The following is a 141,033-nucleotide window of genomic DNA, read 5'->3' as shown; positions in this document are numbered from 1 at the left end:
GGAGGAGAGTGCCACCCAGGCTGGCCAGACCCCACACTTCCTGCCCAGCATCTCGGGCCTCCCAGGGCTGCCGGTGCTCTTGCTGGCCTGCCTGCCCCCAGGACCAGAATCAGGCCGCAGGTGCTTTTATTTTCTAAGTGTCTTGCGTGTTTGTGTGGCCTCTGCAGCCAGACTGGAAGCTCTCGGGGCCGGGTTGTCCCCATACTTCTCCTTTGCCCCCCTCAGCACCCAGCACAGGGCTGCACACACAGCAGCCCTCGGAGACAGGAGTGGGTTATTGGGAAAGAGTCTGGATAGGGCTCAGCCCGCAGGCCTGAGATCTACTCCTTGCTCTATCACTTCCTAGATGTGTGATTTCAGTTTTCTTGTCCACAGAATGGGGCTAATAGTCCTGACCCTAAGAGGTGGTTATGGGACTCTAATGAGGTAAAGTATAGAACATGCTTAGTCAAGTCCCTGGCACATAATGGGCACTCGAGACATATTTTGTGATTATTGTCGTGATTAATGCCATTTTATTCATTTCCTAACAGATGTCAGTAGGGCACTTATTGGGCTGAAGGCTTCCTTAGGGTAGAGATACTTCCTTGCTTGCTCCCCCACCATTTATTGGTCACCCGCTGCAAGCCAGGCCCTATGCTACACACTAGGGCTACTGAGGTGACTTTGTCCTCAAGGAACTCCTGGTGACGGAGGATCTCTGGAACCCACCCCAGCCCACCTGTAACTAATGATGACACCAAAAGGCTGGCCTGGAGGTCCCCCAGAAGGAGGGCACGTTCTCAGCCTCATGGGGCTCACCATGATGCCAGTATTGGGGATCAAGGTGAGAGCAGAGGTTTTGGTAAGTCACAGCCTGGGACTGAGAAGCCCTCACATCTTAAATCCAGGCCGATGTTACCACAGTCACTAAGGAAGGCGTCTAGATGACGTTAGACACGCAAGGGATGGAAAGGCGGGTCTGGGTTCGAATCCTCACTTTGCTTTGGCCAGTGCACTGCATCACCTCCCTACCATGGCAGCCAGAGGCTGGAGGGCCTCGGGGCTCATGGAGTCCCCTCTCTCGGGACAGGCCTCTGTCAAGGTCACAGAACGAGATGCGAAGAGACGGGGAGAGGCACGGCGTTACCCACAGATGGAGGGAAGAGGAGAGGAGTCTGCACTGCCTTTCTCACCTCCGCCTGCCAGGCTCAGGCCGGCCTGCTCCGAGAGGCCCGTATATCCTGCTCTTGGTGACCTTGAACTTCTGCCAGACTCTATGGCTTCGCCCTCCTATCCTCTAGTCCTTTTTATTCATTCGACATGTATTTATCAGTTACCTACTATGTGCAGGTGCTGCTCTAGACTCTGGGACAAAGCAGTGACTAAAATGTAGAGAGGACATCCCACATCTGGTCCTTAACCCCTGCTTGGCCAAGAACTGCCACCTGCCCCCATTCCTGGGTGCCCTGGGTGCTAACCTCTCCAAATTTCTGCTAGATTGTCAGCCTAGAGCACACAGTTTGGCCCTCAGTCACTCACTGTCCTCATCGGTCACCATTAGCTCACGTCAAGCTCCCCTCCGTAGGCCAGGAGCAGGGTGACCTCTGCTGCTTGGGGGTGTGGGGTGCAGGGCTGGAAGCTGGGAGACCTCAGGCAACATCAGCCAGGGGGTCCTGGGGAGCCAACTAGCCCTTCAGAGGCACCATCTCTGTCTGGCGGGAATCCCAGGAGGTGGGTCCTGGGATTGTCCCCACAATTGTTCCCTTATGGGAAGGATGCTGAGGCTAGGAGAGGGGTTGGACCTTGCCTGAGATCTCAGAGCCAAGAGTTGGCAGGCCCCGGAGTTGGGTGTATCACCACCCTCAACTTGCTGAGCCTCCCTTTTCGGCAGTAAGGTGGGGGACACCACCCCACGTTCAGAGTTGTCCTGAGGGCAAGACAGCACAGGAGGCTGTCAACGAATGGGGTTCCTTTTCTTCTCCAAGGATGGCCTGGCTCCTGGGCCTCCTCCAATATCTGAGGCCACGATCCCAGCCAGGCAGCTCACGAATGTGGGCACCAAACCAAGCTCTCCCTTGCCATCACCCCAAAAGCTGGTGGCCTCAAAGAAGGCCTACCCAGACTGGCTGCTGCTGTTGTGGCTGTCCCCAGTGACAGCAGCTGGTGATGGGCACGGCTCTTCTTGGGCCAGGGTGTACACTAAGTGCTGCCACACACTGTGTCACGGGACCTTCGTGACGGGCCCTATGTGCTCGTCTGACAGGCGAGGACACCGCGGCTCAGAGTAACAACCCCTCACCCACGGTCACGGCTGCTCCTGCGCCCCCCTCCCCACCCCGTCCCTGCAGCTGCCTCCTCGGCCCTTGGCCCTTCCGAGAGCAGCACCTTGTGCCGACCAAGCCCCTCTTGTTCAGTGGAGACAAACTAAGACTCTCCCAAGAGGACTTTCACTAGGGAGGAACACGAGAAATACAAGAGTGAGGAGATGGACGAACGGAAGAGCTCGGACTCCTCCTCCAGACACGCCTGACGTCTGCCTGGTGGGGCCGGCCTGGAGTGTGGGTGCCTTGACTCGGCCCTGGGGGCGCCGGACGCTCGAGCAAGCCGCTCAGACTTCAGTCCAAAGTGGGTTTCAGCCACGCCTGGAAGGATTCAGTGTTGCCCCAAACTTGCAGAGCCAGGGATGGGCCCTTCTTTGGTTCCTGCTGCAAACACGGGTGAGGAGGGCACTTCTCCGCGGGGCTCCTCCCCGGCCTCAGGCCAGCACCGACCCCCATGCCTCCCCTTCTACGCCCCTTTGAGTCCTTGCCCAGACTTGTTCTCTGTCACTGGATGACATCCACTGGCTGTCCCCTCCGTGCCAGGCTGTGCCGTGTGCCGGGAAACAGGTGCATGACACAACACCTGGCCATGGAAGGGTCAGAGTTCAGGGATCGGGGAGCAGGGTGAGGGGACAGGCACTGCAGTTTAGCCTAGAAGGTGTAATGAGGGGTGCCTGGTGACTCAGTGCTAAGCATTTGACTCTTGATTTCAGCTCATGATTACAGGGTCGTGAGATCGAGCCCTGGGTGGGGCTCCACGCTGGGCGTGGAGACCACTGAAGGTTCTCTCTCCCTCGGCCCCGTCCCGACACTGCGCATGTGCATGCGCCCACGCACTCTCTTGCTCAAAAAGTAAAAATAAATAAAAGGTGTAATGGAAGGTGTGTGAACACAAATGGTTTAGACGTGTGTGTGTGTGTGTGTGTGTGTGTGTGTGTGTGTGTGGTGTACTAAGGGGCAGGGAGAGAGGTTGAGAAAGAGAATTTGATGAGGCAGGTGGGTTAAAATGTGAACACTTGGTGAATCTAGGGAAAGAGTATTATGGGAATTCCCCTTAGAAAAAACCAAGCTCACACATACAGAGAACAGGCTGGTGGTTGCCAAAGGCAGGGGTGAGGAGGTGGGGGAGATGGGTGGGGGTGGGGGGACGGGGTCAGAAGGTACAAACTTCCAGTTACACAATAGTAGCTCCTGAGGATGTCAGGTACAGCGTGGTGACTACGGCTAATAATCCCATGTTGCAGATGTGAAAGTTGCTATGAGAGTAGGTCTTAAAAACTCTCATCACAAGAAAAAAAAATGTGAAAAAAAAGGAATAAAAACGTGTAACTGTGTGTGGTGATCATAATATATACAAACGTGGAGTCGTTAGGTTGCACACTTGAATGTAATGTTGTGTGTCGATTATACCTCAATAGAAAAAGAAAAGTAAATCCATCACTTAGAGGTGGGGAAAAAAACTTTGTAATTTTTCCTGGTAAGCTTGAAATTATATCAAAACAAAAAAACACCGAAAAAAAAAAACCAAAAAAAAAAAAAAAAAAACAAAACAAACCCAAACCACCCTACCCCAGCATGAGCAAAGAGCTTCAGAGCCCAGAGGAAAAAGCAACCGCCGGGGTGTAAGAGCTGGGAAGGCACAGCGGGGAGGGGAGCGCTGAGCTGGCAGAGAAAGGGGGGTGAGTTTTTGGGGTGGAGGCAACAAACAGCACGTGCAAAGGCACGGGGCCTGGCACACGGGAACCCTGCCCATCCGGCCGCCAGTGCACCTACGGCTCCAAGCACCTGCTGTACACAAGCCTAGTATTTGGGCCTCCCCAGGCGGTGGCCCCAGGGCCCGGCCGTGCACCATTGTCCCGGGAAGACCCTCCACGACGCGGCTCCTCACTGGGTCTCCGCTGCTTCTCCGGAGCAGCGACATCCGGTCACGCCAAGCCTGATGCTGCCTTTTTGGTCTCTGCCAGCTTCCAGAAGAATTGCTTCCAAATTTCGATCACAGTTGGTTCCCGACAACATCCGAACGCTCTGCCACGAGCCCGGCAGCCCTGGCCGTCCGGGACCGCAGGTGCCAAGACAAAGGTTGGCCCAGGCTGTGCCCTCCTGCCGCCTCGCGGGTCAAAGGGCCCCGGCGACCGGGAGTGGCTCCGGAGTGTCGCTTTCACGCTCAGGAAGTAGAAACAGAGGCAGCTGGTGGCAGCCCTTCCTCGAGGGCAGCAGCTTGGCCCAGTGACCTCTCAAGGAGCCTTCCAGTTGCATGGAACGTTCTCTCTGCCCTGCCCACCTTCCTCTGGCTTAATGCCTTCTCATATTTCTCAGCGCAGTGGAGGGCAGAACTCCTCAGGCCAGCGTTCTCTGAGCACCCGGCCTGGCCAGGGAGGCGTGTCCCCTGTGTTCCCCAGGCTCCCACGTCCCCTGCGTCACCGCATCTTCTCGCTGCGGGCAAGAGCAAGACCCTGGAGCTGGACGGCACGGGCTCCAGCCCTGGCTCTGCGGCTTGCTCGTCCTGTGATCTCGGGCAAGTTACTTAACCTCCACGTGCCTCAGTGTCTTCATCTGCACCGTGAACGCCTATCGCAAGGGCCGGGGGAGTCGGTGACGTAAAACCGTGTCTGGTCCCCAGTCTGCGCTGCTGGTGTAGGGGCCTCTGCCCCTCCTGGGCTTGACTTGACCGATCCCAGGAGGACAGAGCAGGTGCTGCTCTTCCTCGGCCTCGGAGCTGGGCATGGAGGTGCCGTCCACGTGGCCCGCCAGGGTACAGACGCAGGTGGGCTCGCTCAGGAGGCCAAGGGTTGAGGTCACACAGCAGCATGGGGCTGGAGGGGCGCTGGAGCCCGGGTTCACCCTGCGAGGGACTCTGGGCCAGGCCATCCTGTCCGCCGCCTGAGCCTCAGTTCCTTCCTCTGGAGAACGGGGACCGAAGCGCTGCGGCCCACGGCGTGCTGCCCACACCAGGAGCGGCCCCCTCGGCCGGGCTCGCGCCCCCCTGCCCACATCCCCTGCTCCCGTGCGCCCTGGCCTTTAGCTCCCTGAATGACAGGCGGCTCCCGACACCCCTGCCCGGGAGATGCACGCCCCCCCCAGCGCCCCCTGAGCCCCTCCCTCACCTTGCGTCACCACCTTGCCGAAGACGGGCAGGGAGTCGAGCGTGGAGCAGTTCCAGCGCCGGTTCCGGAACTGGTACTGGCACTCCTCGATGGCCAGCTGGGCGCCCCGGCGCACCGAGTCCATCACCTCCAGGTTCCGCTTACACATCTGCACCTGCCTCTGGATCAGGCCCTTGAGCTTCTCGCACGTCTCCTCCTCCGAGATGCTCCCCACCGAGGACAGCTTGGCCAGGTACCTGGGGAGAGGGCGGGGGGTGGAACGCCGTGCAGTGCTCCTTCCTCCTCCTTCCACTGCCAGGCCCAGGCTGTGCCCAGCCCAGGGCTCTGGGAACCGCCTCATCCCGCTGACGGGTCCCGGCTATGACTCCTGGATCCAGGGACAGACCCCCTTGCCTGGCTCTTGGGACCAGAGGGGGAAGCGCCGTCTTGCATAGGAAAGCCTCTTCCCCAGCCAAAGCAGGCCAAGCTCCGGGAGGGACACGGACGGAGCCCCCATGGGACCCCTCCTGGCCAGGGGTGGCTGCTGCACCGGTGTCCATGCCCTGATGCTACCTCAGATCTGGGCCCTGGGCTCTGGCCCCTTCCTGTCCCTCTGGCTGGGAGGCCACAACCACTGCTCTGTGTCTCCCCACTACCCTGCCCCACCAGGCAAGGACCCCAGTGACCTAAGCCCACCTTCTGGCTGCAAGACCAAGCCACTGCCAGCCACATCTCAGAGTGCCAGATGGAGGCCAGCACCAGGGCTGTGCAGCTGGGGGACTCGGGCCAGTGCAAGGATGGTGGCAGGGGAGGAGGGCTTCAAAGACCAAGTGTGCCGTGCTCTTTCCTCAGCCCCTTGAGTTTTTACAGCCTGGAGATGGGGCAACGGTTCCATAGGGTTGTGGTGAGGATCCCAAGCTAGGTCATCTGTCAGGGTGCTCGGGGACCAGGCCTATGGGGAGAAGGGGGCTCCAGAGCGTCCATCTCGGGGGAGGGCAGGAGACAGCACTACCGTTCACTGAACACCCACCATGTGCCCTGCACAGTGGCAGTCTCTGCTTCCTGCTGCAGCCTCGGCCCCAGTCTATGAGGTCATAATTATTAGGCCCATTTTATGGATTCCAAAATGAAGGCTGAGGGTGCCAGGACCAAGGTGACACAGATAGCAGGTGCCAAGGCTGACCTGCAGCCCTCTTCAAGCCCCGAGGGCCTTCCTCCTGCCTGTCCTCCTCCATGGCAGGTTGAGGGGCCCGGGCAGGCTCTGCAGCACCGGAGGACGGACACTGTGGTCTGGGCCAGGAGGTGAGGGAGCTGGGAGCAAGACGCAAGAACGCTCGCCAGGATGGGAGCAGAGCCAGGGAAAGGCCATCCGGAAGAAGTGGTCCCTCTCAAGGGGAAGAGGTATGCATTAACCGAACACCTGCTAGATTCAGGTGTTTCGGGTCATGTGGAGGGACCGGCTCAGGGTCACCTGGCTTGTGAGGGCAGATCTCGATTGAAGCCCAGGTCCGATAACCCCATGACTGTGCTCTAACCACTGCCCCTCAGCCTGTCTCCGCTCCCCACTGGCATCCTTGGCCAGGGCCACGTGCACCTAGTAGGTGCCCAAGGAGCAGCTGAACGGCGGAGGAGGGCTGAGTGGACTCTGAACGCCTCCTCCCCCTTTCCCTGCCTCTGCTTCCACCCGTTCCATGGCAGATGATCGGCTCCCTCCCAGGGCAGGGCTGTCGGGGGCTGCCTTCCAGATTCCTGGAGTACAGAGTACAGAGAGTCGCACACTTAGGGAATGTTCCCTGACACGTAGTCTGGTCCAGACCCCTCCTTTTACAGGTGAGCACAGAGAGGGAAAGGGGCCTTCCCACCACCTCCCAGGAGGAAACCCAGACCCTGGCTCTCCCCTCAGGCTCAGTCACACAGCTCAGGAGCTGGAAACACAAGAGAGTGGGCATCCTGCTGCCCTGACTCTATTAGTGAACCAGCCACACACCCCCAGGGCTTGGCCAGGAACCCTGGTCTGGGGCGGGGGGTGCTTTCCAGGGCCCAGGGGCGAAGATGCTGTTGCATGTATGAGGGAAACTGCACGAAATTTCTTGTCCAAAGAAGGATCAGAGGGGAAGGTCACCGCTCTCTGGGACGCAGTTTTCTCATCCGTAATGCAGGGAGCTTAGCGCTGCTTCTGGCTAAGTCAAGGAACTGTCATCAGGGCAAAAGGGGTCCTGTGTGTGTGAAAGATGGTCTGACAAGGGGTCTGAGGCAGTGGGGCAGGAACTCGCCATCTGTTTGCTGAAAGAGGTGAATGAATGGAGAGCAGATGGAAAAATCCACAGAAAGCCCCGTGGAAATACGGGACGTTCTAGTGACGATGGTCATAAGCAGAGCCAGCTTTTATGGAACTTAGGACCGGGCTAAGGACTTTACTTACATTATTGCATTTAGCCTCTCAGCAAGCCAATGGGCTCTCATTTTATACAGGAGGAAACTGAGGCACAGACAGGCCAAGTAGTTTGCCTTGTGCACAAGATCAGCCAGCGAGTAAAAGGTTTTGAACTTGGACTCGGTTTTGCCTGACTTCAAAGCCATTGGCAGACACACTGTTGCTCTAAGCGGCCCAAGGACTAGAACTGACCGCCCTGGGCAGAAGCCGCTGGTTGGCGGGTTTGTGGGACCTAAGGATGCTGGTCCAGGTGCAGCCGGTGGGCTGCCCGCCGGTCGGCAGGCTCCCCGCCCCCGGAGGTGCGTGAGCAGCAGGTGGATTCTGTTTGTCAGGTGCGTGGGTTGGACCAGAGGGATGGTCCTCAAACCTGGTTGTGCATCGAAACATGTGCGGGGTTTGCCGAAAGCGCAGGTGCCTGGGCCTCCCTCCAGGCGGGGCTGGGTGGGCATCTGGGCTTTTCACACATTCCCAGGAGCAGCTGTGAAGCCAGACTGGCACGGGAGAGCACTGCAGGGGAAGCTCTTGGCTAACCACGGCGGTGTCTCCGCCTGCACCCGAGGGAGATCTGAACCCAGGACCTACTTCCCTCCTCACGGCCGCATCAGCCACCCCCCACTCCCAGCTGTGGGGTCTGAGTCTGGCTTTCTTTATCCGAGGTGGAGATAATGGATCCTATCCCGGAGGGCTGCTGTGAGAAATCAAGGTGATCTGATGCGGCTGGTGCAGCTGGGCTCAGCCGGGCCGCAACAGGTTGCTGTAACCGTGAGGACCCCCCTTCCCCGGCAGCACGGCTGGTAGGAGGTGGGTGGTCTTGGGCTGAGTTGGCTGGGCCTTCCCTTCCTCCCCCCACGTTCCCTGCCTCCTGGGGGACCTCCCTGTCGGCTCTACCAGGTCCTGCCTAGGGGATGCACAGAGACCTGTAGGGTCCGGGCAGGAGCCTGAGCCTCCTAGAAGGGAGACAAGTGCCAGGGGAGGGGGCGATGGTTGAGGTGCATCTGGAAGGGGAGGGCGCACACTTGGCTCCTCAGCCCTGTCTGGGTGCTTCTCTTGCCTGGGCCAGCTGGGGAAAGGGGGTCCCCTGCGGAGCTCGTCCCACCGGGTGCTCTCGGCCTGCAGGGGGCGCCAAGAGCCCAGCTACTGGCCAGGGGCCAGGTCCAAGTTTGGGAGGCGGAGAGCCAGTGAGGGCACAAGGAGTTGGGTCTCACGTTGGGTCCTTTCCTGCTCAGGCCCAGGCCTGGCCTCTTGGATAAGGGTGGGGGCCCCTATTCCCCGAATGACATGGGGGCACAGGGCTGACTGTACCCATCTCAGCCCCTGCTCCCTCTGCGTCTAGCCAAGGGGCTGGGTCAGGATGTCCAGGCTCCCGGCTCCTGGTGAAGGGAGCTCTTCGAGGGCGGGGGTTCTCTGGGTAGGGACAGCAGGCTGGGGAGGCCTGGCTGAGCCACCAGCCCACAGTGTGACCTTGGGCAAATCCCCGTCCACTTGGAGCCTGTCTCCTGGTGGGGACAGTAAACTGGTAGGTCTGTGTGGCCTTTCCCACTGTCAGAGTGGCAGTCCTCCTCCTACAGACGGGGACGGGGGGCGGGGGCCTGGCCAGGCGGATACACGGAGCCCCTACGGTTGAATGAGAAACGAGGTAGACCGGAGGAGCTGCCCACCCCTCTCTCCTAGGTTCAGACTCAATGAGGGGAGGCAGCCTGAAATAACAGTAGTAGGGCTTTAGGGGTGAGCTGCTGGGCTGCCATGGCCGTGAGTCACTGGGACAGCTTCCAGGAAGAAGCTGAGAACCCTCTTCCGCTGAGGAGCGTGCCTGCCCCTACGGCTGGCACCAGTGCCACCCCCCAGCCCCTGCTTCATCTGGCTCAACAGCTGTCCCCTTCCGTGCCCTGGGGGGCACAGCTCCACCCCACCCCGACACTCCCAGATCCCAGGGTCTTGCCTGGGAAGGGGTAGCTGCTGCGGCTGGACACGCAGCTGGGGATGGCGTGGAGACAGTGGGGACCCCAGGTCCCATTACAGGTCCTTGCCCGGACGGCTTGCCTGTTCTGGTGTCTGGTTTGGGGGCCTGGCCTCATTTTACAGAGGAGCAAACCGAGGCCCAGAGAGGTGGAGTGACTCGCCCCAAGTCACGCAGCCAGTGAGTGACCGGGCACTCGGTCTTGCCCTCCACGCTGCTCGTGGGCCCGCCCCGTTTGACGGCTGCGGGGGCTGACAGTGCCTTGAGCGGCCCGTCCAGCCATGGCTCCTCCGTGCCTGGCACTGCACATGGCACACAGAAGGCGTTGGGTAGATGCCTGTAGCGGATGGAGGGTGTTGTCGCCTCCTGGCAGGGCCCCCAGGGTAGGGAGGGGCAGGGATGAGGAGCAGGGTGGGGGCTGCCCTTGCCTATCAGTCTGCTGAGGGCTCGGAGACCGTGAGGGGTCGGCCCCCTGGCCCTGGGGGCCTCAGGAAGCCCCTCCCCGCACCCTAAGGTGGCCCTGCTTTCTCCCCAGAGATACGTGTGCCACTCCATGACCCCGGGGCCGGGCCGGGCTCCAGTGTTGGCTGCACAAGCCACTTCTGGGGAGACAGCGCCTCCCGGGCGCGCTCAGTGTTGGCTGTCACTGGGCTGGGCTGGCCAGGCCTGCGGAGGGCCCCGACCATCTCTGCTTCTTCCCCCGTTCTGGTCGCCTTGCCCCAGCCCAGGCTCCTTCCTGCCCCTGCTGAGGACAGGCGTAGCAATTTGCCACCTGCTGCCCCCGCCACCCAGAACTCTAGTCACAGCCCTGCCATCGATCAGGTTACCCTGGCAGCCCCGGCCGCCCCGGCTGCTGCTGCCAGGCAGCCCGTGCCCCCATTTCCTCAAACGGGGGGCTGCAGGTCCTGCAGGCTCCTCCCAGGAGGCCCTCCCCGCCGGCCCGTGTGCGCAGCCTGCATGCAAGGCTGGAGGGCCCTGGCCCTGCCAGGGAGATCAGATCCTCTCGGCCACCTGCTGTTTTCATTAGAAACTAAAATTAGCTGGGCTTGTCCCAAGCTTTTCCAGGTTTGCTTGCTTTTTAAAAAAAATATACAAATTCCTAGAGGAAAATCCGCACCTCTCCGACTCCTCTCCGGCTCTTACTCTGCGCGTCCAGAGCAGAGGGGACGGGAAATAGCTGGAGCGTTTGGGAGGCCAAGCAGATCAGTGTCGTGGGTCCCGGCCCCGCGGGTGTCCAGGTGGGGGCTGGGACGCCAGCCCAGGCCTCTCTGCCCCCTCCCTCTGGCCTCCCTGCCTGCCTGGGCCACATTTAGAGCCTCCTCAGGAGTGGCAGTGCCTGGGACACCAGGGAGGAAGGAGGCCAAGCCAGTGGGAGGAGGAGCCGGAAGGAGCCCGAGTGCCTGCCCAACAGCGAGCCGCCCCGGGAGACCCTGCCGGGTGAAGCACCCAAGCCGCAGACCCCACCCAGGACCGCCCTCTCCCCCGGGGCAGCCGGAGCCTGGCTTCCCAGATCCTCACTGCGCCCCTCAACTGTGCTCGGGCCTTCGGGTGCTTCTGCCCCCCCACAGTCTCCGAGCCCTGCTGCCCACTCCCCAACGTGGTCCTGTCCTGGAGACCTGTCCTTTCGCACGGCCCACAGTGTGGCGCACTGTGCAAGGGAGAGCTGGCCGACTGGGTCAGAATACGGGCTCTGAGTTCCCGAAGGCAAATTAGTGAGCATCTCCGAGCCTCGGGGTCTTCATCCGTAGAATGGGGAAAACAATAGGGCTTGCCTCGGGAGGCTTAAGTGGATTAAAGGGTCACACAGTAGACACTGCCCCCCTCTCGGCCGCCTTATTACGTTATATCATATCATTATGGCCTTCATTAAGATGTTTACGCCATCATCATCGTCACCATCAGCACCGCTGCCTCCAGGCCCCTTCGTGTTGCCTTGAGCTGGGCCCTCTGCTGGACCACAGACCATCCTGCTCATTGGTCTTCTTTGGCTCCTTCTACTCTTTCAGACCTGGGTTCTCCAGCCTGAGGGAGGACACACTCCTGCTGGGAGCGGTGGGTCACTTCAGCCTCCACCCCAACTGGACGGAATCTCCAGATGGAGCATGTGCAGCAAGAGGATGTGTGCCAGTGACTCGGGCCCATCGGATGGACCCTTCAGGGACCAGGAGTCCGAGAGGTAGGACGGAGGGGAGGGCTGTTAGGGGATCAGAGGCTGGGACACTGGGGTGAGGAGACCAGGGACAGTGGGGCCCAGAACAGGCTCAGTGTGCCTGGAGGACTTGGCAGCCCTTTGTGGGATGAGATTGGCTGGACGGGAGGGACCTTCCGTCCCTTGTCACCTGTGCTCTTCAAGCAAGTCACATGCTTGATTATATCCTTGCTGCAGCCATGCAGGGTTGGCCAGGAGGGTGTCATCCCCTCCATTTTAGAGATGAGGTTCCGGGAGGCATGTGCTCAAGGCCGTGCAGCCAGTCAGGGGTGGTCAACACCTAGATCATTCTGGCTCCTAAGCCTGGGCTGGCGGATCAGGCTCTGAGGATGGCCCAGGGTGCCCGGGGCATGACAGTTCGGCAGTGACAGTGATTTGAGGAAGGTGGCTTCATTCTTTCACTGATGAGTGGGTCGGGGTCCCAGGGCTTTCCTGCACCCCAGCAAAGGCGTCTACACTGCTCTCAGGTGCCAGGGCTACTGGGGAGGGAGGGGTCTCAGTGGGGCTGCGTGGACGGCGTTTGGCCTGTGGTCTCGGCAGCTTCTGGGGCCGTGGGAGGAGTTGCTGCCAGTGGCCCAAAGCCCCCAGTGGGGCAGCCGGTGAGGAGGGGCCAGCCTTGAAGACACAGCGGTTGTGGGGTGGTGGGTGCAGCCTCCCTCCACCTTCTCCTCAGCCTTGGTGGAACTCGGGAGTCCTCGATGCTTAGGTCAGGTCCCAAGTCCCTTTCCTTGGAGGTTCAGGGGAACGATGGCCTTTCCTGGAGCCCAACCCCCACTCCTGTAGCTCAGGGCACGATTCCCCTTCTCTCTGCCTCCTGGGATCCCTGGCTTCCTTGGCTCCCCATCCTCAGAAGCCTCAGCAACCCCATTTTTTGGGGTCTTTTTTGCTTCCAGTTTCCATTACTTCCCACTCCGCCGCACCCCAGCTCTCTACATGGCATTCCCGAAGGCTCCGTGCCCCCACCTTCTGCGCGGGAGCCCCCTTCCCACATCCCATCTCGTAGCATGTGTTCCTGGGGAGCAGGTGGCCGACACATCCGGGACGTAGCCACTCGGACCCGAGCCTGGAGGGCCCCAGAGCTGGGCCAGAATGTAGGACTTTTCCTTCTCTCCGCGGGGCAGGTGTGACTGTGGGGGTGAGTGAGTGTCACACTGAGGGCACTTCCTGACCTTGCCTTGCCCCCTCATGTGGCAGTGGAGAGCTTCTCCCTTGCAAAGACCCACCCGACTCTTGTCCCCAGAGCCACTGAACTGTTGAACTGTCTCCCGAGCTCTGTGAGGGAGCTCGGGGGGGGGGGGGGGTGTGGGGGGAGCTTGGAGTGTGGGTAAAACCCCAGATGGGCTGTCCAGGGCGGGTGCTGGCTTTCTAGCGGGTTCCTTGGCTTTGGTGGATCCCTTCTGAAGGCCCCGTTCTGGGAGATCCTGTGGTCAAACTCGCACCCCCATCCCAACGAGGCAGCCAGGACAACTTGGGCTCCTTCGTTGCTCCATTGCTCCTAACCTCCCCCAGAGGATGACTGGCGAGGGTGTGGGGCTGCAGGGAGAGCCCTGGGAAGACCGCCAGGAGACCTGGGATGGAGCTCCGGCCCTAGCACTAATGTGCTGCGACCCCGTGTGCCTAGCACAGTGCCTGGTGGCGTAGTCTCCACAAGTGAGCATCTGACAGGATTGAACGGGGCTTACTGGGCACGCCCCTGCTTGAGGGTTCACTGTTGCTGGAAGGGGCTGAACGGACAATCTGTGGGGACCCCTTGAACTCTGACAGTCACAGGGGCTGCGACCAGTCCTCTGTGCCTGGGTCCCAGGACTGCTGGGCATCCCTGATGCAAGAGGAATACCCTGTTGCCGCCAGCCCTCGGGGAAGAGTTCCTGGAACCCAGTCGTACCACGATAGGTCCTGTGTGTGACCCGAGTGCGAAATAGGCTCGGAAAGGACCATCCAGGAGTCACAGCAGGAAGAGGCCCCTGGAGTTGCCCTGGAAATTTCCCACAGCTTCTAATGGGCCTCTCCAAAGCTCCCTTGTGAGCGTGAGCAGTGAGCTGTTGGGAGGCTCCTTCCTCTGAGCACATCCCTCCCTCCTCCTACCCACCTTCCTCCCCTCTCTGCTCAGACCAGGTCCCGTCCACAGCAGGGTTCATGACTTGGTCAGGGGAACTTTTAGAACATAGTTTGGTTTCAAGTTTGCCAGGAGATGGGGGAGGCGGAGAGGGGTTTGGATGGGGAAAGGGGGAGCTGGTGGGGTCACGGCAGGGAGCGAGCCTTCTCCTGGGTTTGGCTGAATCACAGAAGATGTAGTTCGGGACTCAGAGATAAAAGCTGGCAACTCGTGTGGACATCTGGACTGCAACCATGGGGTCCCAGCTTCGCCTTCCAGCTGAGCTTGCTGAGCTCTGCCGAGCTCGTCTGCAGTAGGGGTGACCGGAATGGGGGGACAGTGGCGGGCGGCTGTCACTCGCTTCGGTGGCTCCCAGGCCAACCCTGTGCCCACTTGGCTCCGGCCGAGCCCTTCTTCCCAGGGGGAGGAACAAGAAAAAAGAGGCTTGGCGTAAATGCTCAGCTTTGCAAACGCACCCACAGGGCCCGAGTTGGGCGAGTTTCAACAGGTTTGGGGAACACTGTCTTGTCAGATGCTTGCTGAGTTGCTCAATTGCTAATCCAGGGCTGAGGGAAGAAAGTCAAGCCATAGCAGACAGCTGGGTGGTTACTGCCGCTTGAGTAAACCCCTCGGGCAGAGCCTGGTCTCGGGGCCCTGCCGCGGAGGGTGGTGGCGGGGGGGAAAGGGCTTAGCCGGGCTCCAGGGGGTGCGCCCTGGCAGGGGAGCTGAGGGTCAGAGCAGCAGCCCTGCGGGTGACAGCCACACTTCCTGACACCCATTTAGCCTGTCTTATCATCACCTGAGACTCAGAGCGGTAGAGCGGAGCTTCTCTACTATTCAAGGTCTCTAAGACAGGGCACCCTTTGACAAAAACTTAAAGCCCTCTGGAGGGAACAAGCCCCTCTTCCCTTTATCCATCAGATACTGACTGAGCACCTACTACATGCCAGACACATGCCAGGCACCAGGAGACGTTGAGAGCCGTTTCTGCCACAGCCGTGGCCTTCAGGGGTTTATAACCTTGTAGAAGAACGAGCCACGCTCCTGAACTGTAGTTACACATAATACGAAACAGTCCCATACGCGGGGGATAGAAACCAGGAGATGTGGGACACGTGAGTACAAGTCAAGTTCAAGTCCTGCTTCTGACTTGCAGAATGTCCTTGGGGAAGTCACTGTACCTCTGGGCCTCTGAAGTGGGGCTAAAAAGAATACAGACTCCTTCCCCCCAAAGTGGGGAGAAGTGATGTAGTTCTCATAGGGTCATGGGCATGAAAGTGCTTTGTAAACCACTGAATCTCAACGAGGGGAGCTCTTCACCCCGCCCCCCCCGGCCACCCCCGAGGGACATTTGGCTATGTCTAGAGTCCCTGGCTTGCTACTGGCATCTAACAGGTAGAAGCCAGAGATGCTGCTGAATGTTCTTCAATGCACAGGACAGGCCCCAAATATCAATGGAACGATTTAGGAGACCCTGGTGTAAACTATAAAGGGCTGCGGACATGTTCGTGAATGATCCAATGTCCAGAGCCAGGGGAGGAGCTCCTAGGAGTGGAGTTTACTGTTTAGAAGGGAAGGAGAGATCCTTTGTAGCTGGGGATTAGGGGACACTTTCTGGGAGGAGATGGGCCACACCTTTACCTGTGGGGCTCCCATGGTCAAAGGAGTCATTCACTCTGCCCCCCTTGCTGGTCAAGTAGGCACACAGGAGCTTGGACCTGAGACGCACACCTGCAGGGAGTCAGATCCCATGAGGGTGAGATTTCACCCTCCAGCCACCCTGAGGGGTGCCCCCAGACTCAAGTCCCCTGGCTACCAGGATTCGCCAGGCTGGACCTCTCTTGCTCTGTGAGGCTCTGGTGGGGGCCCCAGTTGAAGAGCAGGGGGGGTGGCCGCCTCCGATCCTACTTGTGTGACCTGTGTAAGAGTACAGGCTCCCGATAGAACGGTTTGGGGTAAACAAGACCTGGGAGCAGCGACCTGAAGGCCCATCCTTTCCACCATCCCTATAAACAAGGACACGACTCCCCCATTGCAGAGACCCTCAGCTTCCAGCAGCAGCCACAGCTGCTGTTTCCATCAGCGTGCCCGGCACCGTGCTCGGCCTCACCACTGCCCACGGTTGGGCGCCACTGAAACAGATGAGGAACCTGAGGCCCAGAGAGGTTAAGTAAACTGTCCGTGGTCACTCAGCTGGTCAGTGGCGGACCTGGGATGGAACCGCGGGCTGTCTCAGAGACCTGCTTCTCAGGCACCGTCCCGGACTATCTCCGAGTGCAGAATGGGCTCCCCACCCTCATCTAGTGGGCCTCTGCTGGGGCCCCCGCTCAGTGCGCCACTGCCTTCTTCAGCAAATCCGCAATAGGGAAACCTTGGCTCATCTAGTCCCCGATGAGCCTTCCCAGGCCTTCCATGCGGAGTTCAGAGCAATCTGCTGACGGCTGTGGCCCAGGGGGCAGAAGAGGCTCACCCAGAACCAGCCAGCTGGGGGGCGGGGTGGGGGCGCAGAGCAGGGACTGGAACCCCAGCCTCTCAGCTCTCAGCACAACCTGTGTCACAGGAGGGAGCGTTCAGGGCCATTTCTGAGCCCATCTGTGGCAGAGCCAGGCCCTCCACCGGTGGCCTGTTTTCATCCATCCATCCCTCCGTCGGTGGTGGGAGCTGCCACAAGCTGTCAGCTCGCCCGGGGTGCTAGACACAAGTCTAATCGACAGCTTCCAGCTTCTCTGGGCTTGCCCAGGCCTCGGGCGGTGGAGCCTTCCCAGCTCCAGGCTCTGTCCTGCCCAACAGCTGCACGCAGCGGGACACCTGGCCTCCCCGCCAGGCCACCCGCCCTTCCGAGACAACAGGCAGCACCGTCTCTTGCAACCAGCCAGCCAGCCGACCCTGGACGGAAGCCTAACTCCAGGTACTGGAAGGGGAATGGACACCCCGGCCTGGCCCCTCTGAGAGCACTGCCAGCCTTCCTCTTGGGGCCAGACCTCCATGGTGACTCACACGTGAAAAGATAGTGCCAGCCACCATGCCTGGAGGGACATCTGCCTGCCCAGAGCTTTTCCTTCTAGGGGCAGCTTTCGGGTCAGATGCCCCTGCCATTCACTAGCTGGGTGACTTTGGGCAAAGACCTCTGTGATCCCCAATCTTCCCATCTGTGGAATGGGATTCAGATGCTGTCAGGATTTAGATAGTACAGTCGGAGCTAGTGTAATAATATTTACTAGTATCGTCACGATTCTGCTACCTTCAGGCCAAGTCCCCTCTGTGACCGCTCCGGCTCATGCTGACCCCTTCCTCTGACGGCAGTAGCATGCGCACCGTTCCACCCACTCGTGGTTTTGCTTTTATCCTGTCTTTCCAGACCCCAAGGTCCTTGGAGGCCGGGCTGCGATGCTGAGTCCCCCCACCCCCCCGAGCTGGCTCAGTCCCTGTCGCAGGGATGGAGGTGGCTAATAAATACAAGGCAAACAACCCGGTCTTGGAATGTGCCCAGAGCTCTCTTCTCCATCACGGCCTCTCTGGTTTGGTAGGGGTCCCAGGAAGCCCCTTATTCTTCCTGCCTTGGGTGGGGCAGAGACCCTTGGCTCAGGGCCCGGGGTGGAGCAGGAGTGAGCTGGGTCATCCAGAGACCTGCTTCGTGGCAACCTGAACCATCACCACTGCACAGAACAGGTTTGCCAACCTCTCTTCTCCCTCCAGGCCGCCCCTCCTCACCCCGCCCCCCTCGATGCAAGCCCGAGAACCGACCTGTTGGAATTCCCCGTGGTTCGCGTGACCCAAAACCGGGGCTGCCTCCCTGGCTGGGACTTCGGGCTTGGATGTGGCTGAGGGTGGGTGGTGACACCACCTGGGCCATACTGGCTTGACTCGGGGACCACTTCGGGGCAGGGGGTATGTCACTGCCTGGGAATCGGCCCTTGGGTTCAGTTCTCCGCTCTGGGTTTGGGCAAGTAGCTTCCCCTCCTGGGGCCTCAGTTTCCTCATCTGTAGGAGCTCAAACACTAGATGCCCCTGACGGACGTTCCACTGTGGATGTCACTCTCTTCCCTGAAGGCCCCGGTCAGACTCTTGCACTGCCACTTCTTTCTCTGCCTTCTTATAGCCCTGGGCATTGGGTGGGTCAGACCCGCTTCTTGTTCTTCCAGACGCTCACGCTCACTTCAGAGACCCTGGCTCTGAACCCAGGCTTTCAAGGGGGCAGCTCCAGGGACCACAGACCCCCTGAGTCCAAATCAGCTCCCCTCCTCAGCTAGGTGGCCTAGTCCTCGCTCAGGAGGATGGCCTGCGGGGGCAGTGGGAGGGGGTGGTGGTGCCCAGCTTGCGGTATACTTTGCCACTACCCCTGAAGTGTTAATCAAATTAAGCCTCCAAGAAAAACAAAAGCTCTGCAGCCACTTTGGGCTGCCTTGGAGTCGCTCGCTCTCCCAACAGCTGGGAGCGTTCCACATCACCTCGGTCCCCCAAGCCCTGGGTGGCTCTGACCCCAACGAACACACTCCTTCCAGCCTGCAGGGCCCTGGCTGGCCGCAATGACCTCATAGCAACAGCCATTGGACACTCGGGGCAATTTCATGGGAGATATTTGTTCTTTAGTCTTGATGCAGAGAGAATTTTTTCCTCTCCCGCGGTCTCCATGGAAACCCCAGCTACACTGTTGGCTATCCCCCTTCCCACCTCATGCTTTTCAGATCAATACCGGAGCTTGGCTCCCCACTGGCTGCCCACAGCGGATGGGGGCAGAGCTCTGGGCAGAAGGGACTGGGGCCGGGGTGAAGCCTGGGGCCTGGTGAACCATCCCTGAGGGGGGATGAAGGATTCCAGAGTGTCCTTGCTTCCCTGTTCATCCCCACACCAAAGCTCATCCCTCTAGAATCTCCCTCCTTCCACCTAAGACCCCCCCACTCCCCGTCCCAGCCAACCTTCTGTCCCTTCCCTGGGAGTCCCCCGAGCCAGGCCCAGCAAGAGAGAAACAGGCAGGTCACCAGGGGCCACCACCCCTCTCTGCCCCCTTAGGTGGGACGAGGCAGGGACGTGGTGGGCTGCTGTCCCCTTGCAGGGCTGGCCGGAGTTCCTGCCCCGGAGAACGAGGCCGGTGTCCCGGTCCCTTCCCTGCCTCCAGCCCGGGCTCCCGCCCCCCGAGCAGAAACAGGTCCCTGCACGCCTCCAGCCCAGCCCGCAGCGGGGCGCCGCCGGCGGGGAGCTCGCTCCGGGGCTGCTCCGGCTGCTCGGGGCTGCTCGGGGCTGCCCCGGGCTCCTCGGGATCACCCTGCCACCGCGACGCAGGGTCCCTCCCGAGGCGGGCGACCTGTCAGCGAGCCTGGGCTGCACCCCGAGCCGAGCCGCGCACCCCGCCCGGCCGCCGCCCCGCGCTCGCGCCCCTGCGCTCTCGGGCGCCCCGGGGCCGCCCATGGGTGCGGACGCCGCCGCCTCCCCGGCCGCCTCCGGGCTGGGAGCCGCACCCGGACAGCAGGGGTGCCCGCAGGGAGGCCCGGCGCGGGGGCGGCCGGGGGCGGGCGGGGGCGGGGGCGGCCGAGACACCTGCCGGCGCCCCCGCGCCCGCGCCCGCCCCCGCCGCCGCCCCTGCCCGCGCCGCCTGGCACCCGCCGCCCGCCCGCCCGCCCGGTCCGGCCCGACTTACAGCCAGTTGCTCGCGGCGGCCGAGAAGACGGCGAAGACCAGGAGGCGCAGCGACCGCAGGCACGAGCGGGGGCTCATGGTGCGGCGCGCGCCCGGCCCGGGCAGCGGCTGCGGCCGCGGGGCCTCCCGTCGGGGCGGCAGGTGGGCGCCCGCGGCGGGCTGGGCCGGGGCGCGCGGCGGGGCTCTGCCTCCGAGCCTGCCGTCAGCCCTGCCCGTGCTGCGCCCGCTGCCCGGCGCGGACCAGACTGTCAGCGCCGCCCCGGAGCCGGGATGCGGCGGAGGCGGCCGGGGGGGCGGGCCGGGGGCGGGCCGAGGATGGGGTTACCTGGGCGGGCCCAGCGGCCCGGGACACCCCCCGGGGGCGGGCCGCAGCGGCGGCGGCGGCGGCCGCCCTGGCCCGCGGGACTGGGCTCCGCGGGGGCCTCCCGGCCGTGCGCCCGGGGCGCCGAGGCCCGCGGCCCGCTCCCGGCACGGCCGCCCCGGGCACAGGCGGGCACAGCTCCCCCAGCCCGCCGCCCCGGGCACTGCAGCGCCGCCGCCGCCGCCGCCGCCCCCGCCCCCGCCGCCGCCCCCGCCGGCGCCGCAGCCCGACCCCAGCGCGCGGTGGGGACCCAGAGCGCCGCTGCCTCGCGCGCGCCCAGCCGCTTGCGCTCGGGACTGCGGGCTGCGGGCTCCGCGCTCCGGGCTCCGCGCACCGGCCTGCGCCCGGGGCTCCGCCGGCCCCTCCCTGCCTCCCGGGGCCGCTCGTCCCCTGGGCCAGCCTCTCCCTGCAGCCGTCCCGGAGCTGGACGGGGCCTCCGAGCCTGGCGCGGTGGCCGGTCGCTGCGGGAGTCCGCGACCTCGCTCCGGCCGCCCCGAGCCCGGGCGCTCTAAGCGGCCTGGGGCGCCACCGAGCCCCTTGCACCGGTGGGCCTCTGTCTTCTCATCCGAGGAATGGACGTTGAGAGCCAAGGATCGTGAGGATGGGAGATGCTTAGGGAAGGTCTCTTTATTGCACGCTCACCAAGTCCTGCTTTGGGGTTTGGTTCTCTGAGCACTTGTTGTGTTTATCCTCCCCTATCTGGGACACTCCATAGCTCAGTGCCTGGCACTGCAGGGGGTGGTGGCAGCTTTGCTGGAATGAATGAATGAAGTGCATGGGGCCGGGACGTACCTTGCTAGGGTACAGTGCTCAATGCCACACCATGGTGCCTGGTAAGAGTCATTTGTCCGTCCCCTGGCCATGGTCTCTCCAGGTCCTGGACCTGATTCTGCTCAACCTGTGTCCCATGGTGACTCAGAGCTGGAAGGACGTCATATCTAAATGGGAAAACCAAGGCCCAGGGAGGGGCAGGGGACTGCCCCACCGCACTAGGGGTTGGGGACAGGCCCACAGACCAGGCCTGTGCCCTCACCTCTGACCCTGCACTCTTCACTGTTTTGGGAGCGGCCGGTTTAGCTCTCATGTGGATGGTCGTGTTTGGGTGCTGGGACGGTGCCCTTCCCTCCATGGAGTCCCCGGGGCTCGGCACAGAGGAAGGGCTCAGTAAACATTTGGTGTTGAGGGTGGGCAGAAGGTGGCGGGGATTTGTGGGGCTGAGCAAGAGTACAGATGGAGGCTCACGTACCATATGTCTAAATATTTGCAAGTTATAAATCAGGCTAACAAAATGTGAAATAAAATATGTCCTATTCTCCTACCTTGACAACTACACTTTCATAGCAACCTGGAAGGCCAGCTTTGAGTGTAGAATTCTCAGACTCCTCGGACCCTGTGTGGAGCAGGGTGGCGCCGGGAGAGGAGACCCCTTCTTTCCCACATCTGCCTCTGGCCTGCCCTGTGCACATGAACTGTCAGCCTGCACGTGCAAGCCCAGTCCACACCACCTCTCCCCGCAGAGAGCTGCCCCTTGGCCAGCCTGCAGGCGCAGAGCTGGGCATCCCCTGCGTGCAGTCTGTCCCCACGGGATGGATCTGCAGAAGAGGCCCATGCAGGTCCTGAAAGTGGGCTTGGGGCTCTTTGGGCAGGAGTCCCCGGGGCCTGGGCACCTAGTCTGTGATCTAGAGAAGCGGGCACAGGCTTCAAATGGACACATCCTTTTGGCCTCATGGTCTCCTTGCCCTGTGATGAGAACTTGGCTGGAGAACCAGAGTCCAGGGACCCCAGGGCAGGTGACACTCTCACCTAAAGGCAGAACTGAATTCCTGAACCATTTTGAGCCAACATATTTGCTTCCTGGAGTCTCAGTCTGGTATGGTGGGAAATAAGAATAATAATTGTTGGGGCGCCTGGGTGGCTCAGGCGTGCTGAGCACGGAGCCCAACTCAGGGCTGGATCTCATGCCCCTGAGATCATGACCTGATGCTTAACCCACTGCACCCCCAGGCGCCTACCCCACCCCCCCACAGGGGGGTGCCCCTGGGTGCAAAAATGCCCCAGGACATTTTTGAGAGTGCTCAGGACTCTAACTGGAAGATGTACTAATTGTTAGGCATAAAGCAGTACCTTGCCCGGCACATTCAGATGCCTTGTTCTGCTAAAAGGTTGAGTCCTCATAGGCCAGGGATCATTCAAAGTGTTTTGCGGGGTGTCACTGGTTCAAATCTAGGAAGTACATACTTTTCTGTTTCCATTTTACAGGTGAGCAAATGAAGGTTAGAGAAGTAAATGACCTGCCCAAAGAAAGGGACGGACGTGGGACTCCAGAGCCATGTCATGTGCCTGGACTCAGGTGTTTGGGTTTGAGTCTCTGTCCCGCAGTCCTCCTGACCTTGGGGGGAGCTGCTGGACCTCCAATGTCTGTGTCTGTCAGGTGGGGACATCATCACCTGACTCGCCTTCTCCTGGGGCTGCTGGGAGACCCGCAGGGAGCAGTGAGAGTCCTGAGAGCTGGCAGAGCTGAGCGGAGGAGGGCGGAACAGAGGCCTGGGGCCAGAAAGACCCGCCCTGATTGTGATAAGGGAGAGGAGGAGTCCTCTGGTCTGAGTCAGTGGAAAGTCTTAATGTGAAAGTCTCTTTGAGGAAATGCTCTTCTGACTTTCAAGAACAGTCCAATTGGGAAGATTTACATACAAATTAACGAGAAAGTTCATTCGTCATTAGCTCTTTCATATATAATCATATATGATAATAAGAGCCGCTGTGCCAGAGGCTTTGCTTATATTAACTCACTTAATCCTGGCCACAGCCTTGGAAGTGGAAACTGCTATTCCCATTTATAGGTGAAGCCGAGGGGCTGCCCTAAAGTGCTTTAAGATGTACCAACAATCCTATGACATAGGCAGTCTTGTGTTACATATGGAGAAACTGAGGCACGGAGAGATCAAAGGATTGCCGACAGCCATACGGTTCGGAAGTGGCCCAGCCAGGATTTGGACACAGGTGTCCTTCCACGTAAGGATTGATGTCTGGGTCTAGAAGGGGATGGTCGTAGAGTTTCTCTAGGCTCCTCCTGGAAGCTGCTATCAATTCTCAGGGCCTGGGATGGGGTCCCTCCTCTGTATCCCCTCTCTGTGCCCAGTGTATTGAGTGTCTCCCACGAAGTGGAATCTGAATACATCCTAGTTGTTTCCTTTTCTTTGGTTGAAGCAAGCACTTCTTTAACTTTCCAAGTGGTCCGTTTCTTGGAGTGAGTTATTCTTCCTTACTAGAAAATACACCAAGGAAGGGAAACCTGGCCAAGTTTTTAATCAGAAAGAATCACATACAGCGTGTCTAAATTAGCGCCAGTTCTCGATGAATGGCTCCAAAGCAACGTGGTTAGCTGTTCTCCTGCCCAATCTTAGGAACACCCAGGAATAGGGTGTCTGCCCAGTGGGTGTCTGGGATTTCCAGTCCAACTCCCCAGATTTTTAGGTGGAGAAACTGAGAGCCTAGGCTTGGAGTCTAGAATATTCTTAAGCCTATGCATGCATTGTTCAGGGAGATAAAAAGCAGTGGGTTCCTCTGCTGACACCGCGGCCTTCACTCTCTTGGGCTCGGCTGGACAGATCTGCACAGCCGTCTGCTCTGAGCCGTCCACCTGGTGCCCTGACCAAGAAGGGGCAGGAAACCTGATCAGTCTCAGCCAGCCATGCACCTTTGTGTGGCTCTGGGCAGCTCCCAGCCCCTCTCTGGGTCTGTCATTTGCTCCCTAAATTCTCTTCTAGGAATTTGGAGAGAATTTACAGTGGAACATCCGGTTCTCGGGAATCCTGTATTTGTTTCCAGCCCGGCCAGATCTTTTCCTCAATCTGAGCCTCAGTTTCTTCACCCGTGAGGGGTACCTGGGTGGATCAGTCAGTTAAGCATCAGCCTTCGGCTCAGGTCAGAATCCTGGGATCGAGCCCTGCTTTGGGCTCTCTGCTCCGTGAGTAGCCAGCTTCTCCCTCTTCCTCCGCCTGCAGCTCCCCCTGTTTGTGCTTTCTCCTTCTCTCCCTTTGTCAAGTAAATAAATTAAAAAAATTTTTTTAATAAGAAAGAAGAAGAGATACTGTGAGGAATCAATGGGATGATGTGTGTAAAGACTCCCAAGCATGGGGCTCAGCTTCACTGAGTGTTGAAGAGGGTTCTTCATCTTGTTCTATGGTTTAAACCAGAAATCACACTCCAGTGGTCTGTAGTGTTTTGCTTGGTCCACCAAGTATTTTTTTAAATATATATAATTTGTTGGCAACATTTCAAGATTGGGAAATTTCACAGATTGAGATTTCCCGGCTTTTCTTTAAAAATGGGGAGATTTGGCAACAAGGTACCCAGATTCTCTGGGGAGGAAGGGTGACCTCTGCGCATCTGTAATGGCTCACTTATGTCTCTGCAACCCCCAATACAGAGCCAGTAGTTTCTGAGCATCCTACCGTGGGCCAGGAGCTGTGTCTACATGGTGCATTGAGTAGAGGCCAACAGTGAAGTAGAGGCTCAGAGGATTGGGATGAGCTGCCAAGGTCACACGGTGTTAGCAGGTGGTACCACCTGGACTCCCAATAGGACCTCTGTCACTTGTCTCTATTTAGTCTCTCTTTCTGCCTCAGCCTAACTTTGGGTCCATGGAGAAACCCTAGTTATAACCTGTTGATGGACTGATGGAAGAATTTAGGCATGTGATGTCAATGCCCACGGTTCCATCCTTTACCTTCAGACTCCTAGGGCTTGTGGAGTTAGGGTAGGAGTTCAGGAATCGATGTGCACGCTTAGAATTCTTGGAATAAAACTCTCCTGCCTACATATAAGATGACTGTAGCTTAACATTTTGAATGAACATTATGAAGATGTTCAGGGGCACCTGGATGGCTCATTTGGTTAGCATTGGACTTTGGGTTTCAGCTCAGGTCATGATCTCAGGGTTGTGGGATCAAGTCTCAAGTCGGGCTCTGGGCCCAGCGGGGAGTCTGCTTGGGATTCTCTCTCCTTCTCCCTCCTCCCCTCCCCTGCTCTCTTTCTCTTAAATAAATAAATCTTAAAAAGAGAGAAAATGTTCAAATAGATACAATGGAAGGCAATAATAGTATAGTAAACCTCCATATGTGTATCATCCAGATTTAGCAATTACCAAAATTTGGTCCCATTTGCTTCATTTACTCTTTTTTTGTTTGTTTCTCCTTTTCTTTCTTTCTTTCTTTTTTTTTTTTTTTTTAAGATTTTATTTATTTATTTATTTATTTGAGAGAGAGCATGTGAGCATGAGTGGTGGGCAGGGGCAAAGGGAGGGAGGGAAGAGGGAGAGGGAGAAGCAGACTCCCTGCTGAGCAGGAAGCCCAACATGGGGCTCTATCCCAGGACCTGGAGATCATGACCTGAGCCAAAGGCAGATGCTTAGCCAACTGAGCCACCCAGGTACCCCTGTTTCTCTTTTTCTTTACTGAATTATATCAAGACACATTCCAGATATCTTGCCGTGTTATCTGAATACCTCGGTGTAGGTCTCTAAAATCAGTGGTGTGCTGGAGCCAGCTGGTTCCCGCTGCTCAGAGCTGACTGAGCACCTCTTCTCACTTCCGAGTTCTGGGCTGTGGTGTCGGTAGCTGGAAATCTGCCACGTGGGAGTATTTACACCACGGAAATCAGCAAACACGACAAAACAGGGTTCCCTTAGGACTCCCCAGCCCTGAGTCGGGGTTAAACATTGATTAGTATGCCACTGTCCGAGACACGTGGACGTTCTCTTATATAACCACTGTGCAAGGATGTCACCTACTGAAATTAATATTTACATTCTTATCACATGTCCACGACAGTTTTTAAGATGTCTGTTTTGGATGGTTTGTTGGATCAGGGCTCAGACAAGATCCACCTCTGACCTTTGGGTGTTATGTCTCTTAATTTTCTTATAAATCTAGAGCATGGTCCTCTTTCCCCCACCTGTGGCCTTTTACGCTCTTGATCCTTGTGGCCATCAGGTTGGCCGATCCGTTCTGTTGCTCTGTCGGCTGTATGTTCGGTCAGCTACTGTGCCCCTTCCTCTTTCCCCTTATTTCTCGTCTTTAAAGTCTGAATAGACTCAGCTCAACTTTGTTTGTTTCTTGGAGGGGGGCCAGAAGGCTTCTTCCATGGTGCTGGTTCACACATTTACATGTTCAAGGCTTCTAGATGATTTGTGACAAGTGAAATGCGAAGTTATTGAAAAGCATTTTTAAATTTATGATGGCCTTTTGTTATTTCACCATCAGCCTATACTATAAGTACAGCCACTGTGGAATCTTTTGCTAGAAGGAAGGGCCGTCAAAGTCAGGAAAGTCGGCCCCTCTGATTGGGCCTCACCAGTCTGGGCTGGTCTTTCTACATTCCGGTCTCAGGGATGAAGCACTGCCTTTGGGAGCTCATTCCACGACCACGCTGTCACTTGGATGGTCAGATACTCCTACCTCATGTCTAACTGTAGTCTTTCCTGCTTTCGGAAAAACCCTTTTCTCTGCCTGCAACCTTGGCATTTCTCAGCCTCCCCCCTCTCAGCTGTCTACTAGCACTGGGAGAAAAAATGAACCGAAATGTCCTGTGGTTCTAGGTTCTGGATCCTGTACTTGACACAATAATCATTTTACTCTGGGTGGTTGGAGCCTCGCTCTGTCCCCAGCCCCAGGACACGCTGTGCATACCTTCTCCGCACCCCTGAAGGATGGGGGTCCTCACAGACCAGGGCACAGGGCATCTGTCCTGGGATCCCCCTGTGTACCCTGGCTCACAAGTCTGGGGTCTTGTCTACTGACCAACCTCAAGTTGTGGCTTTGGTTCCCGACAGGGCTTTTGGCCTTGCCGGTCCTTCCCGCCCTTCCTGTCTGGAGAGAATCCTGGAGGCTGGTTCCTCCCCACCTTCGTCTTCTTGTCTGCTCCTGACCCCACTCACTGACGCGGCTGGGAGCTTCCTCCTTCCTTCCAGAAACAGGGAACGGTGGTGAAAATACTTGTGGCTGAGCATCTTGAAGATGGCCTGGGGTAGAAGTAACGCCGTTTCCTTTGGGAGGCAGAGTGGTGTCTGGGGAACCTGGAAGCTTCTTTAGTGCCCTGCCTCCTGCCAGGAGTGTGAGTCCGAGCCTGTGTTTGAGCCGCCTGCAGGAATCAAGCTAGGAAATGAGCTCTTCAGGGTGGGAAGGCCCTGTGAGAGCGTCCCCTGCACCTGCGGGGGTGTGGGTGGCGTGGACTTGACTTTTCCTCAAAGGTAATTCGCATTACCTGCCAGGCCTCAGACACTTGTAATCCCGCAGTCTCAGAGAAAAACCCCGACTTGTAAGGAAATATTCGAGGGAAGTTAGAAGAGGCATGCTGTTAAGTTCATGGAAGCAAGGAATGTGATCGACAGCTAAGGATTACTACATACGGCACCAGATTGCTCTTGAATGTTTATCTTCTTGACTTGTGTTTATTAGAACCTTTAAAAAATTGGGTTGTTAAGCTGTTTTAATAGAAGACTTAGTTTTCTTAAACATTCCCAGTTAGAACTGGTGATGTTAATTTGTTTGTCATGCTTGTAGCTGAAATGCAAGGAGGACAAGGAGACAACAACGCAGGCGGCTCCCAGTGCTGTTTTCCATCAACAGCAACCTGCCCTTGTGCTGGAGAGGCATAAGCAAAGGCCCTGGGGTCAGCTTGCCTTGGGCTCCGGCCCAGGCCCATCCCTCCCTGGATGCATGGCTTTTAACAAATCATCTCTTCTGTCCCCCATCTCCCCCCTGCCTCCCCTCTGGGCTTTGCGTGTGCTGTTTCCCCTGCGGGGAATGCTCCTCAACCGGTCCTTTGCTGAGCTAATTCCCTCGGGTCCTCTGAAGCACTATCAACCTAGTCAAAATGCTCATTAAATAATTAATTGTAAAATTGTCTATGTGGTGTGTCTCTTCCAGTGGTTTATGACCTCCAAGGCAGTGGGGATCATGCTTGTGTGTTCCTAAAGCCACTGTGTGCCTGGCACAGAGTGCTGGATAAAGGAATAGGTGCAATTCTTTAAGCTTCAGTTTGTTTATCCAAAGAATGGGCCCATGACTCTCTCTTAAATAGAGGATATACCTTTCTTTTAAATGTCAAATATACCTGACGAATATTGGTTTCTTTCCTATCCTTACTCTTTGGAAAAGAAAAAAGACAATTTGGAAGAAATAAATGGTCTTTTGAATTGTTAGCCTGAAAACCCATAGCTTAGGAGAGCACACACAAAGTCGGAATTGGAATTGTGGAATGGTGGAGATGTCCTCAGTTTCTGCCCCAGGAGGATGGGCTAAATGATTCTCCTAGACTCTGGAGTGGAGAGGCACTTTCTTCTGGGGATGAGAAAGCTGGTTGGCCAGTTTGAGGGGCCCAGGGCACGGCTGAGGAGTCCATGGAGAGTTGGGGGGGGCCTTCATTTCAGCCTAGGAGTGGTATCTAAGTTTCCCTTGGCCTCTGAGGTGGAGATGAGGGATGACCCAGAGCACCTGCCCCACTGCGCTGCTCAGGGGAGACTTCCTGGTGAAGGTGATACTGAAGTGCAGGCCTGAAGGGTAGGTAAGGTTAGCTCAGGAAACGGTAAGAGGAGAAGTAGCACGTGCATTGGCCCTGGGGTGAGACGGCATGGCCCTAGGAGAATAAAGTTCAAGGGGTGGGTGGGCAGAGATGGGGGAGTGGGTGGGTCCTATGATGAAGCTGGAAGAGGACAGCAGGCATCAGGGAAGCTCATGGGACACTGCATGTGTGTGCATGCTCACACATGCATGCATGTTACCCGTGCACATGCACACACGTGTGCACGCACACACGCATGATGCACATGGGTGTATGTGTGTGCATGCACACACATGCACACATGCATGTGTACATATGCATGCATGTGCATGTGTGCATTGTGTATATGTGTACGTGTGCGCACATGTGTATGAATGTGCATGTGAGGGGCAGCACCCTCAGCCTCCGGCCAGGAACCACGCACACAGATGCCCAGCCGGCATCCCCACAGATGCAGACACCCCGGCACTGGAGTGTCAGAAAGCCGCCAGGGCCGGAGCAGCTGCTTCTAAATCAAGGCCAAGGGCAGCCGAGGGGCCGGGTTGGGTTTGGTGGCTTCGCCCGTATGGGCTGATGGGGGCTGGGGCCGAAGGGGCGCTCCATTAGGGATTCTGGGCCTGAGGGAGCCTGGCTGGTTTGGGGAAGTTTATTTTGGAAGCTGGGATGATGCAAAATTAAGTGGGGAGGAAAAAATAGACGAGGCGGCGGTGAGGGTCTGTCTGTGGCCGGCGGGGCTGGAAGCGCCCAGCTCGGAGAGCGCTGTTGGGTAAACAGATGGGGGTGGCAGCTTTTCTGCACGCCCGCTATAAATATCCCACAGTTTGGCCGCCCCTGCTGGGGTTTCCTGGCATCGTGGGTGTGGAGATCAAGGTGCAGACGCAGGGCACTTCCGGGAGCAGCAGAGGGCGGCCGGGGCTGCTCAGATCCCGGCGGGGTGGGGGGAGGGCAGGTCTGAGGCAGAGGCCCTGGGCGGGGGTGGGAAGTGCTCCTTTGCTACCCCATTCCCTGGGCGACAGGGGAGGATGGCGAAGCAAGGGAAGTGTCGCTCCCCGCGCCTGTGGGCCAGCTCCAGGCGGCAGGCGATGCTCTGTCCATGGTCAAAGCTCGGAGGTTGCGGGCCTGGTGAGTTTTCTCACCTCGAGGCTGGAAGGGAACTGCAGGTGCGGCCGTGGCCTGTGGTGTGAGTGGACTCTGGGCAGGGCTGGGGGTCCCCGCAGCCCCCCGCAGCCCCGGGGCACCCCTGTCACCCCCACAATATGATGCACTAATACTGATGAGGGCGGTGGTTCCAGCCATGCCCGCTGCTGGCCTGTGACGATCCGGGGACTTGGGCAACTGGGTTATCTAAGCTCTTCGTTGTCTGGGGTTATTTCCCCCACCACCGCGTCCTGCACATAAAGACCCCGAGGCTCAGAGAGAAGGGACTGCCCATAAGGTCCTTCACCTGGTCAGTAAGTCTTCAGTGACATCAGCCATGTGCCCCATGGCCAGTCACTGGGGATTTGGCGGGTCCCTGTGTCCACGGAGCTCACAGCCCGGTGGGGAGAACGCGCCAACCATCAGTGAAGGAAGGACACGCAGACGAGCACCTAGCATCAAGCATGGCCTGGGATCTCCTGTCCTCCTGCATTTGGCCACATTTGGGCTCCTCCTAGGACGGAGGGATTTTTGTTATCCTGTCACCCACAGCACTGGCCTAGGTGTCGGTGGGTACCTGCTGAAATGAATTAAGAACAAATCGATTCAGTTCATCAAAATCTTGCCTGGGCACTAAGTTGTGCAAGACTTGTACTGGCTTCAGTGGCTTGGGGCTGACGGGCGAGGTGGGGGAAGAGGATGGAAGCCTTTGCTTGTACACATCTGTGTGACACGTCGTGATGGAGCAAACATTCCCGTGCCTTCCCAGAGCCCCGAGAATTAGGCAGGGCCACTGTCATCCCCACTTCAAAGATTGGGAAACTGACGTTCAATGAGGCTAAGGGATTTGCCCCAGGACCCTCGGCTGGGATGCGGTAGGGCAGGGCCTGGAAGACAGGATGGTCCAACTTCAAATCCAGTGCTTCCCCTGCAGATGGGGAGGGGCCCCGGGCCCGGGGGAGAGCCCCCCAGGGCCCCAAGCTGCCCCTAAGGCCCTTATTGGTGTGTCAGGCTCAGCAGTGGTGCTTTGGCCCAGGGAAGGCAAGCATTTCACTCCTGCGTCTCATGTCCCGCTACGAAGATGCCTGCTTGTCATTTGCGGGTGGAAGGGACGCTGGACAGTTTCTGAAGACCCAGTTCTGCCCTTTACAAGCTGGGCCCTGGAAAGCCACTCACTCTCTCGGAGCCTCAGTTTCTCTCTGTGAATGCAAGGGTTGGACGTTTCAGCTTGGATGCCCCATGCTTCTCCTCCAGGGTGCCCTGTGGCCTCTCCTTGGGCCCCAGAGGGCAGAGTTGGGAGCAATGGCCCAACTGAGGCAGGACCAGGCAAGATTTATGATCCAGCCCTCGGGGGGACTTGGGTCCATGCTGGTCCCAAAATTTCCTTTCACAGTGAGCAGGACCTGGGAATTGAGGAGTGACCACGTCCCCTCGGGCCTCAGGTGTCCCTGGATGGAGGAAATGGGGTGAGGGCCGCTACACTCTGTCTCCCCTCCGCACCCAGTCCTCACCCCACTGACTCTGGGACAGCGCTTCTGGGCAGCCAGAGGGAAGCTTGGCACGTGGGGGCAGCATTAGGGCTTCTCACAAATATCCAGGTTCTCCTCTTGCCAGCTTCCTGGTGGGAATGCACTGCCCACTCCCCTGAAACTAGGATGCCCGAGTGCCTGGCTTTGGCCAATGAAACGTGACAGCCGCTGGCAACTGGCAGGATGGTGTTGACTTGGGTCCTGAGTGAGGACAATGTGGAGCAGGGTCCCCACCAACCCACAAGCATGTGATGTGAACAAGAATGAAACTTATGCTATTTGGAGCCACCAAGGTTTTGGAGTCATTTGTTATGCCATTCCCTGTGTATCCTGACTAGAGAGGGCGGGCAGGTGGCACAGGAGGAGACACAGCAGCCTTGGCATTAACTGATCAGGCTTTCCCTCCTCCTTTTATTTATTCATACGTTTATTTAGCCATTCATTCATCCATACATCTGCCCATCCATCCACCGTGTTTCTGTCTGTCCATCCATCCATCTATTCATCCCTCCCTCCCTCCCTCCCTCCCTCCATCCACCCACTATTCTTCTGTCCATCTACCCATCTACCCACCTACCCACCATCCTTCTGTCTGTCCATCCATCCCTCCCTCCCTCCCTCCCTCCCTCCTTCCCTCCATCCATCTACCCACCTACCCACCATTCTTCTGTCTGTCTATCCACCCAACCACTCATCTATACATCCATCCATCCATCCATCCATCCACCCACCATCCTTCTGTCTGTCCATCTACCCATCTATCCAACCATCCATCCAACCACCCATCCATCCACCTATCCACCCACCATCCTTCTGTCTGTCCATCCACCCATCTACTCAAGCATCCATCCATCCATCCATCCATCCATCCATCCACTTATATGCCCAGCTCTCCCTACATTCACCTATTCATCCATCTGTCCATCCATATATCTGTCCACCTAAGGATTCAAATCTAGGTTGGTTTGACCATGAAGACCAATGTTCTCTATTTTGCCAAGATTCTTCTTTGGAGAAGACATATCCTTCTCTCTGCTTGCTTGAATTGTCTCTGTCCGCAGGGCCGGGTCAACCCTCCTTCCTCCAAGAAGACTTCCCTGACACACTCTCAGCCACAGCCAGGGTGTCCAGGGGGGCTGCAAAGGCCCACAGAACCCTGATCATCATGGCCGGCCTGTGGATGTACTGACTGAGTCATGGTCTGGAGGCACAATTGTGCTTTCCCAGAAAGAGCTGAGACATTGTGGGATTTGCCAGTCATGATCTTGGGACTTAGCCCAAAAGGGCCCCAAATTCACATATCCAGGGACCCTCATCCTTGGTAGGCCTCATGTGCCCATTTTAGGCTTGGGAAATGTGCTCCTAGAATCATAGGTCCACTCTGGGCTCTTCCAGAATTTGGAACAGCCTTGGGATCTACCTTGAAACCCAGGTCTTATTTTGTAAAAAAAAAAAAAAAAAAGGAAGAGGAATCTCTAATTTAGAGGAAATTGTATTTTAGTGAAATTGTCAAGAGCTGGCTGGTTAGGGGAGCCACTCGGGTCTCTGCTATGTCTTCTGGGGTCTCCCCAGCCGTCCTTGCTGAAGTGCTGAGAGAGCAAAAGGTCCCCTCAGCCTTAGGGTGGCCTGGTGGCAAATGTCTGGCCTTTGCAGGCAGACAGTGGAGCTCTATGTAGTCCCTGAGCAGAAACTTCTCATCTTTGAGCCTCAGTTTTCACTTCTGTAAAATGGAGGTCTCCTCAGCCTGAAGGGTTGTTGGAGAACATGATGGGGTAGTGAACATGTGTGTAGTGCCTGGCACATAGTAGGTGTGCAGTAAATTGTAGTTACTATGTGCTTGGGACAGGACCTCACTCAGTAATGAATGTATAGGATTTGATGTCAGGAGTGGGGGTGATGGTGATGATTATACTTTTGAACTGAGTACATCCAGTCCCTCCTTTGGAGGAAGCTTAGCCCCTGGGTTAAATGGTGGGACCAGGATCAAGGACACAATTCAGGGATCCCTGGGTGGCGCAGCGGTTTGGCGCCTGCCTTTGGCCCAGGGCGCGATCCTGGAGACCCGGGATCGAATCCCACGTCGGGCTCCCGGTGCATGGAGCCTGCTTCTCCCTCTGCCTGTGTCTCTGCCTCTCTCTCTATCTCTCTGTGACTATCATAAATAAATAAAAATTTAAAAAAAAAAAAAAAAAAAAAAAAGGACACAATTCAATTTACATTTACTAGGGATAGAGAATTATTCTATTCTACAACTCCTCCTGTGTGTCAAGTGCTGAGGCAGGCACAGTAGGTGCAGGATTTCTTGGGAGACTTGCACAGGCCCTAGGAGGGGTCGTTAGCTCCATTCTATGGGTGGTGCAACTGAGGCTCATGGGGGTCAAGGGACTGGTCAAGGTCATGCAGCCAATAAAAGATGGAGCAAAGATTCCAGCCTGAGGGTCAAAGGAAGGAGGTAGGAAGTGGGCAGGGGGGAGGCAGCAGGTGGTGGTGGCATTGGGGAGCTGGCAGGCTGCTCCCACACCTCATCAGTCCCCACAGGGCTCTTTTCTCCCTCTCGGCCTCTTACTAGGACCACCACCACCTTCACGCTGGAGCCCACATCCCTCCTTCTTGTCAGGGCAGAGAGTCAGCTCGAGGATCCCTGCACTTCTAGGCCACAGTCCCCTGGCCCAGGAAGGGAGATCTGCCAAGTGGCAGAGCCAGAACCAAGGATGTGGGCTCCAGATTCCCTGCCCAGGGCCCCTCCACCTGTAGAACTACCAGGACGATCCCACTTCCCAACGAGTTGGTTTCTGTGGGAAATGGGAGTAGATGATCTGAAATCAGAACTGTCAAGAACAACTTGAGACACACGGCACAACTCAACCACACACTTTCTTCTTCCACGCTCCGTGTCAGGGACTAAATGCATTGCTTCTTCCAGGAGTGGAGATGCAGGGCCACGCTTAACCCAAATCCCCAATTCTCATATCAGGTACAGGGGCACCTGGGCAGGGTAGAGACTTTGGAGCGAGGGGACATTCCCAGCTTCCCTCCTTCCTGCTCCATCATGGCCTTCGGGAAGCTGACCAGAGCCCTTGCGCCAGGCCGGGCCTCCTCAGGAGACCGTTTCTGTGCCTTCCTGTTGCGGTTTTGACTTTGGAGAAATGCTCGGGCCTTGAACTCATCGAGGGCAGGCCCCATGTGAAGCTTGAAGTTTGTTCAGCCGTTTTGGGCTCCTGGTGGCAGGGAGCTCGGCCTTAAGCAAAGTCCAAACTGACCGCAGGTTTCCAGGATGACTCTGGAGTGGACGGGCCTATTTATATGTGGTGGGCATTATATCACCACTTCCCCCTACGCTTAGTTTGTGAAGGTTTTTCTCTAAGAGGAGGAAGCATGGCCTTCTTTCCACCATCACCCTTGCTTTTCCTGAGCCCTTGGAGTAGGGAGGCCGATTGGACAAGACAAGGTAGGGCCATGGTGGTTAGGGTGCAGACGCAGATACACCTGGCTTTGAATCCTTTAGGTCTCAGCTCAGATGTCATCTCCTCCAAGAGGCCTTCCCTGACCACTCTGCCTCCCGCAGTATTTATCACTATCTGAATTACCTCATCGTATGTTTATTTGTCTCACTATCTATCCCAGTAAGATGTCAGCTTTGAGGTCAGGGGCTGTGTGTGTTCACAGACGGATCCCCAGTACCTAGAGCAGCGCCAGGTACACAGAAAGTATCAAGAGTTGATTGCCGAATAATGTGTAAATGCAGTATGTTCCCTCCAGCAGGGCTCTCAGACTTCAAGGGGCATCAGGGCCCCCAGACGCTTGCTGACTATGCTGACTTGGGGCCCTGCCGCAGACAATGTGATTCAGTGGGTCTGGGGTAGGCAGGACTCTCAGCGGGTCTGGGGGCCTCCCCTTGGGAGACATGAGCTCAGGGACCGTGGGCTTCAGTGCGGTCCAGAGTGTGGCAGGGCTGGTGCTGAGCTGTGTGTTCGGCTCCCTGAACACCCTGCCCTGGGGGTGGTGAGAGGGGGCCGGGCAGCAGGAGGGGCCACAGAGGCCTCAGGTGGGGGTATCAGAAGGTGGACCCCCCAGGCCCAGCCAGGTTCTCTCCCCACAGGCGTTTGTATCACGGATCCCACTTTGTTAGAATTCCTTGTTTAGCATCTGTTCTTTCTCCTAGACTATAGGGTCCAGAGGGCAGGGATCCGTCAGTTCCCAACTGTCCTGAGACTGAGGCAAGTGAGGCCCTGACCTTGACCCCGGGCCCTGCCCTAGTCCTCTCCAGGCCCACACGACACCCCTCAGGCTGAGGGGCTTCACACCCTCGCAGCCCATCCTCCAGAGGCTGGTACGCCCTGCCCCGGAGGCCTGAGCCCGCTCCCAGGTCTACACAGGCGGGGCTTCCTGGGGGAGATGCTCCCCAGGTGGACATCCCGCAGGTGTGAGCCCAGTGGGTTGAGCAGCCGCGGAGCAGACTGTGGATGCATGGGCCGCAGGATCCACATGTGAAGCCCGTCGTGGGGAGAGGAGACAGGCCTCGGGGCTGCAGCTCCAAGTCTTGCTCCCGCTCATCCTGCCAAAGCCCACGCGGGGTGGGGGCCTGGCGCCTGGCTCGGCCTTCCCGTCCTTCTCCCCCCAGCCTCTCGGCTTCAGGGCTGCACCCTCCTTCGAAAGCAAGCAGGGAGCTGGGGGTGGAGGATGCAAATGTGTCATTTCCTTCCCGTGTCTGCTCATCATTTATTAGCGCCTGCTGCCGTGTCGAGAGCTGCCTTAAGTTTCCATGGTTAATCCTCAAGGTGTCCAGGGGGTTAGGTAATGTTTTCCCCATCCTATGACGCCCAGAGAGGTGAGGTGACTCCTCTGAGGCCACACAGCTGGTAGGACACCCTCCATCAGTGACTCCAAAGCCAGTGCTCATAGGTCAGGGGAACCTATTTCTTAGGAGACAGAAAAGTCTGGGGAATTGGGTGGGCGCGTGTGCTGATACGGGCCTACTTCTAGGGTGGTGATGCGATGAGGGGAGAAGGGGTGGGGATAGCTCCAAAGTGCCCTGCAGAGGTCAAGGACAGGCCCAGTCACACAGGAGGATGTCGGCGGTGTCCAAGGACACTTGGGAGCCCTTCAGACCCGAAGGCCTCCCCAGATAAACACCAAATTAATAAAGGGTGCAGACTGCACAAATGCAGCTCAACCCCGGGCTCCCTTCCACCCAGATGGCCCCTAGAGGCGGGACTCACCACTGGGTGAGGCAGTGTCCCCAACACTAGCATCGCCTCGAGAAAGTGCTGAGCCCCCTGCCTGAGCCCCTCAAGTCAGTCAGCGTTTAATCACATGCCAGGTACCACACTAACTTCATGGTCACAACAGCCCACAGGGTGGTGACAGTTGTGCTCATGCTACATATGGAGAAACTGAGGCTGAGAGGGACCAAGTGCTTTGCTCGAGGTCACAGAGCTGCAAGGTGGGTGGGGGGTTGGATTCATGTCTCTCTGACTCCAGAGCCCAAGGGCTCACCCCCTACAATTCCCCTGGTGTTGGCTGAACACCAGTGTGGCTTGGCCACACTGCCCAAGGCGCAGGAGGTGAGTTCTGACTCCCATCCCCCTTGGCTCCCAGACAGACCAGAAGGTGAGTGTGCAGCCTGCTGAGGCGGTGGGGGCTGGGGTGGCAGGGAGCGGTGGGGGTGCGCCTGGAGGGGGCGGAGACTCAGCCCGGCAGCGCCAGCCCTTTGCAGGAAGCACCTTTGCTTGTCTGGCGAGGCTGTGGGCAGAGGGCGGCTGTGTGGGATGCCCACTGCCACAAGCCGGAGATGGCTTCTAAGGGCAGAGGGTAAACAGTCACCCTGGCTGCTGGGTGTGCGCCTGGGGAGGGGGGATGGGTCAGCCCTGGAATATTCTGGGAAGTGAAGGAGGGAGAGCAGAGGCCTCAGGTTCTGAGAGTGAGGGGGAGGCAGGAGCCGGAGGACCCGAGGAGCCCGTAGTCCCAGCAGCGGGCCACAGCTGGGCGCGGCTGGCATCGTCCCCTCTCTGGGGAGGAGGGTCCTGGAGTCAGGATATCAGGGAGGCTCGTGCTTTGGTCAAGCTGGCAGCGTCTGTGTGACAGGAGAGCAAGAGGCCTCACGTTGCTCAATTACCACGACTCCTTCCTGATCCTGTGCTGTGGCCTGTCCACTTTCCACTTTGTTCTCCAGGCAGCACATAGTGAGCGAGCAGGCTCTGAGTGGGGTGCCCAGGAGGACCGGCCCACGGTCCTCATCCCCACCCACATCCAGTTTAGGAAAGTTGTACTGGCCTGCTCCCATCTGCTGTCTGTGAGGTCAAACTGGCTTAGGCCAAACACAGCAGCACCCAGGGGTGGGGGGGATCACATAATAGGGGACACTTTCAGACCCGGCTGGCTCCAGGGCGAAAGAACATTCTCGGGAGCAGGGGCTCGCTCTCTGTCTCCTGGTTCTACTTTCTTTGTTTGGGGCTTCATTCTCGTTGGGGCATTCTCCATGGGGCACTGAAGATGCCTGCCCCGACCAACATTCCCATACTCCCCCTCTTGTAGCAACACTCATATATCCAATCTCAATCTGGACCCAGCTCTGGGATCACTAGGTGGGGGAGAGGGGCTGTTCTCCTGAGGACAAGGCAAAAACAATGTGCCCGTGACTAAGGACACACGCGGTCAAGGACCCATTCGACCAACACTTAGGTAATAGTAATTGTGATCGGTGCCACCAAGGAGAAGCACAGGGTGAGATCAATAAATGAGGGAATCTGATCTGGTCTGAGGAATCAAGGAAAGTTTCCCTGAGGAAGTGACCTTTCAATAGGGATTTGATGCATAAGCAGGAATTAACCGGCTTAGGATGGGGAAGGACGTTCCAGGCAGAGGGAACGGTATTGCTATAAGGTTGGGTGCCGGGAGCCCCAGGGAGAGGGCAGGTCATGAGTGGGTAGGGTGGTGGGCTCTCCCCACGTGGGCCTCTCTGTGCAGGTGACAGTAGGGATCTTGGAGTTTCCTTGAGAGCAACAGGAAGCCATTGGAGAGTTGTAACTGGGGCTGGCATCATCGAAGGTATGATTCTGTAACGATCTCTCTGGCTACATGAGTTGTCCAGGCAGGAGACCATGGTGGCTTGAATGAGGAGAGTGACATAGGAGACAGAGAGAGGTGCATGAATTTGAAATATATTTTGGATGTGAAATGAATAGAACTCAGTACCTGAATGGATTGTGTCGGGTAGGGGGAGAAACACTTGAAGGATGGTTTCTAGGTTTCTGGCTCACACAGCAAGCCACGGAATGGGGATCACTGGTTCTCATTTAACAGCTCAGAAACTGAGCCCCAGAGACAGGAGATGACTTGCCCGGGGTCACACAGCATGTGGGTGGCCGAGTCCAGATTCAAACTCAGGTCTGTGTCTTCAAAACCCATGTTCTTGTAGAAGACATGAACAGACATTTCTCCAGAGAAGACATACAGATGGCCAACAGACACAGGAAAAGGTGCTCAGCATCACTCATCATCGGGGAAATGCAAATCAAAACCACAATGAGGTATCCTCACACCTGGCAAAATGGCTAAGATCAAAAGCCCAAGAAACAAGAAGAGTTGGCAGGGACGTGGAGATAAAAGAACCCTTGTTTACTGTTGGTGGGAATGCAAGCTGGTGCAGCCACTCCAGGAACAGTATAGACAGAGTTTCCTTCAAAAATTAAAAATAGAGGGACACCTGGGTGGCTTAGTGGTTGAGCATCTGCCTTTGGCTCAGGTCGGGATCCCGGGGTTTTGGGATTGAGTCCCACATCAGGCTCCCCGTAGGGAGCCTGCTTCTCCCTCTGCCTGTGTCTCTGCCTTTCTCTGTGTGTCTCCCATGAATAAATAAAAATAATAATACAAGCCTTTTAAAAAATTAAAAATTAAAAAAATTAAAAACTATCCTATGATCCAGTAATCGCACTACTGGATATTTACCCAAAGACTATGAAAACACTAATTCAAAGGGATACATGCACCCCTATGTTTACTGCAGCATTATTTACAATAGCCGAATTATGGAAGCAACTCGTGTCCACCGACTGGTGAGCGGATAAAGAAGACGTGGTGTCTACGCACAATGGAATATTACTCAGCCATGAAAGGAATGAGCTCTTGCCATTTGCAATGACATGAGTGGAGCTAGAGAGTTTAATGCTGAGTGAAATAAGTCTCCTCCATTAAGGCTTTGAGAAATGAGTGGGAGCTTTAGAGAAGCTTGGGCAACCTAGCCCCCAATGGAGGGAACACCTGCAATGAGCTGCCTGAGGGTTCTAGAAAGTCCACAGCCAAGAGCCCACGTCAGAGGGCCAGAGAGCAGCCTAGTGGAGGGTACTCAGGAAGTGCACTAGCCTCTTCTGTTGTAGAAAGGTGTGTGTGTGCGTGTGTGTGTGTGTGTGTGTGTGTGTGTGTGTGTGTAGCCTGGGGAATCTCAGTGTCTCATGAGAAGCAAGGAGATTGTCAGACCTGGAGATTCAATCTTGGCCCCAGGACTCCTGAGCTCTGTCTCGAACACTCCGTTTCCCTGCTTGCAAAATGATGTCTACAATTCCTACCTTGCAGGTGACTGCAAGGCCGAGATGGAGCCTTGGCCCTGAGAAGGGAGCTGTAAATTGTAGTAGTTAAAATTCTCTCATGCTAACCTTGGGGTTGAATTGTACTGAGAGAGGCAAGCAGGTTTCCCTGTTTGGGATTCTGGGGCGGGAATTCCCAGAGGTGGGGATACTGCAGACAAACACCCAGAGCACTTGGAGGACGTGGTGGGCCAGCCTGGGCATCTTGAACTTGTAGCCTTATTCTCCAAGGCTCAGGAAACTTGCTCTTCTCCGGGAAGCTTTCTCGGCACACCCTGATCCACGTGTGCCTGCGCTCCTCCAGGCTGGATTTCTCAGTGGACCTCGGGGGATGTGGCTGTCTTCTTGCTGATTTGACCTTTGCGAATGACCACTCAGCTCCCAGAAAGTGAGAGCAAGTAGAGCTGCTCAACCAACTCTGTGACCTGTAAACTCAGGGATCCAGAGGAGATAAGATTGTCTTCCCCAGAGTGTGTTTAAGGATTCAGTGAGGTAATGCAGATGAAGGGCCCAACAGAGCCGTAAACCCCGCCTCCCCTTTGGGTTGAGTACTCAAGAGTTGGGAAGAATGCCCGACACACAGTAGGTGCTCACCTAAGGCCCGGTGAATAAATATGCTTTCCTTCTTGATCTCCCTGGCAACACCTTGCCCATGATTGAGATCCGGGATGGGGGTAAAGTCAAGAAAATGGACTTGGGAATCAGACAGATTTTGGGTTCATAAGCTGCCTCTGACTCAGAAAAGCCATGATACTGCAAGTCACTTCACTTAACCTGCTTTCTTCTCTGAAAATTGGATTAAAAGGCCACCTCCCAGGGTTCTGTGATGATTCATTAAATCACAGGACTCATGCATGTGAAATGCTTAATGTGGTTCATGATGGGAGCTGCAATTATGACAATCAATCATTAACTCCCATGTATGCAGCTGCCCAAGGCAGTGGGCCTGTGTGGGTGGCTTCCCAGTTATCTTTCTCCTCCCTGCTCCCTGCCCTTCTGGATAGACTTGGTTTTGATTTGGGGAACCATCTGCTTCTGGCACCAGGCAAAACTGGGGCCACAGGGGCAAGTGCATCTCAACCCTCTGGCTCAGCGATCAGTTTTACAGTTGGGCAGGTGACCCAGGTCTGTCACATCAGAGTGAACTTCAGGACTTTTGTGAGGATTCTGGGACAAAGAAGCTCTGAGACCCTACTCAGCAGGAATGAGTTGATCTTCGTCAACTCTGAGACCCTACTCAGCATGAATGAGTTGATCTTTGTCTTGGGAACTGCTGGCATGTGTCTTGAGACTGTAGGGAAGCCAGTCTTGAAAAAGACAAGTTGAGTGAGAGAAACTGGGTCGTTGCTGGCACTGTTTAAACTGCTGGATCAAGCTTTTCCTGAAGGACTTTTCAAAAAAGGCGAGCCCATAAATTGCCTGTATTATTTATGGCTATTTGAATTGGGTTTTCTGTTCCTAGTAACCAAAATCATCCTTACGGATACAACCCATACATTTCTCCACCTTGTGTAGCTGTCACTTCCTTTCTGTGGGTGGGGTGACATCGGCTCAGGCCACATTTCCTCCATGAGCACATGGACTCTGTGAGAACCAGCTGACGCTGCTGCCTGTCGGAAACCAGACCACCCAGGAGCCGAAAGATTATGGAAACATAAAGAAAACCAGAGCAGGGAAAAATCCAAGTGAATGCTTCCAGAATAACCAAAAAGTAAAAAAAAAAAAAGTGGTGGCAACTCTAATAGCAAAATAATTGACCACTACACTCCTGATTGAGGAGGGCGTATCCCCATCTAAACCACCTGAAGGGTGTGTCATCTTTGCAGGGAATGTTCGGGGCTTCTGGCTACCAGCATCAGCTCCCCTGCAGGAGAGCACTCTGGTTTCCTCTCCTGGAATGCAGGGGTCTCACCTTCCCTAGGTAAAGGTAGGCTCAACAGAAGCTCCGTTACTGGGATGGAATCTTGAACCAAAGAGCCTGATCCATCCATCCCCGAGTCAGGATCCTCACCACAGTATTCTGGCCAATGTTGTGCCTTTTGCTATTCTAATCTCTGCAGTATCCTTGGTCCCCAAGTCTGGAGCTCCAACCTCCTCCGGATACTGTGAGCTCTCAGTAACCTTCCAATATATTTCCTCTTGCTGAAGCTGGCAAGGTTCATTTCTGTTGCTTGCAACCCAAGAGTCCTTGGTGATAACACCTGCAGAAGGGGCTGAGACAACGTGGCAGAGGGGCCTGTGACCCTCCGAGAAGCCTCGTCAAACACAGGTAAAGGGTGATTTTTGCACCGGATCCTGGCTATGATGAGATGGATCCATTCTTGGGAAGGCAGACTGGCCAAATTGTGAAGGGTCCTCAAGTCATGGTGCGTTGTCATGCATCAGACATTGTCTGCAGACTGGATACGTACGTATATGTTGATGCCGATGTGACGCATGAAACACAGATCAGTTTCAACGAATTCCTGAAAAGTCACATTTAAAAAAATTATTAGGTAGTTTTTCGTCTAACCAATACTAAGTGTAAAATCTGGGGAAATGTTCACATGGGGAAGGGGTGCTGTTCTTGAAAACGTCAGAACCACAGATGCGAGGATGCAATGAGCAGGAGGATGCAATGAGCATTAGGGTGCAGCAGGCTAATGTGGTGCCCAAGATTGCGAATCCGAGAAACCACCGAGGAGCCGACACGGATGCAAGCGCACGAGGGTTTATTTGCAAGCTCCGCTGTGTCGGGTATACTTGGACCCAAGCTCGAGCTTGCAAATAAACCCTCGTGCGCTTGCATCCGTGTCGGCTCCTCGGTGGTTTCTCGGATTTGCAATCTTGGGCACAACAGCTGCGTGATCAGGGCGCCGGCAGGACTCCCCGCCCCACCCGCCAACCCCAACACCCAACACGATCCACTTTCCCTCTCTCTGCAGCACAGCATCCTGGTACAGCTCTGGAGGCCTGGCTCCGCCCACTGGAGGTGGCATGTGACTCAGGGCTGGCCAATCAGAGCACTGGGTTCTCCTGGCCCCCGTGATTGGTTCACGGATGGAGGAATGACCCAATCAGAGCCAATGAGAGGCAGCGAGCGTGTCGCTGGGGCTGCTGGGAAGGAGACGCCCACCATGGCGCGGAGGATTTAAGGTGTGGAGCGGCCAAGGTGCAGGCGGTGGGCTCTGCGGGGAGCCGCCCAGGGGAGGGGAGGGGGCGTGGCCGGAGCGCGAGCAGCTGGGGCCCATAACGCGGACTGGCTCATGGGTTTGCAGGAGCCGAGGAAGCCCTTTCTCGCCAGCCGCTCGAGGGCCCTGAGGGACACGTGGGAGGAGTGATGCTGGAATTCCGAGACGCGTTTAGAAAAGCATCCCGTTGTCTCACCCCGGAGACTGGCTTCTTGGAAGAGGCACGTTCGGTGTAGCTCAACCAAGGTGCGGCAGGGCCCAGCCTTCCTCGCGGGCTGTGGGTTCCGCCGGCCTCTGCCTCACCGAGGGGCTCCGTTTAGGGTGGGCAGACCCAGCAGGCCAAAGTACAGGGCATCTCCTTCAACTTGTGTTTTAAAGATTTTATGTATTTATTCATCAGAGACACAGGCAGAGGGAGAAGCAGGCTCTGTGCAGGGAGCCCGACGTGGGACTCGAACCCGGGACCCCGGGGTCACGCCCTGGGCCCAAGGCAGACGCTCACCCAGGCGTCCCCATCTCCTTAAATTTGAAGTTCAGATAAACAACAATTTTTTTTTTTTTTTTTTTTTTTTTAGTGTAAGTATGTCTCATGCAATGTTTGGGACATACTTATACTAAATAATTACTCATCGCGTATCTGAACTCGGAAATTTAACTGAGCGTCCTGTGTTTGTTCCGGCAGGTGCCACGGTCAGTGGGGTCTGTTGGCAATAGGACAGGGAGGAGGAGGCAGGCACGGTGCACAGGGGCTGACTCTGGGTGGCGTGAAAGCCTGGAGCTGTGACACGGGGCTGGGAGGAGCGGAACAAGGGAAGAGAACAGAGGGGAGTGGGGTCACTGAGGGTGACAGTGGGGACCCCGAGGCCCAGCAGGGGACGTGTACACAGGCACGGCAGCCGGTGAGCTTGCAGTGGCCACTACCTCCTTGAAGAGGAAGCTCTCCTGGCCTCATCCCTGCTCAAGGAGTCCATGTTTGCACCTCATGACGCTCCCTCCAGCCCCAGGTGGACAAGCACGGGCCCTTGACCCAAGGGCAGCCAACCCAGGGGTCTGACTGTGACTTAGGTCGAAGCTGAAGTGGCCTGAGCAGATGCCATCCTGAGCTTGGAGGTGGGGAGAGCTGGGGGCAGTCAGCAGTAGGAACTGAAGCTTGATGGAGATTTGGAAAGAGGCTGAGAGGCCTGTGCAAAGGGGAGTGGTGAGGGAGGGAAGCTGTGTGGGTGCAGAGGCTCTGAGGTCACAAGGCCAGGCTCCAAACTAGGTCTTGGGGCTCAAGGTATGACCTCACTCTTGACGAGCTCCCAGCTTAGTGGGTGACGTCAAGGAGGAGGACTTCAGCTTTCCCTGGCCTGTTGAGGAGGGCCTCCTGGAGGAGGTGGCCTTTGAGCTGGGTGGTAAAGGATGAGTAGAAGTTTGCCAGGGAAGAAGGCAGGAAAGGCATTGGAGATGAAGGCCTGAGAAGCAAGAGGTCTTGCTGTGCTCGGGGACAGAGGAGGTTGAATTAAAGGTGAGGACTTGGAAGTTACTGGGCTTTGAAGTGACATGTGGATAAGGCTGGCCAGGGAGAGGGCAGAGACAAGGGTCACAGGCTGCTGCTTTGGGGGGCCAGTTGGGCGCATGAATATGCTGACTCAGTGAGGCATGAGCGAGATCCTGTGGCCTTCTGGGTCTCCTTCTATTTCCCAGTTTTAAAAGGGCAGAGATCCAATAATTGTTCTTTAGTGAAAATAAACCACTGTGAAATGATAAAGAGCAAATGTCACCATAGCCAACTGGAAAGTCCACAGCCTGCCTAAAGCTGAGGCCCTGGACCCTGGCGACCTACTAGAATCAGCAGGGACACTTTTATGACCTAGGATTCCTGGACCCCATCCTGGGGAATCTGACTTAATTGGTCCGGGGTGGGGCCCAGGTGCAGCTACTAAATTGAATCTAATTTAATTCTAAGGTCCAGCCTGGGCGGAGAACCACTGGTTCCAAAGGAATGCCAGCTGGTGCCTTGCAGGAATGTATCTCCCCAAATCTTTTGGTTTTTCAAGAAAAGCCAGAAATCTGGATTTTTTTTTCTTCTGTGAGATCTCCTTATTTTAAAATGTTGGCTCCACTTTACCAAAAGGCAAAACTGGGGAGTATTTACTGCGGCTCTTCCAAGCTCCTTACCCCCCACACCAACTGCAGGAGGTGTTTATGTCAACTTTGCAGACTAGGAAACAGAGGCACGGAGCAGCTGTGTAACTCACCCAAGGACAGAGAGCTAGAAAGTGCCAGTCTGGCTCCAGAGGCCATGCTTTTATCCACGGAACCTGTCTGCAGTCTGGATCTGGCCCCGGGCCCAGCACTTTGTGGCCTCTGGTGGGTGAATAAGAGGAGAAGAGCCTGGGGCAGCGTCCTAGTTGGTGGGAGTGGGCAAAGGTTGGGGAGCTCCCCGCCTGCTGCCATCAGAACTCTTCGGATGAATGCAGAACAGAGCCCCTTGCTATCTGTGAGGGCCTCCAGCATCTCTGCAGCCGCATGTGGCCCTGCCCAGGGAGGGGCGTCCAGCAGCTCTGCTTCCTATGAGGCCTGGCAGGTTCAGACTTGGGTTTCAAGGGCCCTGTTGGAGCTGGCTGGGCCCAGATGCTGGAGATAAATGGGCTCACGTGGTGGGGGGGCCCTTGCTGGGGAAGCTGCAGGCTTTGTTTGTTGCTGTGACTCAGGGCAGGTCATCACCTGGCAGCAGCCGTCACATCTCCTGGGCTCCAGGCTGTGCCCTGGAGGTGTCTCTGTCTGAGGCTGGTAGGACCCACCCAGGGAGCCCTGCTCTTGTAGTCACCTTATTAGGAGACGTTACTTTCCCCCAGGTTTTGAGGATGAGACCAATGGGCATTCTGGGTAAGGTAAGAGAACAGATTCAGTCGGCCAGTGGGATTGATTAAGAGAGAAAGGTGGCCTTTTTCTGTGGGCCTGCTATGTGGGCTGCACCGTGTTTTGTGTCTTTGCATCCAATTTCTTAATTTTTCACGATTCCAAGGGGTCAATGTTCTCTTTATTTTACAGGTGAGGAGGTTGAGGCTCAGCGAGGTGAAGTGACTTGGCCAAGGTTTCGTGGCTTGAAATGGAGCTGTGATCGGAGTCAAGGTTGTTTCCTGGCTGTTTACGGTCTCCAGGTATGTCCTAAGGCCCCTGCTCCACATCTGCCCAGATCCCAGTCGCTCAGGACCCCAGGACTTTGCTGCCGCACCCTAGCAGATCAGGCCCGTGTGTGCCTCTATAGCACGTTTACAGGTCATGGGCAGCTTGGACAGACATGTCCAGGAGATGACAAGTCTACGGACATGAGGCCATCTGTACAGATCAATTGCAGAGAGATTCGGGGCTGGCTGTTATTAACACAAAGTCAAATCATATAATGAATCTGTGGCCACTGGGCCAAGAATCATTTTAGTTGAGTTAAAAATAAGAACAAAGTTATGTTTTTGTCTGGCTGAAAAAGCAGTGACTTACTATGTTTTCCAGCTTATTCTAGCTTCGTAAAACTAGTTCAGAACTAGTTGTCTTTTCATCTCTGCTCAGAGCGCCCCATGGCAGCTGGGCCCGTGTCTTTGCCTGGCTCTATCTGCTTGTAGGTTCCGCCCTGCTGGGGAGGGGCATAGGCTGTGTCAGATGTAGGTCTCACCAAGTGGGGGCGGTGCACCTGGGTGCTGAGGAGTTTCCTGGAAGACCCCTGGGGCCCAGGCAGGCTCCTATTTTGTGAGGTGGGCTGGGTAGCAGGTGGCTGGAGACTGGGAGGGAGGAGGTGGCTGCCCAATCTATGGCAAGAAGCCAGCTTTGCACCTTTGGGCCCTGACTGCTCCAGCCCTCCAGTTTCCTTCCCTGCCCTGCTTGCCTCGCCTCCAGACCTAAGCCACTCAGCAGTCTTTACCTGTGCATGGCCATTTGCTCTCCTAGGATCACTGTTCGTTACTTGCAGGGATAACCTGTGTGAAAAAGCCCAGCACTGGGTTAAACGTGTAACTGGTGCTTAAAAGCACACTTCCCTCCCTCCACCTGTGGAGGTGTGGTCCTCCTAGCTCTGGTGGAACCGTAGGATGCCACTGAGGCCTGTTGCAGAGGCAGTTGGTTGAGTTTTGACTGTCCAGCACCCAAGATCCCTGGGACTCGCCCCTGCCCGCCCTTAGTATGCTGTTTTGCATGGGGCTTCTCCCCATCAGGGGTGGGACAGGTGACCTGCAGAGGCCCCAGCCTGGGCACTGTGTTCTCTCAGCCACAGGGACTGGTTCACTCAGAGCTGGTGGGACTCTGAGCTGAGAGTTTGCTAAGGCTGCTGGGACAGCCTCAAGCCCTCCTCCTGAACTTTAGTCTGCACCTGCTTCTCCCAGTGGTCCTGCACTGTGAGCTCCCTTGCAGCCTCCCAGTAAATGCCCTTCCAGCGGAAGGAAGCCAAGTTGGATTCTGAGGCTGGCATTCCAGGAGCTCTAGGGGAGACATCTCTCAGATCTGCAGATCTATCCCACCTCCTGGGATAGAGGAGCTGAATGTCCCTTCTGTTGCTGCTGGATGGAAGGGGAGAGCTGTGGTGAAGGCGCCTGGAGGAAGGGGAGTGCCCCATCTTGGCCCGGCTGGGACCCCAGGGTCAGATTTAGTCCCTGAGTGAATTGTCAGGAACAGCCTAAGCCAGGCAGCCTGGACTTTGCAGAGGGAGGTCTTCTAGCCACAGACCCAATCCTTTCTGCAGGGTTTGGGGAGCTGTGTGGGGGAGGAGGAACTGCCCCTTCTAGACTGGCACAATGACCAGAGCACATTATATGTGCCCGGAAGGGATGTGAACCCATGAGTGGGGAAAAGTGAGACCTTGGAGCTGATAGGATGGAGGAGAGAGGCAAGACCTAGCAGGCCCTGGCAGGCCCTAGCAGGAAGGGAGAAGGGGTTGGAAAGAATATTGCCCTGGAGCCAGATGGATCTAGGTTTGAGTCTCCCTCCATCACTAATCCACAGTGAGAGTTACCTCACCTCTCTGAGCCTCAGATTGCTTGTCTGTAAAATGGGAATAATCCTACAGCTTCCTGGGCCCGGGGTGAATCATGTGAAACGTTCATGTGGTGCTGGGCACCAGCAAGGAGCCTACGAATGTTTGCTTCTATTGTTGTGAAGAAGAGGAACCCCACTTCAGATCAAGCTGGGCACATGCCTTTAAGAACTGGGCTTGGTTGTAATTCCAGCTCTGAGCCGACAGACCTTGGGCAGCTGACTGTGGGCTTTCCCCTTGGGTGTCAGTTTGCGCATCTGTAAGATGGGGATAATAGAGTAGACATGAGGTTTAAAAGGCATTTTTGACAGAAAGTGCTTAGCACCAGGTCTGGCACATAGTAGGTGCCCAATAGACACCAGTTCCCTCCTTACTGCTTTCCCTTTTTGTGCTGGATGTGGAAGAGCGTGTGGTGCAGGGAGCAGAGAAGCCTCAGAGCCAGAGTCAGAGAACTAGGTTCTGGCCCGGGCTCAGCACTAAATTGCTGGGCTTTCTTTGTGTGTGATCCTGACCTCTGGGTCTCCGTCCTCCTGTCGTCTGTTAAATGACCTTGGACTTGGTGGTCTTGTTTCTGACTCTTAAATTCCATTCTGTGAAAATAAGAAACATGAAAACATTGCTGCATAAGTAAGGGGCTGAAGGCAGCTAGCTGCTCCTTGCCTGGGATGGGGCCGTAACAGAGGGAGCCTGCACTTCTGCTACGGAGGACCCCTCGCGAGGCCTGGTCTGGAAGAAGGTCATCACAAGTGAAGGACGTAGCTCTGTGTAAAGAGGAGCAGGAGTTTGGAAGAGATTTCTTGGTCACTTTGGAACGCCCTGGACTGGGAACAGAGTGGACATGAACAGGGAGTTCCTCAGTGGAGAGGGCCTTAGGAGCATGAGGGCAATCAGAGCCAGGGAATGTTCTGGAGGGTAAGTGAAACATTCACTTTGATGTTGCTGCTGGCAGGGTTCAGAACCCTCTCCTTTCCCTGAGGTCCTCTGCACACACAGCCTCCTAGCGTGTCAGAAATATGCAGAGGGGCACTGGACTTCCTGCGGGATGGAGCATGGAGTTTGGAATGATTGTATTTTGAAATTCAGGCCATGGTGAACCTGGAGGACGTAGAGACATTGGGGTTGCGGCTGTATGTACGATTTGGACCAGCAGAGAGGAGTGAGCATCCTCCATTGGGTGGAGGTGGGCGGATGGTGTGACCTTGGCCGAGCTGCCGAGCAAGAGTTTGAAGGGGAGGACTTGTGGGGGGTGTTGCTGCAGAGGGCGATGGGTGTGGGTCTCAAAGGACCTGGCAGGCAGGCTGTGTAAGAACTTGACTTTTTTGTTCAGTGTTGGGGAGCTGTGGAGGACTTCAGAGCACGAGAGGGCCGAGGAGCAGACTGGCTATGGGAAGGTGACCCCTGCGGCCTGAGGCAGATGGACCAGGGTGGGATGGCGACAGGCAGGGAAGGGGAATGAGTGCTTGGTGTAGAGGACAGGTTCACTCTAGTGGTCTTGTTGTGGCCACATGAGTGCAGGCTGGGTACCGAGGTTGGGTGCGATGCAGCCCCTGGTGAGAGAGAGCTCCTGGGTCATGGTCCTGGAGGCAGTGCGACGTCACCTGCAGCAGTCACCAACTTCCTCTGACCTCCAGCTTTCTGGGGACTCTGCCCCTCTGAGGACTCAACACAGACTTGGAATTTTTTTTTTTAAGATTTTATTTATTCATGAGACACACACACACACAGAGAAGCAGAGACATAGGCATGCTCCCTGCATGGAGCCTGATGCAGGACTCAATCCCAGGACCCCAGGATCACGCACTGAGCCAAAGGCTCAACCACTAAGCGACCTGGTTGCCCTCAGGCTTGGAAGTTTTAAAGTCCTGTCATGTTAAAGGTGACTCACTGAGAAGGGCAGGGCCAGGGGAAGGGATCTCTCACCCCAAGACCTTCTTTGTCTCCCCAGATCTTCACGGGCCACAACTAGGGTCCTGCGACTACTCCAGCTGTTCTCATTTTCCAGCTGGGGAAACAGGCCTGGCTCCAGTTCAGGTTCAGTTACTCTGTGTGGCCGTGGGTGAGTCTCTTCTCTCTGGGCCTCAGTTTCCTCATCTGTTAAGTGGGATAACCGGTCTGCCCCACAGACTCCGTTTTCTCTCATCCTCTTGCCTCACCATCGACTATGTCCCTGCCCAGGCCTCTGGACCCAGATACGGGTCCTGGGTGTCTCTGTAGCTCACATGCTCCACCTCCTCTCCTGACCCTGGCTCCCCACCCCTCTAGGACCCTGCTTCCCTTGGGGGCACTCCTTCATAAGCTGGCCATCTCCTGTCAGGCTGGGGTCCTCCTCGATCCCGCCCCACGACCCTGCCTGCCACCCTCCACGTTCCGTGAAGGTTTGGCTCACAGCCTTCCCTCTACTCCGGGCAGTCATCCATCACCTGCCCTCTGCCTTTGCCTCCCTGGGCCCTGGCCCCTGGCCCTCTGGAACCCACCTCCAAACCCTCCATCTCAAAGGTGCCCACTTCCCAGCCTCCTGCACCCCGGCTCCTGTGCTAAGACCCTTGATCAGAGCTCCATGTGCCTGAAGTCCCAGGCCCCATCACCAACCTTCCTCTCACTGCTTGCTCACCCGAGTGTGGCTGAAGGAAGTTGCTGCCCAGTAGGTCGCAGCCGTTCTTGACCCGTGGTTTCCAGCCTCAGTGGGCCTTCAGCACTCCCTTTGAGCCCTTCCGTGTGGCAGGTGGTTTCCTTTCCAGGCCATCGCTACCCTCCTCGGCCCCGCAGAGCTGCATCTGCACTCCCAACCCCCAGCGTCCCCAGGGAACAGGTGACTGTGCCCACTGCTTCCTCCCCAAGGACCAAGGCCTTGGAGGGAGTATGCTTGGTTTCCCACCCCAACTGTCCACCCCTGTCATGCCATCCTCTGTACTCCAGTCCCCAGGGGGAGGCCGCCTATATGGTGTGTGGCCAGCTGATCCCACCTCTGTCTTCTGGAGCCCTGGTCTCCCCCATCACCCACACCCTCACTAATTCCCATTCTCTCCGTCCCTTCCCCTCTGCTCCCTTCCCGCCCTCACAGCCTGTCAGGCCTTGTCCTCACATCTTCCAGTGAAGGACCGCCCCAAACCAGAGTCCCTTGGTCCGGCATATTCTCTCTGGGGACCCGGCTGGTCCCAATTGTGGTCAGCCAACATGTCTCCCTTTTCCCCTTCATGCTTCAGGCCATTGCCGTCTCCCCAGCTCCGTCCTCCTGCAGACCTCATTGCCAAATCCAGTGGTTAATGCTTCACACCTTAGTTAAAGCATCTTACTACTTTTTTTCCTTCTGGAGAATTCTTTTCCTTTCTGTATTAGAGCCTGCCAGTGGCCCCCCTACAACCATTCTCCCCAGGTTCCTTACTGTCAGAACCCAGACCTCCAGGAAAGCACTGTGCTCTGTTGAAGGGCCACATCTCCAACCTGCCCTGCACCTGGGGCTGGCCAGTGAGGTGTCAGCTCTGGGGGAAGAGTGGGAAGGGCCTTCCAGAAAGCTCCTTACAAGAGTCTGGGCAGTCTCAGCTAGGCGGTAAATCTGCTTTTGCTTTTTCCTTCTTGCTGCCAGAACGTGAACGTGACGGCTAGACCTACAGCAGCCATCTTGTGACCACGAAGTGACCTCGAATGTGGAGATCAGGGCTAAGAGTAGCAGAGCTAGAGACAGAGAAGCCTGAGTCCCTCCCACCTCTTTTACACAAGAGAAAATGGAAACTATTACCGTGATTAAGCCCCCAGTTAGAGTTTCTGTTGCTCACAGCAGAATCCCATCCTAGAGCACGCAACCTCAGAATGGCTTTTTGGATTTCCTCCTATCTCTCGGGCTGCTCCTCCTCTGGCTCTGTTTGTGGGTGTCTTCATTGCTCTGCTCCTACAATAGAGGGACCCCAGGCTTCTGTTCTTGGTCTCCCCCTTTTGTCTATGTGCCTTACTTTCTAAGTAATCTTGTTCTTCCTGTGGCTTTACATTGTATGGCGGTGACTTCCCATCTGCAGTGCAGACGCTCCCAGACCTACAGACTCCCGTCTTCAACCAGGATGTCCCAGGGAGCCCTCAAGCTCAGGGGCCTGCAGACTTTCTCATGCCGATTTCCCCTCTCAGGGCCCCAGCTCAGCGGGTACATCTTCCCCCACTTTGGCAGCCAGGTTGCAAACTCAAGAGTCCTTCTCTCCTTCCTCCCGTTGCTACCCCCTCAGCTCCTCCCGTGCTGTCATTCATTAAGATCTAGCAATTTACTGCTTCACACCCATGAGGACGGTTGTTATCAAAACCCAGAAATAACAGGCGCTGGCAAGGCTGTGGTGGAGGAATTGGAAACCGTGTGCTTTGCTGGGTGGGAGTGTGAAGTGGCGCAGCCAGTGCAGAAAATATGGCAGTTCCTCAAGAAGTTAAACATAGAATTGCCGTACGATCCAGCAATTCCACTTCGGAGTGTAACCCCCAAAGAATTGAAAGCAGGGTCTCGAAGAGGTATTTGTACACCCGTGTTCATGGCAGTGCTCTTCATCATAGCCCAAGGGTGGAAGCAGCCCAGGTGGCCATGGACGGATGAATGGATAAATGAAGTGTGGTATATCCATACAATGGAATATTATTCAGCCTTAAGAAGGAAGGAAATCCTGACACCTGCTGCAACATGAATGGATCTTGAAGACATTATACTCAGTGACATAAGCCAGTCACAAAAAACAAGTAGCATTGTATAATTCCACTTAAGCGAGGTTCCAAAAATCATCAAATCCATAGAGACAGAGATAGAATGAGGGGGCTGGGGGGGGGCGGTGCTAGGGGAGGCAGTGATGAAGTTAACACTTAATGGGGGCAGAATTTCAGTTGTGGAAGAAAAAGTTGTGGAGGTGGATGGTGGCAGTGGTTATGGAACAATGTGAATTAATTGATGCCACAGAACTCTACACTTAGAAATGCGTAAGCGTCCGTGTTATGTGTGGTGTGTCACAGTAAAACAGATCTAACAGTATTACTTCCTAAATTGTCTCAAGTCCATTCTGTGTCTCCTTGAGAGCTTTTTAAAAATAAGGATATTATTTATTTATTCATGAGAGACACACACAGAAAGAGAGGCAGAGACACAGGGAGAGGGAGAAGCAGGCCCCCGTCAGGGAGCCTAATGCGGGACTTGACCCCGAATTCCAGGATCACACCCTGAGCCTAAAACAGAGACCAACCACTGAGCCATCCAGGCGTCCCTCCTTGATAGCTTTTGATGGTCAGTGGGACCACCACAGAACCTTCCCTCTGGTCCTCTGCCTCTAATTTTACTCTGTCCATAGCCCAACCCCTCTTAATCACATTGTTTTTCTAAACCCCTGATCTGTTTGTGTCAGTCCCTTCCCTGGGGGCCTCATGACTCCTCATTGCTTATGGGACTATTTCTGAGTCCCTCCTCCTGGCTTTCCAGGCCCTCCTGATCTGCACTATGTCTATTTTTCCAGCCAGCACCTCCTTCTTTTTGGCCCAATACTTCTTTGAGGGCCTGGGCTGTCTCCCACTCTGTGCCTCTGCAGGTACTGTTCCACCTTCCTGTATGCTCACCATGACCCTGTGGCTGCCTTTTGTCCTTTGCACGGCCCAGTCACCCATCCACATGCTGCTCTAGAGCCTCCTCTTCTGTGGCACTGTTGCTGCACTGTCCCTTCTGGCCTCCATACCACTCCTTTGCCACCCCTATCCGTTACCACGCACATCATGCTGTGCTGAGACAATAGACCTGCAAGTCCGTCTCCCAGGAATCCTTCAATTTCCCTCCTCTTCCTCCAGGAAGTCTTTCCTGACTCCAGCCCACAGTGACGTCCACCTTCTGTGAGCCCACAATGGCTCGAAACTCACTGGGTGCCCCACTTCAGCATTTGACTGGAGCTTGTCTGTCTTTTGTTCTCTCATGAGGATTAGTTTGGTCACACCCAAGAGCTGGTGAAAAAGCTCTTCAGCAGCGGGGACCGTGGCCTCAGTTCTCCTGGTCCCCAGCCCCTGGTATGGAGCTGGTCGCCTGGAAGAAAGGCAGGAGTGGACATTTAGTGAGCAACTTTGTGCTGGGACCTGCTGTGTCAGTTCATCCCCTGGACAACTCAGAAATGAGCTTTATCATTCCCACTTTACAGATGAGGAGGCTGCCCCTGTGAAGGTCAAGGACCTTCAAGGGACCATGGTCAAGGGACCATGTGGCAAATCTGGGGTGGGGAGAATGAGGACTTGAACCCAGACCACTCAGACTCACAGGCTTGTGCTCTGCCCTTGCCCAAAGGCTGGGCCCCAGAATGACTCGCAGGATTATACTGGCCAGCGTTAGCATGCGCCCAGAGCTTGTCACCTGCACATGTGGCAGTGTTTGACTTTTTCCAGCAAACTTGAGCGTGTGAAAGTTGGAGGCGGTACCAAAGGGAAACAATTTGTGTTGGTCCTGGCTCCAGGTCTGGGGAAGCATCCAGGGCCATGGAGGCTGGGTGGGGAGTTGGGCAGTGTCAGGGACCCTAAGCGGTCTCCCCGGTCATTGAGGTGATATTGCCTCCAGGACAGGGCCTCCTCTGCAGTAACTATCCACGTTTTTAAGGATTTTTTTTCTTTTTGCTAAAATTGGGCAGTTCCTGTCACCTCTCTGGCTCTCATTTTCCTCATCTAAAAAAATGGAAATTTAAATAGCTGTTTCTTTCTCAGATTTTTTTTTGGGGGGGGGGGACAGATCCTTCACAAGGAGGGCTGATCTTGGTGATGAAAAAGTCCTGTGCCCTTTTGAGAGGCTTTGCATCCTCTCGAGAAGCCCCTGGCGCAGAGGTGAGGGAAGGATTGCTAATCCACTTTACAGACAAGAAAGACGGGAGCTGTGGACATCTGGCCATAGATGGATTTGCTCTCATCCCACAGCTAGTGAGCAGGAGCTGGGACCTATGCTGAGGTTTCTGAACTAAGTCCAGCAGCCTTTCTGCCTTTACCCAGTAGTTGGAAGCCAGCAGAGAAGAGGCTAAATAATTGGAATTTAGTCCAATGGTGAGGGAGTGAGCACTAGAGAAAGACCATCACATTACTGGCTTAGAGGACCAGAGAAGGAAGGTCAGTTGCCCAAAGTCACAGAGCCGGTTGGTGGCAGAGCTGACTACAATGATAAAGCAACGACAAAAAAAGTCGTTGACCCAACACTATTGGGTCTACTAGGTAGTAGGTGTTCTACTTGTAGTGAGATAGGGAATCACCTCAGCATCCTACAGGGGTCAGTACCTCTGTGAGGGTTTTCAGGGGTAGAAATAGAAGGTCAGCAAGGGGGCCCCACTTCTCTAGAGCTCACGCTTGGTTAGTGGGAAACCAACATTTGAACCCAGTCGGACACCAGAGCTGGTGTTCTCAGCCACACCGTCCCACCTCCATGCTCGCCCGTGTGTGTGTGCGCAGGAGCCTATAAATGTAGCATATTGACCAGGGGCTTTGAAGCCCCAGAGAGCAGGGTCAGGGCTGGGGGCCAGCTGCCAGCCTCTCAGCCCACGGGTAACCAGGTGTGCAAAGACTCCATCAGAAGGGGCGTGTAGCGTGTGGTGTGGGGAGTGCATTGTTGGGGGGGGGGTGTCAGGAAGTGTATCCTTGCCACCCAGACCTCGGTTTCCCCATCACAAAGTGTAGATGTTAACTGATCCCTAAGGTGCTTCCCAGCCCCACATTCCTGGCCTCCCCCCAAGGGGTTCTGGGTTGACTCTTGGTTGGGGGGAGCCAGCTGGCCCCTCCCCCTCTCCCAAGGTGTGAGCCACCCGGGGAACGTGGGGCTGGCTGTCATGGCAACCCTGTGTTGCGAAATGACGTAATTGGAGTTCCAAACGTGTGAAATCAAATACAACATCCGCAAACACAGCCTGGGGGTCGGCATGGCAACCGTGGGGCACCAGGATGGGCAGGCGCTCCCTGCCCCGCAGCCGCCGGTCTGGGTCGGCCACCTGGGCTGGCATGCAGGGCACGCTGCCCCCTCTCTCTTCTGGGGCCTCTGCCGGACCCTCTGCCGCTGCCCCTTCCTCTTCTTCTTCTCTGGGAGGCAGTGTGGACAGGTGGTTATGGGGGCCACTGGCATCAGACAGATCTGGGTTAGTGTCCTGACACGTGGCAGCCTTGAGGTCTTGGGCAATCGGCGTTACCTCTTGGACTGGACCTGCCTAAGATGTGAGCTCTGACCCTGTACTTTCTCTTCCTTCTTTCCCTCTGCTGTTCCTGTCCCTGCCCGCATCCCACTCTGCCCTCCTGGCACTGCAGTGACAGTGGCCCGGCGCCTGGACACCCAGCTCCGTGTCTGTCAGGCTCTGTACAGCTTTGCCTGCGACCTCATTCTTAGGTCTTCCCTTCTCTGGACCTTGGTGCTCTCCTCCATAAAATAAGGGCGTGTCCACCCGTCTCTTTTATATTGTGGCCCACAGGCCATCTACTTTGGTCTCACCTGGGCACAGATTAGAAGTGCACATTCCCGAACTCTTCCCCTTGATACTTTGACTCAGGAGGTCTGGGGTGGGGCCCGGGAATCTCAGATTTTTGAAGTTGGTTTGTTTGTTTGTTTATTTATTTATTATTTATCTGAGAGCAAGAGAGAGTGAGAGAGCACAAGCCAGCGGAGGAACAGAGGGGAGAGCAGGAAGTCTGAGGCAGGGGCTTGAACCCATCACCCTGGGGTCATAACATGAGCCCAATTTAGATGCTTACCTGACCGAGCCACCCAAGCAACCCCAGAATTCTAAGTTTTAATGGACTTTCCTGGTGGACCTGAGGGACACTGCAGAGTGAGAGTCTCTAGGGTGGACGGTCCCTGTGACTCTGAGCCTGGCTCTGATTGGCTACCTTCTGGGGTCCCTCTTTTTCTTCTGCAGTACCGCTGACACCAGGCCAGGGCAGCCTCCCTCTGGTTTCTGTCTCAGTCTGTCCCGTTCATTCAATCAACAGATGTCTCTTGTGCCGGGCTCCATGCCAGGTACCTTTCCCATGGCAGCGGGGAGCTGGTGTGGCTGCGGGTTTGGGTGGGAGTGAGAGCCTGGGTGCTGGCAAGCTGTTCATCTGTCTGTGACTCAGTTTCTTCATGTGTAGATGGGGAAGCCAGAGTGGGGCTCACATGAGAGGACGACAGTGGTACCTTCTCTGGAGACCTCCGTGGTACACTGGACACTCTGCTAGATACTACTAGTAACTTCAAGGTGGGGCTAGTTCCCTCCGTTTTACAGTTGGGGAAACCAAGGCTCAGAGAGTTGATTTGACTCTCCTAGGTCCCTGAGCAAGGAGCCAGTTTGGTATTTAGACCGCCCCCTTCCAGGCTCCCCCCCCCCCCAGGCCGCTCTCCCTCCCCTGCTCCCTCCTGCCTCCTTCACCCCCCCCTTCCACTCCCTCCTCCCTCCCTCCGCCTGGTCTATTTTCCATTTTCCATCAGAGGATCTAGAGAGAGTTTTCTGTACTCACTGTCTGCCAGTCCATCTTTTTTTTTCTTTTTTTGAAGATATTATTTATTTAAGACAGAGTGAGTGAGAGAGAGAAAGCGAGAGAGCACAAGCTGGGGGGAGGGTAGGGGCAGAGGGAGAGAGAGAAGCAGACTCCCCTGAGCCTGGAGGCTGACACGGGTCTCGATCCTGGAACCCTGAGATCATGACCTGAGCCAAAGGCAGACGCTTTACCGAGTGAGCCACCCAGGTGCCCCTGCCAGTCGCTCTTTAGCTGCCTGCAGCCCAAACCGATGGTTCCCCCCCCCCGCCCCACCCCACAACGCTGAGGCTGGAGGTTGCTCCCTCCTCCTGGCAGATCCTCCTTCCTAGGCTTCACTTTCTCCCACCCCTCCTGGTTTCCTTCATCCAACTTAAAGGATTTTTAAAAACAAGCATTTGTGGAGCACCTGCCATGTGTCTTCCTTGTGCCAAGTGGGGGACACGGGGGAACCGAGCTGCGGGGAGCACAGTCCTGGGTCTGCACCTCTGTTCCTGCTCCCAGCCAGTGGGTGCTGGCCTTCTGCCTCACTCCTGCTTGGAGGCTCCTCTCTGCAGCCCCTCTCGACTGTCCTGTCTGTTCCCCTGGCCTTGCCTCCAACCGTGGCCTGAGGAGTCCTCAGCTTTTCTAGGCCAGAACATTGTATGAGCTCCAGCTGGGATGTCCACTGGCCACCTGGATCCCATCAACTGCCCCCAAGTGTTCTCTGGACTCCAGACATCCCTTCCAGTTCCCTTCCCCTGTAGAGTTCCTTCGTGAAGTCACACTAGTCTGACTGTGACTGCTCAGTACCACGTGTGGAATCCTCATTCTTTCACCTGCCCAACTCCCTACTCATCCCATGACACCCACCCCAGGAAGTCCTCCAGGATTGAGCAAGTGCTCTGTGTGCCCCCAGTGCGGAGGCTCCCCTCCAGCATGGCGGAATCCTTGAGCCCAGGGCCTGGCACAAAGTAGGATACCAGTAAATGTGCCTGTAGAAGCCAAGGGGCTGTTGGAGCTCTCCAACACCTAGTTCAAACCAGTATTACCAATGGGGATTCAGAGGCCCAAAGTCTCAAATGAAATTAGCAGCAGAGCCAAGTGCCTGGATCCCATTTCAGAGTCTGACACATCAGAGCCCAAGGCCAGGATGCTAAGAGGCCATGGATGGGACAGTGCTTGGGCAGCTGAGTTATCCTGAGATGCCATCACATTCCAGGCTTTCTTCCTCCGGGGCGGGGGCGGGGGGTGGTGGTGGTGCAGTCAGTTCTTCATACCTGCCCAGGGAGGTATTTTTCACAATGAAGAGGTGAGTATTCCCAAAGTGCCTACTGCGTGCCAGGCACCTGGCCTGGTGCTTTCACACATGGTATCTGGCTTCTGTTGTCTCGGTGGAGGAGCCAGGAGGGATGTGGAGAGATCGATCACGCATGTGACACCGTGGCCTCTTTTCTGAGTGCTGGGTGTATAGCAGGTGCTTGTTGAGGTTTGCCCTGCATGAAGGACTTGCCAATTGGATGCTGTGCTGAGCTCAGGCAGAGGCACTGGAACCCCCTCCTGAGGTCCACTGGGCTGAGCACTTCTCTGATGAGGTCTGTGGCAGTGAGGTGCTCCAGCACTTGAGACAGGCCCTGGTGTGCAGGAAGCTCCCATACCGGGATACTGAGTGGCTTACCCCTGTGACCTTAGAGATGACCACGTCACCAGGGCCCGTCTTCTAGTGGCGAAATGGGAGTCCTTGCTCTTTCCAGTGGACATGGCTTAAAAACCTTTAGGGTGAGAGCACTTGTGCCAGGCCCTGTTCTAATGCTTCACATGTGCAAGCTCAGTGTCCTTACAGCTACCTTTGAGATTGGTACTATTTCAAGCCCCATTTTACAGATGTGTACATTGAGGCCCAGAGAGTAGCTCACCCAGGGTCCTGCATCTGATGAGTGGTAGGGTCAGGATTCAAACCCAGACCATCTGACTCCAGAACCCATGCTCCCCCCGAGTGCCGTGTGATCTGGCCTCTGTCTGTACTGGGTCTCCAGGCTGCCCCCTGCAGCATCTCTAGAAGCCTTACTATCAGATGTCATTTGTTGGATGAATTAATTAAATGTACAGGTAATTGAAGAAATTAATTTCAAGAATCATTTAGGATTTATACCACACCTACGTCTAGGCTTTGGGGATTGGTTGCAAAACAAAACATGATGTGAGGAGATAGTTAAAGATGGAAATGCAGCAAAATGCCCTGGAGTCAGCAGAGGCCCAGTGTGTGTTAGGCTCGTTCATATGGGAGTCTCGGCTGTCAGAGGCTGAGCTACTGGAGACACAGGGAAGTCAGAGGGGCTTGACAGCTTTCACTCATGGGTCTCAGGTTCCTCATCTGTACAATGGGGACAAAATGGTGTTGACCTTATAGAACTGTCAGGGGGGTTAACTGGATATGCTAAGGGCTCAGAACAGTGCCTGGCATGGACTTGATCCAGTATCAGAGAAAGCTGCTGCTGTTATTAATTATTACTACTAAAAGGCAAACCCACACCTGTGGTTGGAGCTAGAACTTCATTTCTGGGACTTAATTCAAGGAAAGATGTCAGCAGGGGGCATGGGGACTATCTTAGTTTGAGGATTTGAAAGGGCGGAAACGTTTAAGACATGAGTCAAATCCAAACGTGTTATTTCTGTTTTATTCTTTGATTGGCCTTGGGCTCAGCCACTCTTCTGCACTCTTCTGTGCAGGTGGTGGGAGTCAGTCCATACGGCCAGGGCAGCTGGGATGCGCCCTTCCCAAAGTGCTGGCCCCTGCTCAAGGTGGGGGCCCTGGGAGCCCCTTAGCTGCCCGCACAGGGCTCATGGCACCCCTCCCCCCGGCCTTGGCAGCTGGCCCCAGGACAGGTAGGGGGCAGCAAAACCTGAGTGGGAAATGGTCAAGCCTGACCTGTGGTGACTCTGCTCCTGTCAGTCTCCACCTGCTTGTTTGAGCAGGAGGCACCCCAATGCATCTGCATTGGGCAGATGGAGGGCCTGCCCTTCTCATCTGGCAGCGTTTCCTGTAGGGCTCTGCTGCTGTCTGGGAGGTGCTGAGTCATGGACAGCAGGGGCGAGTGGGCTTGTGCGAGGGTTGGGATCAGGGAGGCAGGAAGAGGCTGGCCTGGCTAAAGCTGTGGACTTGCGAGTCAGGTTCTTATCCTGCTCCTGCTGCTGACCTTGGGAAAGGCACTTCCCTGCCCAAAGCTCCATTTCTTTGTCTCTAAGACAGAGATCATAATTCTCTCCTGGCTGGATGCATGTGAAGATGAAACAGGACCACAGAGGTAGGAGTGAGTGAGAGGTCTAGACCATACCAAGCCTGGAATAAATGGTGGCTGTTGTTTTTATGATTCATACCAGGGTTGTCACTGGTGAGGTCAACATGTGGGGGTCTCTATCCCCAAGAAGTAGCCAATCAGAGCATTGCATCCCTTGCCCCACAGAGACTGATTCAGGGATAGACATAGAACCCGAGTTTGGCCAATGAAACCAAGCTCTGGGACTTTTCTTGGAAGCACTGGGGCAGAGAGGGCCTCTTTCTGCTGGGCTCGATGACAGGAGAGGTGGCCAGCCTGGAGCTGCTGGTGGCCACCCTGTCTCCACAAAGAGAGAGACTGTCCACCTGAGGAGTAGGCTGTCTAGAGGGGAAGAGAGGGACACTGAGGCTGATGTAATGCCTTGATGCTGCCCAGCCAGCCTTGTCTGAAGCCAAAGCCGACTCCTGTGTGCAAGTCAATAATCTTTGCTTATTAATGCCTATTTTTGTCACGTGTAATCAAAATGATCCTGAGTAATGAAAGTCAATTCAAGGCCATCACAAGGCTGCTAGATTTTGTTCTGAAAGGTCTGGTTTTGGGGACTGAACCAGACGCAATCAGGGGGTAAGCCAAAATATATGCTTCTCTGAGTGCAGTTTGGCAAAGCAGGAGCCTTCACAAGGGTCATATGGCAGAGGAGGTGGTAATAGCTCCATATCATTCATTCATTCATTCATTCATTCATTTGGCCATTCTAAAGTCCTTATTGAGCACCTACTATGTGCCAGCCCGTGGGCGTGACACAGTCCCTGTGGTCATGGAGCTTAGTGGGAAGATACATGAATATCAAGGGATGATAAGAACCCTGGGGTGACACTGGGGGAGGAGGGCATGCAACTCCAGGTGGGTGTATTGGGAATTGAGAAAGGCATTTCTAATGAGATGATATTTAAGCTGAGTCTGAAGGAGGGGAAGAGTTGTCTGGTGGTGCAGGGGGAGGAGGGCATGCCAAGCAGATGGGCTAAAGTGTTGAGAGGACCAGGAGAAAGGAAACAGCTCTCTCCATCTGCAGTGGGTAGGAGGGAGAGAGGACCCAAGGAGGATGGTGACAGAGATTGAGAGCAGTGTGGCTCTGTGGCACTGGGAAGCTCAGGAAACAGCGATGGGGAGGAGAGACAGGAACAGAGAGACCAGGAAGGGGGACAGGGTGAGGGCACTGTTGAGGGTCACAGGAGTATCTGAGGTGGCCTTCAGCTGAGAAAGTTGTCTAAGAACCTTGATATGGAGTCTGCGGGCTGAGGTTGGAATGTTCTAGAATGAGAGGCTGTCTGGGGAGAGGGCTCTGGCTTAGAAGTAGGGAGGCTCCTGAGGAGGAAGACCGGATGAGTGTGAGCATTCTTTCTTGAACACCCGGCACCCCAGGTCAAGGACATCCTCCATACCCCCAGGAGTCCCCTGGACCCTATTCCTTTCTCTAGCCATCCCTCAAAAGGAATCTCCATCCTGACTTCCATCAACATAGATTAGTTTTGCCTATTTTTGTACTTTATAGAAATGCCATCATGAGGCACGCATTCTTGCGTCTGGCTTCTTTCTCTCAACCTCATGTCCATGAGAGTCATCTGTGTTATGTGCCTTTGTAGGTCGCTCACTCTCCTTGCTGAGTGGTATTCATTGTGTGACTGTCCTATAGGTTATTGATCTGTTCCACTGTTCATGGACGTGTGGGCTCTTTCTAGTTTTTGGGTTTTAATGCTGCTAGGAACATTCTTGTATATGCCTTTTGGGGACACATGGCCACTCATTTCTGTTGGGTTTACACCTACAGATGGGATTGGTGGGTCATGGAGTCGCTTTAGTAGACTTTGCCAGACAGCCTAACAAAGCGGATATACACTCTTACACTGCACCAAGAGGGAAGGAGAGCTCCAGTTGCTCCACTCCTTGCTCACACTTTCGTGTTAGTCTCTTCATTCCAACTATTCTTATGGGCTTGAAACAATATCCTACTGTGGTTTTAACCATGGACAGCCTCTGTGGTAAAGGATTTGCCCATTTTTCCTGCCCATGTTTATATTGGGCCATTGTCCTTTTCTTACTCGTTTGCAGGATTCTTTATCTACTGTGGATGCAAGTTCCTCATCTAATATATGCGTTGCCGTATTTCTCTCTACTCTCCAGTTTGTCTTTCTACTCTCTTAGTGGTGGCTTTCAATGAATAGAAGTTCATTCTTAATCTTTTTTTTTTTCATTCTTAATCTTAATGTGCCCAGATTTGTCAACTATTTTCCGTTTCAATTAGGGCTTTCTGGGTCCTGTTTAAGAAATGTTGTCCACCCGAAAGCCATTGAAAGTGTTCTCTTATGTTTAGAAGCATTGTTTTATCTTTTGCATTTAGCTCTATACTTTATCTGCAATAATTTTTCACATGTTGTGTCAGTAGGGGTCCAGATTTTGTCCTCATACTGATACTCACTTGGTCCACTTGTTGAGAAGACTCTCCTTTTCTCACTGCGCTGCCCTTCATCCATGCTGTACATTAGGTACCACATGTGTGGTCTGTTTCTGGACTCTTCTATTAGTCTGTCTCTCCTGTCATCACCCTGTCTTAGTTCCTAAAGCTTTCTAACAGTCTTGAAGGTGATAGTGTTTTCATCCTTTTGGGCTGCTGTAACAAAATATCACAGACAGGGTGACTTACCAACAACAGAAATTCATTTCTCGTGGTTCTGGGGGCTGAGGAATCCAAGATCAAGGTGATTCTTGGTTCATAGACAGCCATGTTCTCACTCTGTCCTCACCTGCAAGAAGGGATGAGGCATCTCTCTGGGCTCCATTTTATAAGGGTACTGACCCCAATCTCAAGGGATCCACACTCATGACCTAATGCCCCATCCTCTAATATCACCATCACACCGAGGATTAAGATTTCAACACGGGTTTTGGGGGACACAATCATTCAGTCTATAGCAAGTAAAGTCCTTCAGCTTGGTCTTCATATTTGACTGGGTAATTCATGGCCCTTTGCATTTCCAAACAAATTTTAGAATCAGCTCGTCACATATATTTACATATCTGTGCATACACAAAAATAACCTGCTGAGATTTTTATTGCGATTTCATTGAATTTCCATATCAATTTGAGGAGAATTGACATCTTTATGATATTGAATTTTCTGATCCAATGTATTTTGTTTTAACAATGAAGTTAATTTTCTATTTTCCTTCACTGAAGTCATAAGGCACAAAAGTTGTAAATGCACCTGTGTAGACAGAAGTCACTTTCTATTTACTTACTCCCTGTGGGGAGCCTGATATAGTACTTGATCCCAGGACCCCGGGATCATGACCTGAGCCAAAGACAGATGCTCAACCATTGAGCCACCCAGGTGCCCTCTGGTTTTCTTTTCTACACAGTTTATTTGACATAGTTGGGGTTATACTTAGTAGACAATTATGTATCCCACTTTATACTTAACATTACAATATTAAGTGTTCGTGTTGCTTCAAAATCTTTATAGATACAAATTTCAATCACTAGGAGGTCATTTATGAGTTGATATTCTATAACCTGTCAAAGCCATAATGGAGAAATGGAATTATTGGGTCACACCTCTGAACAATTTAAGGCTCTTGATCCTTGTTATGGAGCCAGCTGGTGGCAGAGCTGGACTGTACGCCACAGCCCTGACCCTGACCCTGACCAGTCCTCTCCTTCAAGGGCCTAGTCCACTGACCTTTGAGGCTCCAGGCAGTGGAAGACACATGGCCTGCTTCCCTCTGGCTTGGGGTCATTCTCCTTTGTTTGCCTGTGCTGCCCTGCGGAGGGTAACTGTGACCCAGTGTGGTGGATGGGGCTGTTCTACTTTACCGGTCAGGGTCATGGTGGGAAAAGATAGCCCTTTGCTGGGCCCCTGTGGGAGTGGGGTTGAAGGACAACATTCCTTTTGGTAAAACTCTGCCAAGATTTCCTGTACACTTTCTGTGTGCTGGGCAGTGTGGGGGCAATGGAAGAGGGAGGGTGGGGGGGGGTCAGGAGGCCTGAGAAGTAGTTCTGGTCATTAGCTTCTGTGTGACCATGAGCACGAGGTGAAAATTAAAGTTCTCTGGGCCTTGGTTGTCTAATCTGTCAAATGGGAACAAACACATCCCCCCCCCCCCCCCCCGCCAACCCCCACTCCCTCCTCCAGGCTGGTGAGTATTTAAATAAGATTATGTGGAAGGAAGGCATTTGTAAATGGCTTGGGCCTGGAGTGAAACAGGTATTCAGGGTGAAAAACTTTCTTATAGCCAAAAGAGTCTTTCATCACCTCCTCAGATTCTTTCCTGTTTCTTCTCCAATCCAGATTTCTTCTGCAAATCTTAAGGCTACTATATATATATATATATATATATATATATATATATATATATATATATATATATATATATATATTTAAAGATTTATTTATTTGAGAGAGAGAGTGAGCAGAGCAAGCAAGAACACAAGTGACGGGGGGCAGTCAGAGGGAGAGGAAGAAGCAGGCTCTCCACTGAGCCAGGAGCCCGATGCGGGGCCCATTCCCAGAACCCGGAGATCATGACTTGATCCTAAGGCAGATGCTTCACTGACTGAGCCACCCTGGTGCCCCTCAGGCTGCTATAACAAAAATACCATAGACCCGGTGGCTTAAGCAACAGAAATTTTTTCGCACAGTTCTGGAGGCTGGGAAGTGCGAAATCAGAGTGCTGGTATGGTCAGGTTCTGGTGCTGACCCAGCTCCTGATTAGCCAACAGCCATCTTCCTGCTGTGTCCTTGCGTGGAGGAGAGAGAGATCTTTGTGTCTCTTCTTGTAAGGACAATAATCCCGTTCATGAGGGTTTCACCCTCATGACCAAATGATCTCCCAAGGACCCCATCTCCAAATACCATCACACTGGGATTAGGGCTTCAACATGTATATTTTGGGGGAACACATTCAGTCCCTAGCTGGGCTCAAGGTCAATAGCTTGATGGTGTTTGCCAGTTCTAGGTATCTCCCACTTGTCTGAGATCCCAGTGAGCATCAGGGTGACTGCCCTTGGCTCCACTCCTGATTCCCATCCAAGGGTGCTTTTGGTGGTCCCCATGGCAGATGTCACTTTCTCCCTGAACTGGGACCCCTTCAGTCCTGGTCATAATGAGAGGAGATGCTTGGACCTGATGCCGTTGGAGGTCCCCTTCCATGATAGGCTTTCCATGCTAGAAGAAGTGGTGGCAGTCCCACTTACACCCACAGCCTAATTTCTAGCCTGTTCAGTGCCATGGCAACTGGAACAAAGCCCTAATCTCCACCCTAAGCTACCTTTGTGTTTTGCCCATCAACTCACCTCTTGGTACTGAACCAACCTGACAGAGATAAACATCCTCACATACCTGCTGGGTTTCCTGAATGTAGAAGGTGAAGAATGGTGAGCAGAAAGAACCCAGTGATGACGGCGCATGCAGAAGGCTCAGCAGGTGGGCTGCAGGTCCCCACTCTGGTCCTTCAGGAGAGCTGTGGTGCAGGGGACATGGGTGGGAGAGAACTAACAGGGACTCAGACATTTGTCTGTGTGTCTGCTCGTAGTACCACTAGGTTCTGGGCACCACCCCTGGTGGGTTTCTGGCCACCTGTCTGCTAATCAAAACTTGACCTTGCCCCTTGCCATCTGTGTGAACTTGAATGATGCATGCAGCTTCCTTAAGCTGTAACGTCCTCTTCTGTAAAAAGGGGTAAATAGAATATTCCTCCTTAAAATGAGGGTGATAACAATCTCTGTAAAATAGGAGTAATAATAATCTGTCTGTATAGGGCTTTTCTGTTAAATTAACTATTTCTTAAGATAGTTTTAGATTTACAGAGAAACTGGGCATAGTTTTAGATTTACAGAGAAACTGGGCAGTAGTCTAGAGAATTCCACTCCCCTATCCTGACCCCACACCCTCCCCTCCATGGGTTCCTGTTTTATTAACATTTTGCTTTAGTGCAGTACACTTGTTATAATTGATATATTATCTTTAACTAACATGTATAGTTTATATTAGGGCTCACTCCTTGAGTTGACAGTTCTATGGATTTTGATAAATGCATAATGTCATGTATCGACCATTACAGTGTCACACAGAATAGTTTCACTGCCCTAAAAAATCCCGTGCTCCACTTATTCATCCCCCTCTCCTCCTCTCCTGCAGCAAGAAACCCTGGAAACCACTGATCTTTTTACTGTCTCCGTAACTGTGCCTTCTTCTAGAATGTCATAGAGTTGAAACTACAGAATATGTAGCTTTTTCAGACTGGCTTCTTTGACTTAGCCTGTGCATTTGTACCTTCCATGTCTCTCCATGGCTTAATTCTCATTTCTTTTTATTGGACAGCACTCCATTAAATGGATGTACCACAGTTTGCTCATCCATTCACCTCTGGAGGGACTTCTTGGTTGCTTCCAGTTTTTGGCAATTATAAGTAAAGCTGCTATAAACATCTGTGTGGAATATTTTGTGTAGACAAAAGTTCTCAGCTAATTTGGGTAAAAATACCTAGAAACATGATTGCTGGATTGTATGATAAACTCTTTTTAGCTTTATAAGAAACTGCCACACTGTCTTCCAAAGTAGCCGTACAATTTTACATGGCCACCAACGATGAATATAACTCCACGTCCTTACCAGAATTTGATATTGGCAGTGTTTTGGGTCTTAGCCATTCTAATAGGTGTGTAGTGGTGTGTCGTCGTTTTACTTGGACATTCCCTAATGACTTATGATGTTGAGCATCTCTTCATATGTGTGTTTACCATCTGGATATCTTCTTTTTGGTGAAGTATCTGTTCAGATCTTTCATACATCTTTTAAATTGATTTTTTTTGTTATTACTGACTTTTAAGAATTCTTTGTATGTTTTGGGTACAAGTCCTTTATCAGATTATTTTTTTCATTTTTTAAAATAAATTAATTTTTTATTGGTGTTCAATTTACCAACATACAGAATAACACCCAGTGCTCATCCCGTCAAGTGCCCCCCTCAGGGCCCATCACCCATTCATCCCCACCCCCGCCCTCCTCCCCTTCTACCACCCCTAGTTCGTTTCCCAGAGTTAGGAGTCTTTATGTTCTGTCTCCCTTCCTGATATTTCCCACACATTTCTACTCCCTTCCCTTATATTCCCTTTCACTATTATTTATATTCCCCAAATGAATGAGAACATACACTGTTTGTCCTTCTCAAATTGACTTACTTCACTCAGCATAATACCCTCCAGTTCCATCCATGTCGAAGCAAATGGTGGGTATTTGTCATTTCTAATGGCTGAGTAATATTCCATTGTATACATAAACCACATCTTTATCCATTCATCTTTCTATGGACACCGAGGCTCCTTCCACAGTTTGGCTATTGTGGACATTGCTGCTAGAAACATCGGGGTGCAGGTGTCCCGGCGTTTCATTGCATCTGAATCTTTGTGGTAAATCCCCAACAGTGCAATTGCTGGGTCTTAGGGCAGGTCTATTTTTAACTCTTTGAGGAACCTCCACACAGTTTTCCAGAGTGGCTGCACCAGTTCACATTCCCACCAACAGTGTAAGAGGCTTCCCTTTTCTCCGCATCCTCTCCAACATTTGTTGTTTCCTGCCTTGTTAATTTTCCCCATTCTCACTGGTGTGAGGTGGTATCTCATTGTGGTTTTGATTTGTATTTCCCTGATGGCAAGTGATGCAGAGCATTTTCTCATGTGCATGTTGGCCATGTCCATGTCTTCCTCTGTGAGATTTCTCTTCATGTCTTTTGCCCATTTCATGATTGGATTGTTTGTTTCTTTGGTGTTGAGTTTAAGAAGTTCTTTATAGATTTTGGAAACTAGCCCTTTATCTGATATGTCATTTGCAAATATCTTCTCCCATTCTGTAGGTTCTCTTTTAGTTTTGTTGACTGTATCCTTTGCTGTGCAAAAGCTTCTTATCTTGATGAATGTTACCCAGGGCAATTTACACGTTTAATGCAATCCCTATCAAAATACCATGGACTTTCTTCAGAGAGTTAGAACAAATTATTTTAAGATTTGTGTGGAATCAGAAAAGACCCCGAATAGCCAGGGGAATTTTAAAAAAGAAAACCATATCTGGGGGCATCACAATGCCAGATTTCAGGTTGTACTACAAAGCTGTGGTCATCAAGACAGTGTGGTACTGGCACAAAAACAGACACATAGATCGATGGAACAGAATAGAGAACCCAGAAGTGGACCCTGAACTTTATGGTCAACTAATATTTGATAAAGGAGGAAAGACTATCCATTGGAAGAAAGACAGTCTCTTCAATAAATGGTGCTGGGAAAATTGGACATCCACATGCAGAAGAATGAAACTAGACCACTCTCTTTCACCATACACAAAGATAAACTCAAAATGGATGAAAGATCTAAATGTGAGACAAGATTCCATCAAAATCCTAGAGGAGAACACAGGCAACACCCTTTTTGAACTTGGCCACAGTAACTTCTTGCAAGATACATCCACGAAGGCAAAAGAAACAAAAGCAAAAATGAACTATTGGGACTTCATCAAGATAAGAAGCTTTATCAGATATTTAAAAGTATTTTCTCCTAATCCATGACTTGTCTTTTTACTCTCTTGACAGTGTCTTTCACAGAACAGAAGTTTTTAATTCTTTTTTTTAAAGATTTTATTTATTTATTCATGAAAGACAGAAAGAGAGAGGCAGAGACATCGGCAGAGGAACAGGCTCCCTCCAGGGAGCCTGATGAGGGACTATATCCCAGGACCCTGGGCTCACACCCTGAGCTGAAGGTGGATTGCTTAACCTCTGAGCCACCCAGGTGTCCTCCCAGAAATTTTTAATTCTAATGAAGTCCAGCTTATCAAGTTTTTCATTCAGGGATCATGCTTTTGGTGTTGTATCTAAAAACTCATGGTCAGACCCTGAGTTACCTAGATTTTGTCTTATGTTGTCTTCCAGAAGTGTTTTAGTTTTACATCTTGCATTTAGTTTGTATTATAGTCTGCGAGTCATTCTGAGTTAATTTTTTTGGGAAGTGTAAGATCTATGTCCAGATTCTTTCCCTTTCTTTCGTTCTATCTATCTATCTATCTATCTATCTATCTATCTATCTATCTATCTATCTAATCTATTTTACCTGTGGATGTTCAGTAGTTCCAGCACCATTTGTTGAAAAGACTATCTTTTCTCTCCATTGAATTGGCCTTGCTACTTTTTTGAAGATCAGTTAATTATATTTATGTGGGTCTACTTTTTTGGCTCTCTATTCTGTTCCAGTGATCTATTTGCTTATTGTTTTGCCAATATACTGTCTTGAAAATTGTGCCTTTATAGTAAATCTTGAAGTCAGGCTTCTAACTTTGTTCTTCTTACTCGGTATTGCATTGGCTATTCTGGATCTTTTGCCTTTCTATATAAATTTTAGAATCCGTTTGTTGATATCCACATGTAACTTTCTTGAATTTTAATTGGAATTTCATTGAATCAGTAGATGATCTTGGAAGAAACTGACATCTTAATAATAGTGAGTATTCTTGTTCATGAACATGGACAGTCTCTCTGAGATTTAATCTGTGTCTTCTTTGATTTCTTTCATTAGACTTTTATAGTTTTACTCATACAGATCTTGTATGTTTTTTTGTTAGATTTATACCCAAGTAGTGCATCTTTGGTGCTAATGTCAATGGTATTGCACTTTCTCATTTCAAATACTAATTGTTGTTCATTGCTAATATATAGGAGAGCAATTGACTTTTATACATTGACTTTGACTCCTAAAACTTTGCTATAACCTATTGGCATAATAGTTCCAGGAGTTTTTTGTTGTTGTTGATTCTTTGAGATTTTCAGCATAGACAATCGTGTCATCTGCAAACCAAGATAGTTTTATTTCTTCTTTCCCAATCTATATACCTTTTATTTTCTTTCCTTATGTTATTGCATTAGCTAGAACTTCCAGTATAAGGTTGAAAAGGAGTTGTGAGAGGGAACATCCTTGCCTTATTCCCCGTCTTAGGGGTAAAGCATCCAGTTTCTCACCATTAAGTATAGTGTTAGCTGTAGGCATATGGTAGTTCTTCATCAAATTGAGGAAGTTTCCTTCATTTCCCAGTTTGCTGAGAGGTGTTTTTTTTTTTTTTTTTTTTTTTTTTAAATCATGAATGGATGTTGGGTTTTGTCAAACACTTTTTCTGTCCATGTAGGGCTTTGAGAAGGTTAAATGAGCTAATGCATCTAGAGCACCTAGCACAGGGGCTTGCATGTGAGAGGTGCTCAATATACATTGTAATTGTAGGGTAATCTGGCACATGAAGCAGACAGACCCAAATTGCCTGGGTTCAAACCCTGACTCCACCACTTATCAGCTGTATGACCTTGAATAAGTTACTTAACCTCTCTGTGCCTCAGCTGCTTCATCAGTAAGAGGGGGTGATAATAGTGGCTCTTTCATAGAAGTGCTTAAGGATGAAATCAATGAGTATTGTAAAATGCTTATTATAAAAGCACCTGGCACATAGTAAGTACTATACGAGTATGGTCCTCTCCTTTTTATCGCAGCCAGATTTCTACACATCAGAGAAGCAGTTGAGAACAGATGGTTAGATGGTCTGGATTTGAATCTCAGCTTTGTCACTTACTAGATGTATGATGTTGGATAAGTGACAAATTCTTTATGCCTCAATTTTTTTTTCATTTATAAAATAGTAACAGTGCCTACTTCATGAAGTTACTGGATAGATTAAATGTGTTATATATATAAAGTGCTTAGAAAAGTGCTGGGCCAAAACCTATTAGCTATTACTATTATTTCAGAGGCCATCTTTTCAAGGCCCAGTCTCTAGCTAGGTTGCTCAGAGACTGTGGTGGATGAGGCACATTGACCTAAGATGCATGGTCTAGGGATGCAGACTGCAGCTGGTGGATAATCTAACCATTAGGGTTGTCTTAGAATCTGCCCAGGAGGTAGTGAGCTCTCCATCACTGGAGGTGTTCAAGCATCTGGAAGTTTTTGTCTAGGCTGAGAATCTCGTAAAATCTTAATCTGGCTGAGAGAGGATGGAGCTCAAGGTTCTGACAATGTGCCTCAGGGTATTGATTGGGGTCAGTTGTGACACCTCTCCCCAGCTTTCATTAGAACCATTCCATTTATACCTATTTTATATTTTGAGACTCCAGTGGTATTTGGGGCAGGAGGGTGATAAGGGAGTTCTGCCCCTTGGAGCCATTTGAAAATCTTATAGTCAAGCCTGCTGACTGAGGCTCCAAGGGAGGAATTTATTTACCAATATCATGCAGCGAGTTGGGGAATAAAGGGTCCTGGAGTCTGGGCTTCCTGATTATCCCAACCGCCTGACTCTTCTTGTTACTGCCACTGTCAGCTTCTGATGGGTGCCCTCAGTTCTCATGTTGATTGATATCATTGGCCCTGGCTTTGCTTGAGTTCAGCTCCCTGGAATGGAATCAGCACATGCTGCTCTCCAAAGCTTTAGGCCAAGGCTTTATTTTTTGTTTATATTTTAGTTTATTTTTTAAAAGCTTTATTTAAATTCAATTAATTAACATATAATGTATTCTTGGTTTCAGAGGTAGAAGTCAGGGATTCATCAGTTGCATATAACACCAGCAATCATTATATCAGGGGTCCTCCTTCATGCCCATCACCCAGTTACCCTATCTCCACCCTACCTCCTCTCCAACAACCTTCAGTTTGTTTCTTGTGATTAAGAGTCTCTTATGGTTTGTCTCCCTCTCTGATTTTGTCTTGTTTTATTTTTTCCTCTCTTCCCCTATGATCCTCTGTTTTGTTTCTTAAATTCCACATGTGAGTGAGATCGTATGATAATTGTCTATCTCTGATTGACTTGTTTCACTTAGCATAATATCCTCTATTTCCATCCATGTCATTGCAAATGGCAAGATTTCATTTTTTTGATGGGTGAATAGTATTCTATTGTTTATATATACCACGTCTTCTATATCTATTCATCTGTTGATGGACATCTGGGCTCTTTCCATAGTTTGGCTATTGTGGACATTTTTAGGGCAAGGCTTTAAATTAAGCCCCCACCCTGGAACTGGCTTGCTTGGGCTTTGGGTTGCTGCAAACATCCCTCTGGTGATAATAGGAGGCTACCCCATCCACTGAGGTTATATTCATTCATTTATTCATCCAACCAACCGACAAATAGTTACTGAGTTCCTACCATACGCAGGGCATAGTGCTAAGTTCTGGGAATATGGTGTTGTATAAATAGATAAATCCCTGCCTAATATGTCCCCACAGTCTAGTAAGGAAGGTGGACAAATAGCAGTTAATTTCATTTGAATATTGGTTTAGACAGGGTAGGCCAGCTGTTGTAACAAGCAACCATAAAATGTCAGTGGCTTAATACAACATGGAATTTCTGGCCAGGTGACTCTCTTCAGCTGCTTTCATTCAAGCAGTGACTCAGGGACCCAAGATCCTTTCATCTTGTGTCTCTACCCTCCTACAGCTCGTCAGCATCCTTTCCATTCATCTGGAGAAATAGAGCTGGCATGCAGGATCATGTGGGAGGTCAAAGCCAAGCCTTCTGCCCTCTTCTCATTGGCCAGAACTCAGTCACGTGGCCCCGTCTAGCTCCAAAAGAAGCTAGGAAATGTAGTATAGCTGTGTGCCCAGGAAGAAAGGGACATGTGGTTTGTGGAACATATGGCAGTTTGTGCCATAAGTGTGATCACTTTTATGTTAGGGGTAAGCTGAAACACCTCAGGAAGGCTTCTCGGGATCAGTGACATCTGACCTGAGATCTGGAGGATGAACAGGAGTTGGCCAGGGGAAGAGGAGGGAGAAAAGTTTCCTGGTACAGGGAAAGATTGAGCATGATGTGTTTGGGGAACTAAAAGATAGTCTGGCTAGAGCTGATAAAGGGGGTTGAGGGGGGCAGTGAGACCCAGAGCATAGATGACTGTGGGGTCAGGACAGTGGGAGCCAGGAGAGGGGAATGGTACAGTCAGCCTGGCAACTTAGATCTCTCTTGCTTCTGAGTAGAAGAAGTAGGGTAGGCAGCTGTTGGAGTGTCTAGGTAGTGCATGACTGGGCTGGACCAGGGCAATGGCTGTGGTGTGGGAAGGAGGGGACATTTAGAACATTTAGAAGCAAGAATTGACGGGACCTGGTGGCCCATCAGATGAAGGGGTCATGTGGAAGGATCGAGGATGCTGCTGAGGTTACATAGGAATTATTTGGCTAGTTCAACCAGAGGGGTGAGCCAAACCTGGTTTGCTGTTTCATAAATGAGACGTTTTATTGGCGTACAGTTCTGTCCATTTATGTATGTATCGTCTGTGGCTGGTTCTGTACCATTGTGGCAGTTAAGTAGTTGTCACCGAGGCTGAACGGCCCTCAAAGTCTGAAATATTTATTATCCAGCCCTTTATGGTTAAGTCTGTGGACTCCTGAGCAAAATAGTTGTTTAATTCAGTAAATTAAAAAAAAAAAAGTCAGTTAAAATAGTGTCATGACTTAGGCTATCATTGTATTCATTCATTCATTCATTCATTCAGCCTCTATTTCCTGCCCCCCCCCCCTTTTTTTTCCTGGCCCTTCTTTGATAGTGCCCTGCCCACCTGTGTCCAAATAGCTGGTTTGGGAGGTTGGCCTGGTTGCTGTAGGCAGCAGGGTCAGGACGTGCAGACTGCAGTGGAATCAGCAACACATTTGGATGCTGTTGCTGGCCCAGGTGTGGGGCTTGCCTGAGCCACGCTGCCTTCTGGGGCTCGGCCGTTCAGGCCGGTAGGTCTTCTGGGGGTAATCCCATTTACACAAAGCTTTTTCTCAGACATGGTGTCACTTACTCCAAATGACAGTCCCTTGAGCTCAGCATTACCACACCTCCATTGTGCAGATCAAGAAACCGAGACATGGAGATGGGAGCAGCTCAAGGGGAAGGGAAGAAGCAGATAGACCTCTTCTCAGTTGGAGCTGAAGATCTAGCAGGGGGTGACTTGTGGGTTTAGTCCCTCTCCTCCCTACCCCTGAAGACCGAGGGAGCAGGGCAGAAGTGGCTACTGGGCCAGGGACCCCAGACCTAGCAGCCCCCTGGCACCTCCTCTGCCTTGGTCTCCACCGGGGGTTACAGATGTGAGGCGGACAGTGTGGGAATGCAGCTTCGCAGCAGTAATTAGTTTATTCCTGACATCAGCAGTATAAATAGTAGAAAAATGTATTTCCTGTTCCAAGCCAAATAAGCAAGTGGCAGCCAGTTGGCTGGGTGCCACTGATGGGATTTCAGCCGTGCGTGTGCCTTGCCTTTGGCCACGAGTTTGGGCGGGAGAGCAGAGGAGGAATGTTCCATCACAGGCCCGATCCTGCCCTTGACTGGTGACTTACTGGGAAGGCTCCGGTGGCCCGCCATCCACCCAGGTGGTGCCACGTTCCCGCTGTGATCACGGAGACTGGCACAGGTGGGAGGACATACTGAGGGGCAGCACCAAGTCTGGCTTTTCGCGTTGGTGACCACTCCATGTGCCTGGCACGTGGTTGATGATCAAGAGATGTTCTGAATGAACCAGTGGATGGGAACAGGCCCGACCTTTGAATGGAAGGGAACTGGATGTGGGAGCAGAGGTCACGTTGGTAACTGAGGAGACAGAACCATTGTCTCCTTCCCAGGGTTTGTGGAAGAAATCAGAAGTCAAAGCATGGGGCCATTCCATTTGGTGCTGAGGTAACCAGATGGTGGGCTCCCCCTTATGGAAAGTGCTCACTGTCCACACGGGGTGGGATGTGGTTTTCTTTTTTCTTTTTCTTTTTTTGTATTTTTTAGGTATTTGCTTTTTCTGTAATATGTATATCCATAACCCTTCTGCTTTTTGTTCATTACTTTTCCATTCATTCATTCATTCATTTTTGGAGAGGTATTGCATTGTGTTTAAGAAGTGAGGGAGATAAGGAGGAAGATGCTCCCCGTCTTTGCTCATGTCAGGCCCACACCTTGATCCCTCTGACCACCCTCCCTTTGCTTGGCTCCCTCTTGCTCATCGTTCAAGCTGTCGCATAGAGGTCACTTCTACTAAAAGGCTCCTTGACTGCCCAAGACTGGCCCCCTTCTCTGTGCCTCCCAGCTCCCTGGGTAGCCTCTGGCAGAGCCTCTATCCCCTGGTAGGTTCCTGTTTACTTGTCTGGATCCTGATGGAAGGGTGTCTCTGATTCTCCACTGTGCCCCTGGAGTGGGGTCTGACTTAAGGTAGAAGCTCGATAAATAGCTGTGATATGAGGAAGGAACAACAGAAATAACACTTTCAATCTATAGCTTTCGTCCCTCCTTAAAATCCTTTCTAATGAAATAAATACCACCATTTCTTCATTATAGGGATAGACTATACTTGTCATCCTGAATATGGCTCACCAAGTTTTTCTCTAAAGGACACTCACTTCTATAGGCAAATCTTTCTTAATTCTCCTCCTCCTTCAAATTTTTCACCCAGTGAACTGAAAGCACGGAGAGAGTGAGCAACTCACCTAGGCTCACACAGCCCAATTGGAGTGCAGTTGGAAAATGGGTGGACCCCTGGGAGTCGTTCTTGATGTGATAGCTGGTAATTGAGGGGGCCCCTGCAGAGGAGTGAGGAGTGGTGGGTGGGTACTTGAATCTTGTCTGGTGGAGGGGGGAGGCTTTGGGGACTCTTGCATATGGTGACACTGTCCCTCTGGTGCCTGGGCATGTGCTACCACTGACTCCCTGGGGCCCCACTTCCCACTTGTGAACAGAGCCAAACACTCGCAGCTCAAGCCCAGGATGTGACCCAGGCCTAAGCAGAGATGTTCTGAAAAGTTCTGGGCCTGGGCCCGGGGGTGAGGGATCCTTCCCCTGCCTCGTTCATCAGCTGCACGGGCAGCACTAACTCCTCCTCTAACAGATAGGCTGCCCCTTCCAGAATTCCACCTGGAACCCACAGTGACCTCCCACAGTCTTCCCAGCAGGGCACTTGGACAGCATTCCTTTGTAGAATCCTCTCCCTGGCCTCCACCCAGCATTTTGTCCTGGGTCTGAGGACCTACAAACTTTCATTCGTGCTGGTTTCATGAAGGCTCACTAGCATTCCCATGTGTGAGGTCCCCATCAGGCTTTCTCCTATGACCATTAAAATGAGAGCAAACAGTTTGCTTCTTCTGTTTCTTTTATTCACAAGATATATGGTTCTCTTTGCACCTGAGTAGGTCTGCGGCGACTGAAATATAGAGTAATTGAAACCACCCTCAGTCTTGTCTCCCTGATGTCTCCTTCCCATCTCTGTCTGGCTTGGGACCACGTGATGCTGAGGAATCGAGATGCTGTAAATCATGGTTGGGGCCTGGTTGGAGGCAAATGCAGACGGGGACCACAGGCAGTGCTGGCTGCAGCATCCCAGCCCCAGGCCTGTCCAGCCTGGTCAGGAGGGCTTTGCTGAGGGAGCAGCTGCCCAGAGCCAGGCTTGGGAGGGGGCTGGGCTTCTGCGTCCTCTTTCCCCACCTCTCTCTCCTTGGTGGGGGTGGTGGCGGCCAAGCCGGGGTGTGTGGCTCTGAGCCAGGCGTGGGGCCCGGCCAGGTGCGCTTGTCCGCTGGCTTTGGGCGCCCTGGAGGGCAGCGCTTTCACCACGTCCGCTTCAGTGTCTCGTCAACGGCAGAGACAGGCACGGCCCCCCTGCCCCCAGGCCCCCCAGCCCCGGCCCCTTCCCTGCGCTGGCATGCCCCTCACTCTCAGACCAGGGGAAGTGCCGAGCTGAGCCCATGGCCAGGGGCGACACAGACACAGTCCCCGCTGTCTGGCATCTCCTGATCCAGGAGGAATTCGCCCGGAGAGCAGGGCTCAGGCAGCTGGTGTGCTGTGTTCTTAGCTGTAACCGAGACGCAGCTGGTTGGCACGGGCTGGGGCCTTCCGATTGGGCCGCTGTGTTTGGAAGCTCCAAATCCTCGGCTCTCCTCGAACAACGAGGAATTCAGGACGCTGATCCCACCGAGGATGAAAAGGCCATGGGCTCCCAGACACCTCCCCCCGCCCCCAGGGGTGTTTGGCCGAAACTGTCACGGGACCTGGAGACACAGTGGCTGGGTGGGGCAGGGAACGGTGGTGGTGGGGTGGGGGGCACATCTCCAGCCTGCGATGCCCACAGCCCAGGGGGGCAGACCTGGGAGAGGGTGACGGCTACAGAGCGCCTACTACCGGCCAGGCAGCCTTTGCTGGATGTTATTTCTTCCTAATCTCACTTAATCCTTGCAGCTTCCTTTCGAAGTAGGTCTTATTAACTTGCTTTGCACCAAGGAAACTGAGGCCAGGAGAGGCTGTGGCCAGCCTCAAGGCCCTGGGGGGTAGGGAACTGTGGAGGGGTCAGCTCCGTGTCCCTGCAAAGATTTCCTTTAACACAGACTTGATATGAATCCCCCCCCCCCACCACCTCCCCAGGATCTCCAAGGATTGTGACAAATTGAAAATCCTATTAGTGTTAAATTAATGGGCTTTTCTTGTGGGGCAGCGGGCCGGAACGGCGGCAGAGGGCTGAGAGCATTCACTGCCGAGGGTGTGGGCAGAGGGCGGTGGTGGGCCCGCCTGTCCAGAGCCCCCCTCCTGTCCTCTATTAACCAGTTCTTCTCTCTGGCTGAGCGGCCTTTTATCTGGGAAGGGGCAAAGGCGCTTTGAACCTTGGAATTAAATTCTGCTGGGGCCTGGGACAAAGGATGGGGCCCAGAGACTGCCACCCCCTCCTCCCCAGCCTGACCTGGAAACATCTGAAGGCTTTGGGGCCAGGGGTGGTCGTCTCAGGTCCATGACCCCGAGGGCAGGGGGCATGTGCCTGGCAGGGATGGAGAGAGCTTTGTGCTTTTCCAGGCTGTGAGAAGGCGCAGCAGGTGAGTCTCAGAGTGCTGGGGCTGCCGGGAGCCGGCATCCAGGGGGTTCTAGAGAATTCTCTCCCCCCCCACACTGCTTCTCCAGAGCATCAGGCATGCTCTAGCCCTTATTTGTCTGTTGAGTGCCAGCTGTAGACCAAACACACACTGTCCGATCTCACGGAGCTGGCATTCTGGTGAGGGCAGTGTGGAGTCCACAAACCATGCATGTCAGGTTTGGATAAGTGCTCTGAGGGAAGATGGAGCCAGTGAAGGAGAAAGTGATGAGGACAATTGGGAAAGGCCCCTCTGAGGAGGTGGTGTTTGCAGACAAAGCGAGCCCTGCAGGCAGGGCAGGCCGGTAGGAGTCGTTCAGGGCAGAGGGGACCGCAAGTGCCAGAGCTGCGAGGCCAGAGCACGGCTGGGGAGTTTGAGGAAGAGCAAGGAGGCCCCAGTGGCCTGAGTGAAGGGATCGGGGCGGCAGGAGAGACAAGATTGGGAGGCAGGCCTTCCCCACAGGTCTCAGGGGCCAGGGCAGGCAGAAGCTTCATCTGAATTCCTCTTTCAGCAGAAACAGTGGCAGGGTGAGGAAGGGACTCAGGGTTACATGGCTGGGTAGTGGCAAGACTGGAACCAGATATGGCTCTTAAAGCGACTCCACAGCCCAAATGCAGTAGTAACAATGAAAATTATAATAGGTGCGATTTACTGAATGTGCCCCCACACCTGGCTCTTTGCTAAGCCACTTTTGTATACTTTGGCCCATATCTTGTTTATTGTACGTGTGTTAACCTCGGGGAACTATGATATACCCATTGTACAGATGCTGCAGCCAAGGATCAGGGAAGTGGGTGGCTTGCCAAGGCCAGCTGGGGGGGACTGAGCCCAGCCTTCCTGATTTCAGACTGCCTCTTGGGTCCCCCTGGGCTCCTGTGATCCCCCACGTGAGGGGCACTGCAGGGCCCCTGGGGAGCATTCATGAGGCCACACTGTTTCCATGTCCCGGACCAGGTCTTGAACTTCTGGAGGGCAGAGAGTGGGTTGCCCTCCTCTCTGACCCTGGTCCCCAGCGCCAACTCCTTTGCTGGCTGTTGGAATGAGGCTTGGGGCTCCGATGTGATTGCTGCCTCGCAGAGCCCCATGCACCCCAATCCTACCTCTCTGGTCTCCCTTCTAGCACTGCTCTGGCCAGCACCGCCCCCTCTTGCCTGCTGGAGCTGGAGCAGCGGGGGACGGCAGCGAGGGCCAGAGCTGCATTCTCATGTCCATCTCTGCGACCCCCAGGGAGGAGGTTAGGTGTGGATTGAGAAAGAGGGATGGAGAGGAGCCGGCGGGGAGGACCAGTGAGGGGGACCCCAAGCTGCAGCTGGGATTCACACCCTGATGAGGGAATGCGGAGGACAGCCGTTGGTGATGGAGGCAGGAAAGGTGAAGGAGGCAGAGAGGCAGGGGCACGGGGAGGCAGACGGTGGCCGTTGCTGGCTGGGGGACAGCGCTTCCGGGCAGGGGGCTCTGCATGCCCACCCATTCAGTGGGACCTGGGTGTGGACGGGACGTGGGCCAGGATGGGCGAGTTGGGAAGAACAGAGAGCAAGCAGTGAACAGGGCTTGTCTGTAGGAGAGGGAGGGTGGGCTGGGAAGGCCAGAGAGCCAGGAGTTGGGGCTTCATGGTCTCCAGCCCCCAGGCCTCATCTCCCCAGGCTGTGAGGGCCTCTGGGCGGGGAGTGTGGCCCCAGGCCACAGATCGAGCGCCAGGCTGAACGTAGGGGGATGGTGAGAGGGTTGAGGGCACAAATGGGCTACGGACCATCGTGATCCCTTGTCTGACCAGGGGCCCAATGGACAACAGGGCCACTAGAGTCAGAGGGATTGTGCCCCCATTGCCTGAGGCCCCTAGTTGGCCTCCCTTCTCTACTCCTGTTGTTATTTTCAGGTTCCAAACTCCACATTTCCCACCTGGGCCCTTGCAAGTGTCCTCAAAGACACCTTGCTGCCAGAGCATCCCCAATTCAGTCTCTACTCTGCAGCTAGAAGGATCTTCCTAAAGCACAATCTGACCATATCACCTCCCTGCCTAACACCTTTGGTGACTCCCGAGTACCCACAGGTCCTGTGTGGCCCGGCCCTGGCCCCCCTGCAGCCCTAATCAGACTCTCCTCCCTCTCCAGCCTCTGCTCTGGCCACACGGAACCGCAGTTCAACTTGGTCTTCACTTGTCCTTCTTCTACAGGATGGCCTGGGGAGCTTCCAGCTGCACTTTAAAATGGGGTTCTAACATGTCCCTCCCTAGGAAGGCTTGTCTCCCTGTTCCCGTGGCTGGCCTCAGGGACAGCCCTGGCTCCACAGTCACCCGTTCTGCTCCGTGTGGCACTCAGCAGCCTGCATGGCAATCACTGTGGTACTCAGCCCCTTCCCTTGTGGCCGCTGAGTCCGGGGTGGGGGGGGGCGGGTGTCGTAGCTTATTTACTGTATATCTGCCTCGGCCCGGTCAGCTCCCATATCTGCATAGCCCAGTGCAAGGCCCGTGTGACCCGCGCTCCTAGGGGGTGTGGGAGGAGGAAGACTGGGGGGCCGTGGAGTCGGGCAGGGACTTCTGGGCCGGCCCGGGAGACGAGGGGGCCTGGGGCTCCCACGCTGGGCACCAGGATGGGGCGAGACAGGAACTCGGCCGTCCCCTGGTGAGGTTATTTTGGTCGTGGCAAATAAACCCCTTTGGAAAATGTGACCAGCTTTTGATCCTCGTGTCTTCACTCCTGACGCCCTCCTTTCAGCGCGTAACGAAGGCAGCGGCCTCCGTTAATAAAGAATAATTATGGGCTGGATTAGAGAGATTATCGGGAACAGGTGGAGCCCCTCGCCCCACCCGGTCTGCCCGGCAGCGGCGGCGGCGGCAGCGGCAGGGATGAGCTCACACTTTCCCCCTCTCCTGGGAGGTTGTGCCACCGGGGCCCAGCCATGGCTGCTAATCCTAGGGGGGTGAGGGTAAAAATGCTCCTGCCAGTCACTTCCCACGGGTCCCAGGTGAGATTCCAGGGGACTAGTGGAAGAGTGTCCCTGCGGCTCAGCAGGGGGACCCACCTACCTTTCCCTCCCCTGTCCAAGAAAGAGGACGGAGGGTGAGGGCCGGCTGGGGGGAAGGCTGCAGGTTCTTGTCCCCGCTCCGTCCCTGGCGCAGGCGGGTGACTTGGGCGTGGCTCTTGGTGCTGGGTCTCGGCTTCCCCCTCTGTCCGGTCAGGGAGTATAGGGCTCTACAGAAATCAATCCGGTTTTTTTAAATATATGAGAACTCAGGGATTAAACACCCTTGATGCCCTTCTTAAAGATGAACTTGGAAAGGAAAAACTGTGGCAAAAGGACTACAGACTCAGTGGGGAATCGAATTCATCTGTCTCCAAGTCTAAGCCTAAAACTGGGTGAAGGTCATGATTATGCAGCAGAGGGAAACACGGAGAATCCAGTGAGATTGTGTAGAAATTATGTAACGGGGGCAGCCCCGGTAGCTCAGCGGTTTAGCACCTGCCTTCAGCCCAGGGCCTGATCCTGAAGACCTGGGATCCAGTCCCACATTGGGCTCCCCGCATGGAGCCTGCTTCTCCCTGTGTCTCTGCCTCTCTCTCTCTCTCCGTGTCTCTCATGAATAAATAATAAAATCTAAAAAAAAAAAAAAAAAAAGAGAAATTATGTAATAGATGAATACTGGGAGGGAAGAGGGGGAAAGGAGGTACAGAGTAACGTAAATATCCAGATTTCCTCATCTTCTGTAGCCAGAGGGCAAAGGACATAATTTAAATATGAAAAATAAGGTGATAGATATAATTTTATTACAGAGATGAAAGTAAACATTAAGGAATATAAAATAATAAATTCAAGTCAGGGAGGGAGGGCAAGAGGAAGGAATAAAGATAAACTAATTCTATCATTACTCCTAATAATGGTCGCTGTTTACAGTTTAATATGACAAATTGACAAGGGGTAAATTTCCTCTACTCTCTCTCAAACATCTCTCTCATCAGAAAGAAAATCAGAACAGAATTAAAAAGTCCAGAAAACTGAGATAATTGTAGCAAATATTCTCAGTTCTAAATATTTTGATAAATAATAAAGATTGAAAGTTCACAAATTAAGTGTCCAACCCAAAAAGTTTGGAACATGGCAATAAAATAAACCTAAAGAAATCACAAAGAAAACATATAAAGATAAAAATGAGTGTTAATGAATTGGAAGTCAGGAAAATACTAGAGCTAACAAAGATTATTTTTTTCAAAAGCCAAGTAAAACAGCTGAGGTGTTAGGTAATCTGCTCCAGAAAAGAATGGAAAAGGCATAAATTCATAAAGCAAGAAGTGGTTTTGGAGAATAACCCCAATTTCAGAGGAAATCAACAAAGTATGCAAATATACTTAAGAACTTGGATGAGATGGATAATTCTATTTGTTTGTTTGTTTATTTATTTATTTATTTATTTATTTGACAGAGAAAGAGAGAGAGCGCGCAGAGAGAGGGGCAGAGAGAGGGAGACCATCTCAAGCAGATTCTGTGCTGAGCATGGAGCCTGACATGGGGCTCGATCTTACGACCCTGAGATCATGACCTGAGCTGAAAGCAAGAGTACGATGCTCAACCAACTGAGCCACCCAGGCAACCCTGAAATGGATACTTCTTAAAATATAAACTATAAAAATGTACCTGGAAGTACATTTAGTCACTAAAATTCTGAGCAGACCAATGATCATAGAAGAAAGAGAAATACGTACTCCTAAAAAGATCACTAGGCCCAGATGGTTTCGCCAGAGCCAACATTTAAGGAACTACTGAAATGATTTAAATTGTTTAAATTTCTCCAGGGCTAACTTCCTTCATATATGAAGAGCTCTTATAAATCAATTATGAGTGGCCGATGACTCCATAAAAAATAGGTGAAGTATATGAACAGACCACTCACAGAGAAGGAAGACAATGGTTCTCAGAAAAGACTAGTAGTAAAAGACAGTGAACCCTACTCAAAATGAGAAACCTTCATATTAAAACTGTACTGTGATGTCATTTTTCACACATCAGATGAAAATTATGAAATTGAATAAGTCGCTGGCTTAGCAAGTGTACAAAGAAACAGAAGTGCTCATAAGTTGTTGGTAGAAATGCAAATTGTTGCACCTCCCATGGAAAGCAACTTGGCAAAATCTTTCCCTTTGACCCAACAATCTGCTAGGAGTTTTTCTCAGAAATAAACTCAATGCATGTGTGTGAAGTGACATATTGTTTCTGATAGCAAGAGGTGGGAAACAGCCTAAAAACCTATTGGGAGAAGAGGGGTCGTATCATTCTGCTCCCATGGAACCGCATGCAGCCATTAACAAGAAAGGAGGAACTCTTTCTGTTCCAAGAGGGACAACTGCTGGTGTGTATTGGTAGCTGAAATCGGTTAGGTATGATATGCCATTAGTTGCATAAAAAATAATGTGTGTACATATTTGCTGGTATATGTTTAGGATAAATCTAGATGCACACACCAAAAGCCAGTAAGAGCAACTTGTATGGAGTGGTGAACTGGACAGGTGGGGGTGGAGGCTGGAGGGAAGCTGACCCTTTTATTTTTTAAAATTTCTTTATTAGAGAGAGAGAGAGAGAGAGAGAGAGAGAGAGAGAGAGAACAAGCTGGGGAAGAGGCAGAGGGAGAGGGAGAAGTAGATCCCAGGACCCTGAGATCATGACCCAAGCAGAAGGCAGAGCTTAAACAACTGAGCCCCCCAGGTGCCCCTTGTGTCTGCCTTTTTATACATTTTGAATTTGTTCCCATGCACAAGTGGTACATTTAAAAACTAGAATACTTAAGAAATTTAAAAATGAGTGGGAATTAGTGGCTAAGAAGGGAATAGGGAAATAAAGATATGCAAAGTGGCTTGAACCAGAATCAGGGAAATAAAAATTGAAGTATTATTTTTTCTTGTTTTGGCAAAATGAAAATGGTTCTTCATCTTCAGAGGGGAGTTCAGACTTTACCTCAAGAACAGTAGGAGTGCAGTGAGGGCCGGGAGCGGGGAGTGGCAGTTGAATTCGAGGGGGCTGGGGTTGGGGGCAGGGATGCTGGGAGGAGGCCCTGTGGTCATCCAGGCAAGCCTGGGGCATGGGACCACAGGCAGGGGCAGGGGGGAGGAGGAGACTGAAAAGATTTGGGGAGGTGGAACTGGCAGCCATGGAGCTGAGTGAGTAAGAGGAGCGGGGGAGCAGGGAGCTGGTGAGGGCAAGGCCCAGGCCTCTCCCACGGGTGCCCTGGTACATACGGAGATTGGCCAGCAGGCCTGAGCCTGACTGCTGACTCAGGGGCTGGGCCACTGCCTCTCCTGCTGCTGGACAGCCCTTCCAGCCCACCCACCAGTGAACACGCTGTCCGTTTGTTCAACTGAGCTATCCTCGAGATGAGGGTGGTACTGGGGCTGGTGTCCCATTGTTCAGATGAGCACACGGAGGCCTCTCCCCCTGCTCTGTACCTCCCTTTTTGTCCTCTCTGTCCCTGACAGCTTTGGACTGGAAACTAGAGCATGTGTCCTCCAGGGCCCAAAGCAGACATGTGTATGTCACTGTGAGTTACCAGGGGCCCTGGGGAATTGCCCAGGATGCTCCCAGAGCTGATGAAACCTCACTAGTGGCACCTTGACCTGAGCTGTCCACACGGGCTTGGCTGGCTTCTCTCCTCTAGACTCATAAGGCTGACATCAAGGAGTCCGAAGGGCTGGGCTTCTATCTAGGGGCTCCTGAGAAAATCTGCTTTCATGCTCATGCAGGTTTTTAGGCTGAATTCAGTTTTTGTTTTGTTTTGTTTCAAAGATTTTATTTATTCACTCATGAGAGAGACACACACACACACAGAGAGAGAGAGAGAGAGAGAGAGAGGCAGAGACACAGGCAGAGGGAGAAGCAGGCACCCTGCAGGGAGTCCAACATGAGACTCGATCCCAGAACTCCAGAATCACGCCCTGGGCTGAAGGCAGGCACTTAACTGCTGAGCCACCCAGGGATCCCCTGAATTCAGTTTTTGCAAGAATTCTTGCAACTGTATGACCGAGACCCCCATCTTCTTGCTGGCTATGGACTGGGGTCACTCTTAGCTCCTAGGGGTCACTCACGGGGGGCCCCCCTCCAACTCAGCCCCAGAGAAGTCCACTCCCTGTGCCAATCCCTCTTATGACTCAAATCGCCCTGACTTCTGCCTAGCAGCTGGAGCAAACTCAGCTTTTAAAGGGCTCATGTGAGGGATGCCTGGGTGGCTCAGCAGTTGGGCGTCTGCCTTTGGCCCAGGGCACGATCCTGGAGATCTGGGATGGAGTCCCATGTCGGGCTCCCTGCATGGAGCCTGCTTCTCCCGCTGCCTGTGTCTCTGTCTCTTTGTCTCTCTGTCTCTCTCTCTCTCTGTGTCTCTCATGAATAAATAAATAAAATCTTAAAAAAAAATAAAATAAAGGGCTCATGTGATTAGATTTGGCTACTCAGATCATCTCCCTTTTGCCATATGATGGAACATAATCATGGGCGTGATATTTCACTGTATCTGCAGGCTCTACCCTCCACTCAGGGGGGTGGACTATACAAGGGTTACTGGGGATCGTTCTTAGGATCCTGCCTACCACTCAGATGTGGACACCCATCCGTGTAATAGGGATAAGAGCGCATGGTTATTAAACATGCGCTAAGTTCCAGACACTTCTATATGAATACTATTACTTGATCCCTACAAGCACATGTGGCAGTTACTATCATTATTAGGATCCTCAGTTTACAGATGAAAAAAATGGAGGCTCATAAAGGACAAGTAACTTGCTCAGGGTGATCCAGCTAGAAAGAGGTGGGCACTAAACTTGAAGTCAGATCTGTCTGATTCTGAAGCCAGTGCCCTGGTGTGTCTTACACGCGTGGACAGGGAAGCATGCCCACACGTGCAGGGACACACACCTGTGCACGCATACCTGTGTGCATCAGTGCATTTGCGCACACTCAGAGGAGTCCACACATAGATAGATGCATAGACCCCCCCACGCCTGCCTGGTTCCCTGGGGCCCAGAGTTAATGAAGATGCACAGAGAGCCCACGCAGAGTGGCCATGAGCAGAGATGAAAGGCGGGGTGCCTAACCGCTCTCCGGGGATCCAGTTACCCATGGCTGTGGCTTCTCAACCGGGTGATTAATTGCTCGGCACTGCCTCGGCCCGGTCAGCTCCCAAGGCCTCCTGCCCTCTTATTAAAAACATCCCTTGATGTCATCCCGCCAGGGAGATCAATGATGGCCGAGGGGAGTGGGGGATGCCAGGGAATGGGGGTGTCAGTGGCCTCCCCCAGGGCCACCTGGCTCCCTTGCTGCTTGGCTCCCTGGGAGCTGGCTAGGGCTGATGTTCCCAAAGGGGCTCCCTGAGCTTCGGTCCTGCCTGGCTATGGGTCATGGTCAGTGTGACTGGACAGCTGGGCTGGTAACCAAGCTCAGAGGAGAGCAGAGAATTTGGGCCTGTGGTCTGGGGTTTGGGGAAGCTAAGGAGAGTCTGGAGTCCTCTTTCTTGCCCCAGCCCTCTTCTGGGCATTCTGGCCTGAGACCTCCTTGGGTTTGAACCTGGACTAGCTGTATGACACCGACTTCCCAGAGTCTTTGGGTCCTCCTGTGTGAAACGGGGGAAAGGACTTGCCGGTCATTTGCTTCTCAAAACTCCTTCTCCTCTGGGCTTGGGTGACCCGGGACACTCCCATTTCCCTCCTACTTCTCTGGCCATGCCTTCTGTCTTCTTTACTCACTTGTGGTCGGTATGGCAATGAGCTTGCACTCTGGAGCCAGAGCAGTGGGACTCAGAACCCAGACTCATCATTTACAGCCTAGTGACCTTGTCAGTTTGGTTTGACAATTCCAGTGTTGAGAGAGGATCATGGCAGTTTTCATGTTTATGAATTGAAATTGTTTTCCTTGGTGGTTGTTTTCATTTTGGGGGAATTTCACAAGTCGACCATGGGCTACAAAGAGATCAACCCACTGGAGCATTGAAAACTGGTGTCCTTCAAGCTTCCTGGATCCTCCTCTTTCTCCCAACTCTCTAAATATTTGCTAATTTTGTGTGCTGGTCCTGCACAGCTCCAGAGCTCCTTTATGGTGCCTAGAGACACATGCACAAACGTGCTCACTCACGAACAAGAACACCAGCACACATGGGCTCCTGTTAGATTGAGGACGCCCAGTATTTTATTTAGCAGTGTGCTATAAATGTTTAACAACAGGCTCTCTGGGTCAAGAAAGGCCTGCTTTGGCGTTTGCCCATTTCCATGGTATAAATTCTTATTTCCATGGTGTAAATTCTTCCCCAGTGTGAATTTCAAGCTACTAGTGTGAAGTTGCTAAATGTGGAGCTGGGAAGAGATGTGCAATCAGCTCTGGGATCAAGTCCCACTGGGCTCCAGGACCCCACACTATCTCCACTGATCTCATCACTGTCTCCCTACTGCCTGACGCAATGGCCAGCGCGGGGTTAGGGCTCAAGCAATGTGTGTCAAAATGCATTGTGTGCCTCCATGAGGGGCACCAGGTCTTGCTGACTCACCCCAGACCGGACCACTACCTCCCCCACATTGGTGCACACTCAGAGTCACACGTACCCTCGCCAGCTCACATTCACTGGCGCGCTCCAGTGCAAACACACTCTTGCACACACCTTGCTCACAACGACGTGTACACACAGAAGTCACACATAGACGTGAAGAATGTCACACACAGTTTGGCTCGTGTACATAGTTGTGTTTTTCCTACATACATTCTTTAATGGGTATGTACACACCCGTGCTCGCCCTTGACTGGCGCTCGTGCACATACACACACACACACACACACACACACACATCACACACATGTTTACATCCAGGTGTCTCAGTCCCTCATGTGTGTGTCCAGGTGCACACATACACTGATAACTTCTCTGAGTGAGCAGATGCCGGGGTGTGAATGCAGATGCCCTGCTCACAGAACAAGCACAGCTGAAACTCAGCCTTTCTCACCTTCGTGCATAGACACCGCGGCACACCCATGGCTCACTCGCCACCCTGCCCTCCCTCTGTCCCCCCACATCCCCTGCAGGCATCTCACCCACCCCGCCGTAAGCAGGGAAGCTGGCCAGGCTGGGTTGGTGGGTGTGGTGTTTGGGAGTTAGAGAGGAATTCCAGGCGGGCCCCTTGTGCTCCCCTGGCCAACGTTAAGTGCCTTCAGTCTGAAAAGAACCGTCCAGAGAGGCTTTTCCGGCTAGAGATTAATGTCACTGAAAAATGTGGGTCCCGAGCGATTAATGCAGCCTTCTTTGCCACACATTATGTGAGTGCACTAAAGCGAGAGGGGGCTCATTTTTGGCGTGTTTTTAACCTGCTTGGCTCGGAGTGAAAGAAGAAAAGAAGAAGAGCCTGGGGCCCGGGAACCTGTGGGTGGAGGGCCTCATGGGCAGTGAGAGCGAGCCCCACAGGCCAGGTAGGGTAAGACTGGGTCAACCATGTCTGGGGCCTGGTGGATCCCAGCTAAGTCACTGCAAGGCTTGGAGAAGAGGTCCTGATGGACCCCACTCGTGGACTTTGAGTTCCAGGTGGCATAGCTGTGGCGGTGTGCCAAGGCTCCTGGCGGCCTGGCATCGGCCGAGCAAGTCCATCTTCATAAGTGGTCTCCCAGCACAGTCGGAAGGACCTGGTGCAAACACTGGATTTGTGGTTGCAAACACTTGGGCACATGACTCCACCCCTTGGGGACTTACTTTCTCCATCTGCAGAATGGCAGTGACACAGTGTCTTCCTTACAGGGTTGTGATGAGGCTTAAATGAAATCAGGCACATAGTAAGCATTTGATAAAATCACGATGTCCTGAAGCAGTGGAGGCAGCAACATACATGTGGCTGTGTGAAGGAGTGTGTGCGTGCGCCTGTGTGCGTGTGTGTGCTTGTTTGTGTGTGTGTGTGTGTGTGTGAGAGAGAGAGAGAGAGAGAGAGAGAGATAGGGAGAGAGAGAGAGATGCTTTAAAGCAAATGAACCTGGGCTTGAGTCTCATTATGTGAGCTTGAGCAAAAGATTTGTCTCCCTGAGCTCTGTTTCTTTACCTGAAAGGTAAGGTCAGATAATATCCCAGTCTCAATCTCCAGGTTGTCATGAGGATAAAGGTGATCATATGTAGAAATATACATAGAAAGTCCCTGTATGGTGCCCAGCAGCACTCAGGGCCCCTAAAAAATGATAGCAATAGTCAGTAGCCAGAGTGTGGCCAGGATGAAGACTCTATTTACAGTAACTTCCTCCCTCCACTGATTGGCAGATGTACTTGGAGTCAACCGGTTGAAATTCACATTGTGTCTTGTCACTGCCAGTCTTGGAAGTTGGGTGACATAGGAAGATCAATAGGGTGAGGGGTACAGGAAGGGTGAAGGAGCCACCTTGCCCAAGGCATTGCAAGGGTGAGGGAAGAGTAGCCCATTATGATGCCCTGGAGCCTTGGAGGAGGGGGGGCTAGGGGAGACAGTGGGGGTAGGGCTGCTGCCAAGACATCATCCATGATGCTGAGCATTGAAGCAGGTGCTCCATGTCCTTCCCTCATCTGTCACCCCGAAACCCTGGAGGGTTGCTCTTATCTGCTGGGGAAACTGAAGAACAGAGCGAGTAAGCAACCTGCCTGAGGTCACACAGCCAGGAAATGGTCAAGCAACAGATTCTTTTGGATCACACGGCTCCCTGGCTGGGCGGGAATGACCAGGACTCAGAGCAATCAGGAACACACTGAAGAATGTGTTCCTCACATACTTAAAAGTGCAAAATGGATCATGTTATTTCTTGGCTTGAAACTCAGCAGCCGCCGCCACTGCTCCCAGGATAGAGCCCAAGCACCTGAACTGACACCCGTTGGCCTGGGCTGCACCACCCTTCTGGCCCCAGGTGGCACTACGATTGATGACTCTCACTGTCTAAATTCCAGCCACCAGGATTCTTCTCGGTGCCAGGCTCGCCTCCCTTGGCTTCACCCCTGCCCTCCAGAGCCTGGCATTGGGTGCTCCCCACCCCTCCTTGGCAAGACCAAGTGTCCAGGCTTAAGCTGGCATGACTAAGGGAGAGATTCTCACAGTATAAAGTAATAACTGAATTGTTTGCATCCGACTTCTCTGTCAATAGGTTAGCCCTGGGAGGATGATTCTGCTGAGCATCAGTGGCATCTGCAGGTGCCTGGTATGGTGTCAAGGAGAGGAACTGAGTAGAGGATGGCCAGGCTGGCACCTGGGCACGAGCAGAGTCCCAAGGGGAGCATGGGTCCCACGTACCTGGGGTCTCAGTCCCAGAACAGATGAGGGAACCAGGAGCACAATAATGGGTGGAGTCAGTGAGCATCCTAGTCTACACCCCTGCCCCTGGGGAGGGAGGAGAGATGATGAGGTTTCTGTAAGATTTGCCTGGCTTATTTGGAACCTTCTGAAAGCCTTTGGCTCAGTTTCACACCAAGAATTAGAAAACAAGTGGCACGAGGGAATGGAATTCAGAGGTATGGGCCTTCTCCAGAGGAACTCAATCCTCCAATGGCCCTGGAGTAGGCACTGCTGTTCTCTTTGTTTTTCGTGGGAGGAAGTTGGGGCTCAGAGAGGCTCTTGGCCAAGCCGACACCAGAACCCAGTTCTGGCTGTGTCTCTTGGGTGCTGACTGAGCAGGAGGAGGCGGGCAGGGAATGGGGAGGGGAGGGTGTTGGCTTCCTTTTCCTGGAAGGGGAAGGTTGGACTCAGTGCAGAAAGGAGCTGTCACTTGTTATGGTGACTTTTAGATATGCCCATAAGTTTTTTGGTATTTCTTCCTTAGAGAGGTGTTTAATTCTGCTTTCCTTGAGCGTGGGCATCACGGCCACCTCCTTGCCCTCTTCCACAGCACTCGCTTGCACTGGAGGAAGCCAGCTGCCATGCCGTGAGGATACTCAAGCCGTCGTGTGGGGACTGAGGCCCCCTGCCAACAGCCAGGGCAGCATGCCACTTTGGAAGCAGAGTTTCTGGCACTGGTTGAGCCTTCGGGTGAGTGCAGCCCCGCATGATGTCTAGATTGATACCTAGTAAAGGACACTCAGCCAGAATCACTCTGCTAAACTGTTTTTGAATTCCCGACCCATAGAAACTGTGAGATGATGGATGTTTACTGTTACTTCGAGCTGCTAAGTTGGGGGCTAATTCGTTATGCGGCAACAGGTAGCTAGTACACTTATACACTTATTTTGGTGGAAGCTGCTCCAACGCTCGTCAGCAGCAGATGACAGTGTTTTGGCACAATGGAATACTATACGGTAATGTGAAGGAGTGGGCCATCGCCACGGGCAACAAGGTGGGTGACTTTCACAGACACACTGAGTGACAGAAGCCTAGACCAAAGAGAACCCGTGCTGTGTGACCTTATTCAAACAAGGTACAAAAACAGGCAAAACTAATCTACAGTGAAAGAAGTCATGATAAAGGATACCGTTGGGCAGGGGTGGTGCAGTGACCCGGAGGGGATCTGAAGATTGGGTTTCTTGGGGCTGCTTCAATTTCTCCATCTGGGTGCTGCTTACATGGAGGAGTTTTTGAAATCTGACCAAGCTGTGCTTTTATGGCTTGTACATGTTTCTGTGCGTTAGACCCCAGTAAAAAGTTAAAAAAAGAAAAAATTCCACCAGTTTGGAATGGGACATGTGCAGGGTGCAGGGTGAACCAGACACATCCGGAATCACATCTAGCTGGAGGGTGTGTAATGAGGGGAGGCTGCAGGCTTGGAACCTCCCGGCAGGCCAGAGCAGGGAAGGCCACCATTTGGGATGTGGGGTTGGGGGTGTGTGGGAGTGGGGGGCTCTGTTGGGACCTCCCATTCCCCAGGGCTCTGGCCTCAGATCTAACCTCCACAGTCCCCCATGCTGATGGACAGGAAGGGACAAAGGCTCAGCCCCCAGTCGGGGTTGGGGTCAGCTGAGGGGGCTTCCCAGGGCACCAGTGAGGGCAGGGGGAGCCCTGCTTGGCTTTGTGCCTGAGGGATTTGCCATAATCCCAGGCCTTCCCTGCAGCCTGTCTAATCCCCACCCGTGGGGCTGAGCCTTTTCAAGATCTGACTTTGGCCTGAAAGGCTCCCAGAGGGGCCCACATTCCTGCCCATAGCCTCCCCGCTCCTAGGAGGGAACTCCTCAGGATCTCACCCCTCCCCAGATAGTGCTCCTCACCCTTGGAGGAGAAAAAAAGACTTGAGGGCATTAACAAGTTCAGGAAAAGTTAAAACGGCCACGTGAGAAGCCACAGTGATTGACCTGCTTCCTCGAAGGAAACATGGTCTCCACCCACTGAGTCCTGGGCCTTGATGTTCCATCAAAGAAATGGGTGAAGGGATGCTGGAGAGGATAGAGACCTGCCTGGGGGCCATGGCCTCCAAGGTCCCATGTGAGCTTTCTCTTTAACCTCATTACCCATTGATAGGCTCTAGCCACCTGGGCCTAAAACTCACCAAGTAGATCCCTGCCTCAGGGCCTTTGCACAGGCTTTCCCTTTGCTTGGAATGTTTCTCCCCTGATCCTTACATGGCTGTTCTTGCTTATTACTCAGGCCTCGGCTCACATGTCACCTCCCCCAAGAGAACTTCCTAGAGGCCCCATAGTCACATTGTCACATCACCCTGTGTCTTGGTCTCATTTGTTGCTTTTCCTTGTTCTATCTCCTCCCACTGGGATGTAGGACCCCTGAGAGCAGGGGCATCATCTTCTGTACTCCTGGAAATTCCTGTTTCCAGAAAAATGCCCAATGCACTATGGGTTCTCAGTAATATGTGCTGAGTGAGCGAATGGACATGAAAGGGTCGTTAATTAAGGAGGAGTGAAGGAGAAAACCTGGTGTGTGTGGGGTGATCCTGCTCAGTTTGAGTATCAGGTAATCTCCCCTAACGCTTAAATCACCTGCATGAAATCAGTAGTATTACCCCCTTCTTACAGACCAGGAGACCAGGGGGTAGAGGTTTGATAATTTGGCCACGGCCCTGCAGCTTTCAAGTGGTAGTCTACCCCAGCCGGTGGTGTTGGCTCCTGGGCCGGAGGATGAGCATGCAGGATGAGATCCTTGCTGGCCTTGGATTTCCCCGTTAGTCGCACGCTACCCTGAAATTCTTGGCGCCTGAAATTGCACTCTTAGATGTGCATTCCTTTGCTTAAGGTTGTCCTCTCAAGAATTCCTTTCTCATCACCTTTTCTCTTCGTAGTAAGAGAATTTTGCAAGAATGATTGTCAGAGGCAAAACACGGTGTTTTCTCTACAGAGGAGGAATGTCAGAGGCTCTAACCTGCCCATTTTATAAGAAGATCCTGAGGCCCAGAAAACAGGAATAATTTGCTCAAAGTCACCCAACAAGTGCTCCCCAAGCGCTTGGTGGTTGAACCAACACAAACGCATTATAGTCGACAGAGGGAACATGGCTCGCTGGCCGAGCCCCAGGTAGTACCGCCTTGACTGCCAGCATGGGCATGCCACTCCATGGTGTCCGAAAGCATGTTCATTTCCACGACTGCAGGTAGACACTTCTATTCTTTCTGTTTTATAAGGGGGAAGGTGAGGTCCAGAGAGGTGAAATATCTTGTCCAAGGTCACACAGCAAGTTTAAAAAGGCCGTGTTGGGATTTGGACGTAGCCCTAGTATAAACTCTGAGACTTCTGGAAATTAGGCAGAGAATTTGGCTTTTCCTGTGTTCTTCGCCAGCGGCCCCCGGGCTGGCCCATTGGGACACTAGCCCCAGGGCTGGTCCTGAGCTTGTTTGGCCAGGACGTGTGTGCACATACATGAAGGAAAAGGTGGTGGCCTCACCCTGCTGCTCTGGAGAAGGTTTCTGGCAGCTGCAACTCCTGATTTGTGTAGGGCGCAGGCTGCCCAAGGTGCATCTGGGTCCCCGCCTGCCTAACTGCCGCCTACCTCCTCTCCTTGTTCCAGGCAGGTGGGGACCGTGTGCTAGGGCTTGCCGGGGCATCCACATGCAGGTACGCTCCTCCCCGCTGGAATCTTCCTGTGGCGGGGAGTGGGGGGTAGGCACTGACTAATTCTATACAAATTGGCTAATATTCCAAAGAATGCCATTCTGTAAGAAAGTAAATATTTAAATACTCGAGGCAGGCCCTCTCCGCCCCCGCAGCCCGGCCCTGCCACCTGCCAAACACTGGCAGAGCCTCTGGGAGGCGTCTTGGGGCTGCACACCTGGTGGCCTCTCACAGAGCTCTGCATCCTCCTAGATTGGGCAGGGGGGCCTGCCCCCCTTGTGCCTCCTGAAGCAGGACCCCAGGGCACCATGCTGATGCCCCACTGGGTTGTCCACGAGGGCAGGGGAAGCTTGGTGGCCTAGGAATTAGGAAACCTAGTCTGAGTGCTTTGCTGTGTCCCCTTGAACACTATGCATCAGCTCTTCAGGCTGAAGTTTTCCCACGTGTAATAGAGGGTGTACAGGGGTCCGAGTAAGTTCATTCCCCGGGCTTGCTGGGCCCCATCTCAAACCCACTGAAGCAGAATCTGAGGGGGACAAGGCCCAGGACAATGTGTGTAACTAAGGCTCGTGGCGAGCACCAATGCAGCTGGTCCAGAGCCCTCTGGCTATTCCAGTGTCAGTGAGGGCTCTATTCACGGGCTTCTTTCAGCTCTGGCTGGGGGGAAGGATGCGTGTGCAAAGGGGGCAGCCTGAGCAAGGCCAGGGAGCCTGGTGAGCTTCTGGGAAGTTGGTGGGAGCATGGGTGGGGGATGGGGGTGCTGGTGGAAGGAGGGCGGAACAGGTAGGCCAATGGTGAAGGGCCTCACCCTGTCTTCATCTGAGCTTGTGACGCCTTCTTGGGGGCCTAGCTCAAGGCCTGAGAGGCTTTTTTCATCTCAGCCTCACTCTTGGGCCACCTGCTTCCTTTCCTGTCTGAACGCTAGAGCACCGATGGTCTCCCTCGGGTTTAGGGATACACTTTGCATTTCTTTATGCATCTCATAAGGGACGATGGCCTGCCTTCCCTTTGTTGAGCACTGTGTGTCAGGCCCTGCACTGGCTACTCCTCTTGTATGATCTTACTTTCTTTCCACAGGAGCCCCATGAGGTGGGTTGTGTTACTGCTACATGACAGAAAGGTAAACCGAGGCACAGAGAGGTTACGTAGCTTGCCCAGGAGCACTCAGTGAGGCCACTTGGCACCACGGCTCGATTCTGGGTCTTCCAACCCCATGGCCTGGGCTCAGACCCACCATCTCCATGGTCTTTGATGAGTCCCCTCCAGGGAGGAATTGTGGTGGCTCTTCCCTCTGGGCCCTCAGCACCCAGTACATGTGTCATGTGGTATAAACCCTGCCCAGTGCCAACCATTATGGGTCTGCAGTGAATATTAGATAATCATCCTCATTTACAGATGAGGAAACTGAGGCACAGAAAATCACTTGGCTCATCCAAAGTCCTAGAACAGGCAAGTGGCAGAGATGGTTGTTCCATTGGGTCTCCCAAAAGTAGACCCTGAGTCATGAATTTGATGAAAACAGTTTGCCTGGGAGGTGACTTCCAGAAGTATAGGTAGGCCAATCTGGAAGTGAGAGAGGAAGGGAAAGAAGCTGACAAAGGGCATGTCAAAAAGCAGGTGGGTGCTGTGGGCAGATGGGGCCGGGTCCCCCTGGGGACCTGTGGGAGAGTGTGGCACGTGCCTTGGATCTCCAAGGAGCAAGTGGGGGAGGCACTGGGGTACTTGTCCTGATTCCCATCTATGTGGCTGAAGGCTGTTCCAGGTCCTCTGGACCCAGCAAGTTCCTGTGGCTGGAGACGCAGCATCACAGGTGTTGAGAAACTCACAGGACGGTGAATTCCTGAAGGGCGCAGGTTGGGTGCTAGCAGCCTCTGCTGGAGAAGTGTTCAAAACTGGCTTTTCAGAACCTAAATCTATCTGATCATCTATCTGTCCATGTGTCTGTGCATCTCTATCATCCATCTGTCCGTCCATCTGTCTGTCATTCATGCATCATCCCCTGAGTCCTCTTGGGTGCTGTGCACCATCCTAGGCCCTAGGGGTCCAGAGATGCCTGCATTCCAAAGTCCCTCCCTCTCTGCAAAGGGGCTGTGTTTCTGGTGGCTGCTCTGATGTGACCAGGTATAGTGGGAGCAGCACCCTGTGGCCACCAGCACCCTGCTTTCCCATTCTGGGCTCATGGCCCTCCAGCCCCATGGAGGCTCCCAGAGGTAGCCTGTGCCTCTGTCTTTCCTGGAAGCCCGTGGGAGGAACCACAGCCCCCAATCACAGATTGGCTGCTGACAACCCTAGGGCGCCTTCTCTCCTGTCCTGATGCTAGTGGGGGCTCTGTGCCTGGCTCTCCCGCCAGGCCAGCTCATGGGGACAGGGGCCTGGTTTAGGCTGAGGACACCCACTGGGTCTTTGCTGGGCAGACTTGAGGAACTGAGCAGGGCTATGGGTGCTACTGGCACCAGGTTCCCTCTCTGTTATCTCAGTGCCTGCAGAAGCCACTTGCTTAGACAAAGTTTGCCCCGGGCTCATATCCTGGTCCTTCAATATTATCATCATCGTCATCATTGCCTGGGTGGAGGTGGGCTGAATGACTCTTTCCCTCCCAAGCGGCTGCAGTTCGAGAGCCCATGCCACATGAACGCGATGGAGGGTCCAGGAAGCACAAGTAGCCCCCAAAGGCCACAGCTGTCACCTGGCAGATAGAGCACAAGTTTGGAGTAGGACAGACCTGGGTTCTGGTCTCTGCTTTGCTCTTTCCCTGCTGTGTGACCCTGGGTGAGTTACCTTACCTTTCTGAGCTGCTCAGTTTCCTTATCAGTGGATACGGAGGAATAAGCACCTGTCCTGCCGGGAGGATAGAACAAAAGTCGGAGATGGGACAAGATGTGCAAAGGGCCATGTGCCTTGTGCCTGGTTCATAGATGCTCTCTGAATAAGTGGAGAGGAATAAAAAGACTCAGATTATGTGTATGTATTTCGAGGCATGGAGGCGCTGATTATTAGCCGGTGGTGTTTAACCAGGACGGTGGCCTCTTCCCTGCCTGGAGAGACTCGTATGAGCCCGGCCTGGTGGCTTTCAGATTTGGGGGCACAGATTTCTTTCTCCAAGGGAAGCAGTACGTTGGATTTCAATACAAAGAGCTGCTAACCATGGACTTGGTCCCATAAGAGCTGAGTGGGTGTTTTATCTCTTAGACCACCCCCTTGCCCTTTGCTGGCAACCCCTAAGGCATTTGTGAGGACCCCCAAAGCCCCCAGGAAGCACAGCTGAGAGCTCCTGGGGTCCCAGTCCTTAGAAGGAAGTATGGAATGGAAAGGAGAGACAGCTTGGAGGACATTAGAAGGGGCTCCCCAGGCCTGACTCTGAATGTGGGAGCCAGTGAATGTTTTATGCACGGAGGGCTGGGGCCTGGTGGCCATGGTCATTCCTGCTCACTGCCGTCCTTTCCTCCCCCTCTCCTGGGCTGTCTTTACTCAGCCAGCTTCCTGCTGTCCCCCAGGGGCTAGGGGCACTTGTGGGTCATCTCTGGGTTTTGTAATGATGACATGGAAACTGCCAGGTTGTGTTGGGGAGTGACGCATTGCTCAGTTCTGAGTCCCTTTCAGGAAGAACGTCCCTTCACCCCCCTCTGGCTCTTTCTCCAACTACAGCTCCCTGGAGCTCCCCCCGCCACCCCGTCAAAAGTTCCTATCACAACACCCACAGCCAAGGCCCAGAGAAGGAATGAGACCTGGCCAAGGGTGCACAGCCCCTTGATGCCGTGGCTGGGTGTGGGGGCAAATGGCTAGGTCTGCGTTGGCAAAGGGAGGCCTGGCTGCTGGGTTGGAGACCCAAATAGACTTGGTCCCAAGTCTTGAGGATCTTTGGGGCAGGGGTCTAATAATGTGGGCACCAGGGAGCACATCTGGGGAGGGTACATTCCACATCACTGAGTCCTGCTGTCTGCCGGGTCCTATGCTCAGGGTTGAGGACTCAGAAATGGGACATTTCTATTGTGGGGGAGCCAGTGGGGGGCGGGCTCCAGAGCCTGGGTCAGGGCCAGACTCCCAGCTGCCTCCCTGCTGGGCCGCGGGACTCTGGGAGCATCACGTGAGCTCTGTGCCTCTGTGTTCTCTCCTATCTGGGGCAGTTGTTGGGGGAGGACCTCCTAGTGTTCCCCAGAGGCCGTGGACCTGGGTGAGGTCCCCAGCATGGGGCCGTGCCCAGGTAAGCTGTCTAGAGGGGCTGGCTGGCGTGGTTGTTAGTGTGGCTATGATCATCATCTGCCATGGGCTGGACACTTTGTCATCTGAGTGTTCCCCCACGACTCTGAGAGGTGGGTTACAGAGAGGGAAGCTGAGGCTGGGAGGTACCACGTTCCAGGTCACATATCCAGGAGGTGACTGGGCAGGGTCTGACTATGTCTGCCGCACCTGGCTGGCTACCCGGTGCCACCTCCCACCTCAGCAGAGACGGAGGAGGGCAGATCTACCCTTGCTGGGCTGCCCAGGGCCCACTGGGTGCGCCTCTCCCCTCAGGCCCGGCCAGGGTTCCCAGCCCCCATGATGGATGGGTCTGGGGATGTTTTCTTCCAGGGCCGCTGCCAAGGCCAAGGCCCTGCCAGGGTTCCCCCCTCCCCAGGCTTTTGTCCCCCTCCCCCATCACTTTCCCCAGGGGGCCATGCTGTGACTGACTGCCTGGGCCTGCCTGCCCCTCCTTCCTCATAGCTCACATTCCTCCAGAAGCTTCTCCCCCAGGCTGGCGGGCGGGTCAGCACCTCCCTGTGCACAGCCCTCCCCTCCCGCTCTGCTGTCAGGTCTTGGCGGTGGGTCCCAGGGCTCCCCTGGCTTCTCAGTCTCATCCAGGATCTGCAGGGCTCTCCTGATCCATCCCGGGAGCCTCCTGCAGCTTCTTGGGCCCAGCACTTAGCCCAGAAGAATGGAGGCCCAATGCTTGAGTCAAAGGCGTGAGAGGAAAACGCAAACGGGCAAGTGGAACGTTCTTCCAACCATGCCGGGAAGGCATCTGCCTCTTTGGTCAGTGTGGAAGGTCCGTCCCCACCTAGGATGCTCACTATTCAATGGACAGACCTTGCCAAGCCTTAGTTGCCTCATCTGAAAAATGGGTTCACAAACGCCTACCTCACAGGGTCATGAGATTCTATGAACCTTACCTTGTGTCTTCACAGAGAACCGTATCCTTGAGGAAACGGTGGGAGCTTGCCAAGAGGACGGGAAAGCCGGAAAGGCATTCCCAGCAGAGGGAAGGGCTCATGGCAGAGGCAGAACGGTGGGACACAGTACGAAGAGCAAAAATCCGTGATGGGCTGGAGGTGGCTTGCATTGGCTCGCTTGAGCTGCTGGTTAAACGTGCAGGTATTTGCACACTGGTGGTTAGGCATAGCCATCACTAAAAATTGAATTATATACACTTACAATTAAACAAATTGCATTACCAAGAAAAAGTAAACTTCAAAGCTGATTACTTGCTAGTTGTCTAATGGTTACCTGTCCTCTGAAGTCGATTTGCTTCTATCTGTGGGGTAGAAACATGGTGTAATGGAACGTGCCTTCCCTTCCCCCAGCCTCGCGTTCAGAGGGGCACTCAGCTTGCAGAGTGTCTATGCCGTGGACGTGGGCCCGGGGTGCAAAGCACAGCCACAGCCTGTTGGTGGTGGTTCACCAGGTCACACCACTGGATGATATTCAGCGACAGCTTCCGTGAGCCCGGTAGCCGGGTGGCATCAGGCTCTGCGGGCATCGTGCCCTCTCAGCGTCATCCTGGAAGGTCGGCCCTGTTAGCACCCAGGGAGTTAGGTCATCTGCTCCGTCTAGAACAAGCAGCAGAGCAGGAGGGTTCCGGTGAGGGGGGTCCAGTGAGGGTTGGCTGGGGATGTTCCAGGTCCTGACCCTTTCCTTGTCCCCCTCTCCCCAAAATGGAGGCTGGACTTGACATTTGAAGAGATGGAGGCAGAAGGAGCCTTAGGAGTCCCTCTGACTCAGCTCTGCCTCCAGCCTCCCAGCTGGGAGATGAGGGGCCCAGGAAGCCCGAGAGCATGGGGACGGCTGTGCCTGGCCCTCCCTGTGGGACTGCCTTCGGGGTGTCACCTGCTTGCCTGCCATGACCCTGGTCGGCTCTTAGCCTCCCTGGCTCAGATGGTGCCAGTCTGGGCTCCGGCGCTGGCCCGGGAGGGAGCCACTCTGAGGAGTGCCTGCCAGGCTGCATTTCGCAACCATCCTGGGCTGCAGCTTGGCTGGTTTGTAAATACATGTGTTTTTGGCACCTTCTCCCCATTAGGCAGTGTAATTGCCCAGCACCATTCAAGGCTGACAAGTCCTTAATGGGGCTCAGCCCATGTGGTGCCCAGCCCAGGGGCTCCCACAATGGGGCCAGTGGCTCCCTCCCTGAGGTTCTTGGATGGGAGTGGGGAACCCAGGGGCCTCTGACCCTTAGGGAGCCCCCATTGTGTACAGGAGACTCCACTCTGAGAGGTGGTGTAGGGTAGTGGGCTGTGAGTTCACTCAGCTGTGTGGCCTGGACTGGTGATGGTACCTCCCTGAGCTTCGGGTTCCTCATCGCGGCACCGTAGCAGCTCTTTCTGTTGTTTTGGGGAGGATGGAATGAGGCACCATCTGCAAAAAGTTCAGGAAGGATTATGCATGTACCTAGAGAGCATTCCCATTCCCATTTTGCAGATGAGGAAACTGAGGCACAGAGGAGGGGAACCACAGCCTGAGGTCCTGTGGCCCCTTGGCCAGGGCTTTTTCTATGCCAGGTCGCAGACACCCTCTTCACAGCTGTGGGGCTGAAAACTGTTTTGGAGGAGGAACAGGGGGACATTTTCATTATTTGCATTCACCCAGCATCTAACAAGCCGCATCTCCAAGCTCTTTGAATGGCTTCCAGTCCACGTGGAAGCCAGCACAGATCAGGGGCTCAGAGAGGTTACACAGCGGGGAAGGGCTAGTCTATAGGTGAAGGGTAGGACACACCGAAACCAGGGCTCGACAGACCCAGATTGTGGCTTTGCTGAGGGATTTGGGCAGGTGACATCGTTTCTCTGGGCCTCTCTGTTTCCCTTGGAGCTGACCATGTGCCAGGCAAAGAGTGAAATGAGGGTCCACCAGAGGGAATGGTGGGATAGAGCAGGAGGGATTTGGGGGCCTGGGTGGGTCAGGGTGTGTGTCCCTTTCTTTTTATAGATAGTTTTTATCTATCTATCTATCATCTATCTATCTATCTATCATCTATCTATCATCTATCTATTTATTTGAGAGAGAGTGAGCGTGCATGAGTAGGGGGCGGGGCAGAGGGAGAAGCAGGCTCCCCACTGAACAGGGAGCCCAACGTGGGTCTTGATCGCAGGATCCCAAGATCATGACCTGAGCCTAAGGCAAATGCTTAACCTACTGAGCACCCCCGGGCGCCACAGGGTGCATGTCCCTTGACCCCGCCAGGCCCACAGACACTATCACCCATGCAGTGGTGTAGCCCAAGCTCAGCTGCGTGTAGCTCTGGACAGGCCTTTCTGCACACAGCTGTACATGCCTGCAGTCACATGGCTGCCTGAGTGCCCGTGCACATACACACATGCTGCCGGTGAGTAGGTGTGCCCCAGTTCCATGCGGACCCCTGCGCGCGCGCACACACACACACACACACATGCTCATATGAATGATCACGTGTATACCTGGGCGTACACACAGCCTTCCCTGACCCCAGCAACATATACCACCAGGTGACAGTTGATTTGGCCCCTCCTTCACCCCCTCCTTCACTCCCTTGTTCCCCAAAAGATTTCCAGGGAAATGAAGTAAGAGAGAAAGGAGACATCAGAGAGGGTTCAGAAAGAGAAGAGGCTTCTGGGATGTCTTTGTATTTAAAGCAAGGGTTCAATTTAGTCTTCGAGTTCCCTAGTGGCCAAGGTAAAAAGGGATAAGTGGGCTTTTTATCCTACTTCCGTGGAAGGATTGCCACCAGGACCGAGTAAGATCTTGCACGTGGAAGCACTTTGCAGATCAGTGTCTAGTCTCATGGCTGGGACCCAACCTCAGGCCTTAGCTCCATGTGCAGGCCTGAAGGCCTCCCCAGCAATTCCTCGCTCTGTGATGGATGCACAGGTGGTGCCAGGCCTTCGTTCAAGCTCTTCCCTCCGCCAGAACACCTGGCTCCCTGCCACTCAGGAGTGTTGCCTCCTCCTAGGCCATGCCAGGCTGGGGCTGGGCCCTCCTCTAGGCTCCTGCGATTCCATCACATACCCCACTGGATTAGAACCTCCATTTATGTGTACCTTCCCTTGCCAGACCCCTTGAGGGCAGGGGTGGGGGCCCTGTTTTTGGCATCCCTAATTCCTGGCACAGAGTTAGTGCCCAGGAGGGGTTTGCTGAATGAATACATGCTGGTAATGAGCCCAGAGCCTGTCCTGTGATCTCCACCTGTCCCTGTTGGGGCAGAGTGCCTGGGGTTCTGGGCGTCGTGTCCCCAGGAGCCCTGGCTCTGCAGGGCCTGCCCTTGTCTTCCCTGGAGGGTAGGTCCTGACCCCAGACATCTCCTACTTCCCTGAGCTGTCTAGGCAGGGAGAGAGCTGGAGCCTCGAACTTTCTGGGGCTTTGACTGTAGGTGGGTGGCCAGGGCCAGATTAGGGCAGGAGATGGCTGCTGACTGGCCCCTCTGTTCAGTCATTTGTCTGTTCATTCATTTGGTTGCTGGATTTTTTTTTTTTTTTGGATTATTTTTTTTAAAAGATTTTATTTATTCATGTGAGACACAAGGAGAGAGGCAAAAACTTAGGCAGAGGGAGAAGCAGGCTCCCCACTTAACAGGGAGCCCAGTGCTGGACTCGATCCCGAACCCCGGGATCATGCCCTGAGCCAAAGGCAGATGCCCAACCACTAAGCCACCCAGGTGCCTCTGGTTGCTGAATTCTTTACCTGCTTTCGCTATTTACTCTTGTCCTTGTCTCAAGCACCCTCGTAAAGAAGGAGTTGTTTTATCTCCATTGTACAGATGTGTAAGCCGAGACCCAAAGGGCAAGTGCTTTCCCAGTTTGTAAGAGGTGGTTGATGGGCCTGGAGGGATGTGTCTGACCTGGTGGGCCTGGAGGGATGTGTCTGACCTCTGAGTGCTCACAGCCTGAGGGGTAGTCAAGAGGAAGGGGAAAACCACTGGGCAGGCCCTGCGGGGTGATGGCAATTAGAGGAGGCGACACTAGTGAGTATGAGGGTCCCAAGGCATCTTTGAGAGCACACCTCACTCCACACTCACTGGTCCCTGGCCCGCTGGCACCCCGGGTGCTCAGAGTACCCAATCTCCTAGGCACACCACAGCCTCACCCCTTCACACGTGCTCACTCTTGGGATCCTGCACTCACGCCTTAGACCCCGGCAGGTGCATACTTCTGATCCCTCCCCCCTTTCCTCAAGGCCCTGCCACCCCAGATCCACTCCCACCCTCAAGCTGGCACACCTGTCCTCACCCACGTGTCCACACACACCACTGGTGCCCTCCCCTTGAGGAGACACTCTCGAGATATAGGGCCCATGTCTCCTCCCGAGTCACACACCCAGGACCCCCTCACTGGTGGCCACCACCCGGAGGGCCCTGGGCAACTCGGGCACCAGGCTGGTTCCCCTCAGGTGGGGCAGGGGTTTCCAGCTGCTTGGGCTTTGCCCAGGTTGCGGACACGGCCCTGGCCCGGGGTGCGGGGCTGGGTAGCAGCTGTGTGGCCGAGCCAGGATGCTTGTGCCAGGATGCTTGCACCTGGGCTGACCTTCCTGGGGCTGGTGCCAGCCTAGGGAGGGCAGTTCTTGCCCGACGGGGGACCCCAGCCTCACACCCCTGGAGTGCTGGGGAAGCCCGAGGGCGGGCACGGTGGGCAGGCATGGGCCAGACCCGTCTCTGTAATTGCAAATTCCAGTTTCCCATGTGATCTTGGCTGGCATGTCCTGAACCTCAGCTTACCTCTTTGTAAAATGAGTATGATGACAACGCTCCCTGTGTGGTGGTGGGAGAACGAAATAAGACTCTGTGAAATCCAGGGCTTAGCTTTCCTGCTGAGCCGGCACCCCGTTTCTCTTCTCCCTCAGCTGGAGGCTGACTCCCTCCCCTGCCCTCATCTGTTCTTTTTAAAAAACAATTCTATTGAGCTATAATTCACGTACTGATAATTTTTTTTAAAGCACACAATTTTTAAAAAATTTATTTATTTATTTATTTATTTATTTATTTATTTATTTATTTGAGAGAGAGAGAGCACAAGCAGGAGGGGGAGCGAGAGAGCATCCCAAGCAGACTTCCCACTGGGCAGGGAGCCCTATGCAGGGCTTGATCCCAGGACCCTGGGGTCACGACCTGAGCTGAAATCAAGAGGCGGACGCTTCACCGACTGAGCCACCCAGGCGCTCAATTTAATGGCTTTCACTATCTTCAGAGATAGTGCCACCATCGCCACAGTCACTTTTAGGACATTCTCATCACCGCCACAAGGAACCTCGTCTCCTCCACCCCCTTCACCCCCGGCGCCTTGCTCCGGCCCTGAGCAACTACTAATTTACATTCTATCTCTATAGATGTGCCTATTCTGGACGTTTTGTGTAAGTGGAATCATATAATACGTGCTCTTACGTGGCTGGCATCTTTCACTGAGCTTAGTGTTTTCCAGATTCATCCATGTTGTAGTCCGCCTCAGTGCCTCCTTCTTATGGGTACCATATGGATGTACCGCGTTTTGTTTACCCTCTCACCTGCTGATGGCCGTGTGGGTGGTTTCCAGGTTTTGGCTACCGTGAAGAGCACTGTTATGAATACTGAGCCCTTACTTTCCACTTGATTATGCCTGACTTGATCGTTTTAGCCTCTGACCTCTGAACCAAGTCAGGAGGCAGGAAGGCCAGTCATGGAGGACAGTTAGATAAGCAGGGACTCTGTATGTCAATGGGATTCTGGAGGCTGGGGGGGAAGGGGTAGCTAGCCGAGGGGGTGGGACCTCCTCATTTGTTCCCACTCGCATCCACACCTCCCTTCCCTGTTCTCTCTCCTCCTATCCATTTGACAGTGACAGTCAGGGGCAACATGATGCCAGGAACTTTGCACACTGAGTAGCAATGGATCCTAAAACAAACAAGTAAAACCAAACAGTGAAGTGGATGCTATATGCACACCCAGTTTGCAGATGGGGAAGCTGAGGTTTAGGGAGTTGAAGTGACTTCCCCAAGTCATGCAAATGCTGGGGCAGAATTTGAACACAGGTCCTTGGAGAATGGGACATGATTCCCTCCTTCCTGCGTTTCCTTCCTTCTTGGGTCTCAGTTCTGCCCCAGTGCCGTGTTTCAGTTCAATTCGATTCAATTTGATTCTATTCGATTTGATTCAATTCAGTTCCATTCCATTCCATTCCATTCCATTCCATTCCATTCCATTCCATTCCATTCCATTTCTCTGTGTCCAGGCGTGTGCCAGGCAGAGCTAAGGAGAGGGTAAGGGCAGGACCTTGGTGAGACTTATTATGTGCCAACCCTGGCTTGGGCCCCAGGATCCAGATCTGAACATGACACCATCCCTGGAGGCTGGAAGTCAAGCTGGGGGAGGGGAGCAGACCAAGGTGGGGTTGGCACAGAAGGCCTGGTGACAGAGAGAGGGATGGATGGGACCCTGACCCTACTGGGGCTAGGGAGTAGAGGCAAGCTTCCTGGGGTGGCAGTACTTCAGCTCGGTCTGGACAGCTCCTGGGGAAGGTATTCCTGGCAGAGGGAACAGCATGGCAGAGCCATGGAAAAGAGAGGAAAAAAAGAACAGAGTGGCTTGGCCTCCTGGAGTGGTTCTGTGGGTGGAGCCCAAGGCTGATGCGAGGGTGATATTTAGAAATGGAGGGGCCGGACCCTGAAGTCCTGGCCTGCTCAGTAAAGAAGTGTAGACCTTGTATGGGCTGTGGAGAAACACTGAGGCATCTAGAAGGGAGAGTAACACGCATTTGAGAAGCTGCTCTGGGGTGGAAATGGGGAGAGCTGAGGCAGGGATGGGGTGAGCAGTGGGGGTTCCTGGCAGGGGTGCAGTAGGTCAAGGTGGCTGTGGCAGGAGCAGGTGCTGACCTGGACCTGGTGTGAGGACAGACGTGGGTCGAGGTTTGGAAAAAATCCAGGGGGTGAACCCACAGGGTTGGACATATAGGAGCCCAGAATCCTGGGGCTGGGGAAGATCCCAGGGTTTGCGGACCGATGTTAGCCAGGGAGCCCTCTGTTCAGGTGAGCTCTTCCACAGAAACCCGGTGTCTCATGCAACCACGTGGGTGGATCTGCAGACACGGCTGAGCACAGGAGGCAGGTGGGTGGGTGCCAGCTTGGAGGATCGATGGGAACCTTCTACGGGGTTGAAAATGTTCCAGTCTTCATTGTGGTGGTTACCTGGCTACAGAGACTTTTCAAGACTCCTCAAACTGTCTAAGACCTGTGTGTTTTCCCGGGTGGAAATCATAGTTTATGAAGAGCAGAGAGAACTTATGAAGAGCTGGAGACTGGGGTGGTCAAGGGTGGGAGTGGACTCTGCACCCTCGGGCCACCTGTCGCACACCTCTCATGGCAGCCCAGGAGGGCCCAGCTCTGCTAGAAAGGCCTGAGCCTTCAGCCCCGGGGCCCTTCACCATGGCTCCCAGGGTGCTCCCCACACCACCCCCCAGCAGCACCCACCTGCTCTGCTCAGGCTGCTGCCTGCAGGAGGAACCCCAGGCCATCCCTCTTGCAAATCCTGAATTAATGAATCCCAGGAATCTGCTGCCTGTGAACAGCCACTTCTTTGGGGTTTTGGTGAGAACGACAGGGATTAGGGCCCCGCAGGCGGGGCACCTCCTCCGGGGGGCTCGGTTTTCACCCCAGGAGAAATCTGAACTGCCCCCCCTGCCCCCACTCTCGCATCCCCTTTGCATCAATCCCTTGTTCGTACAAGAGGCATTATCTATCTAATCCCTACCCGCCCTGGCTGGCTCCCCCTTGGGTGGGGGCAGGCGTAGGTGGGGCCCATGCGGTCCCCCCCTCCTGGCTGCTTTTGGCCCTGGGTGCCCAGAGGTGTCCCCTCCTCACTCCTTCCGGCCAAGGGGGCTGGACCATGGGGAGAGGTGGGACTGGCAGGCTGTGGATGGGCTCTGAGTACCAGGCCCAGCCAGCAGCTCCCTGAGCACACATGTGCACACACGTCTTGGGGTTCGGGGAGTGGGCTGGCATGAATAAATCGGGCAGGTGACTGGTATCTCTGTCCCTGCCCCCCTGCCCATACTTAGTTCTGAAGGGGCGGCAGTACCAAGGGCTGGCGAGATGACACCAGCTCGGACCGATGCACTGCTGACAAACACTTGTAGAACCCCTGCAGGGGCTGGGGTCAGACAGGCCTGACTCTGGTTCCAGACTCCCCCACCCACTGCTCTGTGACCTTGGGCAGTTTCCTTCTCTATAAATTGAGAATAATGAGAGTGTTTTCCCCCAAAGGGGTGGAGGTGGGGGACATAAATGCAAAATAGAGCTCTTGGAGTCAATGCAAATAAACGGTGGTGGTTTAGTTTATTAATTAATCGTGCGGGACGCAGCTGCCTCTCTACATGCCTACTGATGCCCCCACCTCAGGCAGACACCTGTTTGGATGTGTTCACCTGGCTCGGCCGAGGTGCACCAGCCTAGGGAGATCCCTTAACATTGTACCATGAGGGAGGGAGCCTGTTCCCTTGGTCACTTGAAGACTATGGTGTCTCCTTGCTGGCTGTGACCGCCTGTGTGTGGGGTCCCTGACAGCCTAGGGAGGATAGGAGAGTTGAGAGTAGGTGTTAGGTGTGGCAGGATGTGAGGCAGGCGGGGGTCAGGGGGAGGGAGGAGGGGGTCGGTACCCACACAGCCTCAGCCAGTGGCACACTTTTGCCACAGGCTCTTCCCAGCTGTGTCCCCAGGGATGTTGGGAGAGGACCCCTTGGGATGAAACCAAAGGGCCAGGTGGCTCTGATCTCCCTGTCTGTGGCCACTCGGTGGCCAGAGTGGCTGGGTGGGCAGATCTGGGGAAAAGATGCTGAGCTGGGCCTTGCAAGGACTCCTTAGCTTCTGGGAGTTCAGAAGAGATGACCCAGGGTGGTCTTCACTGAAAGCTCCTGGTCCGCCCTCCACTCTTGCTAGTGTGGGGAGGCCTGCCTGCAGCTCTGGAAGCCCCTGGAAGTACTCGTATCCTTCTGCAAGAGTCCTGACTCCAGCCACAGGAAGAGGGCTAGAAGCTCTCCTCCTCTCTAACCCTCTTCTTCAGCCAGAGACCTGATGATACCAATGCTTGGAGCCCGGCTCTCTGGCTTCTGTGCTCAGGACAAGCCAGCCACTAGGGGTTTGGTCCTAGGGCTTCCTCCTCCTTGCTTGTGACCTTAGCATCCTGTCCCTTGGGGTGGGGGTTGCCACTCAATTGCTGAAGTCCCCTTCGGCTTGGCTGTGTGAGAAGGGCTCCATGATTTGAGCTCTTCTTTATCCATCTGGGTCCCCTGCTCTGGAGCATGGAGCCCAGGAGAGAGGATACTCGCTGGGCAGATACTGAGCAGAGAGTCAGGAGGCCTCTTTGGGGCCTCAGTTTCTTACCTGTGGAAAGAGGAGGCTGGGCCCTCTCAGCAGGGGAGCTAGGCCCATCAGGGGTCGGGTGCAGGAAGGGAGGGGAGGGAGGAGGGTGGCTGGGCGGGGCAGGGCAGGAGTGGCCCTCACCCGGGGGGCTCACAAAAGAGCCATGTGTCCTCCATGGGCAGTGCTGGGCCGGCCGGGCGGCTGCTCTAGGGCTGGGGATTTGGCTTCGGAGCGAGGCTTTATTATGTTTCCTTTTTAATTACGATGGTCTTGGCTCCTACAAGAGCAGCTTTTGTTGGGGCAGCTTAGGGGAGGGAGGGCGGCAGGGCTGGCCAGTCTGGGGCTGGAGGGGCTCCATAGGGAGGGGCAGTGTTCAGAACCCCCTCTCGGTTCCCTGGGAAGGGGGGTGCGGGGCATCAGGGAGAGAGGACAGCTCTGGTTTGGTGTTGGAGGCCAGCGAGAGAAGCTGAGTTTGAGCCCCATTTGGACATCGACATTGCGGGTACCTGACAGCCCCACCCCATAGATGGCCCCTGGGAATCTCAAATTCTATCTCAACCCCCCTAAACTGCCTCACATTCTGGGTTCTCCATCTCAGCGAATTCATTCTTTCAACAAATATTTATTGACCACCTATCATGTGCTGGATCCCACTCTAGGTGCGTGGGGTACACCAGGGAGCAAACAGACCTACATGTCCTGTCCTTGGGGCGCTGACCCACTAGTGCTTTTCTATTCATGCGTTTGCCCCCCCAGCCTCCAGGGAGGGAAGATTTTGCTGTGAGCCTGCCCAGTACTCAGGACAAAGCTGGACACACAGAAGGCTCTTAGGAAAAGTTTCCTTACTGAAGAGGGAAAGAACCATCTGGAAGGCAGGTGGAGCTGGGGGTGCTTGGGTCCAGAGAAAGGTGTGGAAGGAGACTCACGGGCTGCTAACACCGGGAATGGGGAAGAGATGGCTAACTTGCCTTCCTGCATCTGGTATGACGCTGGGCCACTTGTCCCAAAATGCATCTGTTATTTTGTGTTTTGAACAAGCAGATAAGAAAATCTTCAAATCAAAAAGAGGTTAAATAAGCAAATACGGTAACAACAACAAAACCCCCCAGCATGAGTTTTTTAAAAATTGCATTCTTCAGGGGTGTCTGTGTGGCTCAGCTGGTTGCATGTCTGCCTTGGTCTCAGGTCATCATCCCAGGGTCATTGGGGGGAATCTCTGCTCAGCGGGGAGCCTCCTTTTCCCTCTCCCTCTGCCTGCTGCTCCCCCTGCTTGTGGTTTCTCTCTCTGTCAAATAATTTTTTTTTGTCAAATAAATTTTAAAAAAATCTAAAAAAAAAATTGCATTCATCTTTTTTTCTCCCTAAAAACTAAAGCATGTAAATTTTGGACTCCGACTTCTGCTGTTTCCCAGATGTGTGACCTCGGGCAAGTCACTTTGCTTCCCTGAGTCTGAATTTCCCCATCTGGTCGCAGGGGGGAATGACTGTGAATTTGGGGGTGTTGATACTGCATTCAAGCCCCTGGAGTAGGGGTGAGGCTCGTGGAGGGTAGGAGCTCTTCACTACGGGACCGTCCCAGCTCCCACCCACCACAGACACCTGTACCCCTGAAGCTCTGGGGTCCCAGCCCTGTAATGCAGGGGTGTCCTCGAGGCTAGTTGCCTTCACGCTGTGGCCTCCTGCTTTCTCCCCAGGTGACTTCTCACCTGGGATTCCAACTACTTCCTGGGCCTTGGGGACAGTCAGGACTGGGCGCTCTAGTCCATTGGACCCGGACTCTCCAGCCCCTTTCCGGCTGGGTTCTCTGAACAGCAGGGGCCAGGCATTGCTGAGTCTTGAGTCTCAGGGAACTGGAAGGCAGCTCAGGCTTGCAAACAGGAGAAGTCACACCCCTACAGGGCTGGTCCGGGGGGAAGGGAGAAGGTCCCTCGGGGCCCACCCATAATTCCACCTCCCTGATCCAGGGTGGGTATCTGCAGAAAATCTTTCTTGGACCACTCTAAATAAAATAGCACCACCCCTTCTCCTGCTGGCTCCCAGGTCCCATTGGCCCATTGTTACCTGGGCTACGAACATGGGCTCTGGAGCCCGACCAGCCTGGGCCAGTGTTTGCTGATCGTGGACTGTGGACTTCTTGGAGATGGGGCCTTTTATCTGGTCACTGCTGTATCACAGCCCAAGCACTTTCCCCATGGTACAGACGGCCAAACCCGGGCTCAGAGAGGGCAACTGGCTCTCTGGCCACCACACAGCAGATCCTCGGCCGCACAGGAACTTTTAAATCAGTCTCTCTGGAGCACTCCCCTTGTCAGTAGTCACACACACCCTCCTCACCCTTCCCCCGAGCTCTAGACACTCAGGTCCCCACAGCCTCCAAAATAGGCTAGTCCTCTGGAGGGAGGCCGTGATTTAAGGCTGGGCCCAAGCGCTGACGCGTGAGAGGGGAGCAGGTGGAAGCAATGCGAGGGGGAGCGCTTCCCGCCCTGCCAGGCGCCCCATCTGGACGGGGAGGCTGCAACATGATCTGTGGGCCGGAGAGCTGGGCTATTTTGGGGGTGGCACCGGAGGCCCAGGCATCATGACTGGGGGAAGGGGTGTCTCTTGCCCCTGCTGCAGGCATAGGATGTAGGCCCTGGACCGTGGGCCATTCCAGAGGGTCAGGACAAGCGCAGGGACTGGGAACCTCCTCCTGGTGCTTGCTGAGAAGCTTTGGCAGGTGGGGCAGGGGTCCGTAGAGAAAGTTTTTCTTGCTCAAGGGGTTGGAGGCTCCAGGGCCACATGTGTGGACTAAGGAATCACCAACCAGCCTTGGGCCCAAGTTGGGTGCTTGTCCTAACCCTGCAACCATCTCTCTCTGTGACCTTGGGCACGTCGCTCTCTCTCTCTGAGCCTCAGTGGTATTATTGGGAGATCTCTGGTCCTATCCAGCTCTGGGCTTCCATCATCTTGGCGACAAAGAAGGAGAGCCTCATGCTCTAAGGTTCTAGAGACAGAGGGGATGGTTAAAATATTTTAAGATCAACGGAAGAATTCTGACTTTCTAAGACTAGGGATAAGAAGAATGATTCAAACGCTCTGGGTTGTAGGGGGGATGATTAGGTAGCTAAGACTCCAGTCACTAGGTGGTCCAGAAGGCATGTGTGCCTCCAGAGCACAGCCCAGGGGAGTGCAGGGCCCCGGGAGTGGGGGGACGTGGGGATAGGAGGGTCAGCAGAGGCCAGTTGGTTTCTGGAAGTCACAACTGGCACAGATGGGCCCTATGGGCTGGCCCATTCTGGTGCTGAACTGAGGCCAGGAAACCAGCTGATGCCGCTGCCTGCCCAGGCTTTTCTGCCAGGACCCACCCAGCTGCCGTTGGGCTGCCGCTTTGGGGTAGTGCCCGCCAGAGGTGCAGAGTGAGAGTGTTAGCATGGACATGGGAGCCCCTAGGGACAGCCGGGCTCCTGCCCCTCCCTTGTAGCCTTCTGGGTGGGTGCTGGCTGCCTTCCCCAGGGGTCACCTGGACCCCAGGAAAAGTCTCCTTAGGCCTGTGATCTCACTGAATGTCGCTGAGCCAGGGCTTCTGGGAGAAGGGGAGAGTAGTCTGGCCTGGGCGAGGTCTGGGGTGGTGGTATGGGGGAGAGGCCCCAAGGTTGCCCAGCCCACCCCTGTCCCATGCCCCAGGCACATGACCCACATGACCCTTCTGGAACCCCTATTTCTTTATCTGTAAGATGGGGATGACATTCCTGCATTAAGTGAGCTGAACAGAGGACCATGGCTCGCAGACCCAGTGTTCATGGGAGCCTGCAGGATAGAGATGGGGGCAACCTATGGGGAGGGAAGGGGGACTTGCCAGCTGAGGTGCTTCAGAACCGTGACCCCCGGTGCCTCCCATGCGGCAGGGCCAGGTCTCGGCCCTTCTGTCTTGTCAAGGCCTGGGACTCGGTCCGGAGGTCCCACAGCTGCCTTTCCCTTTGGTGAAAACTCCCCATTAACCAGTCGATGATGAGGAGCTGGCTGTGGGGCTGGGTCTAAGCAGCCGATTGAAGATACGATTCTTGGATCTGCTGTGTGGGGCAGACCCACCAGGAGAAACACTTGGAAATCTTCAAGTGGTTCTGAGACCCTGAGAAGTAGGAGGGGACTGCTGAGCCCCGGCACGTCTTGGGGCACATTCAGGTGTGCATGCGTGTGTGTGTGTGTGTGTGTGTGTGTGTGTGTGTGTATACACAGGAGTGCTATCTTAACTCACTGCATATCATTCTTCTTTTTCTTTTTTTTTTCTTCTAGAAGAGGAGGTCTGGAAGGGGCAGAGGGAGAGGGAGAGAGAGAATCTTAAGCAGGCTCTACACCCAGTGTGGAGCCCTATGCAGGGCTCCATCTTCTGACCCTGAGATCATGACCTGAGGGTGACTCCTGAAGCCAAGAGTCAGACGCTCAATCAACTGAGCCCCCAGGAGCCCCTGACTGCCTATCATTCTTACCCTATCACCTATCTGTAGTGTCTTTATTTTTATTTTATTTTATTTTATTTTTTTTCTGTAGTGTCTTTAAATGTAATCTATCAGGCTTCATAAAGGGTTTGATGCAGGTCTAAAATATTTTAATTTGAATGAATAGTATAAAACAATCAGAAGTTTCTATAGTGGGAACTTTTGAAACCTTTGGATTGGGCCTCCTGGCACCATGGGAAATGGAATTGTGAGCAAGTCACTCTACCTTTCTGAGCCTCAGTGTTCACATCTGGAAGTTGGGGAGAGTGGTTTGTGCCTCGTGATGTTAAGGCTGTGGGAGGTGGTATTTGGGAAGAGCCTGGCTTGGCACTTGGCATGTGGACCATGTCCCTGCTGAGGGTCAGGGTCCTCAGAGATGCTTCCTGCAGTTTCTACTTGACTTATGTCAGGGACGAGCCATCCAGATAGGCTTCTCCCAGGAAGTGTGGCTTTTGGAGCTGTTCTAAGGGTTCAGGTGGGAGCCTCTGGAGATAAGGCCCAGAGGAGGAGCAGGGCAGGAGACTCCTGGGTAGGGAGCTCTGGGGAGGTCCAGGAGTTGCTGGCCTGGCCCTGAGGAGTATGTGGGGAGCAAGAGGATGGGCTTGCTGGGTTCTGTCTGAAAACAGGGAGCAGGATGGAGGGATGACACATGCGTGATCCCCACTTTCACAGGTATGAAAGCTGTGGCCCACAGAGGGGTCTTGGGTAGCTAGTCACCCTGTGGCCCCACAGAGATGGGGAGGCTTTCAGCTTGTGGTGTATTGGGCTTTGTCATAGCAAAATTGAAATAAAAAATCCCCAGATAAAGATTAAAAACAGTAATCTTTTTTTTAGACTTTACTTATTCACAAGAGACACACAGAGAGAGGCAGAGACACAGGCAGAGGGAGAAGCAGGCTCCATGCAGGGAGCCCGACGTGGGACTCAATCCTAGGACCCCGGGATCACGCCCTGAGCCAAAGGCGGACGCTCAACTGCTGAGCCACCTAGGCGTCTCTAAAAACAATAGTCTTAAAAAGAAGGAAATGCAGATGAGGCAGCCAAAGCAACCGGCCTGGGGTGACAAGGCCAGGACAGGAGCAGGACTGAGCAGGAGTGGGAATCCAGGGTTCCCATCTCTGCGCCCACGATGCTTCTCCTCCTTGGGGCGCCACCCCCCAGCGCCTCCTCCCTGACGCTCTCAGCCTTTATTGGGTCCTTAACGGGCTCTCCGAGACCTGGCACCTGCCGCCTTTTCTGTTCTAATTAAAGGCGGATGCTCTGGGGGGCGGACGGGGGTAGCATGCGGGGGGCTCTGGCTCGTGGCCACCCTGGGCGACACATTCCTGGCTCCTGACTCACAGAGAAATGTCTTCGTGTCTCCTCGGCACTTTCGGACCTTGCAGCTGTGGCCACATTCCTCCTCCCCCTCCGCCCCCCTCTGGCCGGAGCTGCCCCTGACGGTGCGGACCCATCCCAGGCTGTGGAGACTGAGGCCCCACGGGTGGGTTTCCCAGCTGTGCCAGGGCAGAGTCAGGGGAAGGGGAGAACCTTCCATGTGGGGTGTGCTTTTGCCCTCACCTCGGCTTAGGGCAGTGGATCTCAACCGGGGGTGTGAGGGGCAAGATGTCTGGAGACATTTTGGGTTGTTACAACTGTGTGTGTGTGTGTGTGTGTGTGTGTGTGTGTGTGTGTGTGTGTGTGTGACACACTGTCCTCTTGGCACCGAGAAGGTACAGGCCAGTAGCTAAACTTCCTATACTAAACAGCTAAACTTCCTATACTGATACTCCCCACGAGAAAATTAGCTGGCCCCCAATGTCAGTAACCCCAAACCTGAGGAATCCAGGCCTAGGGCTAGAGCAGCGGCTTGGGGCCCCCATTCTGCACTTTCTCCTTAAGCCTCTCGCTGTGGTGAACCCCTGAACTGGATGCCTGAGACCCAAGACGGCCCCATGTCTAATCCTGGTGCTCAGGACCTGCTTCCTCCGCCCCCGACCAGTGTGAGAGGCAGACAGGGGCCCGGCTCCTTCCTGACCCCCAGAGCAGGGGAGCCCAGAGAGGAGCCAGTAGGCATTTTCTGGTTGAAGAAGGATCCCTGATGCTGAGGAAGGTGTTGGGGGGACAAGCTGTGTCCTCCTCTGGCCAGCGCCGAGCTGAAACCTCTAACTCTCAGGGCCCCTTGGGTTCTCACGAGTCAAGCTTCTCTTTATTTATTTATTTTTAAAGATTTTATTTATTTATCCATGAGAGACACAGAGAGAGAGACAGAGACACAGGCAGAGGGAGAAGCTGGCTCTCTGCAGGGAGCCCCATGTGTGGACTCAATCCCAGGACCCCGGGATCATGCCCTGATCCAGAGGCAGACGCTCAACCACTGCACCACCCAGGCGCCCCACAAGCCAAGTTCTAGACTGGCTTTCTACCTAGTGTGGTGGGGGACCTGGCGCACCAACCAAGGGTGGGCAAGCCAGGCTGCTCAGACCTGTCGCCTGGTTTTTTAAGAACGTTCCCTACCACACACTCACGTACACTCGTTTACAGATTGTGGCTCCATCGACGGTTGTGTCATTGTGACACCGTGTGGCCCTCAAACCCTGAAAATAGAATAGTTTCCCTTTCAGGCCTAAGTTGCTGCCAGCTGGGGGCTGACAGGAGGGCCTCTATCGGGGGGTCGGGGGGCATATCCTAAGGGTGGTCAGGCTCTCACACTGGTTCCTCCCGAGAGCCTCAGTGTCCCCACGTGTAAGCGGCAGTCTGCGTACAGGCCTCGCAGGGCCGTGCTGAGGCCCGGGGTGCCCGTGTATGAGGAGAGAAAGTCTCGTGCCCGGGCCAGCAGCCTGAGCCCGGCTATTTATGGGTTTCCGCCGGGAGGGGGGCCCCAGGCTGCGGGCCGTGTCTGACCTGAATTCTTACACTTACAGGAAATTAGAGCCCTTGGAAGCAGGTGCGCTGGTGATCCCAGCACTCGGGTGGCCGAGAGGGTGATGTGGCTGAGGCAACAGGCTGGGGGCGGGTGTGGACTGGCCGACTGACGCAGGAGGAGCCGGTCCGGAGGGGCCAGGGCTCCCATCTCGCCTTCCTGCCGTCATGAGAGGGAAATAGAATGGGTACTCCCAGGCACTGGGTTCTTGCTCTGTGCTTTGCGTGGGTTTGCTTCATCTTTATGACATGCCTATGAGGTATGCTTATTGGCTCCATTTTACAGACGGGGAAACGGAGGCTCTGGGAGGTTGACTCACTTCCCGGTGAGCATAGAACAGGTGTTGGAGTCAGGAAAGACTGTCTAATTCCCGTTCTCAGATCCTGTTATCAATATCGTTGCCTTTGGGGAATGAGGGGGGTCTCCAAGAAAATTCCAGAATGTTCTGTGGGTTTTTGCAGTTTCCTGCTGAGGTGGCAGTGGGCACATAGCAGTGTGGGGGCAGAGTCAGGGTGTGTGATGGTCCCGTCCTGGGGATGGTGTGGGAGGGCGAGTGGCTGGCATCTTGGGGACTAGTTGTGTGCTTCAGTGAGTGCTGGGGGTGGCCCAGGGACGGCCAAATGTTCGCAGGTCAGGACAGCAGCCTGGGAAAGATGGAGTGATGGGATCTGCCCTGACGCCAGGTGGGCTGCAGGTGCCCTGCCTGTCCACCTGTCCGAAATGGGAATGAGAAGGCAGGTGTGAGAGATCGAGTGTGTCCAGGGTGTGTGTGTGACACTGGCTCTGACTTGAAAGACGATGTGGTGATGTGAATACCTGTGTGACATTGCGGATGTGAGAGATGGTGAGTGTGATTGTTTGAACATCTGGGGTTTTATGGGGGCAGATCAGGCCTGGTGTGGCCAAAAATGTATTCAGTTTTGGGGATTTCTTTGTGAAAAATAATACAAATTGTGAATGCTAAAGACTGAAATGAGAAATGAAACCACAACAAATTACGATGGTTTTTAAAGTTGACAGATACCACAAACATTACCAAGTCCAGAAAATATCATAATATTTTTATTAATGAACTTCCTGGCACACTTCTGTCTTGCCGATTTTCCTACCTCTTTTTGGCTTTGACCATCATGTGAACTCATTACTAGGCCCTTGCAGGGTCTTGGAAGGAGCCCACAGCTTAAGCCTTGGGATGCGTGAGTCTGTGTGGGGAACGTGTGCGTGTGTGTGTGTGTGTGTAAGGGTGTGACCAAGTGTGAGGTTGAGAGTGAGAAATGGGGAGTGAGGTTTTCATAGCAGAATGGATCAATGAATATTTGTTGACTGAGTAAAAAAGAGGCTCGTGTATGTGGGTAAATGTGTGTGTAGGGTACATACATGTGTGTTTAAGCCCGTGTGTGCACACGTGTGACTGTGTGGGTGTGTGGTTATATCAACGAGGAAGGAGTGAGTGTGAATCTGTGTGAGGTTCCTTGGGCATCTTTTGTTTGGCCTTCTGGCTTTGGGGAACCTCTCCTGTCTGTGCTCTGTCCACGCTGTTCCCCACCCAGGGGCAGAGGGGCACAGACACGCTGTCGCATTTGGTCCAGGCCTTTTGGGGACAGGCTTGGTGTACAGAATTCACAGTTCCTTCTCCTGCCCCGCCTCCCTTCCTCCCACTAGGAAATGTTGGTAATTCAATCCACGGAGAGACTCAGTGTCCTGGGGAGAGGTTGGCATGGGCTGTGTGTGCGTGTGTGGGTCTGTGTGTGTGTGTGAGAAAGAGCGTGTGTATGTGTGAGAAAGTGTGTATATGAGAGTGAGGATGTGAGTGTGCACGAGTGTGAGAGACTGTGAGTGTGCAAGACTGTGTGTATGTAAGAGTGAGAGTGTGTATGAGAGAGTGAAAGACTGTGTGAGAGAGTGTGAGTGTGTAAGACTGTGTGTGAGAGTGAGAACGTGTGTGGGAGAGTGTGTATATGTGAGTGTGTGAGACTGTGAATGAAAATGTGAGTGTGTAAGACTATGTGAGAGTGAGAATGTATGTGAGTGTGTGAGTGTACATGTGAGTGTGAGTGAGTGTGTGGGAGAGTGTATACGTGAGTGTGAGAGTATGTGAGTGTATGTGAGAGTGTGCGAGTGTGAAAGTGTGTGCGGCAGACTGTGTGTGCGTGGGGGGGGAGTGTGGGAGAGACAGTATGTGCGTGAGAGAGAGTGTGGGCGAGAGAGCGTTCCGCAGCATGGGAGCCACCCAAGGAGCGTGCTATGCTGTTCCCGTCCTTCCTGGTTCGCGGGGAGAAACTGAGGCTCGGGGAGGGGCGGGGGTGCGTCCGGACCAGTTAGCGGCACCAGGCGGGCCCAGAGCCCCTCTCCGGGCGTCGGCTCCCGTGGGCGGGCTGGAGCGCTCCGGGCCGGGCCAGGCAGAGGAAGGGGCGGAGGCTGCTTGGCTGGGAAGCATCCTCCCGGACCTGGAGGGGCTTCCAGAGAAGGGGGCGGATGCGGGGTGTCGTAGGGGTGCCACGAGGGCTCCCAGGCAGCGCTGGGGGGCTGGGGCCGCTGCAGATCCGAGCCTGCCGTCCGTGGGGTGAGGGATGGCTTGGCCGTCAAGGAGGCTACACGCACTCTGGGCAAGAGCTGGGTCTGATGGGCTGGGGAGACAGGGTTGCTGAGTGGAGGCCCCCCCAACTGTGGCCTTCGTCACTGCTCACCGCCTCCGCATGAGCTTCCCCCCAAGACAGGTCGACCCAGCCGTAGCCAAGAGAGGAGAGGCCGTGCGCGGGAGCTGCTCTCCCCTCCGGGAGCTTCCTTCCAGTGTGGCAGGCGGCAGGCCCGGCTGGGGTCCAGACGCGGGAGCTAGGCCGCCGGGTTCAAGTGCTGATCCAACTGGCGCTGCGCCTTAACCTCTCTGTGCGCCCGAGTCCTCACAAGGGGAGGACGGCGGGACAACCGTAGAGAGTTGTCACAAAGATTACGTGTATCCAGGTGTCGGGGCCTTGCGCTGTAAGGCCATGGCTGTGACAGCTGTTACTATACTTAGAGCAACCACACCCAGACGGAGAGATTTCTTCTCACTGAGCAACCCCGGAGGGCTTCCCGCAGAAGGCAGCAGCCTGGTGCCACGAGAAGGCTGGCTTGGGGTGAGATCGGATCGGCCCGCAGCTTGGTCCCCTGGCCGTGTGCGCCGGGTGAGTCACGGGCCTCTAGGAGCCTCGGTTTCTCCCCTGTGAGGAACTGGAGTGCGGTAACCATAGACGACGGCCCTGAGCTTCCTACACCTCCAACACGAGGCCAGTGCTGGGGCCTCACCCAGTCCCCACCCAGTCCTGTATCCACCCCTGAGGGAGGTGGGACTATTTCAGGGACAGACAGAAGGCTCTGGAGGGGAGGTTGTTTGCCTGGACTCCCACAGTTCGGAAGGGTGGAGCTGGGACTGACTTCGGGTGAGCTTGGCCGTTAATGGGTTCCTGACCCCTCTTTGCATTAGCGATGAGTATTGAGCAGGGTCGAACCAGTTTGTACAAGAGGAGCAGGTTCTCCAGGGGGAGCCCAGGGGAGAGGGGACCCCAGCGGAAGTCTCGGGTTGAGCAAAAGCAGGGAGGTGGGCTTCGAATTAGTCCCCCGGGGAACAGAGCTACCTGTGGCCCGGGGTCTTTGGGAAAGACCTAGAATCGGGAGCCATGGTGGAGTAGAAACTTCAGACGTGTGGTAGGCCCTGTTCAAGCTACTCTATAAAAGGAGCAGCCCTGGGGCCTGTGTGAGTGGCCCCCGGCCCCCACCCCAGTCCACCCCGTCCGGGCCTGCTCCTGGATCTGGGACCTGACAGCACTATGCATCCCCGGGGTCCTTGCTCTCTGGCTTCCGGTTGGGTCTAGCCAGCATGGGGTGGGGAGGAGGGTGGGTAGGAGCAGGAAGGGGGGCCTGCTCCCTCCCTGCAGCCTCCCTCTCAGGGGCTGGCCTTAGTCCTCTGCAGCTCTCCACATGGTGTGTTGCCCCAGTCCTGGCACCCGCCCGGGGCAGAGGGGTGCTAACAGCTCCCCACTGTTGCCAGTTGGGCACCACACCATCCCCTGCTGGATGGGAATGGACCCACTCCTCTGAAACCCCTCTTCTGTTATCCCTTTTGCACGAGTCTGTTTTCTGCTAGCACCCTGAGGTGTCTCCCCCCACCCCTCTTAGCTGGCCTGAGGAATGTCACTTTCAAGTTCTCAGTGGGGCCCGGAGCTCGCAGGAGGAGGGCCCCAGAGTCATTTCAACAAACACTAAACTCAACAACCACAACTTTAAATAAATAAGGTCTGGTACGTGAGGTGACTGCTCAGCCCCAGAAGCTTCGGGAAAGAGTTCCGCCCCCATCTGTCCAGCCTGGCGCTATTCTGGTGTCCACAACACTCTGAGGTCTGCTGGGCTCACCCCGTGTCGGGGACCCACCGAGAAGCTACCTGACGCCGCCCTGCAGAACTGGGAGCTCAAGCCTCTGCAGCTCCCCTGAGGGTACGTTACAGGTGCTTCTTCCCTGAAGTCAAGAAGTTCTTCCCACGTCCAACCACGTCATCTCCAGTGTTGTGTCCATGTCTCCTAGTTCAGCCCTTTCACGGGCATCTTGTCAGCCAACCCCAACCACCCTCAACTGGTTTCAAGGTACAAGAACACACTGCATCTGTGAACAGACTGGGGGTGGGGGTAGAAGTGGGGGGACCAGCCAGGATGCTCCTCATATAGCCATGCAGGAGAGGATATTGGCCTGGGTCGGGGGGTAGCCGTGCAGGTAGGGAGAACCAGCCAGATTCCAGAAGTTCTCCCATTTCACTAACCAGACCCCAAGCAGGAATCACCATATAATTCTTTGGACAAACCAAGGCTCCTGAACTCGGTTCGGAAAATTTGTATCCTGTCCCTGTGAGGCACCCCATCCACTATGCCTTTTGGGAAGGTGGGCGAATGAAAGTCAGAAGGGGGCTATTGTGTGTCTCATCATTTGGTGTATATTTATTGCTTTTTAAAAAGTCTGTGTGGGGCAGCCCTGGTGGCTCAGTGGTTTAGTGCCGCCTTCAGTCCAGGGCCTGATTCTGGAGACCTGGGAGATCCGGGATGGAGTCCCACGTCAGGCTCCTTGCATGGAGCCTGCTTCTCTCTCTGCCTGTGTCTCTGCCTCTCTCTCTCTCTCTCTCTCTCTCTGTGTGTGTGTGTGTATCTCTCTCATGAAGAAATAAATAAAATCTTAAAAAAAAAAAGTCTGTGTGGTCCATGTGCTAAAGGGCTGCTATCCCCCTGATGCTTCCAGCTTAGAGTATTGTAGGTCTCTGGGTGAGACCCTCCTTCCCCCCACCTCATTTTTCCTAATAAAAATACCTGCTGTTTGCCTGCCTTCCCTCCGCACAGGATCTTGAGAGCCCCGGACAGTGCCTGGCACAGAGTCGGTAATAACTGAACACCTACCCTGTTTCAGGCACACGTTATCTCCTTGAAATGTCCACTCGCCCTGAAAGCTAACTGTGTCCTGAGAGCCACGTTTCCTGGGAGGACCCAGAGGCACAGGGGCATGAGGACCTGTGCTCAGGGTCATGACCCTGGAGGGCAGCAGAGTTGAGACTTGAACCCAGGCTCGTGTGACTCCCAGCCCTGCCTCTGTCCCTGCACCCTCCCTCCCACCCCCTCCTCCCTTCCCCTCCCCACCTGGTCCCTTTCTCCCAAGTGGGGCTGAGCCAGATACGAGACTGGGGTTCCAAAGACCTTCCTCCTACTTGGTTCAGAGATAAATATTTGTTTCTCCCAGTGTAAATACCCCTCCGTGGTTAATGAGGCAATCCCAGGGCCATTTCCTGGCACGGCTCAGTGCCTGGAAGTCTCTTTCGCTCTGGGAGGAGCAGGCCTAGTAGGAGAGCTGCTAACAGGGGACTCAGGAGCTCTCCACAACCCTTTCATTTACAGATGAGGAAACTGGAGCTCAGAGGGGAGAAGTGATCCATCCAGGGTCACGCAGACAGGATGCAGACCCACACGCCCCAGCTCATGACTCCTGGCCGTGCCGCCCTTGTTGCTCACTGCTTCTGGACACTTCCCGGGCTGTCCACCCATTGCACGGTGAGTGTGATGGGCAGGCAGCCCGAGCGCCCCGAGACTGCCTCCCCCCCCTTTCCATTGGCATCTCCAGTCAATGTGGCACTCAAGGTCCCTCGGGCACGGACCCCCTCCTGCCATCCCCACTTAAAGTGATACTTTAATAAATTATGCTTTTATGTTATTACACGTGGAGCTATAAAAGCAGAGAGTGTGCAGCGGGGCTGAGGTAAGGCGCCCGCGACTTTGCAATTTCCTGGTCTGGCCTGGCTCTGCTCCGCGCCGTGAATTTTTCATTAATGTGCGCAGGTGACGCCACGGGGGCAGACGCAGGCCAGGTATGCTTTCGCGGCGGCGTGGCCCCCTCCCGGACTCGCTGGGTCAGACGGGTGATGGTGGAGGGTTCACACCACGGTGATTAGATAGTGCCTGGCTCCGGATAAGCTTTAGATTCGAACAGCAAGTGATCCCCCGAGTCCGTGGGGAAGGAAAGGGTGTCCGCTGGCCGAGAGCCTGGCCTGTGCCAGCCCCTGGGCCCAGGCTTCGACACTGCATTACCTCATTTCGCCCTGAGAAAAGCTGTGAGCTCAGCATTATGAGCCCCATTGGACGGACGGGGCCAGTGAGGCTCGCCTGAAAAGCGGTGGTGCCAGGCCTGCGCCCAGTCGGTCTGATCCCAGAGCCCATGTGCATCACTACTATGCTCTCCCTTCTCTTATTTCTCTCTCCCTCCTCTTGTCCCCAGATCCTTTCCGTGTAGTCATGGTTACAGAGGCAATGGGCATGTCGAACAGACAAGAAACCACCCCCTTTAGCGTCGGTGAGGAAGGAAGCTCCTCAGACCCCCCACACCTTTGCCCGGGCTGCTCCCTCCTGGCATGCCTTCGCTTCTTCCCACTGGGTTTAGGATCCCGGGCCTCATGCTCTGTAACCCCCAGCCTGCCTCTGCACACCCTGCTCCTCTGTCTGGGGGCCCACTGGTCTGTGACCTGCTCATGGAAATCAGGGTCCTGAGGCCACGCGTATCATGAGTCAGGCTTCCCACCTGTGCGATGGAGCTAAGGTGTCAGTGGAATACCATGGAAATGGGTCCGAAGCAACCTACTGAGGCTTGTATGGGTCTCGAATGATTCTAGAAGATTCCAGAATGAGAGAGGCAACAGGAAAACAGGCACCCTGGACCAGTAACTGGATAACTGGGGTGTGCTCTTCTGTGAAGTGGGCCCAGGAAGTCTGTGGGGGTCAAATGGGAGCCCCTCTCCCTCCCCGTGCACATGCCCAGTCGAGGCCAGATTTCTGCAGCTCTTTTGGGAAATGATCCCAGGAGCTGAAGACAAAACCAAACTTGAAATAAACACTCGGGGCTGAAACACCCCACAATTCTGGGCAAGTGAGTATCCTCTCAAGCCGGCTGGCTTCCACGCCATGTCCAAGTGCATACACGGAGCAGCAGGGGTGGCTTGGGCCTCCCTCACAGAATTAGTGAGATTAGCTGAAGGCCGGAGCCCAGCAGATGTCCCCTCTCTGGACTCGGTGACTCACTTGCCTCCCTGGTTGAGAAATGGATCCAGCCGGGCCTGAGCCGTCCTGGCTGGTGGGGAACGAGACACAGGGCAGAGGTCAGGGTAAACACCCGCGGTCAAGGCGGGAGGTCGGGATGAGGGTGGGGGCAAGAAAGAGGACAGAACATTTCCACTCAGCGGAAGGAAGAGCTCTTGATGGCCTGAGCTGCCCTAGAGCAAGAAGGGCTGCCTCGAGAGGCGAGGTGGGCCCAGGCCCGGAGATGTGCAGGTGGGGTCCCAAGGACCCCCTGAAGGCGGGGAGGAGTCCAGCCAGCAATGGGAGGATCCCAGGCAGGATGCCTGTTTGGGTCCCTCCAGCAAGGGGCTCTGCTAAAGAGATGAGCCAACTCTGCCTGGAAAGGGCAAGGTGGAAAATATTTTAGGCTCTGTAGATCGTATGGTCATGGTTGTGGCTACTGAGCTCTGCTGTTGCAGGATGACAGTGACCACACACAACACATAAAAAAGAATGCAGGCAAAAATGTATTCCAATAAAACTTTATTTACAAGTGGGTCAGACTTGGCCCAGGAGCTGTAGTTTGCCAACCCTATAGAGCCTGTGGTGCTGGGCTCCCTGGGCAGTGTTGGGGTGACCCTCTGCGATGCTTGTGGAGGGGAGGCCCCTGACCTGCTCTCGTGTACTTGACGCTGCTGGGGTTTCTTTCATTTCCTTTTCCTCCCGCCCCATCCATTCACTGGCTCATCTTTCTATTCATCCACTGACTTTGCCGTTTCAACAAGTTTCTAGTTCATGCTCTAGCTCACGGACTTGTTTGCTTCCTAACACACTCACCCAAGGATTCATCCCGCTGCTCACTCACTCGTTCATTTATTCCTCTGCTGGAATCTCAGCGTCCTGACCGTTATCATATGGAAATGCTATAGGAGCTGAAATTGTTTTATCTGGAAAGAACTCAGAAAACACAGGGGTTTGGGTATTGTCTCTTAGGTTTTGTCAGGTTTCTATGAATAAGATCCCAAAGTAGTTATTCCCTTATTAATTAGTCCTGCACTGTTTCCACACTCAAAACCTCATCTGCCGAGCTTCTGCACTAGGTCCTGCGCTGGGGCACGGTGCACAGTGAAAACATCCTCCTTGTCCTCCGGGAGCCCAGCCTCCAGCCTAGACGCAGACTGCCAGTGGATGGCTTGTTCCAGGTGGGGACAATAGCATGGCAAGGACCAGGAGGTGAGGCAGAGTGAAGTATGTTCCAGAAATGGAAGTTCAGTCCATTTGGAGCAGTGTGTGTGTGTGTGTGTGTGTGTGTGTGTGTGTGCGTGTGTCTGTAGACACTGGGCCTCCAATCCCTCATGCCCTATAATGAATGGTTCTGACTTCCTAGGGCTGTCACTAAGGTTATAGGGCCCTTAGCTCAGTGCTTGAGCTCAGCACTTTCCGGCTATTATCGAGGGCTAGCAAATATCAATCTTTAATTATTGTTAGGTGGATTTAAAAAATGAACCAATGGATGAGGATTGTGTGGGTGGTCTAGTAGGAGGGACTGAGGAGAGAGGATGGAGTCAGGGACCAGTCAGGGTGGCTGTGAGTTTAGCCAAAATATGGTAGAAGGGAAAAAGCAGTATTAGCAGCTAACATTTACTAGCCACTTAGGATCTGTGCTATTTGGGACAATTTCCTGACATCTCTGACCTCTGGTGTTTTCGTCTGTAAAATGTGGGTGATGGTAGGGACCACATCTCAGGTGGCCATGTGGATGAAATGAGAATAATGCCCTTTAAGGGCTTATCATCAATGAATGGTAACTAATATCTTTATTATTACAGCGGAGTCCCCCTACCCCAATGTCCTATAGGCCTCTCACATTGGGGTCTTCACAACCGTTGCATTGATTCCCACTTAGCAGCAGAGGAGACCAAGGCTCAGGGAAGTAGAGTGCCGTGCCCTACATCACACAGCTGGCTGGGGCTCCCGCAGGATGAGGAGCACATGGGCACAGAGAACCACAAGGACGAGCCACCGACCTGTCCTGTCTCTGGGCTCAGGCCTCATTCCTGGCAAGTTTCAAGTCCCTCCTGCCACTCCCAGGGAGTGTCTTTCCCCTGCACACCAGCCTGCCCCTCCTGCCCCACTGGGCTCCTGCTGTCCTGAGTCTGGAAAGTTCCCCAGGCCTGGGAGAGATAAGGGGTGCCTTGCCCAGGCCCCAGGGCAGTGCCCGTCTGCGGCCCCTTTGATCGCAGACCAGATGGTTTTGCCAGCCCAGCTGCTAGAGAGGCTGCGGCAGTGATAGGGCAGGTCCAGGGAGGGGCCCAGCCTGGTATCAGCCACCTGGAGGGGGCACCTCCTGCCGTCACCGTAGCAACAGGCGCCCATCCTGGCAAAACAGGAAGCTGTTCCTGCACTGATGGTGGGAGAGGCAGGCGGGGGTGGGGGGGGTGGGGGGGTGGAGGGGTGGAAGGTGGGGTGGGGGGGTGGGGGGTGGAGTGGGGGTACCCAGGAGTCTTAATCTTCTAGAGGAAGTGGTCTAAGAGGTGGGGCCTGGCTTAGCATCTCTGTCTTCCTGTCGCCCTGATGAATGTGAGGGTCAGGGGCAGCAGGGATGACTCCCGAACCACAAGTTGCCCAAATCCTGACTGAGATTACTGGGTGGGAAGAGCTTCCCCACGCAGCCCGGGCTCACCAGTCTGAGCAGCTGTGTGGACTCTTTCCTAGGCGGCATCCACGCTGGATCTTTCCAGGCTCCAGTGTCCTGCTGCCCAGCAGGGTGGTGGCATTGGGTCCAGGCGCCAGGTCTGACCTGGCCTTCATGACATCCCTCGAGCCCCCTCCCTGCCGAGGCAGTCACGGGAGCCGATCGCCTCAGGCTCTTTGCTCTTGGCTGGGTAACTTTGAGTGAGTTCCCATTTGTTTATCTGTAAAATGGGGATGCAGACTCTTCCTCTTAGGGCTGGTGTGACAGGCCAATGAGATAATCTAGGGACCGTGTCTAGGACAAGAATAATGCATTTTAAGGTGTAACACCCCCCCCACCCGGAGCCCGAACCCTAGAGAAGCACCAGTCCTCATATTGCCAGCAGTCGTGCGGTGCTGAGGAGAGGGGCTGGGAGGATTGAGGGGTGTCTCCTGTCAGATGTCAGGCACTGGGCCAGCTGCCTCCTCTGCTGTCACTCCCTTCATTTTCCCAACAGCCTTGAAAGGCAGGAACATGGCCTCTAGTTTACTGACAGGGAAACTGAGGCTGGGGGCTTCACTCTCTGAGTTCTCATTGTGACTCACATGCTCTGTGAGTCTGGAAATTCGGGCTGGAGGTTCTCCCCAGCTCCCGTAGAATAACATAGGGACTCAGAGAGAAATCGTTCAGTTGGTGGCCCTGCTGGTCCTAGGCAGCCAGGGCTGGGGCAGCAACATGAGGTCATTGGGATCATCCTAGAGCTTGGGCCCTGCCCTGTTCTAGCTTTCTCTACTGGGAATGCCAGCTCAAGGGAATGGGACCAAACTAAGGATGCTTCCTTCTGTCTACAACATGGAGCTTCCAGAATGTGCTGGGATCTCTGCTGGTTGATTGGGGTCCAGAGAGGGGCAAGGTGCAGCTCTGCTTTGGAAAACAAAACCCCTGCGTGCAGACAGGGTGATGTAGAAGGTGTGTGGGTGCCCATGATGGTGCTGGCACAATAATGGGTGAGACAGCAGCAGTCCTTGTGAAAAGGACAGTGGTCTCAGGGACAGGCGCCCACAGCCCTGGTAGGGATGGCAGGACAGAGAGGGTGGGTGACTTGCCCAGGGTCACAAGCAAAGTAGTGAGTGACCCAGGACCCTGGCCACTGGTCCAGGCATGCCCTTCCCATCCCATTCTCACATTCTGAGAACAAATTTCCGGGGCCCGTGCTCTGAGCCAGGCCCATGCTGGGATCTGCTGCAGGTATGGATGCATCATCCTGCTTTCTGCCCTCAAAGACCCCCCTCTGGCTGAGGAGGCAGACACCTAAACAGGCACGGATAACAGAGATGAGGACAGGTGGAGGGTGTCAGACACCTGACGGAGGCCTTGAAGGAGGTGGAGGAGATTGCTAGTGGGGAAGTGCGGGGAGGACCCTCGAGGCAGGAAGCACTGTGGGCGCACAGGCCTGGGCGTTTGAATCTGCTATTTTCAGAGAACCGAGGCTGTAAGGGTGGGACAGGGCCGGGGGACTCTTGGTTGCAGAACTAGCGACTTAGAGGCTGCCCCATCCTGGAGGGGGTCCCCTGTTCTCCCTCCTCTCCCCACAAGCCCCTCCTGGGAGTCACAGTCTCACTCCTCCCCCAAATAATTGGAATTGTTTGAAAATGCCCAGCAAGAATTCAGCTGAGCAGGTTATACTGGTCAGGGGAAGGGGACGGAGCACAGCTGAGTGGGGACTCGGGGTGGGAGCACTCTGTGGGACTTCCTGGGAGAAGGTGAGGGTCCTGCCCTCAGGCCAGGGCCAGTGCCCCTGTGAGCACTGATCCAGGAGCAGATTACAAGCAGGGACGCTGAGCCAAATCAGCTCTGAGAAGGAGCTGGTGCTTTCCTGCCCCACTCAGTGGGGCCCGCTGGAGAAGCGTCTCTCCCTGCCTGGGAAGGGGTGGAGGGCAGGGGTAGGGTGGAGGGGATGAGGGGTGCGGGGCCGGAACGGGGTACTGCTAGAGGGTCCTGTGTGGGTATGCACGTGTACAGGGGTAGATTTGCACGTATATGCATATTTAGGGATGCATGATGGGTGTGTGCACATGTGCGTGTGTGCGGTCTGACCTATCCATCTCTGAATGCTGGGCCACAGCTGTGCATCTGTCTCATGTCTGTTCCTGTGCTGATCCAATCCCTTTCCTCCTCTTTTCCCTTCCTCTCCCCGCCCTACTTTCTTCAGCCTCCACTCCACCACTCTGATGACATTCCTCCCTCCCTCCCTGCCTGCCTCCCCCCCTCCCTCCTTCCTCTCCTTCCTCCCTCCCTCCCTTTCCTTCCTTCCAGCAAAGATATTTATTAAGGGTCTACCATGTGCCAGGCACTGTTCTAGGCTCCAAGCACAATAGGAGTTGAACAGACGGAGATGCCTGGTCTCACAGGAGTGCGTGTCCTCCTGAGATGAGATGGGCATTAAACAACAATACGAATTAGTAACATGCTAGGGGATGATAAGTGCTAGGGAAATAGTGGAAAGCAGTGAGGGGAGAGGGACCATGGGGCTGGGAGGGTTATTCTGAGTGGTTGGGCACGAGGGCCTCGCAGATGGGACCTTTGAGGGCTGATGGGACCTGAGGAGGGGTGAGAGGCAGGGAGACCCGTGGCTGTCTGGAGGAAGGGTGACCCAGGCAAGGGTGTAGTGAGTGCAAAGGCCCTGAGGTGGGAATGCAATTAGGGTGTTCTAGGGACAGCAGAGAAGCCAGTATGGCTGGAGCAGAGTGAACGGGAGGAGAGGAGTCAGCAAAGTCACGGGGCCACATGATCGCGTGTGGGGAGCTTTTGGCTTTTGCTCTGAGTGGCAGGGGAGCCATTGCAGGACTTGAAGCAGGGTCACTCGGGACTAAGAGGAGACAGGGAGACCAGTGAGGAGGCTGATGCGTGATGGTGGTGACTGGTGATGGTGCCTTGGGTGGGCAAGGGAAGGCCCATCTCAGAGACGCTGAGTTCGACATAATTATTAGCCCTCAGGGGATTTGACAGGCCGCACCTGGAGAGACACAGGTCAGAGCCATTAGTGTTTGGAGAGCATCTGGAGCCCAGCTTACGTGGGAGCCACATCGTGCATTTGCTCGGGTGTGTCCGTGTGCGTGTGCACCCTGATGTGGCCAGGGGCCGTAAGCAGGGGGGCCCCAGTCCCAAGCCACAGCACAGGGGAGGCATGAGGGGTAAGGTGACAGTTCTAGAGGTCCACTGGCGGACCTGGGTGTGCAGCTTTGTGCAATCTCGGATCATCTAGGCCAGCCTCAACCACTGAGTGGTGGCATGCCATGTGCCAAGCAGAAACGATAGGGGGCCCTCCCTGGCGGGGCAGCTGTGGGCACCGAATGAGACGGCGTACGTGCCCAACTTAGACTAGGCCGGCTGCCCGTTAATGATGACTGTTCCCATCAACCCTGAAATGCAGGGGGGAGACCTTTTGAACAATTCACTTTCCTCTGCTGGGTAGGGCTTAGGAAAGTGGTATTTCCTACATGCCTGGCTCCTCTTCAATCATAAATGAGGATTCTGAGGCTCAGAGAGGTTGAGTGAGTTGCCCAGGCCACACAGACTGGGCAAAGCTGGCACTGAAGCCAGCTCCACGCTGTGTTCCCTGCATGGCTTCTGGTTGCTACTTGCCCAGGAAAGTACAGGCAAGGAGGAGTTGAGGTCTGAAGACTGACCCACATGTCCAGGAAGCATGCCTGGGGGCCTGACGACGGTGCCCCGCGTCGCCTCATGGCGTTTCCCCATTCTCCCTGTAGTAGGGTACTGGGTGTTCATTTCAATGCAGTTTCCCCAGGACAAGTGTCAGGGAGAAGGTGTGTGTGTGGGTGGTGATCTGTGTAACCCAAGGCCCCAGGCACGCTGTCCTCTGAGATGGCCATTGTTTGGGCAAGGATAGAGAGAGTGGGTATGCACAGCTGCTTGCTCTGGGGTGTGTGCATCACCTGTGCACGGCAGTGTGTGCATGTGCCCAGTGGCAGGGTGGGAAGGGTAGCTGAGACCCACGTGGGAGACAGCCTGAGCCTGGCAGAGGGACCAGGCAATGGCTGGAAGGAGCCGCGCTGGGCTGGGACCTCCCTGGAGTCCTTGAACCACATCGGAGCTGCTGTGGGAAGGCTTCCTGGTGCATGGAGAGAGGGAGGGAGGCACATGCTGGTGATTGAGCCGCTGCTCCTCCTTTTGATCTGCTTGCTTCCCTAGAGAGACTCCCTCCTCCACACCTGGGGGCTGCAGCGGGAGGGCTGGCCAGGGGGGCTTCAGGCCAGTGTGGGGTAGCAGGGCGCAGTAACCCTGGAGGAAGCTTCTTTCTCCCACATGGCCTTGCTGGGCCCTGCTGCCCCATCCCTGCCACTGAGTGGCCTGGCTGCCTTGTGCCACAGGTGCGCTGAGGGCATCCTGTCCTGCAGGGAAGGGTCCAGGGCACGCCCCTGGGGCTCTAGGCCCAAGCTCACATCCCTGCCCCTGGTTCTGCCTCTGTTCCTCTCCGTCAACTCTCCTGTTCCTCTGTCCTTCTTTCTGTTTCAGCCTGCAGGCTTCTCCTTCCTTCCTCCCTGCCTGCCTGATATACCTAGACCCCACTCTTGTGTTTTAGGGACCTGGGCACCCCCACAATTTCAACTTGTCTCTGGTTCCAAGAGGTAAGGCAATCCAGCTTCCAGGCAGGATCTGGGTATGGCCTGCAGGCTGGTCACCAGTGGGCAGGTGCAGAGGGAGAAAGGAGGGTAGAGCCAGCCAGAGCTGGGTTCAGATCCTGCCTGCACCTCCTGGCTGTGTGACCACAGGTGAGTGAGCTGCTGGGCTGGGGAAGGCCTCTTGGCAGATCCTGGAAGACCACTCGAGGGACGATGTCCGGCACATCTTTGAAGAGGCTGGTGGCTCTGGGGCTGGGGTGGAGCAGTCCTCAGGATGTCCAGGCGGGAGTGGGGATGGGGTAGCAGCAGGGAAGGCAGCCATAGAGAGGGAAACGTGGTGTCCTCAGCATGGTGAGGGAGGCCCTGGACAGACCCGGGCAGAGCTGGGACAGGTCCCTTCCTCAGGGCCCAGGCGGCCCATTCCACCTGCCCTCTCAGTGGGGGATTGTGCAGGGGTTGGGGCTGAGTAGCTGTCCAGGCCAGGGGTAGCCAGAGCCCAGAGTCCCCGATGGGGCGGGCGGTGGGGCTGAGAACAGGGCTGGGAGACCTCAGGTCCTGCCCCTGGTATGTCTCTCAGGGCTGGAGGGGAGCAGGGAGTGGCAGGGGCAGGGACACATGTGGGCCAAGGCTGTGTCCAGCGGTGCCCTGGGACTGTGAGCCTGGTGAACATCGCTCTCACCCCTCCCCACCCCCAGCCCCTTCTGTCCAGGCCTTATTCCTCAAGGCTTAATGTTTACATATTTTTAAATTCATCTGTTTCTTCTTCCTGGCTTCAGGGTTTTGTGCCTTGCTGAGGAAGGGCCTTCCTACCCAGGATCATGAAGATGTTTCCCCTTCGGGCTTCCATGTCTCGTCTTGAGGCTTGGCTTCTCTTCCTTCTGTCCCATTGATCTGTTTCATCTGCTCCTGACCCAAAACCCCACGGTTAGTGTATGTTCGCCTCTCATTGCCCATTGCTGCCCATGAGAATGAGAAGCTTCCTGCGGACAGATATTCCTGCCTGTTCTGTTCTACAGCACTCAGCAGGTGCCTGGTTCACGGGACGGAGGCAGCGCCCATAACTCTGAAGACCGAGAAGGTATTTAGCAAAGGTAGCCTCCGCCTCTTCCCATCTCCTGCCCTCGCCCTGTGCAGTTCCCTCCAGTCTGGGGGCCTCTGCTCTCCTACTTGGCATCTCTTCTTGCCCATCTCCCCACAGCCCACACACACCACTAATCTCCGTCCTCCCCAGCCGGGGATGGGTGAAAGAACGCTGACGATCCATCTAAGCAAGGACACCGTACGCCACTCCTCCCACACAACCACTGGGCAACCCTCTGAAGGTCTTGACCAGGGCAAATGGGTGCTGGCCAGGAGGCTGGCTGGACACCCCGTCTGAAGAGCCATGGTTTTGTTCCTCATGGTTCACACGTAACCTGCCCCCGGATGATTGCTCATGAGCTCAATCATAAGTAAGTAGCCATTAATTTCCACTGTAATTGGCGGAGAGGAGCGCCAGGGGTTCCATTAAGGGATGAGAAAGTTCCAACCTCAAGCTGCTGATCGATAAAATGAGAGCATAATTATACACCACAGAGCTCCATAAACTCGCTCGTCACTAATAAAATGACACAGTTCCCAAGGTGGCATCAGGGGCCACTTTTTTTTTTTGTCTGCTCCCCTGTGGCCGGACAAGTCGAGGCTGATAACGGTAATCCCGGGACACGGGAGGAGCAGTGGGATGGATGAGGCGCCGGGCGCAGGCCCCACGGGGCTCAGGCTGCTCGGGTGTGGAGTCGAGGGGGAGGGAGGCACCGAGGCCGGCTTCCAAGTGTCTGGGCCACGCAGCTGGGGAAGGTGGACAGCCGCGCAGTCACGGTCAAAGCAGAAGGACAGGCCCAGCGATGGTGCAGAGGCCACGACGAGGGTGCTCTGTGTGCCTCTGGGCCCCCCGCCGCCGAGCCCCGGGTTCCTCATCTGTAATCTCTTCCCCCACAGCACCTCCGAAGGTGAGCCTTGAGAGCATTGAGAAGTTCATAACACCATCTATGTAAATCTGCACGGTTTTCATAAATTCTCTCTGACGGAATGAGTGTGGCCTGATCCTGAGGCCCTGGGCACAGAAGTGGGCGCGCATTCACCTGGCCATTGCTATGTGTGATTTTGCTTTTGTCAGCAATGGCTAGGAAATGTTTTTTGGTGATGCAGTGGGGTCCCTGGGGGGCCCAGAGCCTAGTCAGAGACCCCCACTGGCCTGGTGGACCCCAGATGCCTCTAGCCAGTGCCTTCTGAGCCAGCTTCGGGAAAGGCAGCCCTCACAGAGGACAGCCTTGGACAACCCGGGGTTAATTGTCAGTGGAAGGAACGGAATATTGGTCCAGCCTTCAGGACCTCACTGATTCATTCAGTTCTTCGTTTGCTCATTCCCTCCCTTGCTTGGTTGTTTATTCACGCGGTGGGGGGAGGACCAGGACCAGAGCAAAACCAGAGCGTGGACAGGGCAACCTCGAACAAACTGCCTGCCGTGAAGAAAGCCAACAAGGGGCCGAGATGGCAAATGATAAGGTCCTTGCTTGTCAGGAAAGTCTCTCCTAGGAGGTGGCCATCCAGCTGAGCCCAGGACGATTCACAGGAGAGCGGAGGGGAGGGAGTTCTGGGAAGAGGGAAGAGCACTGGCCAAGGCCCTGAGGTGGGAAACGCTCAGTGTGTTTGAGAAATGACGTGGCCGGAGCGAAGAACTTGAAGGGGGTGGTGGGGGTAGGAGTGGGGGGAGTAGAGTGGTGAGGTGAAGTGGGGTGGGGGGCAGGATGGGAGGGGCAGGAGCCAAATCTGCGGGCATGAGACTGCGGGATGGGGAGTGGGGTGACTGGATAGCTCACCCCCCTCTGCATGGCTGGGGAGGGCCCAGGGCCAGCCCCTTTCTTGGGTCCCAGATAGAGAGGGATGAGACCACTTGGGGACTTGGGGACCTATGTCCTGGCCCCCAGGCCTCCAGACAGGACTCTCCAGTGCAGGGAGATGCCCCCCACGCCAGCTCCAGTCTGCCTTTCCCAAATGCCATTCCGAATCAGCTTGGTGAAACCAGAGCCTCAGGACCCCATTGGGGCAGCTGTAGGTAAGCAGGCACAGCGGCCGCCAGTGGAAGGATGGAGACCAGCGTGGAGGCTGCTTATGCCCAGGAGGCCAACGCTCCTACCCTCCCTCCCAGGCGAAGGCACAGTCGGGAAAAGTAAGGAAGAAATCCCACCTCAAACCCACAACCAAAATATTTCATAAGAGCCCGCACATTCCCCCCTCCCCTCTCTTTTTGTCAAGTGAAGGATACACACGGCCTTTCTACTTGTAACCCGGCCAAGAATAATTTGTGGCAGGAAAGTTTGAGCATTTGTAAAAATAAAATAAAAATGTAAAAAGAGGGAGAGAGAGTGCGTGAGCGTGCACTTGAGTGTACGTTCGTGTGAAACTAAACAGAGGGAAAGTTATTTAGGTGGTAAAATGTCTCTGCATTTCCCTCCCTCCCCCTGGGCCCTGACACTCGGCCCCCCTCCCCGAGTGTTGAAATTGAGATTGCTCGGGTATTTGTTTTGTTAATCTCCTGCCAGGGCCAAGGGGCTGCAGGCTGGGTTTCTTCTTGTTCACGCAGGGCTCTGGCTGCCAAACGAGTTCCCCCCTCACCTAGCCCAGGCCCGGGGATCTGTGCACCTGTTCCCTGATGTCTGGAACGCTGGTGGGGCTGGGGGAGAAACACTGTTTGCCCTCCTGAGAGAGTGTAGCTTTCCCCCACCTGAGACCTCCAGCTCCTGGGACCGAGGGTACTAAATATAAGGGCTCACCTCCCCATAGCCGCCTGGAGCCAGGGATGTCTGGCCTGCACCCCCTGGGTGCTATGGAGGCCTCATGGGTGTGCCAGATTCCAGGTGGGTTCTGGTGCCGTAAGGGAACCAGGTAGAAGAGTTACCCAGACCTGGGTTCGAATCCTGACTCAGTCATTGGTTCACTGGAGGCATGACTTCCCCTCTCTGTGTCTGAGTTTCTCACCTGTAGAATAGGAACAATGACAGTTGCTACCTTGCAGCATTGGTGGGAGCACTGGAGAAGGCAGCAGAGGGAAGGGTTTTGAAGCTGCCTGGCTCACTCTGGGTGGGCTTTGAGCAGCCCTGGAGGCTTCCAGAAAATGGCATTTTGCTTCTCCATGGCTCAGTTTCTGTCTGTACAATGGGCGTAATGTCTCTGTCCACCTCACAGTGGCATCTAGGAGAACGAAGTAACTTAAATCAACAAAGCCCTTAGGCCGACGTCAGGCACACGGTAAGCGCTCGGGAATATTAGCTGGGGTGTTACTGCATGCTTGCTCGGCTCTGTCAGAAAATTGTACTTTGATTCAGTAAAGGAGAAAGGAAACAAGTGTGCACCAGGCGCTTCCCACTGCCATGCCCCGTGCTAGGAACCTTTCCATGCGTGACCTTGCTGTGTGCCCAGGATAGTTTCCGCACATCTTATTTGGTCGGTTTTTCAGGGGAAGACACTGAGGGGGGGGGGGCAGAGATGGGAGCAGAGCCCAGGCTTTTCTGGTGCCCAGTCAGGGGCTTTCTTTACAGACTGATCCCTGCAGGGGCTGGAGCAGACCAGAAGGAGGGGATGGACAGTCGTGACAATGGCAGTGATAATTGTGATGACCCGGATGACGAGGATGACAGGATGATGGTGATGATGGCGATGGTGACGGTGGTGATAGTAACTTTTGAGTGCTTCTGTGCTGGGAGCTGTTTGAAGCACATCATATGCGTCAGCACTGTGGGCTTCTCCTTACACCCCTATGAAGTAGTTTTATTGTCCTGACTATATAGATAAGACAACAGAGGCCCAGGAAGGTGGGGGGAGGGTAATGCCCTTTAACCCTGAGCCTCCTGGGCAACCTGTGCCTTTGGCCACCCTGTGCCACCAGCAAAGAAGCCAGCGCCTGGTGCCCAACACCTGCCAGATGCCCTGTACGCAGCCGTTCCCATTTTCCTGTGTTGCTCTCGCCTTATACTTCTCCTCAGAGAGGTCAGACCATGAGACCTGGAAGGCCAAACTCAAAGCCCAACTCACTCATTAAACAGATGGGGAAACTGAGTCCAAGACGGGGGAAGGAGCTTGCCCAAGGGCACATAGGGTAAACCAGATCCCCGAGGGTCAGTGGAGGCCCAGATGGCTCTGTGGGGGCTGCAGCTGAGGGGGGTAGGGGGCAAGGAGAGGTAGTCTGGCCCCAGGCAGAGCCTGGCTGCTGCTTTGAAAGAGGTTCAGTGTGTGTAGGGGGGGACGGTGTAAAACCATCTGGTAGGCGGAGGAGCACTCCTAGCGTCCCCCGCCTGTACTTCACAACTTGACGGCCTCCCCCCTCCCTAAAACCCAGCTCTCCTCTCTAGTCCCCACCCCCATCCCTCCCTTGGGTGGGACCCCTGGCCAGGGAGCTGGGACCCACGCACGCCCCTCCTCTCCAGGCCTCAGCAAAGAGAGGGGCAGCAGCACCCATCTCCCCTGGCAGGCCAGGTAATGTAGGTAAAAGGCCGACTTCCAGGCCGAGAGGGGAGTTGTTGTTATTTTTATTAGTAGCACAGCAGATAACTGGTCAGACTGCATTTTTCTCCAGTCGCCCCCGGGGCCCTGGAGAAACAGCTTCAAACGGTGCTGGAGACTGCTGAGAGCACAGATCAAGAAATCTAGGTTCTATCCCAGCTCTGGCCCGACTCCTGGGCGCTTTGGACAAGGTCCTGTCGCCGCCGTCCTCTCTCGCTCCCCGCCTCCACTGGGCCCTGCGGAGTCACTGAGATGTTCTGACTGGGTCTCAGGAGCTTCGGAGAGGTCTTCTTGGCCTCGCAGGGTGTGGGGAGGCCCCCCTGGAGCAACAGGGAAGGGGAGGCCAGCAGGGGAGCGTCCCTGGCACCTGAGCCGGTGGGCTTCCTGGGGCTGACTCTGGCGAAGAGTGAGGTCCTCCGCAACATTTTGGGGGAAGGAGATTTGGCCTGCGCTGAGGCCCTCCTGCGGTCATGACCATCCAGGAGGGGGGAGCCCCCATCAGGTGCGGGAGGATGCCTGGCAGAGGTAGCTGGGGCGAGGGGAGAAGGGGAGAGTGCTCTCCAGGCCAGGGATCGGGAGCTGGGAGCTGAAGGTGGATGCCTGCAGGGGCTGGGGAGACGGAGGGCGCACATCGCCACCTAGGCCCCAAGGAAGGCAGCGCAGCCCCAGCCGGGCTCCAGGGCGCCTTCGGCCCACTCCCTCCACACCTGGAGCACCCCACTGGGCGGCCTGCCTGTGCTGAGGCCTGAGGGCAGCAGGTGATGTCCACAAGGCCCACCCCCCCGTCTGCAGGGTGCTCACAGCTTGGGCAACGGCCAACCCTGTAGTGTGACCATTCGCCAGCTGACTGTGTGACCCTCGGCCAAAGAGTAAACCTCTCTGAGCCCATTTTCTCATCTGTGAAAAGGGAGACCATTTCCTCCCTGGCAGGCTCACCGAGAGCCGAGGTGGGATATGGCCTGTGAAGTCCCCAGGCTGGGGACTGGTACACAGTGAGTTTTCAGTGGCTGGTTGTTCCCTTCCTCTTTCTTCTACACTTAAAGTCCTAGGATATCAAGAAAAACACTGGAGAGCAAGCAGCTTACTACTTGGGGGAGTCAAAGAAGGCTTCATGCTGGAGAAAGGGTATTGGAATAGGGTTTTGAGGCATGAACAGGAGTTTTCTAGGCATTCCAGGGCTCTGTGAAGGCAGGAACTCTATCCACCTTGGATTGTCCCTGTTTTCCCAATGCCTGGTATATAACAGGAGCTTAATAAATATTTGCTAGATGGGTGGATGGCATTCCAGGAGGCAGGGGCAGTATAAGCAGAGGTGTGGAGGCATGCCTTGGTCTGGCACCACTTGTGGACGAGCCACCTGGTCTATAAAAGGCCATTGTACTGTGAGTCCACCTGTGTCTCCTGCAGGACCGTGGGCACTCCACGGGCAGGCTCCTGTTGCCATCGCCTTATTGTCACTATGGCTCAGTCCTGTCCTGGTCCAGAGGACCAGGCTCTGGATTTGATCCTTGTGTGGATGGAAGGCTGCCCCTTTGGATAACTGCCAAAATCCTTCTTTGGGGCAAGGAGTGTGTGTGTGTGTGTGTGTGTGTGTGTGTGTGTGTGTGTGTGTGTGTGTGTGTGTTGCGGGGCTGTCTTCCTATTATCTTCCTTGCTCTTCCTGGGGACCCAAGGAGAAAGTCCAAAATCTACACCCCACCTTACTAGGCCCTTCCTGACTGGCCTCTGTCCACTTCTGCAGCCCCATAAACTTTTGTCAGATGATGCTCTGGGGGACACCTGGGTGGCTCAGCGGCTGAGTATCTGCCTTCAGCTCAGGGTGTGATCCTGGAGTCCCAGGATCAAGTCCTGCGTCGGACTCCCTGGGGGAGCCTGCTTCTCCCTCTGCCTGTGTCTCTGCCTCTCTCTGTGTCTCTCATGAATAAATAAATAAATCTTAAAAAAAAAATGATGATGCTCTGGACTGTGGGGGAAATAAAGCAGGGCAAAGGCAGTTGGAGGGGAGGGATTGCTGGTTTTGGGGGTGTGGTCAGTGAAGGGACCTCTCTAAGAAGATGACACTAGAGCAGAGTGTCACCTCCCTTTTCAGGTCCTGGGAGCAAAGCCCACCTAAACCTCCAGGCTGGGCCGGGCATCCTTCTGGTGCCCCATGGCCTTTGTGTACTCTTCGTCTTGGCTTCAGGCCACCTGGCCCGGCCACTTTTAGCCTTATGACCTTGGACAATTTGATAAACTTTTCTGTGCCTCTGTTTCTTCTTCTATTGAATGGGGATAAAATAATACCTGCTTCCAGGGTGGCCATGGGCATTCCATCTGTTATCATCTGCAGAGGGCTCAGAACGGCACCTTGCATGTCATCAATGCTCCAGAAGTGGGGCCATATTCATCAGCATTACTGCATTTATGTCATTTTTATTTTTCTTTTCCTCTAGAAGCAATGACCGTTGAGTCTTGTCTGATCCTCTGGAAATGGAAATGGGAGGAACTTCCTCAGGGAGTTTGGGCAAGGCTGGTGAGTGAGGACAGTGCCCCGCAGTCTTCCCAACCGCTGGACGGGAACGGTGACTAATGGAGTCCTCAGTTATGTGCCAGGACGGACGGTGCTGTCTTGTACAAGTATCCTTGTGCCCCAAACACCCCTGAGGTAGCTGCACCCTGCAGACGAGGAAACCCCAGCCCCAGGAACCGGTCACCTGGTTCAGGCCCACGGGGGCTCAGCTGGGATATGACCCCACATCAGCCTGGCCCTGCACTAAGCTGCCTGGCTGGAGAAGTACCTTCCAGCCCATGCCAGGTTAAGGCTGGTTGAGAGCTCCGCCCACCAAGGAGGCCAAAGTTTCATTCCGTGGAATTGATGTGAAGGAAGCCGGGTGGGGGCAGCTATGGCCTTTTCAAAAGGAGGACACATCGATTGTGCAGTTTATACACCTAAATTCAACTGTATTCCTTTAGGATGGAGAGGCAGGGGGTGGAGCAGGAGGAGAGAAGAGAGGGAGGGGTGACGGGCACCCCCGTGGAGGCCCACTCCACGGTCTGCACTCAGCTGTGTGTGAGGTTGGGGCTGGGAGCACTGGCAGGTTGCAGGCAGCCTTGGGTCCCCGTGGCCCCTGGGAGTCTCTCACCCAGCTGAACAGGTTCTGCAGTGAAAAGACTGGATTTTCATACTGCTTGGCCTCCAAGCAGATCAGCGGTATCTTCTAGTCCCCAAAGAAAGAACATGGACCCCACATGGAAGGGGAAAAATCCACGGGCTGGAGACAATGGACTGCATCCCACGCAGGCTGACAGCCTGTGGTTTTCACCATCTGGGCGCCAACCTTGGCACTGAGGGCCTCCAGGTGTGAGACGTGGGAGAAAGAGCACCAGGCTGGGCTCACAAAACCAGGGACTGACCTTGTATGACTTTGATCAAGTCCTTTCCCTTTTCTGGGCCTCACGATCCCCTCAGTGAACACAGCAGTGGCAAGAGTGGGTGATCTCCCTTTCAGCTCTGTCGCTGGGTGCCCCAGCCATTCACTCGGTCAACAGGCATTCCGCCCAGGGCACTGCTCTAGCTGCCGGGTGACACAAGGGAAGGAGAAAGAGAAGGTCTGCTCTTGGGGAACTTGGTTTTGATGGAGAGACAGTGAACGTGCCAACAACCAAGAAGGTAATTTCAGATGGTGGAAAGTGACAACACACAGGGTCATGTGACAGACAGCAAGGGGGCTTCCTTAGGTGGGGAGGTCCAAGAAGGGCTCCCTGGGAAGAGGACATTTGAACCAAGACCTGAAGATTGAGCTCTGTCATGTGAGAATCTAGCAGACGTGCAAGACAGAAGGATGGCAAGTGCAAAGGCCCCGTGGCGAGACTGATGTTGGCATGACCGAAGAACAGAAAGGCCAGAGTGGCTGGGGCGGTGAGCCAGAGGGAGTGCTGTCCGAGTCGAGGCAGAGGAAGTGAGCAGGACTGATGGTTCTCAGCCAGGGGTGCACCACCTTTCCCAGTGAATGCCCCTCAGTTGTCCCAAGGACTGGGGGACGTGCCACTAGCATGTAGCGCTGGGAGGATGACAGACGTCCTGTGATATGGA

At 54.4% G+C, this 141,033-nt stretch overlaps 1 protein-coding gene and 1 long non-coding RNA gene across 3 annotated transcripts in view; one reads left to right on the top strand and one right to left on the bottom strand.

Moving 5' to 3' along the window:
- The window catches only part of WNT4 (Wnt family member 4), a 27,252-nt gene extending 7,271 nt beyond the window's left edge, over window positions 1-19,981 (bottom strand). Inside the window, exons 1-2 of one of the 2 annotated variants that reach the window (XM_072750832.1) lie at window positions 19,717-19,981; window positions 5,408-5,643 (exon numbers count right to left, since the gene is read on the bottom strand). In XM_072750832.1, the coding sequence (XP_072606933.1) occupies window positions 5,408-5,643; window positions 19,717-19,793 (313 nt within the window). In that variant the 5' untranslated portion in view covers window positions 19,794-19,981. The remainder of the gene's footprint in view (window positions 1-5,407; window positions 5,644-19,716) is intronic. The other variant, XM_072750831.1, reaches the window with a different exon arrangement.
- A 26,111-nt stretch (window positions 19,982-46,092) lies between these two features.
- LOC140597993 (uncharacterized) lies at window positions 46,093-122,612 on the top strand. The gene is made up of 3 exons (XR_012000115.1): window positions 46,093-46,202; window positions 91,538-91,677; window positions 122,460-122,612. It is a non-coding gene; the product is annotated as an uncharacterized lncRNA (long non-coding RNA).
- Window positions 122,613-141,033: the final 18,421 nt, after the last annotated feature.

This window comes from Vulpes vulpes, chromosome 2 (assembly GCF_048418805.1).
Source record: "Vulpes vulpes isolate BD-2025 chromosome 2, VulVul3, whole genome shotgun sequence".
NCBI classification, from domain to species: domain Eukaryota; kingdom Metazoa; phylum Chordata; class Mammalia; order Carnivora; family Canidae; genus Vulpes; species Vulpes vulpes.
Note: the sequence above shows the minus strand (reverse complement) of the source record. Positions and strands in the feature narration are given on the sequence as shown.